Genomic DNA, 144,179 nt, shown 5'->3' with positions numbered 1-144,179 from the left:
TATTTTCCCCAAAAGTTGATAGTCAGTCTTGGGTCTCTAATCCAGATAAGGCCTGGAACCTATTAGAGGTAGTAATTCAAGAGTAATTGTTGGTGAAAGGAGCATGACTTGGTTTGTAGAAATAACCAAGGGGTAGTGCGCTTATGTTAGTGCTATTAGGTGTTATGAATTCGCAACACCTTAGTAGGTGTCTCGCCAAAGAAGGTCTGCGAAAGTTAATTAGAATACTTTACCCTTCGATATTTTTTGTAGATGCACTGACTCACCCAACCCTGCGTGCCATAATAATATCCTATATTTCGGAAAATTCGAAGCTACTATGCCTTGATAGCCCGGCCGCACATTTATCGCGTAGCTGGTCCCATGACTCATACTGATCCCTCTTTAAAGTAGGTACTCCTGCCAGTACCAACACATAAGGGCAAGCAGCGGGCGGCAGACTCAGGACATCCTGATTAGCCATTCATACTTGGGGCGGCAGGAACATTAATGCACAAGGTACTAGACAACCTGTTCTGATTCGAGCTCCTGGGCCAGTTTAACCTATTAGCAACATCCCTGGTGGGGTTGGTATTTGAAATGCTTATTGGTATAGGGGTATGGGGGACCCTTTCCTATCTATGGGCAATTGAGGCAGCCCCTGGATTGATCGTATATTGGGTGAAGGGTGATTGCGGGAGCAGTAACTCTGGCGGTTTGCAACACAATTTCGGCATCAAAAATACTCATACCAACACCTACACTATCGATGGCCCTGCTCCCATCAACCTCTTTGATTTCGGCCACCTTTTACCCCACTGTCCCCTTAAAATGTTTGGCTACTAAAATAGCCACCCGCCTTCTTATCCAGGGGAGATGAAAAGAACAGCTGGGGAAAGAGTTGTGACCTCATTCTATGCCAATCTTTGGAGAGGAGCTGTGTCTCCTGGAGGAGGCACACATCTGCCTCCATGTTTTCGAGGTAGGAAAGGATGGACCTCCTTTTATTGGGATTGTTGAGACCTCTCGCATTGAGAGTGAGAATTTTCAGTGTGGGCTGGGAAATAGCATGTCATAGTGAGTGCACCAGCTTTGGCCTGTATTTGGGTCTCTGTGATCCCTCTTACCACTGAGCTCCCAACGTCTGCCAGGCCTCCATTGCCCTGTGATCCTCTCTTCAACGCCTTTAACCTGCATACCAGTTCTCCACCCTCCCCTCCCTAACCCAAACTTAGAAACCCATTAACCTCAAATTGTCCAGGGCCCACCATTCGTACGTGCGCGTCCTTGGAAGTCTGAATAGTTGTGAATGTGTGTGGCCTGTTCCCCGTGTCTATACACTCCCCGTGTCTCTACGCTCCCCGCAGACTTCTTCACTGCCCACCAAGCCTTGCAAATGTCACTTATCTGTCCCTCAGTCGTTCACGGTGTCATCATGGGGGAATGTCTCCTTCGACAATGTCTTCAGCACTGCCAGTCTTTCTTGTGCCATGGTCTTGGTGTCCGGTCTCCTTGCTCACTCTGTGCTATGCCTCCCGTAGACCTTATGCCAATTTTCTCGAGGAGTTTTAATCTGTGGGCCCTCTGTCTCCTCCTGGATTGGATTCTCGATGCCCAGCACCTGGCAAGTGTCCTGCATGGATCTGAGCTGGAGGAGTTTGCCCTGCCATATGAAAATCAGCCGGAAAGGGTGACCCAAAGAATACGGTATTCCTTGATTTCGAAGACGCGTGGTTGCCACTCGAAACACCCAACACTTTTGAAGGGTTAGTAGAGCCAGGTCCTGGTACAAAGCTATGGAGTGGTCCTGATATCTTAGTGGTTGCTTGTCCCTGGCAGTACGTAGTGTACACTCTTTTAGTTGAAAGTCTGGAAAGTAAGCCAAAATATCCGGTGGGGGCGCCCAGTATGCTCCTGAAGAAACCCTGCAGGTACTGTGTGATGTCTGGCCCTTCTTCTTTAGGTGGAACTCCCTTAACGTGGATGTTGTTTCGCCGAGACCGATCCTTCAGGTCTTCTGTGTGTGCCTGGAGATCGATCTGTTGAACCTTGAGCCGGAGTATCTCTTGCTGTAGATGCTCCACCTCCTCTTCCCGGGCTTGCCCCTGATCCTCGATGGAGGCCATACTGTCCCCAACGGCATTGACGTCCCGCCTTATCAAAAGGAGGACGTTGATGCCGTTGGGAGACGTGTGGCCTCAATCGGTTATCTCCTTCATCTCCCCCGCTATTTCCCTTTTCAGCGTCTGCAAGTCGCCTCGTAATGCACCGAATAGCGACTCTAAAAAGGCGTGGGTAACTGGGGCTTCAGAGGTGTCTGCATCTTGGCTGATTTGTGTCGTCGGGGAGATCCTCCCTTCTCTGCTGCTGGTCATTGGGAGCTTGGTCAGCATCTTTTTTAGATTCTGATCCTTCTTGCTTCTCGCTGAGGACATGGCTGCTATATCTCTTACCACATCACCAGACCGTCCTGCCTTGTCGTGGGGGTCCCAGCCCCAGTGGGTGGCTGTCACTGGGTTGTCCTCCCGCTGAGCTCCACTATGCTGTTGCTTGATGGTGAGGGCCATAGTTGTCACTCCCTTTCAGTGTCGTCCGGGCCTTGCTGCCTTCAACCGTCTGCTATTGCCCTGCTGGGCATCTGCTGCTTGTTCTCAATACTCTAAGCACTTTGCACCCAAACCTGCAGTGAATCCATCCCCCTGTAGGCCAGCAGCCCTATCTGAGCCTGGAGCACTAGATGTCTTCTTGGACCACTGCGTCTAATTCCTGCACTATGTGCTTGCAGGCCATGGCCTCCGGTTTCCTCTGATTTGGCAGTCAGCTCCAGAGAGACTAATCCATGCCCGGGCCCCTCATCCATTGGCACCTTGGGATTCTTACAGCGTTACAGTTCATATTTAAATCCCCTTATTGGATATTGTCATTTTAGTGTCATTTTGTTCAATACATTTTACTTTATTTTTCTATTTTGGTTTGAGTTTTTCATTGTTTTGCATTTTGACTTTTACTTGTTTTGTTTCTGCATAAATGTTTTGCATATTACCTTAAGTTAAGCCTGCCTGTTCGGTGCTTAGGTACCAGGGGGTTGATCCTAGGTTAATTGAATGGCTTTGAAAGTTCACTCTGACAACGGTTGTGATTGTTCCTCATCTACCGCAAATAATAATTCAGTTTCTTACAGAAACTATCTGAAATTATCTGCAAAACAGGCAGTTGATAACCTACCAGGGTTGAAACACCCTGTGGACAAATTGGAATATGGGACGAGTATTGTGTGGCAATAGAACCTCTAAACAATTCAGCTTGTAGACGAACCAAGAATCACACTTGAATGTCACAACTTTTAAAAACACGGTAGTCAGGAAAGTGTGGCGAATATATTGCAGCTCTTTGCATTTTGACAGCCCCAAGCAAATTTGAGAACAGAGTGCATGTATGTAGCAGAGACAAGGGTTCACCCAATGTGAGTGGTGAGATCCGCATTGCAGGTCTGCCTGAAGTTGTGATGCTGCTGACAGTAGCGTGTCTTCTAAAAGCGATGGTGTGGCTGGTGGAACTATAAAGCCAAGTAAGAGAAAGTTATCTTCCGATACCACAGTCTTCGTGACTGAGACCAGTAATACTGAAGACTCTGAGACTCACAGCAGTAATTTCTCCTTTCAGAGTGTTATTGCTGCAGATGGAGTGAAGCCAAGAAGTAAGCACATTACTAATGTACCAACAAAATTTAATATTGTTCATTTGTATTAACTGTTTCTCTTTTGAAGCATTTGGAAATGCATTTTCTAGTTTTGTTGCTTTTTGTTTAGTTTTTTCTTGTAGGCTGTCACCTTTGGTTTAATGGGAAAAATGTTGTAGTGTGTGACCTTAATGCTGCAGTTTGCATTTCCTCACCATCATTTGCTTACCCTGGAGAATCTCCAGGGTGTATGAGGTTTGCTGTTCCAGAGTTCTTTCTTCAGCATCTGGGCAGTTGTCACTCTGTGGCTATCTGTGGTCCTGTTTCTCTGCTCTTCTTGTAGCAGCTCCTATCAGAGCTTCATTCTCCCGCCAACGATAATAAGATGCCAGGCATCACCCAGCACACAACACAGCCTATGTTGGGCTAAGTCCATCTGCTCGTCACAGTTAGAGCGAGGATAAAGTTCTTTGGACCCATCAGTGAATGTAACCTAAGGACTTAAGATGAAATGAAGAGCTTACCTCCTTCCTGAGTGGCTCCAGACTGCTGTGTGCAGACCCAATAGCTGGGCGCACCCTGGAGTATGTATGTATAAATCAGATTATGTTGGAAGTAACCTGCAATATAGTGGCAGGCAGCACCCTGCCATTGAGTAGGATTTCTCATAGTATTTTATTTCTTGACACATTAATGGAGATTGTCTTTTAAAAGGCAGAAGAACGACACTGACCATACATTTTCCTGGGTTTGTCTTTAAAATGACATACACATTAGGAATGGCATTTCGTTCTGCTGGAATAATATCACAAGTTATCTTGCACTCTATGTTGTTGCATGGATTTTTGGCCGCAATGCATTCCATGTTTCATTCAAACGTGCTTTCTACAGGGCACATACATGATTTGCTGCTGTAAAGAAATAACGCTCCTGTGTACTGTGGCAGACTCAGAAATATTGAAAAACTTCATGATTTCTCTTTCAGCACTTCATAGTAAAACCTTTCAATTTTTGACTCAATCATTTGGCAGAAACATAACTTAGTACCATTAAAATAGTTGTGATGGGGAACATTCATGTGGGGTTAGGACTGGCTCGACCAGAGTGCTTGCTGACTTTGAGGAGTATGGAGTTGACCACCTTGCCTGGTCCGGTGTGGAACGAAGCCAGCAATGCTTTGCTGCAGGCTCATTTGCCCTGATAGCTGGTCAACAGTTTGAGGAGGAGGAGGTGAAGAGCTGGCTAAGTGTGCCATGAAGTTGGCATTTCAGTACATCCCTGAGAAGTGAGCTTTGAGTCGATGTAGAGTTCCTCTTATACCACGTGCAGTTCACCCTCTCCAAAGCCTCAATAATCCCTGGGTGAAAAGGACGGCTGATTCTGATTGGGTGCCTGATAGTTTTCCAGAAACTCATGTTCTTGATTGTTCATGTTTGTCAGTAGTTGATTATACTTTAATTTGTATGTTTTTAAAATGTGTTGCGGTGATTACGACCGCCTAATTCTCACCTGCTGACCTTCTTCGTGTGCTGGTCCCTGTTCCGCCACGGCTTGTGCCGGTTGTGCGGAGGGACAGGAAGCACCTGGCGCACCAGCAGCGTCATCAGAGCTGCCCGCCCCCTTCCCTACTTAAACCACCACACAGCGCGGACGTGTGCAGCGAGATTGGCAACCTTGCTGTGTGTTGCACTTGCGCTGATTACTGAGTGGGTTCGGGGATTTAACTCCTCACTGGAAACGCTTCTCTTGCTTGAAGGCCAATGGCTGTTTTACCTGCGTACTTTTTTCTAATACTTTGTAGAGTTTTAAACATTGCATGCGGTGACTACGACCACGTTTATACTTTAATTTGTGTGCTTTTAAAATGTGTTGCGGTGATTACGACCGCCTAATTCTCACCTGCTGACCTTCTTCGTGTGCTGGTCCCCGTTCCCCCACGGATTGTGCCGGTTGTGCGGAGGGACAGGAAGCACCTGGCGCACCAGCAGCGTCATTAGAGCTGCCCGCCCCCTTCCCTACTTAAACCTCCACACAGCGCGGACGCGCGCAGCAGAGCGCCGGCGGCGCGCCAAAGGCAAGCCCGTCTGCGCCCATCCGCGCCAGGACGCCGCCCGTCGCCCACACCCCATGTGGATTTTTTAAATTTGCGTGGCTCCTAAGTGGTCCGTGTATATTAACCATGATCTGCTATAACCGGCAGGATCTGCTCTCATTAAACCAGCATAATCTAGTAGATTCCCAGGTAGTCTGTCCCACTGCCACCCCTTTTAGGAATGATTCCGCCAGGATGGCTGTCTCCTCTCTATTGCGTAGGGGCTCAGAGGAATTTATGTCCGAAAGTTCGCAGGAACTGAGCAATATTAGTACGAAAACGGACCTTAATTTACTCACTGCTCTCTATCTTAATACTAGATCTATCCCTAAAATGCCTTAGAGCTTTGGTGCCTACAGGACAATCGGTAACCTGACATCTGTTTCTTTACGGAAATGTGGCTCCATAATCAGGCTTCCTCTGATATTGCTACGGCATTCCCCAGTGAATACCATCTGATTAGGCAAGATAGAGTTGGAAAACAAGGGGGAGGCATTGCAGTAGCCGCAAAAGGCCCCCATAGAGATTACCCGGCTTGATTCGCTCTCCAACGACACGCTCGAAATTTTGATAATTAACATAAAATACAACATGGCAGCGGTCGGCAGAGCAGCCCTGGTATATAGACCCCCGGGAGGTAAATCCGAATTCGCCAACAATTTGTTAGATATTTTAGCCTCCTATGTGCTGGCTACAGAGAATTTTATCTTATTAGGTGACTTCAATCATCATGCAGAGCTATTATATGACATGGATTCTTGCCATTTAATCTCAACCCTGGAAACCCCGGGACTAACTCAGCGGGTACAAGGCTCCACTCACCAAGCGGGTCATTTATTGGATCTAGTATTTTTCAATATGACTGATTTAAACTGTGACCCCCCCTTTGCAGATGATCTGGACGGATCATTTCTTAATAAATTTTAATTTTCCTATACCTTCCAGGTCATGGACTGCTACCCAAAAAGAATCCGTACTTATCCGACCTTGGCATAAACTGACTCCTGAGGCGTTTCAGATGCATTTTAAACCTCCGGACAATAGTCCTAATGATACTGGAACAATGGCTATTCAATTAGAAACGTCTATTAGAAACACGCTTGATGCAATTATCCCGGAAACAAAAATTAATTTGAAAAGAATCGCCTCACCTTAGTTTACTGAAACTCTGAAACAAGAGAAAATGGACTGTAGATCGGCGGAGAAATTATGGCCGAAGTTCAGAACGCCTGAAAACCGCAAGAAGTATAAATTAATGCACTTTGATTATATGAAACATATAAAGGCGGCCAAATCTCTTTATTTCACGCAAAGAATAATTAAGGCCTCCCAATCCAGCAAAGATTTGTACAAAATACTCAGGGAATTTACCACTCCTCAGGTGGAGCAATCAGAATTTGTCCCCTCCTTGGAGTGGGTGAACTCACTGTCCTCCTATTTCCATAGTAAGATCCAACTAATATATTCCTCATTTCCTTCCTCTTCTCAAAAAGTGGCTTTAAGTGGGGTGGCTTCTTCCAGCTCCGAGCCCTCCTTTGAAACCACTGATTTTCCATCCATGATAGAATTTTAGCCCACTTCCCCAGCAGAAGTGCTATTGGCACTCAAAAAAATAAAATCAGGATCTCCTACCGACCCCCTGCTCAGTGCAGTGAGCTATTCCCGTTGCTGACTGATGGTCTGACCAGTATTTTTAACGCTTCCTTTGAGAGCGCCTCCTTCCCCAGTAGCTGGAAACTGGCGCAAGTCAGGCCTATTCTTAAAAAGCCTAACAGTGATCCCTCTATCCTGTCCAATTACAGACCAATATCCCTACTACCATACTTTGGTAAGGTTCTTGAATATTTGGTCAACAAACGTGTGTCTTCCTACATTGAAACACATGCACTTCTTGACCCGTCGCAGTCAGGTTTCCGTGCCGCTCATGGCACTGAAACCGCAGTAATTGAAATAGTGGATAACATCCGACTCTCCTTGGATAGGGGCGAATCAGCCATTCTGGTATTATTGGATCTTTCCGCTGCCTTTGACACCGTCTCCCACAGCATTCTGAAACATCGGCTGTGGGAGGTTGGTGTCAGAGGCAATGCTTTGGCCTGGTTCGCGGACTATCTCAAGGATCGTTACTCTTATATCAGGATGAATTCTCATGCATCCGCCACTATCCCTCTTTCTGTGGGGGTCCCACAGGGTTCGATCCTTAGTCCCTTATTATTTAACCTTTATCTCTGCCCTCTGGCCCACATTATAAAATCTTATGGCTTCACTACGGTGTATTACGCAGACGATACTCAGGTACTTATCACCTGTAGATCCAATTCCTAGGAAACCTGTACTAGTTTTAAACAATGTATGATTCACATTAATAGTTGGATGAGTGAAAACAAACTTCAACTCAACTGCAGTAAGACCGAAATTTTGCTATTCGGCAAGGCCAAGACCTTCTGGTCTCAGGACTGGTGGCCTCATGATCTAGGGCCCAGCCCTGAGCCTAAAGAAGCCGTAAGAGACTTAGGGATCATGCTTGATGGGGCTCTTTCTATGAAAGTTCACGTCAACCAGGTTGTCGGGACTTGTTTTGGAATACTTTGCCAACTGCGTAAAATCTTTAAATGGCTCCCACCTGAAGCCAGAAAGCCCCTGGTCTAGGGATTGATCGTCAGCAGGCTTGATTATGGAAATGCCATGTTTGCCTCCATAAATGAGAATCTGCTGTCTGAGCTACAAACCATCCAGAACGCGGCCGCGAGGCTATGTTGGGATTGCCTCCTAGGTCTGCCTCTAAACCCATTCCTAAAAAACTGCACTGGTTACCTGAGCGCCAAAGATGCCATTTTAAAATCTTGAGTTTAACCCATAAACTCCTTCACAGCATCGACCCTTCTTACTTAGCAAAAAAATTAGTGTGGTACACTCCGTCCAGAGCCCTTCGCTCCAGCTCAAAGTTCTTGCTGTCTCAACCTAGAGTCCGGACGTCCAGGAATGGATGCCGATCCTTTTCATATGTGGCCCCCCAACTATGGAATAAGTTACCTAATCATCTTCTGTAGGTCTCCAATTATTTGGAGTTTCGAAGGGGTTTAAAGGCGTGGCTCTTTCCCAAATAAAGTTTCACTGTGATGTATCTCAACTCTGTTAGGTCAATGCCTTTCTTCTGCAAAGCGCCTTGAGACCTCTTTTGGTGATAAGTGCGCTATATAAAAGCATTTGACATTTGACATTTGACAAACACGCCCAGGGGTTTTATCTCTTCCGTTGACATGAGCTGCAATAAAAGTTTCTTTGTCGTTGCAAAAAAATATGAACGGCCAACGAGCCTCTGTAGGTCAAAGAATGGAAGGGCTGGGGAACTGTTAGTCATCTCACTGCTAAGCAGAGCAGTGTCATGCTTCATCCTCCGTCAGGCCTCTGATTTTGACCAACATCGCGTAGAACACTGGTACTTTAGAGACCATCCTTTTATGGAGAAAAACAAAACTACAAGTCCCATAAGCAATAGTGGTGGAAGGTGTCACGCGTGACCTGGGACAACATCCGATTCAGCACATCCAGTTCCATTTTTTAAGTATTTGACACAATATTGAATTTATAATCTTTGTTTTTTATGGTCATGAGTCACCAGAATACTAAAAATGTGTCTTTTATTTTCAAGGTCAAATAAGTAATGGTCACCAGCTTGGAAGCTCTGTTAATTCTTCAGTATTTGTCATTGATCTCCATGTGTGGCTGATTTGGGTCTGCCCCTGCATCATTCCTGATAACTCGCACAGGTAAGGAGCTTGTAGCAGCAACATGATAACCCCATTCTCATCTGTAAGAAGTGCCCTCCTAGGCAGGTATCGATCACTTTTGTGACACAAGGAAGGGCCAATATCTGCTATGTACATTTGTTAAAAAAAAACAGTCAAATCACAGTATACTGTTCCTGGATGTTCAGTCCCAGCGGCATTATCTGTAACTGAACGCAGACACCCTAGGAAGCATGTGCTTTTAAGACAAGTTGCGTTCACTCACCTGAAGGTGACATGCTTCATCATTGGGCTATACTCCTCACCAGGCCGGCGCTACACTGCCTGGTGGGCACCACAAGAGGGCACTTTGTCGGAGATCTTTTATTAAGTACGCCAGATGAGCATAGTAGGACAGAGGATGTTGTGTCATAAGATGTGAGATTGGTGAAAGTCTGAATATAAGATCAACTATTGACCATTTGCTACAATATAGTTAATGTGATCTTCCTGGTCCATGTTGAGATCAAAAACGGTGGCAGAGAAATTGAGGAACTAATGACCCCTATCACTGTGTGAAAGTGTTGATCACCTATGGACCTGCTGGTAAGCTGGGGTCTATACTTCAGGTCAACCTTTTTCATGCCTTCTGTAGTCATGGAGCAATCTGTTGGCATTTCATCAGGACCAAATATGGGAAAATGGGTAAATGTGACCTAATCCTCTCCACAGCGTGAGGAGCTCTGTAACTCAAAGCCCTGCACCGTGCATAGGTGAGAAGGTGCCTAGTATCATCTTACTACTACAGGTGAGCGCTGTCTAACAGAGTGCACTAGTAACGGTAACCCTCATAAAATTCAGAACATATTGACCTATCCAATAGCGAGGACGCCGCATCAGAGGGCAACTGGTTTGAAAAGCACATGTTTCCTAGGGTGCCTGCGTTCAGTTAGAGATAATGTCTGTGGGACTGAACCTCCAGAACAGTATACTGTGAGTTGATTTATATGAAGAATGTGTATACTGGACTGTCATTTTCCTCGTCATCTCTTGTGCTATGTAAAATAATACACAACACACCTGGAGGCCAACACATCTATCATACATTTAATGCAAAAATAGCAAAAGGCCAAGCAAACTAACAAGTGACAATTGTCTTTGCAATGGACGAGAGCATCCACCCTAAAGCAAGTTGGAGTATATAATGCTAATGCTACACAATGTATTTTTATACACTTTTCTCCTAATACAAGTCAATGAAACATGAACACGTGATAGAAACAGTTACTGAAACAACACTAATGAGTAGGAGGCAGGATCTTCTCTCGAAAGGAATGTAAGGAGTCCGTGAGGTGCAGATAAAAGATACACAGACAAGCTGCAGAATTCAATGTTTCTGGAAATAATACTTATGTTTGTCAATATTCAATTTATTACAAGATACAGGAAAGTGTGCCGATGGACATCACTAAATAAAATGGTTCTGGCCCTAATAGAATCATGTAACCTTGCAGGCATATTAAGGCGAACAGTCACATCAAATTAATATAAGAATATTGTAATTTGGTAATGTAATATATCAATGCACGTTGTGGCATTCATGTGTAACCAATTATCGGTATTAAGGAAACCAGTATATCCAGTTATGCTTTCTCAATTCCTTCTTCCTAGAGGCCACCGCTGCTGCTAGCCAGCCGTATTCAGCAGTGCCTCCTGTGACCTGGAATCATACATTTAATCAGTACCAAAGGTCGTCAATGCTTCTAGCCAACTCCGGTCACTGGTGTCTTTCCAGTCACAAGGTAAGGTGACTCCTCCTTTCGGTGATAGTGCGGATGGGCATCAACTCCATTGTTAGATTGTTTTTTACCCCAAACGGGTTCGGATGTATATTTCTGGGCTCCGAACCCGCTCTTCGGGTTCCCCTCAGTGCTCAGTCCACTCTACCCTCAACGGTATTGTTTCAGTACGCGTTTCCGTGTTCTCCGCATTTCAAATTGATCGGCAAACTCTTAAATTTTAATAGAAACCCTCGTGGGCAACCGTCTGGCCTGCTGCGTAGGGCCAGCCATCTGCAAATGGAACGGACTCCATTCCATTTCTGTCCTGGGTGCCACCCCAAGTACCCTCGCACCGACCTACATCAAATTTGTAACTTGTGCCTCTCTCCGGCGCACAAGGAGGAAGACTGCATGCTTGTAAGTCGTTTCGGTCCAAGAGGACTCTACCCGATCATCAGGCTCGATGACGAGAGAGGCAGCGTCAAAGCATTCAACACACTCTGGATATCTTCGGGGAAGAATCTGACCAAGACGAGATAGAAGCGTCCGCCGTAGAAGAAGAGACCCATCTCTATGCCAGAGCGCAATCGTTGGGGCATGCTGGGGCAGCCATGTGATTGCAATTCTACGTCATGCCAGTACCATAGGCGACTGACCACATTTATAGGTCTTCTTGCGCCCTTCTGGCATCTAAAGAGGCCAAATAAACAGCATTTGGGTATCAGCTCAATACTTAGTTTTGTTGCATGCATTATTTCTTCGACAGCTAGTTGCCAGAAGGAGTGTATTTCATCGCAGGACCATGGTTAATGTAAGAAATCGGCCCCCACAGTGTTGCAGCACAAGCATATAACTGGGCAAGACCCGACCATTCGATGAGGGTCTTGTGGCGTTAAGTAGGTTCTTTGCAGAAAATTATAATGTATCAGTCGAAAATGGGCATTACTAGAAACTATGTGTATTAGTTCACAGGCCCGCTGCCAGTCTTGATCTTCCATTGGAATGTTAAAGTCTAAATTACAGGCCTCTCGGGCCCGTGTGTACTGTCTACGGGAAACAGCCATAACAACGCAACTTTTACTACGCATTACCATCACAACGCAACCATTACAACGCAGGTGCCATTACAACGCATGCCATTACAACGCATGCAATTACAACGCAGGTGCTATTACAACGCATGTCATTACAACGTAAGTATAGGTAAGTATTTAATTTTATTAATATTAATATTTATTTTAATTTCTTTTAATTTAATAAAATTATTATTATTTTTTAATCTTTTTAATATTAATGTAGTTATTTTGGGTTTTAAGAAATAATTAATTTAAAATAATTATAACATTTTAAATATATTTAATATTTTTTAAATTACAATTTTAACCCCTACACTATCCAACACTTACCCTACTATTACACCCCCCTGGAGTTAGAATAGTAATTTAAACCCCTACACTATCCACACTTACCCTACTATTACACCCCCCTGGAGTTAGAATAGTAATTTTAACCCCTACACTATCAAATACTTACCCTACTATTACACTCCTCTGGAGTAAGAATAGTACATTAAAATATAATTTTTAAATTAAAAATATTAATATAAATAAAATATTACTAAAATATTATCAAACATAATTTAAAAATAAATTAATATTATTTGAATGAAATACTTACCAAATACTTATGTTGTAATGGCATGCGTTGTAATAGCACCTGCGTTGTAATGGCATGCGTTGTAATGGTTGCGTTGTGATGGCATGCTTTGTAAATGCATGTGTTGTAATGTCATACATCCACTGTCTACTGTATCTGATCACGTTGTTCTGTAAAGATGCATAGTTAGGTGTCTACACGTTCCATACGCTAGCAGTATCTCAAGGGTTTGAGTATGCGGCAGAGCTGTCGCATAGCATGGACAGGTGTGCTTAGTTGTGTCTGCCAAGCACCACATGTTGTTAAAATTGCCCCTGGCTTAGACAAAACTCTTAGCGGGTATGTTTACAGGCGATAAGTCTCATCTGGGTACAATTCACCCTATTGCTCGCAGCCCCCTTCCTCCATGCCTGGAAGGACATACTGAATGCTCTATGCCTGATTGGTTTTAATATCCAGATTGGGAGCTCCCTATGGAATGGTGCGCACTTAAGTTCTCTCACTACAAACCATTGCCATACTCTGGCCATCTGTCGCACAATATATGGAGTATCTTTCGGTGTACCTGATTCCTCCATTAACAGCCCTGGAAGACAACCAGCATCCACCATTCCCGCCAAGAGCCGCATTTCCCAACTAGGGTCTGTGTTGAGCCATCGAGCTGCGTGTTGCAATTGAACGGCATAATATTAGGGGTCCAAATGTGGGACCTCCAACCCCCCGCTGCATACGTCCTGGTCAGTGTGGCCAAAGCCACTCTGCTATGTGTAATGGCCTTGTTGAAAGATTTAACAAGACCATGAAGGGCATGATCGGTAGACTTCCTCAAAAACTCAAAAGAAGATGGGATGTCTCACTTCCATGCCTGCTTTTTGCCTATTGGGAAGGGCCACAGAAGGGAGTGGGGTCCTCCTTATTTTAGCTTCTGTTTGGGTTTCCTGTTGGGACCACTGTGCCTTGTGAAGGAGGGATTGGAGAAACCTCTTGGTGAACCTTAGCAAGAGATAGTGGACTATGTGCTTGGCTTTTGCTCCAGGATGTATGAGTACGTGGAAAAAGCAAGCAAAAACGTTGCGGCCAGCCTAGAGCTCCAGAAGCTCTGGTAATGCTAAAAGGCTGCTATGGTTGAGTTCCAGCCGGGGCAGATGGTATGGGTTTTTGGGCCTGTGGCTCCTAGGGCTCTGCAAGGTAAGTGGAGTGGACCCTACCCTACCCTAGAACGAAAAGGGGCGGTCACCTACCTGGTAGATTCTGGCTCTGACAGGAGTCATAAGAGGGTCAACCATGTCAACCGCCTTACACCCTACTATGACATGGCAGATGTGACCTTGCTCATGTTTCCAGATGAGGATCAGGAAGCAAAGAGTGAACCTGCCCCTGACCTGTCCAACAATCCAAAAGAGGGGTCAGTGGAAGGTGTGGTCTTGTCAGACACCCTACCTGCCCATCAGGAGGCTGATTGCAGGCAAATCCTAAAGCAGTTTAATGAGCTCTTCTTTTTGACCTCTCCCCAGACTAGCTGGTGTGTCCATGATGTAGACGCTGATGAAAGACTACCTTTCGAGAATAAAACATACAGGCAGACTGAACATGTGAAAGAGAGCATCAAAGCTGAAGTAAGCATGATACTGGAATTGGGAGTTCTAAAGCCTTCTGAGAGCCCCTGGACCTGCCCAGTTGTCTTAATCCCCAAGCCTCATAACCAGGATGGTAAGAAAGAAATTAGGTTTTGTGAGGACTATTGGGGCATGAATGCTGTGACCAAAAGCAATGAATACCAAACTCCTTGGGCAGATGAACTTATTGACAGGTTGGGAGCAGCCAAGTATCTGAGTATGTTTGATCTCACATCAGAGTACTGGCTGATAGGTTTGACTCCAGGAGCTAAATAAATATCTGCATTTTTAACCCTAGATGGGTATTACCAGTTCACTGTAATGCTCTTTGGTTTGAACAATGCATCTGCCACTTTTCAAAGGTTGGTGAACTAAGCCCTTGCTGGATTGGAATCCTTGAGTGTAGCCTTTCAACACAATATTGCTGTCTTTAGCTCCACCTGGCAGGATCACCTGATCCACCTTAGTAAAGTATATGAGGCTCTGAGAAGTGCAGGCCTCGTTATCAAGGCATTCAAGTGCCAGATAGGGCAGGGAAAGGTTGCATACTTGGGTAACCTTGTGAGTGGAGGCCAGGTTCAACCCTTACAACCCAAGATCTAGACCATTCTGGACTGGGTGGCTCCAACTACCCAGACTCAAGTGAGGCCTTCCTTGGTTTCCCTTCGACCATAGGAGGTTTGTGAGGGATTATGGCACCATTGTGGCACCCCGCACAGAACAAACTTCCAAAAGAATGCCGACAAATAGTGAACTTGACTGTGAGCTGTCTAAAGGCTCTTGAAACGCTGAAGGAAGCAATGCGCTCTGCAGCTGTTCTGAAATCTGCAGATTATGTCAAGCAATTCATTGTAAAGACTGATGCCTCTGAACATAGTATAGGAGCAGTGCTATCCCAAAAACATGACCAAGGGCAAGATCAGCCACTGGCTTTCATCAGTAGAAGGCTAATCCCCAGGGAGCGGCATTGAACTGCCATTTAGATGGACGCCTTTGCTGTGGTTTAGTCCCTTGAGAAGTTTAGGTCAAACCTGTTTGGCTCTCACTTCCTAGTTCAAACAGACCACAGGCCTCTCCGATGGTTAATGCAAATGAAAGGTGAAAATCCCTCATGGCTAAAGTAGTCCATCACCCTACAGGGAATAGGCTTTGAAGTGAAACAGAGACCTGGGACTGCCAATGCAGATGGACTTTCCAGGTTGTCCCATTTAGACGATGTTAAATGCTATGCTATGTTAAAAATACTTATAAAGCGTGCGTACACCACAAGGTTTCAGTTCGCTGCGGACAAGGGAGTCCTGCCGCTAAGTGATTCATTCATAAGTCTGGCGAAAGAGCCAGGTCTTTAAGATTTTCCAAAATTGAGAATATGATATCATCGATCTAATGTCGTGAGGGAGAGAATTCCAAAATTGAGGGGCCAGAACCGCAAATCTTAGTTCCCCCAATGTCTAGTGTTTAAAGGACGGAGTAGCTAGGGGATTCCAATGGGAAGACCTAAGATCCTGAATGTGGATATATCTCTAGACCCTAGTAAATACAGACACTGGGCAGTTGCCATGGAGAGCTTTAAAGAGGAGGCATCCCAACTTGAATGCACTGAGTTAGACTACCAGAAGCCAATGTAACTTTTTCATAAGAGGGGTGACAAACTGCATTCTTGGCTGGCAATAGATTAATCTAGCAGCCTGGTTTGGCACTAGTTGCAGTCTTTTAGATTGATATGCCGGAATGCCAAAGTAAAGAGTTAGTGTAGTCAATTTGAGAGATGGCTAAGGCTAAAGCAACTTGGGTAAGAGCTTCAGTAGTGAGAAATCTGCTGTTCCCCAGTAATGGGGAATCTTTCATAGATTCACATGCTTGAATTATTGCCTGTCGTCGAAGTGGGAGTCCCAAGGTACATAGAATAGCAATAGCATAGCGAAAGCATAGTTAAAAGAGCAATAGGAAGTATTGTAACATAGACGTTTACAGGAAAACACGTGTCACTTTAATAACTTGTCCAAGTCATTAGATATGGTCCAAACTCCAACCAATCAGGCGACAGCACCCTCTGGAACCTTCTCCTCTGAGGCTCAGGCTCTCAGATTTTCTACCGCACGTCGTGTGAAGGGAGTCTCCCTGAGCTTTGCTCTGTACCTCTACCTTTTCTCTTCAGAAACTCTTCAGAATATCTTCACTGCTTTGTCTACTACAAAGAGGTCACTCATCAGACACTATGAGTCTTGTGGGAAACTCCGGCTTCATTCCGAAGACCCCCACAAAAATTTGTATCTACGGCCTCCACCCTGAAAGTCAGGTGAGAGATTGTAAAATTCTACAGGACTTTCCCTCAAAAGACTTTAAGAGGCAGAGAGGGACGTCTACCTCTGTGGTTACAGAAACTCACGACCAAGGATAACCCCTTATCAGGTGTTGAGAGTGATTCCGCTCTCAGGACTGTCATCTCTAAGAAGAGGGCTAGTGAGGCGGAGATGGTATCTACTAAGGTGCTCAAGAAAGACCACACCTCTACTCATGAAGGTCAGACTTCTTCCTCAAAAAGGGCTCCTGCTCCTTCTAAGGGACTACCTGTGCCCTCTATGCCTCCGAGATCTGTCTCTAAGTCTCAGGCATCTAAGTCTCTTCCTGAGACAAATTTGCCTAAAAAAATGGGTCCCTTGTCGACGAAGACTTCCGTCGCCACTGCTACAACGACTACTTCCACCTTCTCTTCTCCTCAACCTACAATGATTATGTCATCAGAGTCCTCTCCATTGACGTTTGTCATGGTGTCGGTGAAGCCTCGCTCGTCTGCCACCTCCCTCACTTCGTCGTCAATGAAAATGAGGACTGTCTCCGGTCGGTCGTCGACAGATGCCTCTTCGCCGGCGAGACGGTCGATGGCTCTCAAGGCTCTACCTGCTTCGTCGACGGATGCCTCGATGTCTGTAACGACCTGACATTCCCAAGATCGGGGACAGACACCCACAGAACACAAAACCACTTCTTGTGAGTTTCAGGATTTATTGATAGTGTGCAAGGTAGCGGGAAGTATATACATAGAATGTTATTTTGAATTCACCAGGTCTGTATTCGTTACCCCATTCACAGCGCTGGTGTTATGCACCGTCCTCCGCAAGTACAACGGTCCCGTTGTACGCCAACGGAGGGCACTGTGCTAAAAGCGGCCGACAATGCCGTTCGATAGCGGTGAGGGGTCTTGATCTCTGACGTTGGGGTAGCAGACGTAAGGAAGGTGGGAGTCGCCCAGCCGGGTTCTCTACCACTCCTTCCTTGGGGATACGGGGAGCAGCCGCTCTACCGGTATCTCAATCAGGCGATTCTCGCTGCTTATCACCCAAGAACCAAAAGAGAGAGGTGGTCGAGAGCAGCCGCTCGATCAGACCTACCTCTGGATGCTAGGACCGTGGAGACGCCGCAAACTCCTCCCGGAGTGCGTCTCAACACTAATCCCTGACTAGTACAAGGACAGGGGCTGGGAGCTACGGCTCACACCAACCTCCGTTTACCTGGCCTCCGAGAAGACCCTTGGACCGGGCTGGGAGCAGCCGCTCCTACCAGCCTCAACTCGGGATCCTGAGCCGAGCCTCGCTGACTCGTCAGAGTCAGAGGACACTTACGCGCTGCAGACCACTGTTCCGCAAGTAACAGAGACACGGGGCGTTCCTAACTCCGTTCTCTTGAAGATCCTTGATAGTTTCAACAGTCTCTGCTCACAGAGCGCTCTGCTTCAGGATACGTCGGCTTTGGAGTCTGAATATCCGACACGGCGTCCTTTCCCTTTCCGCCTATATAGGCGGTCCTTCATGTTATGCAACACGTCTATAGGTGTTGCGTAATCTCGCCGCGCTAGGCTTCCTGGGATTTGTAGTCCGCTCTGCCAGCAGCGCGCGACAACGGCAAAGGCATGACGAGGGCAGGAAATCATGACAATGTCGAAGGTTGCCTCGTCATTGACGGGTGCTTTGTCGACGATTGCTTCGTCGGCGGTTGGCTTGTCGGCGGTTGCCTCATCGACGGTTGCCTCGTCGACAGCACAGAAGCTTTTTCTTACGGAACTTCAACCACGCTCTTCGTCGTTGACCGCTGAATCGGTGGCGGCATCCTTGGTTCCACCTTCAGCTTTGATGTGTCTAGTCCTCTTGAAATCTTCAACAAAACTTTTGCCGCCTTCAGGAACGACGGATGTTTCCCTACTTCAACGTAGGAACTCTTCTTTGGGTCTATTGCCAACTCAACCATCACCAAATCTTCCTGTGTAGCTTTTGACTATGACGCTAATGAGGAGGATTTGGAAGAGGATGACCGGTTCCGTACTGCTCGTACTCCTTCCGAGCTTCTCATCAAATGCCAAGATATTGATGATGACCAAGGATATGATTATTACCCTGAGCCTAATACTCAACCACCACTTGTGATCCAGCTGTGCAGATGCCCATGTCTCTCATCTCTAATTTGCAACATATGCTTGATTACTACTGCTGTCGATTTCCTCCCTCGGAGTCGGCCTCATCTGTCCCACAGATGCCTCTTCCTCTGCCTTCATCGATCATCGGGCCGACCCCTCCGGTGGCATCAGTGTCTCATCACCCGGAGGACGCACACACAACTGACGACGACAGAGAAGGGGAGTGGGTGATAGATCCCTCCTTACTGAGTAGGACAATTATCAAATTCATACTCTGTCACCTTCCACTCCAATTCCTGTTTAATCTCCGCCAGCTGACATAGGTGGGTTTCATGTTCTCATGGACAGGCCGGCCAAGAGATTACAACTTCCTATAGTCACGAAGGACGACGACTGTTTCTTGTATGATTTCAAAGACCAGCCACGGAAACTGATCTGGGCTATCCCAATCATTGACTTCATCTGGCAGGACGGTTTGAAGGTCCACCCCTCTCTCTTCTGAATGAGTCCCTATTTCAGGGTTGTGTCCCTAAGGCCTTTAAAGAGGCAATTGTGGTTCCCCTTCTGAAGAAATCAGGGGCAGACTCCCAGATCCTGTTGAATAACTGCCCAATCTCCTTGCTCCCATACCTGGTAAAGGTACTGGAGGCTCATGTGGTGAAGTGCCTGTCCAATTTTATTGAACAATCCAACTATCTCGACTCACACTAAGCTGGGTTTCGGCCTGCCCACTCAACGGAGACTGTAATACTGGCGGTATTGGGCTCCCTGCGAGAGAAGGCTGACATGGATACTCCTCAGGCTCTGGTGCTGTTGGATGTCTCGGTCGCTGTTGACATGGCCGACCATGGGATCTTGGTGGACCGTGTCAAGGAGGCCGGCATTCAAGGCTCATCCTTTGGATGGATTAGCTCCTTTCTAGAGGATCGATCCCAATCAGTCTAGAGCGAGAGTCCACCATGAGCTGACCTCGTCTGGATTCCTCGATGTTACCTCCAGCCTCTGCAAGGAGACCCCCTCAACCGTGACCTGCTCTGTCAGGTCTTGGTCTAGTGCGTCTCAGTCCTCATTCCTTAGCATTGGCAGGGTCAGGTCTTTCAGGAAGATTCTCCCAGTATTTCCATCCCCTTGTTGTCAGTGTCCTCAAGGATCCAGTTCCGTCCTTTGTCTTGTCTCTCTAGCCATGTAAGCAACTCATTGACTTTATCACCAACATCATAGAGACAATGCTGGGTAGCCAGCGCATAAGTGCACGCTATTTTCCATTAGTGCTCTTAATGTGTGCTGCTTCAGTTGATGGTGTAATGGGAGAGAAACTGATTCCCCACTTGCCAAGCGTGCCTCCAGGAAAGCACATTCCCTGCCTTGAATTCACCCTATAGCACGCAAGCTGATTCAACAGGCCGCCCGTTCTCCTTAAAATAGAGGTCTGCTCCATCTCTCATACAAGCTTTGAACGTCTTGTCTTATAAATATCACGGATCAACCCTTGGGGGTAGCATGAAGTCTACAACCGGACCATCGAGTTGCACCTCCACCAGCGAATCGTCTGAGATTCCCCCTGCTATGTGTGTAGCGGCACTAAAATCTTCTTTATGGACAGTCTGGGTGAAAAGATAGTGCAGGCATGCCAGACTATCATGTGCTGCAGACAGGTGCGTCCGGTACTGATACCGTCTTCCCCCTCTAGGGGCATTTAGGAGTATCATGAATATAGTATAGGTGCAGTTCTGTCACTCCAGTCACCCCAATGCTTATACAGGATGATAATCTATTCTAGACCTATGATCCCCTGCTTGAAAAGTCCATGCTGGTGGCGAATATTGAGGAAATCGCCCATTTAGCTCTCTTAGACCTATGGTTTCTAATTCTAATTATGGTTTTTTCTAATTCTTTTACAAGAGTCTTGCCGATGTTTTCATTCTTTTGTTCCCTCATGCCCATTGTTGATGAAAGACTTGGAATTGACCATAAGTAATTTTGCCGTTGTATTTCAACATTTCTATCATAAGACCATAGCATATTCATGTTATAAACACCGGTAATAATAATCTCAGGTTGGGTGCCATTGTCCAGTTGCTGCAATATCATAATTATCAAATTTATCAAATTGGTCGCCATTGTTCTTCGTAATTATATACGTTGATTACTACAAGAGATTTAATTATAATTTTTTACTTGTATCGTATTTTGACAATTAGATAATCCTTTTGACTTTGGACGTCCATTTCACTTTCCATTTTTAGCTCAGTTGATATAAAAATAGCCAAACCCCCAAAAGGTCTGCCATAGTTACTTGTTCTCTTAGCTAATGAGTAATAACCCTATAACCTTCCCATCTAAAAGGAACTAAAGCCCAAGTCTCTTGTAAACAAATGATTTGAAAACAGCACAGAGTAGCTAGTTCGTTATTCTGAATCTTTGCTGGAACCCCATTTATATTCCACAAACATAATCTGACCCTTTCATTCATAATTGTTGGGCCCCTTAAAGGAACTTCAGAGTGTAGATGTCAATCCTGCCTGACATTATGGAGGGCTGCTGATAGCCAACCTAATTTGACAGTGTCATATAATCGGTTTTCTATTTTTACGTCTACGTCATACCTATGGAGTTTTTAATATTGAATATTTCTTATTATTCTTGGTTCTCATTTGGTTATGATTTTGTAGTTTTGATGAAACAAAAGGGCTAGGATAGGAAGGTTGCAGGGGAGTTGTTATTTTTATTCCCCAGTCCTGAAAGAGATTATGTCCTTGCATAATACGGCTGGCGGCAGTAGATGATGTCTAAGTTACTAATGTCGATTCACGATTATTATTCTTGATTGTGAGGAATTCAATTGATTCTATGTCGGTACATTTAATTTTCTTTAATGAGGGTACTGCATTACACAATTTATTGTAATATGTTCCCACGAGTCAAGATATCATTATTACTCCTAGATTTATATTCCGGCGTAATAATTACCTGCACCACTCCTTCTTTTTGATCTGGGTTATTTTATTTTATTTGTTGCAGGCTATTTTCACCTTGAGCATGCTCAGTTAACCTTCCATTATGATTACTAACAGTTTGAGACCATGATTGTCGATGTTTATGTAACTGCTCCGTTTCGGTTCCCAGATCTTGTGGTAATTTATTATCCTTCCAGGTTTTTAACAATTCTCTATTCGTTTCATCCCCTCTGATACTCTCCCTCTTTGCTCTATTTGTTTCCAATTGCGATGGCTTATTTTCCACCTGTTTATTAATTTCCTCCACTTGCAGCATTTCTAAGGACTGAATTTTCCCATTCTCTATCATTTTTATACTATCAGCTTGATTGTTTAGGCATTTATTTTTCATAACTAAAAGGGTTTTGTTGGAGACATTTGTTTACCCTCACCTTCACTATATGATATTTGGTCATGGTTGTTTCCAGTGTTCAATCTTACTATATCTGATGCATTTGTATTTTTTTATACTTTTAAAAACTTTATTTCTTGCTACCGTTGTTTTTTCGTTTCTCTTTTTGATAGATGAACTTCCGGAGCTGCGTCTGTCATTGTTGATTGTGTCGAGCATAGGTTTATCACTTCTTGATCTTTTGTTATATCATCTATTTTTTCTTTAACAACAACAATATTGTCTTTACATTTTATTGTATCTTTAGCGTGGCAGTCGGTCTTGATGGGTTGAATTCCCACATTAGGAAAATTCGCTTTTACATCGTCAATTATTGTTTTTAAAATATCCGGAATGGTAGTTAGTTTGTTAGTTAGTGGGGCACAACTACACTCTGCATACGTAGATATTGGCTGAGATTGCGCCCTTACTATTAGATTATTTTGCGTTTTTATCTTCTGCTCAATTCTGGTAACAGAGGATGCCATAGCGCTCAAGATCTATTTGGACCTCCTTTTTGTTGGACTGATATGTTAAAGCTTCCAGAGTTAATTGCGAGGTTTTGAAGAATAAATCCCAAATTGCTCCTGCGTTCCCACTTCCTGGTGCCTGAGTACCTGGGCTATGGTGTTGCCCATTTATGAATGATAGGTCCTTATACTCCTCTTTTTGTGGTCCTTGAAAATCATCTCCCTCTTCACAAGAATTAATGAATTGTGGACTACTATTGAAAACGTCTTTTTGATACAGAGTACTCCAGCGCTGCAGAGTTTCTGGGTTGCTGTTGTATTCGTCCTTATTAATTTGAGATGCATTATTTTGATTACATTTCGTCTGGTACTGTTTTTTAGCTGAATTTATTTTAGACAGAGTAAGATCCGATTTCAGTGGGGGTATTGGCTTCCCTTATGATTTTCACCCCACCATTTAGTTAATTTGGAGCATCTTGCTCTTGTTGATTTATTTGGCCCAAATTAGATGGTTCCCCTATCCCGTTAGCTTTTCTGATTTTTACTTGCACTTCTATTGGCATTGGCTGCCTAGTTTGTAGTAAGTGCCGAGTATCTCCCATTGTTAGATTTGTGCATTTTGCGTCCTCTTATTGTGAACGACCAGTAAGTGGAATAGTTAACATCTCTAGGTCTGTTATTTGACCCCAATGGTTGACTTGGTCCTTATTTGAATTTGACATTCGTTCGACTTCAGCTTCAGACTCAGGGTGGCCTGGTTCACTTACTCCTTGCTTAGGGGATATAATATTTGTTCTACTCAGTGGTTTAATTGGAATTTGAAGATCACATGGGTTAGTTAGCAATGTTAGCATAGCACCAGTTGGATCTTTCATAAAATCAAACTTTGACTGCGACTTTACCTAGTATCGCAAATGTATGGACCTTAGATGATTTAAAGGACTATATGTCACCTGCCTGTTTTATTTTAAACGTATCTAGTATTAGTGTTTGTTGTATTTTTCTTTTCCTTTTGATAGCAGGGAAAGGTGGCCGCTCCTTTCCTGACCTCATAATAGGTGAAGAAGTCTTGCTTCTTTCAGAGAATCAAAGGGGCCGGTGACAAGACCAAAGGGTGCTTTGATAGGACAAAACACCACCAAATACCTTCAAGGGAAAACACCCCCAAAGCACACCTCGGTACAGAATCTGCTGGTACTGCTGGTTACTTAATTAATTAATTATTTAATTAACCGATTCATTAATATCCGGGCTCCAGGTAGGGCTGGAGTCTAGGCATGCAGAGTAATTCAGGGGTCGAGGGGTGCTTCAAGAGGGTCAAAGTCTATTGTCACTTTCCCCTTTGCATAATTTCTCAGATTTTGTATTACGGACTTGTTACAGGCTCCAATGGCTCAGCGACTTAAGGACCGATCAACCTTAACTACTCGCCACACGCCACACACCTCTTGCCACTTGTCACTCACCACTCACTGTTCATTGCTTGTTCGTTGCTATTCATCGCTGTCAAGAGTACAAGGGAGAATGCTGGGAATCCTTCAGGAGCAAGAGCGGGATCCAGAGCCAGTCCCACTACAGACGGCAGATGTAGGCACTTCACGCCACTCCTCGGCTCAGCTCTGCTCTGCTCAATGCTTTGTGTATACGTAAAATCAGACGGCAGTTCCCTGAGATCTGAGGAAGAGAAGGGAGGCTCCAGCTATTTCCCTATGGCACTCTCATCTTTGGAGACTGCTTAGCCTAGAACGTATGGCTGATATTTTCAGGGATAATGATAAGAATTTCGAATTTAAATGGGGCCCCCTTGTCTCCTTCCTCTCCCAGGGCCGTCCGTCTGCGGTGTGTCCCTCCACCATCGAAGCCCGCCATCTCTTCCAGTTTTGATCACAATCCCAGTGTCGACCTACCTCTCGTTAGTATGAACACACCGCCACCACGGATGGGGGAAGGGGTGGATTTTTTTTGTGTTTTTTATCTTTGTTCCTTGTTAGATTCATAATTACTTATCCCATGTTAGGATGAGTTTGTCCACGCTTTTTGGCTATTCCGCATACAACACCTCTGTGGAGCAACCTGGAGAAATTACCGTTACAGAAGGCCGTTAAGTTTTCTTTAGACCTATCTGCTGGCTTAGCAAAGTTGCATGACGTTCTTCTTTTTTATCTCTCTGTCTCAGCTCCGGGGCACTTAGAAGCTGTATCTTTCATTTGACTCATCTAATAAGAGGAGGAGCTGGTTTATATTAATCAATGTACTTTGTCCACCTGTTATAATTCTGTTGAGGCTTTCTGATCCCCTGCGTGGGACCAAGTGATGGTGTAATTTTTGCCTGTGGACTGTGGAAAAAAAAAATGAATGAACACATTTTTGACATAAATCAGGTGGCAGGCCAAGGCTCCTCTGTGCCTTGCAGCAGCCGCCGCACGAGCAGCACCACAAGCGACTTAGCGCCGCGGTGCCGGCAGCGTCCGTTCCTGCCCCCAAAGCAGATCTGTAGAACTTAAAGCGCCCGTATAACCGGACGCGGGTGAAGCGGGAACCGCTCACAAAACAAACCCTGGCAGTCGTCCCAGGCTCCGCTCCGCTTGCTCGTCAACTCCTCTGCCCCTCGGCTCTAATCGATACGCTCTGCACTCAACGCCGAATCACAGCCCGACAACAAATGTGAACACCAACAGAGGGAAGAATTGTGTGTTTCCCCCAGTTGGTGAAAAAAACCAGCATATGTCTTGGCTGCTTCTGCTGCACCCAGAGTCTTAGGCGTCTTTTCAGTCTAATTTTTCTGTCTGGAAAAAGATTGTGTCCTGGTTTTCTGCACCCAGTAAATCCAGGTGCAGAAAAACCTAACAACTGATAATCAAGTGGAATAAAATAAACACATGAAAGTCCGCCTTCATTTCATTGCCCTTGATTCATACTCTGGACCATAGTTGAGGGATATGTTTAGGCATAGTCCTCGCAGCACACAATAGATTTGCTTGAGGCAGAGGCCAAAACTCAAAAGTCAGGAAACCAGATACAAGTAGGTGGTAACTCAGGGCAGGGGAAAATGCCTGTTTTCCGTGGAGGAGTCATTCCGTTCCCAGAAATCTGCATTACAAATTAATTAATAGTATATATTTTTTAATATTTGTTTGGTGCCAGTCCATATGACTTTCAGAAATGCCTTTGGGATTCTATGTTGCAACTTTATAGGGTACATGTATCCTTTGTGAGCTTAATAAAATGTTGAAAATTCTACAAATCCTCACTCCTACATCCAATTACTCTCATTCTACCATTCTACACTCTACTCTGTCTGAAAAACAGCTCAGCATTTTCAAAATTCTGCATTGATTTGGCTTGTAAATTATATTTTTGGAAATGCACATGTATTAACTATTTAATTTTAATACTATAGGTGATTGAAATTACGGACGAAGAAAGCAAGATTTGAATGTCAGTGCCAGAAGAAGGATTATTTTGAAAAACTGAAGGACATCCAGCATTCTACGTTTAAACAATTTCCAAAAATCTAAGTGTGGCGAGGAAAGTACTATACCTGTAAGTGAAGTCTCTAATTTTGCATTTCATTAACCCAGAGCAAATCCATATCTGTGCACACAGCATCAGAAATAATGTAGAAAGACAGCTTCAGCATCCTCATCTGAAATATTATCAGAAAGACAAATTGCCTAAGCATGACAGAATAACGTTCATCTAAAGCATCATGTAATTCTAGAGAGGAAGCACACACTGCATAAAAAGTTACAACTAAAGGTTTCTTCTGCATACCATCAAAGAAAAGACGCTGAAAGAAGACTCCGAAGATGACACGTTAACAACTAAGAGATTGGAAAATCGCCTTTGTTCAACAACCGTTTTAACCAGTTATGCAAGTTTGAGACTATCTGCCTTGGGATATACCACCTTGACCCACTCTGCTCACTCTTGCGAAAACCTTAAAAATTCACCACTTTATTGTGTTAATGACCATCTCAGATTGTTTCCTTTTTATTGTGTACTGTTCTGTAATTCTATGTAAATCACCTCAACATTATCTGTTGTGCAGTAGTGATATGTAAAACTGTTAAATATAAAAATGGATTAAAGGAGCACCATTGCGTTATAGCTAATGTAAATAAATCCTCATCTTCAGAACTACAAACCTTAACCTTACCCCAAACATAGAAAGGGTAGAAGGAACTGATGTTCTGCGACTAATGATCCACAATAGTACTGTGCACGTTCTAACGCCTTCAGTTACTGCCATTACATCAGAGCAAAAAGGTACTTATCAGTTTAATCATTAAATATCAGACTAACACCTTATTACTGCATTGCTAAGAACCTATACAAATCGATTTGAGAAAAACTTCAGTCACAAATTAAGTTGCTGCCGGAGAGGCTATAACCTAAAGACTATTATCTGCTAGGAAAATTTCAACAGGTGTTACAGGACTGCTTCCCGACATTTTTTGCTCAATTCAAGTGTTGAGAAATTTACACACAATTTCTTTTAGAGATAAGTGCTGAACATTATCTAAACAAGCCCGACTCTAAAATCGAGGCAAAATAACCGAAGTTGGGGAAAAAAGTTACCTGTGTCAAAAAGATACAGCCATAAATCTTATCTCACAGAATTTGACAGAATGCACACAGGGGTAAACCACTTTCAGTGCAAAGTATGCCAAAAAGTTTCAGGCGTAAATCTTATCTCACTGAGCATATGAGAATCCACACTGGGGGAAAACACTCTCCGTGTAAAGTATGCCAAAAAAGTTTCAGGCGTAAATCTTATCTCACTGAGCATATGAGAATCCACACTGGGGGAAAACACTCTCCGTGTAAAGTATGCCAAAAAAGTTTCAGGCGTAAATCTTATCTCACTGAGCATATGAGAATCCACACTGGGGAAAAACCTTTTCAGTGCTCTGAATGTCAGAAAAGGTTTAGTTTCAAACTGAGTCTATATCGACATGCATTAACCCACTCTGTGGAAAAACCTTACCAGTGCGCTGAATGCCCAAAAAGATTCAACCAAAAATCTCATCTCACTGAACATATGAGAATCCACTCTAGGGAAAAACCTTACCAGTGCTCTGAATGCCCAAAAGATTTAAAACTTAAATCACTACTAATGGCACATGTGAGATTCCACACTGGGGAAAAACCTTATCAGTGCTCTGAATGCCAGAGATGTTTCATTGACAAATGGAGACTCACTAAACATACAAGGACCCACTCTTGGGTAAAACGTTATCGGTGCACTGAATGTGACAAATGTTTCAGTGAAAAAAGCAGTCTCGCTCAGCATATAAGAACCCACACTGGGGAAAAACCTTATCAGTGCTCTGAATGTTACAAATGTTTCAGCCAAAAAAGCAATCTCACTGAGCATATAAGAATCCACACTGGGGAAAAACCTTATCAGTGCTCCGAATGCCAAAAATGTTTCAGCCAAAAATCTCATTTCACTGAACATATGAGAATCCACTCTGGGGAAAACCCTTATCAGTGCTCTGAATGCCAGAAAAGTTTTTGTAAGAAACAGAGTCTATCTCGACATGCAATAACCCACTCTGTGGACAAACCTTATCAGTGCCCGGATTGTCAGAAATGTTTCAAAGACAAAAGCAGTCTCACTCAGCATACAAGCTACCACTCTAAGACTAAGGAAAAACTTTATCAGTGCTCTGAATGCCAGAAATGTTTCGGTAATCAAAGCACTCTGACTCAGCATACAAGAACCCACACTGGGGAAAAACCTCATCAGTGCACAGAATGCCAGAAATGTTTCATTGACAAAAACAGTCTCACTCGGCATACAATAACCCACACTGGAGAGAAACCATATCAGTGCACGGAATGCCAGAAATGTTTCAATGAAAAACGCGATCTCACAGTGCATATAAGAACCCACACTGGGGAAAAACCTTATCAGTGCTCTGAATGCCAGAAAAGGTTTTGTTACAGACAAAGTCTTTCTCATCATGCAATGACCCATTCTGTGGAGCAACCTTATCAGTGCTCTGAATGCCAGAAATGTTTCGGTAATCAAAGCACTCTGACTCAGCATATAAGAACCCACACTGGGGAAAAACCTTATCAGTGCTCTGAATGCCAGAAATGTTTCCGTTTAAAAAGTAGTCTCACAAAGCACATAAGTACCCACACTGGGGAAAAACCTTATCAGTGCTCTGAATGCCCAAAACGTTTCAACCGTAAATCACTTCTAACTGTACATGCGAGATTCCACACTGGGGAAAAACCTTATCAGTGCTCTGAATGCCAGAAACAATTTAACCGTAAATCACTTCTAACTGTACATGTGAGATTCCACACTGGGGAAAAACCTTATCAGTGCTCTGAATGCCAGAGATGTTTCAGTGACAAAATGAGACTCACTAAACATACAAGGACCCACACTTGGGTAAAACGTTATCGGTGCACTGAATGCAACAAATGTTTCAGTGAAAAAAGCAGTCTCACTCGGCACATAAGAACCCACACTGGGGAAAAACCTTATCAGTGCTCTGAATGCCAGAAATGTTTCAATGAAAAAAGACATCTCACGTTGCATATAAGAACCCACACTGGGGAAAAACCTTATCAGTGCTCTGAATGCCAGAAATGTTTCAGTATAAAAAGTACTCTCACACAGCACATAAGAACCCACACTGGGGAAAAACCTTATCAGTGCTCCGAATGCCAAAAATGTTTCAGCCAAACATCTCATCTCACTAAACATGTGAGAATCCACACTGGTGAATAAAATTATCAGTGCTCTAAATGTCAGAAAAGATTCAGAGGTAGAGATGGTTACAAGCGCCATAAGAAAACACACTGTAGGAAGGTGGATATCTGACTATGGTTACCCCCAACTTTTTGCCTAGTGTTTAGCTGGTTTTCGACTTAGCCTGGGCCCTGAATAGCAGGATCCCAGGCCAACTATCGGCTCTCTCCTTAAAACGGACTCCATGTACCTTAGGTACATACACAATTGGATATTGGTTCACCTTATGAGTCCCTGTATAGTGTACCCTAGGTACTCAGGGCATAGGTGCAACCAAGGCCTACCAGGGGCTGCAGCATGTTTTATGCCACCCCTGGCTGGCCACCCAAATAGACACAACTGGCTGATCACTCAGCTGGGGCAAGGTCGTGTAATTACCCCTTGCTTAGGTGTAGTATTCCTATACCTACATACATATAGATACATAGTAACCTATAAGTCACTCCTATGGCAGGCCTTAACAATCCTGAAGGCAGAGTGCTTGGTTATATGTGAGATGGTGCTCTAGCATGAGCTGAGCCTGTCTGCAGCGTTCGGAACTACTTCCTTATAGCTGTTCTATGATATTGCCATACTATATACTCTTAAGTGCATTATAATCCTCGCGGTTAATGCTAACTTTGGTTTGGCTTTATCGAAACATGTCGTGTAAGGTGTCATACGCTTTGGAATACTACCCCCTTGCCAATTCTGGAGACGGGGTTAGTATTCCACTCTTCTAGACGGAGAAGACATGTTAGTTCTGACGATCACGGTTAAAGTTAACCAGAGCCCCAGCGTTACAAAATGAACGCTGCTGCCCCAGACACAAGTCTAGCCTCCTGCTGCTGGGAGTCCTTCCAGCTAGGGAGGCCTGGACAATAGGTTTACTGCCTGGAGAGGTGCGAGCACCGCCCCATACAGGAGTTTGTGTATTAGGACAGGGAGGGTTGAAAAGAAACACACTGCCTGGAGCACTCTAGGTGCTCCATGCATACCCCAGTTCAAACCGGTTGCTGGGGCAACCCTGCCCCAGCTCTGTCGCGAAACTGGAGAAAGGAAAGGGTGTGTAACCACCCCCCTTCCTGGTCCCACCTATAGGAGGGACCTAGTAGGTAAACCAGCCCACTTTAGTTGTATAAAGATAGGAGCTGACCCAGGAGACTTTAGATTAATCCTGGAATCGAACTGAAGACGAAACTCTGGACCCTTCGACATTCACCTGAGCTGAAGACTGAAGAATCTCCCTTGTGGCCAAGGAGTGACCACCCTGGGCAACTAGGCACCATCCAGCGACTTGAAGGCTTGCTTTGCCCCCGTTCCCGCCGGAACCCGAGCGCAGTGCCTGACAAGATCCTGACTCCCTGAGCCCTCTGACCCCACTGCACGACTCCAGCACAGCTGAGCACTGTGGACGGCGTTGGACCTTGTGGACCGGACATCTTGAAAAGTCCTTCTTCTTGCTACCAGCGCAGCTCCTGAGGCATCCTCGAAGCTGTGCACTGGGGACTGAGACTCCCCGAGACTGAGCACCACCTGCACCGAAGATCAGCCCTCCGCATTCCACGTGTTCTGCGTGGGGCCCTTCTGTTTGTGTTCTACTCGACGTGTTGTCCCGGTTGCTGGCCAGTTGGCTAGTAGCCCTGAGACGACTATGCTTTAAGAAATCCATCGCTGGTCTGGTTGCTCCAGACTGGCACTTGCTTCCCTGAAAAGGTGAAGTACCTCAGACCCTCCTGGCCTGCACCAGAAGCCTTTTGTGTATTTATTTATTTATTTTGCATATTTATAGAGCGCTCTAATACCCGGAGGTGTCCTGGCGCTAGAAGGATAGACTGGTGTGATGGAGCGTACTTACTGAGTGAAGAGCCATGTTTTTAGACCTCTTCTAAAGGCCATCAGATTCTGGGTTTGTCTGAGCACAAGTGGAAGTTTATTCCAGGCCTCAGCCGCCCGAGAGAAAAACTCCTGCCTCCCCAGCGAGCTTTTTTAATTCTGGGGACCGTAACCAGAGCCAGTTGTCCTGACCTCAGGGTTCTTGCTGGTTTATGCCAGAAAAGTGATTTCAAGTGCCTAGGGCCCGTATCGTGGAGGGCCTTGAAGACCATACATACTGCCTTGAAAGTGATTCTTTTACGGATGGGTAGCCAATGTAGCTAATGTTTATCACAACGTTGACCCGTGCTTCGCCTTCAAATGTCATACTGAGGTCTAGATCCTATATTTATATCAACAACTTTTGACTAAACGTTCCAACCAGGTGTCATACAGAGTGTATGTTACTGAGCGACGCGGACAGTCTTTTCACCATGTCTATGGCTGACAAGCGGTAACTTAGCAACCCATAATAGTCTATCTACCATGCAGAAACGGTCGGAGTAGATCACGTGATCCCGTTCCCTTGGTGATATTACCAAAGCCGGAACCCAACTTCGCCATTGCGATTTGGAGCAGCGATCAGGACGTGATTCACTCCGTACTTGGTAAGCATTATCGAAAATCCCTAACAATCGTACTCGCTAGTCATAGTCCATTTCAACGGTTGTACGGGCAATGTCCCTAACGTTACTCTAACCCTTGTTTCCAGACGCATCTTGATTGTTTTTCGAACTAATCTACAAACCAACCCCAGTCCCGTCGGACGTGTTTTAAATACGGCGATCGGGTGAGTGCCTCTCTTGTATGTGAAATGACAAGTAGTTATCCGGGAGGTGATATGATTCCCTAAATGGCCAATTATCATTATATTTGACAGAATTGGCATCATCGTTGAAACCCAGGACTACGACAGGCATTTTAAACAACAGAAATGATGAATTTTACAATATGGTGAGTCATCTATCTCCGGCTGACCAACCATGTGACGTACTGACCCTTTTTATTTCATTACGATTACATCGTCCCTCTTTGAATTTTTAACCCATAGATCTACTAGATCGACCTTAATACAGACGACATCGGGTCCTGACTATACCACTCCCGTGGTAAGTTCGACATTCGATGAATGTATGATCAGTCTTGAACTAATTCAGAGGTCATTAGTCTATGACTTCAACAGCTCTGAACCCCTAGAATGTTTTCCCTTATAAGTGTGTTGTCCATGTCCATTGATGACGGCCAGCCTATTCCCAACTGCTCTTGACTTCAGAGATTTAAATAATTGTGACGTTTTAACGCAATGTTAAGTTTTCCCAGTCTTAGCCCTAGTAAATTTGGGCGGGAATATGCCAATCCACCTCCCCATGTGCCGATGTGCTCTTTGTCCGTACTAAACATAGGGATAATTTTTCCCGACTCTAAAAACTATATATTTTTACATTAAATAGGTTTTGTGTCCCACTCTCCTTGTCCTGATGAAGACCCTACAGCAAGAATATTATTGTCTGCATATATGAGGGTCGAAACGTCGACAACTACCAGTCTCTCTATATCAACTCCACTCCAGACTGCCTTCATTCATGAACTATGTGGAGTATGATTTTTGCCTGAATCAGTTGTATGAACCTAACGGTCCTGTTTTGTGTACAGTTCTATGTAACATATACAATTAATCGTTATATTTGCTGATTACACCAGTATCTAAAATTTCCCCCTCCTTTTTTCACTACCTCCTTACACTATCACACCCTCCCTTTCTTCTCTACCACTTTGGGGCACTGCAAAAAACCACTAATTGCTTTGAATCATTGAATATTCAATATGCTTCCACAGTGTGAATAAAACATTGTGGACTAAGTTGCTTTTTGCTTGATTCCATTTGTATCGTGTGAGCATTACTTCTATGTTACTGGGACCCCTTCCTATCACTAATTGTCCACCCAGGTCCCCGTGACTCTAACTGGGTATAACCCCCTTATCAATATTGTACTTCGTGCAGAAAATGCTCTGCGAGGTTTCACTTCATGTTCAATTTATTTGATCATTGCACATCATGGCAGAACTCTTATCCTACTCTGAGGATTATATAGACAAATTATTAGAAGATCCAAACAACGTATTCATTTCCTCTGATATCTCGACCATTGACTTTACACTGAAAGATAAAATTTCTCGTCTTGAGCGGCTGGAGAAGAAGCTGGTCCGGACTCGGTGGCATGGTCACCTCCTCACCAAGTACCTTAAAGAAAACATTATCCCCATTGGGTTGCAAATAAAGATCGAGCCAGCTATATTTGTGGAGGTACCAAAATTCAGAGAGGGTTTCAGTCACGTTGCGAACAACTGCTCCCGTCACTGGATGGTCCTAGGCGTGGAAACCGCCGCTGAACAAATCCATCTAATTACAGCGGAAATCAAGACCTTAAAAGAAGAAATAGCGGCTGATGCAAACTTCGCGAGTGCTAAGGAGACCCTAACCAACCTAGAAGCAACATTAAAGGATTTTGATCTAACAACTCAAAATCGAAAACTAGAGAAATTGGCGCGTGATTTTCGGCTGTATGACAAAAAGAAGACCTATCCCTATCTCCAAGAGGATTACTTCCGACAAGATAACCAAGGTAGATTTACCAATCGAGGCCGGGGAACACCCAGAGGAAGACGAAACTATTACACCTTTTCGGACTCCTCCTATAGCTCGGAGGGCGAGCAAGAACAACCGGGACCCAGTTTCCAGCAAAACTACTCGGACTCTGGATATCAGCAGCAATATCAGTATCAAAACCCCCCTTTTTTAGGGCAACGCCAGGGGACATGGCGACCCCCTCGCGGCAGAGGCAACACCTGGCAACGCGGCCAACAACGTGGATCTCAACAGAACACAAATGCATGGAATGGAGGTCGTGGCCAACCACAAAAACAGGTACATTTCCAGACGGAACCACAACACGGGAACGTGTTACCAGGAACAAAACCTACAGATGGTAGGCAACCATGAGAATTATCCCCGATTAAGACTCTTGGGTGGTGCCCCTGAGGCGGCTGCCAGCCCTGTTGTAAACATATCTAAGCACACTCTGAACGAGAATGAAATCAAAATACTGGGTAAAGGATTATCATATGTACCTACCAACCACCCGGATGCCTTCACCATCCGTGCTGAACTATTCCAATTTCTCCGCAAAATACGGTTAAAATATTTTTTCCGTAACTCTGTGCCAACTATTCAATCTTCTGTAACTGGGCTAAGACCCCCATCAACTTTTGTCCCATTCAACAGTGTCATGTCGCACAAAATATTGGCCTATGAATCGGTGGTACTAAGAGATGTATTACAGTTACTGGGAACCAAGTGCTTTACCAGATACAATACCAGCAAAGAAGAGAAACTGGCCTTGCAATCGCTAGCTCGCAATGAGCAACTGATTATTAAACCTGCGGACAAGGGTGGTGCAATCGTGGTACAGGATGTCACCTCGTATGAGTCTGAAATCTATCGCCAATTAAATGATGGAACTAGCTATCAACAACTACGAGCGGACCCTTCGAAAGCCATTGCTCTAGAAATCCTGGAGATCACCAAGGCTGGCCTTGACCAAGGCTTCCTATCGGAACTGGAATTCAATTTTCTAAACAAACAGCACCCCCGGTTGGCTACAATTTACACCATACCGAAGATTCATAAATCCATGGCAGACCCTCCAGGCCGTCCTATAGTCTCGGGATGTGGCTCCATCCTTGAGCCCTTGGGAAAATACATCGATTTCTTTCTTAAACCGCTTGCAGAGGCCACACCAGCATATCTTCGTGACACCATGCACACCATAAACATTGTTGAAAACGTATCCTTTGATACACAACAACAACGTTTGGCGACTTGCGATGTTGTATCTTTATATACGTGTATTCCACAACATGAAGCATTGATGGTCATCACTCGGTGCCTACAACAGCGACCAGCGCCAGTTCAAGTGCCCACGGAATTCATTGTGGCTCTACTCCGTATAGCCATGACTAAAAACTTTTTCATTTTCAGGGATAAATTCTATATCCAAACATCGGGAGTAGCAATGGGGGCTCCTTTTGCACCGGATGTAGCTATCCTATACATGGCAGCTTTTGAGCAAGACACTGTGTTGAATCAGGTGAATCCATTCAGAGACCACCTTGGTCTCTAGATGAGATACATAGACGACATCCTACTGATATGGAATGGCAATCTGGAGGAATTAACAAGGTTCTTTGATTGGTTGAATACGCAGTCTCAATTTTTAAAGTTCACCATTCAATCTGACAATCACCAAATAAATTTCCTTGACCTTACCATCTATGAGAATTCTGGACACCTACTAACGAAACTATACCGCAAACCATCAGAAAGGAACTCACTGTTACACTATGACAGTCATCACCCGAGGGCCCTAAGAGACAACTTGCCCTTCGGGCAATTCCTACGTATACGGCGAAACTGTTCGAACAAAGATGACTATTTTAGGGAATCAGAAGAACTCAAGCAGAGACTCACAAGCAGAGGCTATCCCAAACAACTAATCAAACGAGCAAGGAAGAGGGCTTGGTTCTACCCCCGAGAAGAATTGTTGACTCCCAAGGCCGACCTAGATCACCCAGAACAAAGAATAGTATGTGTAACTACTTTCAATACCAAAAGTAATAAAATAAGACGCATAATCAACCACCACTGGGAACTCATATCAGATGATATCAAACAAACAGACCCGCCTCTACATGCTTTCAAAAAAGCGAGAAGCATCAAAGACCATGTGGTCCGCTCTTTCCTCAAGACACCAATGAATCCTACTGTCACCACTCTGTGGAACCTACCCCCTATAGTCGGTCACTTCAGATGTGGCAGCTGCAAAGCATGTGACAGCACCATTCAAACCAAAGAATTCACATACCGTCATCACAAGATCCTAATGAAGACGCACACTAACTGCAATTCGTCAAATATCATCTACACCATCCTCTGTCCCTGTCTCTTGATATACATTGGCCAGACACAGCAGAAAGCCAAAGTAAGAATACTCCAGCATATGAGCAGAATTCGGTGCCAAGTGCCAGGGGCTCCGTTGGTAGATCACTTCACCACAGCTGGACATTCACCTGAGAGCCTTACATGGGTAATCATTGAAAAGGCCACACTGGGACCCCGGGGTGGGAATATCGCCAACATCCTCAACACCCGGGAGTTAAAATGGATGTACACATTAGACTCAATAGAATCTGGGCTCAATGAACAGGATAGCTCTTTCTCCCAATTAGCCACTTTATCGTAATTACCGCTTCATCTATCATGGGTATGGCCTTACCCTCATGTGAGAGGTACGTCATTTCTCGTAATTTGGGACATTGTACTAATGTATAGCTATTCCATGTTTCCTATGTAGCAAACCTTATATGTCTCCAATGAATGACACAGTCGCCACCTAATGTTCAATCTCTCTATAATCTATCGACCAGGTGATGTGGTCTTTACCCTCGTGTGAGAGGTACACCACTCTGGATCCAAGAAATGGCCTATACCCTCTTGTGAGAGGTACACCATTTTTGACTCATATTGCATTTACAAGGGGACAGATTTCTTTTTTCCTCTTTTTTCTCTCAAAAGGTTTATTTGACATAATGTATTTATGATCATCAATATCAATGTATCAGGTGCTATGCATCTCCTGCAATTACCTAATGTTTATCACAACGTTGACCCGTGCTTCGCCTTCAAATGTCATACTGAGGTCTAGATCCTATATTTATATCAACAACTTTTGACTAAACGTTCCAACCAGGTGTCATAAAGAGTGTATGTTACTGAGCGACGCGGACAGTCTTTTCACCATGTCTATGGCTGACAAGCGGTAACTTAGCAACCCATAATAGTCTATCTACCATGCAGATACGGTCTGAGTAGATCACGTGATCCCGTTCCCTTGGTGATATTACCAAAGCCGGAACCCAACTTCGCCATTGCGATTTGGAGCAGCGATCAGGACGTGATTCCCTCCGTACTTGGTAAGCATTATCGAAAATCCCTAACAATCGTACTCGCTAGTCATAGTCCATTTCAACGGTTGTACGGGCAATGTCCCTAACGTTACTCTAACCCTTGTTTCCAGACGCATCTTGATTGTTTTTCGAACTAATCTACAAACCAACCCCAGTCCCGTTGGACGTGTTTTAAATACGGCGATCGGGTGAGTGCCTCTCTTGTATGTGAAATGACAAGTAGTTATCCGGGAGGTGATATGATTCCCTAAATGGCCAATTATCATTATATTTGACAGAATTGGCATCATCGTTGAAACCCAGGACTACGACAGGCATTTTAAACAACAGAAATGATGAATTTTACAATATGGTGAGTCATCTATCTCCGGCTGACCAACCATGTGACGTACTGACCCTTTTTATTTCATTACGATTACATCGTCCCTCTTTGAATTTTTAACCCATAGATCTACTAGATCGACCTTAATACAGACGACATCGGGTCCTGACTATACCACTCCCGTGGTAAGTTCGACATTCGATGAATGTATGATCAGTCTTGAACTAATTCAGAGGTCATTAGTCTATGACTTCAACAGCTCTGAACCCCTAGAATGTTTTCCCTTATAAGTGTGTTGTCCATGTCCATTGATGACGGCCAGCCTATTCCCAACTGCTCTTGACTTCAGAGATTTAAATAATTGTGACGTTTTAACCAATGTAAAGTTTTCCCAGTCTTAGCCCTAGTAAATTTGGGCGGGAATATGCCAATCCACCTCCCCATGTGCCGATGTGCTCTTTGTCCGTACTAAACATAGGGATAATTTTTCCCGACTCTGAAAACTATATATTTTTACATTAAATAGGTTTTGTGTCCCACTCTCCTTGTCCTGATGAAGACCCTACAGCAAGAATATTATTGTCTGCATATATGAGGGTCGAAACGTCGACAACTACCAGTCTCTCTATATCAACTCCACTCCAGACTGCCTTCATTTATGAACTATGTGGAGTATGATTTTTGCCTGAATCAGTTGTATGAACCTAACGGTCCTGTTTTGTGTACAGTTCTATGTAACATATACAATTAATCGTTATATTTGCTGATTACACCAGTATCTAAAATTTCCCCCTCCTTTTTTCACTACCTCCTTACACTATCACACCCTCCCTTTCTACTCTACCACTTTGGGGCACTGCAAAAAAACACTAATTGCTTTGAATCATTGTATATTCAATATGCTTCCACAGTGTGAATAAAACATTGTGGACTAAGTTGCTTTTTGCTTGGCTCCAGGATTGTTAAGGCCTGCCTTAGGAGTGACGTATAGGTTACCCTGTGTCCATATATGTTAGATATAGATATACTATATCTAAGTAAGAGGTGATTACACCAACTTACCCCAGCTGAGTGATCAGCCAGTTGTGTCAAATATGGAGGCCAGGCCAGGGGTGGCACAATACATGCTGCAGCCGCTGGTAGGCCTTGGAAACACCTATGCCCTGGGTACCTAGGGTACAATGTTACATGGGCCAATAAGGTGAACCAGTTCCAATTGGTAATGTACCTAAGGTACATGGAGTCCATTTTCAGGAGAGAGCAATTAGCCTGGGGCCCTGAATAGCAGGATCCCATGCAAACTGAGTCAAAAACCAGCTAAACACCAGGCAAAAAGTTTGGGGGTAACCATAGTCAGGTATCCACCTTCCTACACTTGCTACCCCTGATGAAGTGTTGAAGTGCTTTTCGGCGAGTAGCATGCTACTCCAGATCCTAAAAAGATGAATAGACAGATCAATTATGGTGGGTAGGTTGTTTTATTGCATACACACAACTGTACAAAATTAATAAAATTCTGTTGTAAAGTTTTACCCAAGAGGCAAGTATAGTCTCTGATAATAATGTATACAATACTGATAAGTTTTAAGTTGGCTTGCCATCAAGACTGATGCCCCGTAATGTTGATGCAAAGTCAGTTGTGCTGGAGTATCTTAGACTCTTGTTTAATTGTAATATCCACCTTGTAGGTACTGCTATTCGTATCAGGTCCACGTTGTAGGCAGACACAAACGTCTAAATTGTGCACTATTTATATTAAGCATAATGTAGGTGAGCAGATGACAGTAAGCACTGTACAAGCTGTATTAGGTGCTTAGAAGAAGAGTGACATAGAGGGCAATAAACACTCCACTAAATCTTTTATTATTATTAACAGTGCTCATAAGACCATACAATTCAATACCATGTACAAATAGCCCATTGGGGAACAGTTCAGGCATCATCTGGGGATTACACATCCGAGAAACACAAGTGTCTTTCATGAATACAAATTGACTACTCCTCCAAGGACTGCCCTGTATTATTGACACGGGCGAAGAGGCAAACAAGCAGTCAGGAGGCGCACTGATTGTATACCCCCACCTGACAGGATGGTGACAGACCCCCTCCACCTGCAGGGGAAACGTGCCACCTCACTTAATAGCTGCCAGACGCTTTACTATGTAAGCAGACTGGTGGTTTACAACTGCGCCTACTTTGGGGCATCACATGTTTTTTCCATCATAATCTGGTGTGCTCCCCCCTGTGTGGGATGATAGCACCCACTGAAAACTGCACCGTTGTGTAGTCTGGGACAGTGCATCTTCCATGTAATTCTGAACTGGGCCTTTAAATACGGTACTATTTTGTGTGCCTATTTAATTCAGGTATACAAAGAATGCGGTACTACTTGTATACTAGGGTAGGACAAGGAAGATTGAATTTCTAAGGTGGCAGAAATGTTTTTGTCAAAGTGCTTTATGCCCTAAACACTCTCCCGTACCCTGAACATAATGAGATTACGTAGAATACACCTCTGCGTGCCTAATGCTGCCATTTGTATTTCAAGACCAGTGATTAATGTGGCTTTATGAAGTTCAAAGCCATTAGGCGTTTCCGACCTGTCTGATATTTGCATATGGAAAAGATGGGTCATTTGAACCTAAAGATAGATAAACATATTCATAGGTCACGATTTATGTCTGCATCTAATATAAAAATGTACATTAGGAGAGGTGATAAGTGAGAAGTTAAAGGCAGCTGCTAATCGAGTTGCATTTGTACATAGGCCTTCCTATATTATGATATCTATTCCTGCTACAGTCTTTAATTGTAATGAATAATTTAATACCCAGGCATGAAGTCATCGTCGAGCTGTTTAGATAATCCACCTGTCTCATCACTTCTTCCCGACTGCATCCTTAACCAGTGGCCTAGCCAGTGTGCCCTGGGCCCCAAGGCAAGAAAGGAAATGTGACCTCTCTGTGGAAAACAGCAATAATCATTGTTCTGTGGGCCCCTCAGGCCTCTGTTTGAACTGTGACAAACAGCAGTTATCAAGGTTCAGTGGGCCTTTAAGGCATCTGGGACCTGGTGCCACTGCACCTGCTGCACCAATGGGAAGCTAAGTCCCTGCCCGTAACAGCTTTTATTCTAGCCCCACTGGAGAACCAAAACAGCCAAGAACTGATCTGGCCATATATGCAGGCATGCAGCCGCCTCTTTTCACTGAAGGGATTTAAGTCGCATGAAAGCAGCATGCGGGAAACAACCATTTTCTGAGGTAAAGTCAACCAACACCTCGTCTGTTCCAACCTGAATCCATTTAAAACCAGGGACGAAAAAACGGTTCATCGTCATCCCTTGCTTTTCAGAAGGGTAAAACAGATTCATCTAACATTACAGTGTACCACATAACAAATTGTGATTCTGTTTACAAATTAAAACTAGCATGCATATAGGAGGGGGAGCCTTTGGCCAAAATAGCTTTTTTCCCAACCCATACTTTTAACACATCTTATACAAAAAATGCTAATTACATTCTCATCCGGAAATAGTCATTAGCGCCTACTCATAACCAAATGTCACTTAGAATTGTCTTTCAATTCAAGCTTTCAAAGGTAAATTGATATAAAAGCAGTATTTAAATTTTTGACATTGTGTACTCTTATCAAAATTTAGAGCATCAATTTTATATGACACACCACAGAAAAAAGGAGTTGTTTATATATACTAAACCTCCAGAAACGTTTGATTAACCAGTTATAAAGTCATGTCTAGCTTAGTTAGTTTATAGTCTTCTTTTTTTTCATAGTAATTATTTCACATTGTTACTGAATATGCATGGCTAAACACTTATAAGGTCCCAAAGGCGAGACCTATTGGCTATGACAATGCTTGTTATTGATTGAGTACATTGAGCGACAGAACCTTTGATTACGTCCTGATGAATGCCCCAAACACCTCTTTGGAGGGTTAATAGGCTGAAACATGTTGACCTCTTATTGACTCTAACAGTGCATATATATTTCTCCCACAGTGTCCTGCTTTTAATCCTGGCCCAGGGGCGTACAAATAATGCAAACCACATACCCTTTATCAAGTTTTAACTTTCACTCTGCTGCCCCCACTACCCTGAGCTCATTATTGTGGTATTTAGTATACCTTTCTCTATAACAAAATATGCCTGAACTCCTCCCTCTCAGTGAGGGGGTTGTTTCACGGTGCAAGGAGATTCCCAATAAGGAAGCATGCCAGCTAAGGTGGGTGAGGGAAATTGTCCTTTTAAAGGGATATTTCATCTTAGCTAGGTCTTCATTTGCAACAGTAATCCTCATAGACCCAAGGGTTTCTTGATTGTGGTAGAAATACATTTTTACACCTTCATTGTACGTTTAAGCACAGACCATTGCATGAAATGTTGTGATCTATGTAGGGAAAATACTCTGTGCACTGAGAAAATGTGTTAAAATAATAGAAAGTTGATAATCGCATTTAATAACTTCTCATACCTGGATTTATCTAGAAGAGAAGTCTGTTAATTCTAACAGATTTTTGATACCACAAGGTATAAGAAATTTGTGGATCATTATCTGATATCTTTATCAGTAAATTATCTGAAATTATTGAACATAAACTTTTCCAAGTATTATTTCTAAAGATTAAGGAATTGATCTTTTCTAAACTAACCCCAGTGTGTATGATTACAATAACCACCTCTCTCAAATCAATATTGTTCTTTGTTTAGTGAGAAAGCTAAATGATCTAGGAGAAACCAGGAACTGCGCGTCAGAATTATTCTTAGGAAGCTTCAAGTTAGAGAGTGAAAAAACTTTTTAGAATGCCCCAAAAATTGTGATAAAGATATTTCAATATGTTTGACAAAAAGAATAGGTACATTTCATGACAATATTGAAAGGGGAACTAACTGGAACAAATATTTACACAACTATTTCAGCAATATAGGAAATACTGAGGTTCATGTACTAATAATCCATTTGGTAAAAAGTGGTTGCTTGTAGAGTCAGCACACTACTTTGTCTGTGATAGCTTTTAAATAAAGGCATTTTTTAATGCACCCCATTTTACTTTCAGATTCACAAATGTCCCCTTGGGTTACTACCTCCTGCTACTGTTTTTCAGTCCACATATGGTTTCAAAGCTCAATACATACCTTAACAATGTATTAAATATTCAGAAGGGAAACTATTAACATTCCCCTTCCAAATTCTGAATTGTTAAATGGGCTTAGTACATTTCAAAAAGGGGTTTAGCACTTGCAAACTCTGTGAATTACTGAAACAGTGGATTTTTTTAAAAATAAAACATGAGGCCATTTTTCTCAATTCCCTCCAAATTAAGTTTGCTAATAATGTTAGTTGGATGATAACCGGTGCATGTACCTATTTAGTGTTAGTGTTGCTTCAGATCAAATAAAAACCCTCACACATAACCCTTACACAATACTTAAAGACCGAATTTCTGACATCCAGCGTTAATGTTTTGTTAAATATAATTGCAAATGTCACTTAAACAGGAAACTAGCTAAAGCAGTCTCTGGACATAAAATAGGATGTAATCATAATCTTTAGATACATTTTCAGAGTTTCAGGAACAAAGTGTGTCTTCTGGGTTTACTCTAAACCACTATAATAAACATATTCAATGATTTTAGATTTGATCTGTTTGTACTGATTTCCATTGCAGACAATAATCTAGATTTAGACCAAGGATCAATTCCACCCATGGCTTTTAAAATCTATTTATCAATGATCTCTATTAGTGTTATCGCAACTAAAACTGTACTAGAACTGATCTGAGAGATGGACCTTCAAGTATTATGCTCAGTCAATTTATTGAACAAACTATGGAGTTAAAATATGAATAGATTAGATCCACAAGCATTGCCTGACCACTGTATTTTACATCAATAGATTACTTATCAGCACATTTTCTCTAAGTACAATTCAGTCATCTTCTATTTTTCGGTGAGCTCGTGCTGGGTCTGTTAGAACTCTTTCAAAAATATGACATTTAAATGTCCCAAAAATCAGGAATTCTAGTTTAAAGCCTCGTCCAACCTTAATGAATGCTACACCAAAATATGCCCTTGTGTTCCTACATTTTATTGTGCACCATGATTCAGAAATGGCATGTTTTTGCTTTCGGAGGTAAAATTCTAAATATATTTATTGTTGTTGCCAGCCGAAACATTATCACTAATTGGGAAGATAACAACAAGTGGTCTTGTGATGCTTGCTGGAATGGGAAGTGTTTAATCAAAAAGTGGATGGAATTCAAGTTTAGGAGACAATTTTACAAACGTGTATGGATGCTGTGTATATTTCAAACTGTTGATCTGCAAAATGGCCTAAATCAATGAATTGAATTGAAATTCAAGTTTATCATTTGAATCCTATTGTTGGAAAAGATGTGATTTTGAACCCCATGAGGTGGTTCCTTTCCAGAAAGCATTCAGGTTGTAATCATGAGTCAAATAATGCTTAGAAGGATACAATATTCAAATTGAATTCTAATTACATATGAAATGTTCATTGTTCAATATATTTCTCTTAGTATTTTAATGTGAGGACTTTATTGCCTAAGCAAAATAATTAGTATTTGTTTTTCTATATGTAGGAAGCATTACATTAATGAAATCACTGTTTCCTACCTTCTTTGTTTTCTTTCCTGTTCTTTATGAACGTTTCTATTGTTGAACTTTAAGGATTGCCCGAAATTAGGAATTGTGCTCTACATAACTTTGCTGTGTTACAGCATGTTGATTTTTAGGTCTCGGCTAAAGACGCGCGGAAGCGCGTCTCCGCCGAGATCTTATGTTAGGGAGTGTGCTCCCCAGGAGACAGTTTGGGGCGCGCGCATCCCTGGAGCCGATTTGAAACGGGAACGCGCGCTGTGGCCAGGCGCAAGCACCACACACGCATGCGCATACACACCCAAGCGCCCATGCACGCACGCACATACATACATACATACATACATACAGAGACACACCCCCCTGACACATACGCGCGCACACACAAGTGCACCGAGGCCCCCCCTCCCCCCTCCCCCGCCGTCACCGTCGCCGTCGCATACACACACGAGCATACACGCACACACACACACACAAGTGCACCAAGCCCCCCCAGCCTTTTGAAACTTACCTGGGCAATGTCGGGGACTCTTCTCTCAGCACGCGGCACCCAACCTCCTGCTAGCGCGGCCCCGGGTCTCCACACCGCTCACAGGAGCCCCGGGCCGCGAGACGCATCGACTCCGCCTGCCTCCTCTTCCGGTCTGGACGTGGCCCCGCCCCCGTCACAGGCGACCGTGCCTGACTTCCGGGGCGGCCACTGTGGATATCGCGTTGATTTTTTAACTCATTTATTTTATTAAGTTTGAGTAAATAACATGAAATGCTTTAAAAACGTTTTTATTTCGAGCGCGCTCGCCCCATTTTCTTCTCGTGCTCCTCAACTATTTTTCCTGCATCATAACGTTGCGCTGAAAGACTCCTGTGCAACTCGTAGCTTTATTGGTCATGAGGAAACTGCATCATTATGGAAAATGAATGACTATATTAGATTGGCTGAATTCGTATCTACATCAATTTGGAGTGAAAGACGTAGAAATACTCTGCTATGCGAGTGCATAGCTGCCAATGTTTCAGATTGCTTAAATGTGACATTTTAAAATTGTTGGTGTAATTATGAGTGACATTCAACGACTACGAGTGACGCTTTCTCACGAACAAAAATCAAGTGAAGAAGATGAGGGAATCATATAAACATCAGAAATTACAGCCATTCCAGCAACAAGAAACTCTATGAAGATCTTAAAACTATTTCAAAGCACCAGAGATGGAAGGACACTATCCGATATGGAAAACATACTGCATAGTTGCCACGTTTTAAGAGTGCTTAGGTAAACTATTTTCAAGGTTTCAGAGTACTTATGAATGACATACAACTACTAATGGTATGACACTAAGATTGACACTTAGAGCAAAATCAAGAAATTAAGAACATGGAAACAGAAAAAGAAAAGAAATTACACTGATTTGAGCAAGGACAAACTATAACAAGCATTTGCAATGCAATAGGTCCCGTATTTACGCGAGTTTGTGCTATTGACATTGCAACTAACAATGCCTTTTATTTTTGTTTTTGTTTTTAAAACATAAATAAAAGGCAGTGTCATTTATAATGCCAATAGTTTAAACTTGCGTAAATGCGAGACCTATTGCATTGCAAATGCTTGTTATGTACTACTTTTGTCTCTTATGTGTATGGCAACTGATGTTTTGTTTTGCTTTAATAATCAGCTTATGTTTATTAGGTTTTATTATTCAATAAAATGTTTCAAACACAACAAATGGTAGTTGATATGTATTTACAACTGCAACATTTTTATTGTATGGGCAGTTTCAAAGGGGCCAAAAATATGGTCTGTGGGATGACGGAGGACCACATTGGCATCAGCAGGGAGAGGTTTGGGCAGGTTATTGGGGTATATGTAAGGTTGGAAGTAGGGGGAACAAAGCATGTACATTGTGTGGACTGTGACTCCTGGAGTTATTGTGAGGGATACCATGCTACCCTGTAAATGAATCCCCTAGTGATTATTATCAACAAACTTTACTCGGTTATATAAAAGAAAAACATCTTCCAAGTTACAGATTGATAAATATAATATGTCCAAGTTAATCAGAACGCAAGTTAAAAATTCATGAATTACGGTAGTAGCATTTTGCGTCTGTGAGATCTCACTGAATGCCGTCATCCGTATCGGTAGCCGCTGGGGACAACATAGTGCATGGGCCGTTACTGGCTCAAGCAAAGTATCAACATCCGTTGGCATGACTGATGGGAGTGTGAGACATTTGTCTAACACTCATTCTTCTCCGCATAGCAGGCAGCGTAGAACAGGTAGGATGCAATCTTGCCAAATTGGCCTGAATGACAGAAACCATGTGGTATTTAATTCTCTTAGACGAGGTAGTCCCAACATTTGGACGATGCGCTCACGACACTTCATTGCTAGTAGAGTTGTCTCCAGGGAGAACTAGGTGTCGTTTGTGAAATTACTTGCCATATCGCAGCGATAGGAGCAAAAATAGTATTCCTGCAGCGAGTCCCAAAATGAGAGGCAATCCGCCAAACACTGAGTGCGCAAAGTTTGGAAATATTACTAGGACTGCTTCAAAAGGTGCTAACAGTCCAGAAATTACGGTCTTAAATACATGTAGAATACAACTCGTAACAGACATATTTAAGATACGACTTAACATTTCTGAGAAATGTATAGGGCAATTTGTAGTTAAGAGGGCATGTAACTCTGCAGAAGTCCTTGCGACTTGCAGATCATAGGTTTCTTTGGCCGAGGTCAGTCACACAGTTTTTAAAAAAAGAATGGCTTTCATTCTGCTTTAAATGAAGTAATCAGGGTTCCCAAGGCCTACATGCTCCGCAGATAACCCACTTACATTCAAGAACTGTTGGCACGGAAGCTGTAAAATTCAAAGAACAAGTTTATTAAGACCCCATGGGGTGGTGGTACACTCATACAGCACCCTTCGGTAATGCAAGAGGTATCACACCGAACATCGGTGTGACCCCGTCTTTTATACAGTTTTCAGGTAATAAAGATAGGCGGCACAAAGTTACAAGACATTATGTACATATATGGTCATGTTTTGGAACACAGCCAGCTCATTGGAGGGGGTACAACTCCGCTGGTCAGTTTGGCGGCACACTCCTGAGGGGTGACTGGTCAGTGGGGACTGCGCATGTACGAGCTTGACCAGTACTAAAAATAGCCTGTTGCTGGGCAAACTGAAGTGGTCAGTGGTACGGACAACGGACTAAAGGGCACGCTAGCCACGAGGCCGCTTATGATCTAAGATGGCCGCCGTAACATTCAAAATGGCGTTTTCATGTATAGCCAAGTTAAAGAGGAAAACGTGTAGTTTCAGCTAATCGCTAACGCGGCCATATCAAATACGACAGACGACCCTTTTAGCGTTTAGCTGAAGCTACCTCATAGTGAACATAATCAGGATGTTCGTCCTCAATGTCTATTGACATTATTTGCGTCACTTCTTTATGAAGCATCATTTTGTCATGAGCAAGAGCTCGTCTTGATGATACACAAGCTGATAAACACATAGAACATAAAGCTGGGCCACATTGGATACATAAGCACACAAAGAACAGTACCCCTACAATGATACATAGAATCGTTAACAGTTTCCAGCCCCAAGCAGTAAGTATTGACCAGAACCATCCTGAAAGTGTCCAAGTTCCATTGTCCGGGTGTATTTCAGCTGCTATTTTATGCAGCTTCGATATGGCATCATAAACAGATGGTGAATTGTCAGGTATGTACACACAGCAGCTACTTCCGATAATTCTACATGCCCCCCCAGGGTCAGCTAGAACTATATCCAACACCATCCTATTTTGGAGCGTAACGATCCTAGAAATCTGGAGTTCCTCAGTAATATTCCCAAGTGCATTGGCAGTATCATTTGCTACAGCCTCAACAACACGTGTCAATCGTCTTATTTTCCGACTGTTCAATGCGGCCCCCACAAAGGAAAACAGTCCCAAATTGAAGTCCACATACTGCTGCAAGGCAGTATCAGTCTGGTCGATGTCATCCAGAACAACAGTCCGCTTGACTCTATTCAGGACAAAATCGTGATACAGGACATAGTCATTATGATACATCGGCGGGGCAATGAATACAGGGGGTAGTACAAACGATACATAACACGTGCCTAACCATCCCAATGGAAGCTGATGATAACCTTTCGTTCCACAAATGAAATACGTATTTCGAGATGCTACAAACGAGATGCCATTCGGACTATCAAAAGTAAGTGTGGTATTGCATTCACTTTTCCCTACCGGAATCGAACCTTTATTTCTTATACACAAATCGGCTTTAGTAGCAATAACATTAATGACATGTGAGCTGGATACGTTGATATTTCGTTGATTGCTGTACACACGCGGGGCAGATATGTTATCGGGCCGGTACTCCTCCCATTCAAATCGAGTACCCTCAGCCCGTGGAAACCCATCCTTGTCATGGAAACATATTTTATTCAAGCGAAAAAGCACCCCCCCTTTCGTTGGCCATCTCAGAGTAAAGAGGAGGGTGTACCAGGCATTGCAAGATCCATTATGTGAGAACGGGAGTGGAATGAGTGGGGTGCCCCCTTTCTTCTGGTGCCCTGGCAACATCCCACACACCCAGCAATTGGAAGTATTAGTCATATTATGCGTGTGATGGAGAATCTGGATAAAGCTGTTGTTCAGATACGTTTGCCGATGCCGTTCTTCATGGTAGGGTAAGGTAAAGTGAAAATGTTCAGATGGAGCCGGGGTAGTCGGCAGCAAATGTTCACGTGCAGGTACCACAAGTTCAACTACCCAGGCTATTACAGCTATCACCACAATAGTCAAGACAAAGAGAATGGCACCTAATATTCGTTTGTCTCGTGATGCAGATGACGCCATAGTTCAGGAAAAGTTCTTACAAAGTCTCAAATAGTTCGAATTGTTCACAAAGTCTCAAATACACATGTGTGTATACCTAAAAAAGAAAAATACGGTGCTGAGCTCCGAGGTAGCCGTTGTTTTCTTCTCCGGGCCAAGACGGGTGTCGCTACACTGGGCAGAACTGATCCCCCCCCCTTGGAATTCCCGGTCTCCGTTTCACAAACCCCAGAGCGGTAACCAACCAGTCACGAAAAAACCAAAAAAATCTTCTTATCGTGGCCGCAGATTGTAACGCTCTCGTCCGGCAACAGCGTGGTCCGGGAAGGCTCCCTCAACTTCGGCCGACGTCACAGCTGGGCACTTTTCTTTCTCCAGAATCTCTTTGTAGTCGGTCAACACAGCAGGATTCACCAGATTAGGAGAGACACGACGGCAGTGTGTCGAGTGCACCCACCGCTTCCTGTTGGTCACTCGTACAGCGGTCCGGGTCGCCAGGAGGACCTGCTCGGGGCCCTTCCACCTCGGCTCCAAACTGCTCACCCTCTCAAATGACCGAATCATTACATGGTCGCCGGGGAGAAGATCATGGCCCTCTCCAGTAGAGTTGTCAGGGAGCGCTTCTCGAACCTGTTGATGAATAGAAAGCAAATCATTTGTTAATCGTGCCAAATAATCGTTCATCATTATACAAGGCACATCATGTATCAATCGCGGCTTGGGCACCCCCCAGATATTCATAGGGCGACCAACCACCACCTCATATGGTGTGAGGCCAGTTCGTGAATGGGGTACTGATCTAAGAGAGAGCAGCGCTAGCGGCAAAGCATCAGGCCACTTCAACGACGTGGATGCCACAATCTTGGCCAATTTGAGTTTTAACGTAGCATTGTACCGCTCAACCAGTCCTGCCGACTGAGGGTGGAACACAGCGTGAAACTTCTGCTGAATCCCTAACCCCTTCAGTACATACTCCACAATCTTCCCAACAAAATGAGGCCCATTATCGCTCCACAAAAATTTGCAAACTCCAAAGCGAGGAAAGAATTCCTTAAGCAACACCTTAGCCGTTGTTAGGGCTGTATTGTCTTTCGTGGGGAAGGCCTCAACCCATTTGCTAAAGGCACATACCACCACTAGGACGTACTTCAGGTTGTTGCAGCGCTCGAGTTGGATATAATCCATTTGGAGTACCTCAAATGGTGCAGAGGGTGGAACGAACCCTCCTTTCGGAGTATGGGTCCCCTTTTCAGGATTGTGTTATAAACATACCAGGCAGGTCTGCACTACTCTCTTGGCAGTATTAGCAATCTCGGGATGTTCCCAGACTCGTGTTAACAGTCGAGTGATTGCAAGAGCTCCGACATGCGCCAATCCATGTGTCATCTGGACCATCGCCTGCAAGTAAGCTGCAGGCAATTTCCATTTTTCCATGTCCTTGCTTCTCCAACAACCCTCATCATCTAGTACCCCATCTGCTGCCCATGCCGCAAGTTCTGATTCAGTAGCTGATTTCTGAATATCCAAGATTTCTGCTCTAGCATCGCTCCATCGCTCAGCCTGTGATTGTGTCACATACATGGGGGAGTCAGTCCGAGACATAGCCGTTTGTCTCGCTATGCTGTCTGCGAGGGCATTTCCTTGGCCCACTTTATCGGTAATCTTTTTATGGGCGCTACATTTTATTATCGCTACTTTCTTTGGGCAAAGCAACGCGTTTAAGAGATCACGCACCAGTTCTCCATGCATGATATGTACTCCGTGAGAAGTCAAAAACCCACGCTCTCTCCAGAGTAGCCCGAAGTCATGTGCTACTCCGAAGGCGTACCGGCTGTCTGTGTATATGTTCACACATAGGCCAGCACTCAATTCGCAGGCTCTTGTTAAAGCTATCAGCTCTGCTGCCTGAGCCAATTTCTGTGGTATTCGTGCTGTTTCTACCACCGTCTTAAGTGTCGTGATCGCATAGGCTGCGGAAGTCGTACCATCTGGCAGCCTCAAACACGATCCATCAACCCACAGTTCCCCATCCACATCTGGAAGTGGCATATCCTGTAAGTCAACACGACCCTTTGTCTGTTCCTCGGTCAGGAAAACACAGTCATGATGTTTTTCTTCCTGACCCTCCTCGACCGGATAGGGCAATAAAGTGGCAGGGTTCAGGGTAGCGCATCTTTTCAGTGTGATATGTGGCGCCAAAAGTGTAAGCTCATATCCTGTTAGCCGTGCACTCGTAAGATATTGGGTCTTTGTTTGATTTAACAGAGCATCTACCGCATGGGGAACTAACACCAACAGTTTGTGTGATAACACGATTCCCTCACTCTGCCGTATGGCTACTGCTGTTGCTGCCACTGCTCGGAAACACCCAGGCAACCCTCGTGCTACAGGATCAAGAATGGCAGAGAAATACGCACATGGTCTCTGCTTATCCCCGTGTGCTTGCACTAACACTGACAACGCGCACCCATCGTTCTCGTGCACGTACAATGTAAAAAGTTTTGTATAGTCTGGTGTACCTAACACGGGTGCAGAACAAAGGGCCTGTCTCAATTGTTCAAAAGCATTCTGACATTCATCTGTCCATTCAAGGGGCATTGGTGTAGCTTTGGACAGTAACGCTAGCAAAGGTTTTATAATGTGCGAAAACCCCATGATCCACTGTCTACAGAAGGACGTTAACCCTATGAAGGCACGTACATCTCTCTGTGTGCGGGGGACTGGTGTGTCTAAAATTGCTTGAATTCGATCAGATGTTAATGCACGCCCCTCCTTAGACAAAAGATGACCGAGGCAGGTCACCTTGGGTCTACAGTATTGGAGCTCTTTCTTCGAAACCGTATGATTGTTCTGTGCCAGAAAAGAAAGCAACGCAATTGTACTTTCTTCACATTGTGCATAAGAGTCTGCAGCGAGCAGAAGGTCATCCACGTACTGGATGAGGACAACGCCAATCTGTAACTCAAAGGAATCAAGCTGTCTTTTCAAAGCCTGGCTGTAGATACTCGGGCTCTCAGTGTAACCTTGGGGAACACGACAAAATCTATACGATTTATTATTTAACGTGAAGCCAAACAAATATCTGCTATCAGGATGGACAGGGATGGAAAAGAACGCGTTTTTCAAATCAATTACACTAAAGGTCGTGGCCGTTGGTGGCACCAATGTAAGCAAGGTCGTAATGTCGGACACCACCGGGTATTGGGGAATGACAATTTTGTTAATCTCTCTCAAGTCAATAATAAACCGATAGACTTTGTCGTCAGTATCTCTCTTAAGGATCGGAAGAATAGGGCTGTTACAAACATTATAAGGAACCTCTTCCACCACTCCTGCAGTGATCAAATCCTGAACAATGTGTGTCAAGGCAATTTCACCTTCTCTCGAAATCTTATACTGTGGTACTCGTGGTAGATAGGCCCCCTCCTTAACAGTAATGTGAATAGGTGGAATACGCATCTCTCCCACATCCGTATCTGAGGTCGTCCATAACGTGTGCGGTAGAGAGGCCAAAGCTGGAATGTCTAATATAGTGCAAAACCTATCTGAGTCAGGATAATTGTCATTCAGGATAACCCGCACTCCCTCAGGAGCGCACCGTATCGTTGCTCGAAAATATTTAAGCAAGTCAATGCCCAGGATATTATCTGGTGTATGGGGCGATAACAAAAATTGACCAAAACTGAAAAATTTGTCAAGACAAAGTGCAAGGGGTTTTGACAATGGGCTAGGGGAGGGTGTGCCATCGAACCCTACACATGTTATCATTTCGCCAGACAGGGGAGCCCTCGGAACCAAGTTTTTTGACAAAGCGCTACGAGTAGCCCCTGTGTCGACTAGAAATTGATCAGTAGAACCCAGAATACCCGCTGTTACATATGGACCCTTCTGATCTACCGGCACTTCAATTGATTCCGTACCCCATCCTACGCAGTCCTATGCATGCACATAATCCTGGTGCTCCACATTCTCACCCTCCGATATCTGATATTGGTTTCGTCTATCAAATGTGTTTCGTTCGTCCTGGCCACGGCCCCTTTCCTCAACCCTTCCACGATCACCTCCGCCACCTCTCGCCCCCGTATAACTGCCTCTTGACCTACCGCCTCATCGACCACGCTCGCTACGCTGCTCACGAAGTACCGGACAATCGTCAGCCCAATGCCCAAACTCTTTACAATAGGCACATTGATCCTCCGCTATATCCGTACGACCATAAGACGTATTTCCTCCACCACGTCTACCTCTATCATTCCCTCTACCCTGTGTTCCCCGAAACTGTGCCAACATCACCTTCGTTTTCAATTCTTTCGCCTTCTTATCAACACTTTCTTTAGCCTCCACCTCCTGCCGCTCATAATACTGAGCCATAGTCAACAAAGACGCAGGGGTCGCCGTGGCCCAGGAACTTTCACTCGATTTCAATCGCTTTGCAATCTCCGGTAGGAGATTAGCCACATACTTATCTACGAACAAATGCCTACCCGTATCATCTGTTAAAGATTGACCACTGTATGACTGACCTCGAAGCGTGTAAAGAAATCTAAAACCGTTTCATCAGGCTTTTGTTTGCACGAAGCTAACATGGTCCAATCAATCTTTTTAGAAGGAACAAGCGTTTTTAGTTTAGTCAGGATAGCCGCCGGAAGGTCTAGAATCAGCTCACATGGCTTACATGCAGGTTCCCTATCTAAATCTGCTTGGTTTATTTCTTTCCATGTCCCCCCCAGTATTGCTTCATCATTATTTTTACGAATTAATCTCCACATATCAGGCGGAAGAATTAACCCGAAGAACAGATCTATATCAACAAGAGTCATTACACAAGACGAAATGGCCCCTTCCACCCCTTCATAAAATGCCGCCGGATTTTTCCGAAGGTCAGGTAAAGAATTTTTCAATGCCATAACATCTGCTCTATTCCAAGGAGTATACACCCAGTTATATATAAAATATCCCTTCGCATCCTTAGACAATTTATCTTCATCTGTACCTTGCCCTTTAGGAGGGACATACAAAGGTGCGGCTTCACGCATAGGCATAACATGCAGTGCAGAACTCTTATCTGAACCCCGGAGAGAACACTCCTTAGACCGCTCGTTAGACTCCGGCCCGGACTCCTTTTGTTTCTTTTTCCGCTCCTCCCGCAATCTGGTGGTCTCATCTCGCAGCTGGACCAGTTGCTTGAAAAAGTCATCAACATCTGTAAGAGCAAATAAACCTTTATCCAGATTCTCACGATGAACTGACACAGCTTTAGATTCTAACGTATCTGAAAGTTGACGATACGCGGCAACAACTTCTTCCGCCAAATTAGACAGAAAATACAGTAATTCATGATCCGTCCAACTACCCCTTTCCGTAATCACCTCAGACTGAGAAACACAGTTCTTATTCACTTTACGAGCCCAACTACGTAAATGTGCGGACCTCTCCGCAGTAAACTTGAGAGCGGATACACCCTTCTTTTCCGGCTTATCCTGTCCATCATCTTCCGAATCTGCAGCTGGAGCCGTAGGCGAAACGTACGGAGGCGGTGACCGATCTAGCAATGAAAAATCATCAATTTCATTATTAAGGACAGGATAAAGCGGTCGGCGAATAGGAAATTGACCAGTCGTTTGCAATTTACGTTCCCGTTCCTCCCTCTCTCTTTTCTCCTGAGCCTCTTTTTCCTCAAGCTGTAAAGCCTTATCTCGAGCAGCCTTGCGCTGCTCTTTTTCCGCCAAGGCAACTTCACGCTTCATTCGCTCGCGCACCGCTTTCTCCCACATTCGCACACAATCAAACATATTTTGTCTAGACCTGCGTTGAAACAAACATTGCTCCACAAACTGTACTTTACGTAAATCGAACGACCCATGTAGAGGCCATTGCAATTCGGGATCAGATTTGGTGTACTTATGCCATAATTTGCTGTACATTATAGGGGGAAGGCCAAATTTTATATACATATCCCTGTTTGGTGTTCCTTCTGGGGGAGCCGGCTGTGCTTCTGCTAACCTAATTGTGGTACCATTTCCAAGACAGCACATCCCTCGGAGTGTGCTTAAAACAGGCATGTTCAAAAAGTATCACGAAAGCGTGACACCGTATAAAATGGCACTTACAGTACTTCACACAAATGTGCCGCTCAGAGGAAAAAACAAAGTTAGAGAAACATCTCTACATGCCTGCCTATGTGAAGTGCACTACACATATAGATTCAAAGTTCACAAAGTCACAAACGTTAGCTAACTCAAATCAAAATCATAGGTCATAGGACTCCGGCAAGCGTCCGAAGACTACCTTACCGATCACAAATCATAGAACTTCAGTAAGCGTCCGAAGACTACCTTACCGAACACAAATCATAGAACTTCAGTAAGCGTCCGAAGACTACCTTACCGAACACAAATCTTACCCTAAAATCTCAAATGTCCAGATTCCAACTGCCAAGGTCTTGTGATCAAATCAGCCAAACGGCACTTTCCCAGCAACGCAGACGATCGAAAACTCAGTCGGAGACCGGCGCCACCTGGAAGGTCAGATCAGAATGAAAGGAAGAAACACCGTGGGTGCCAAGACTCGGGTCACTCAGTGGCAGCGCGCGTCCATGGCGAGTTTCCAAGCCTTCGTCATGACCTCTCCTTCGGGCATCCGAGTCGCCGATGAGTCCCTTCGTGGTCGCCAATTTGAAGTAATCAGGGTTCCCAAGGCCTACATGCTCCGCAGATAACCCACTTACATTCAAGAACTGTTGGCACGGAAGCTGTAAAATTCAAAGAACAAGTTTATTAAGACCCCATGGGGTGGTGGTACACTCATACAGCACCCTTCGGTAATGCAAGAGGTATCACACCGAACATCGGTGTGACCCCGTCTTTTATACAGTTTTCAGGTAATAAAGATAGGCGGCACAAAGTTACAAGACATTATGTACATATATGGTCATGTTTTGGAACACAGCCAGCTCATTGGAGGGGGTACAACTCCGCTGGTCAGTTTGGCGGCACATTCCTGAGGGGTGACTGGTCAGTGGGGACTGCGCATGTACGAGCTTGACCAGTACTAAAAATAGCCTGTTGCTGGGCAAACTGAAGTGGTCAGTGGTACGGACAACGGACTAAAGGGCACGCTAGCCACGAGGCCGCTTATGATCTAAGATGGCCGCCGTAACATTCAAAATGGCGTTTTCATGTATAGCCAAGTTAAAGAGGAAAACGTGTAGTTTCAGCTAATCGCTAACGCGGCCATATCAAATACGACATAAAGATTGCCCGAAATTAGGAATTGTGCTCTACATAACTTTGCTGTGTTACAGCATGTTGATTTTTATGTACTACTTTTGTCTCTTATGTGTATGGCAACTGATGTTTTGTTTTGCTTTAATAATCAGCTTATGTTTATTAGGTTTTATTATTCAATAAAATGTTTCAAACACAACAAATGGTAGTTGATATGTATTTACAACTGCAGCATTTTTATTTTATCAATTTATTTTATCAATTTGTATAGAAGAGATGTTCAGTGAAGGCCAAAGTGGCGACTCCCAGCTGTCTTGGTTTTAGGAAACAATACTTGCATACAGCAAGTGACCCTGGCTGACACAGTTACTAGATATGGTAATCCTGGCAACATGCCACAGCAGCTGCGATCATTCAACGTAAGGTAACTCCCATTCGAGAGTTGTCTAAAAATTGGATCAATCACCGCGGCTGGTGAACCTTGCAGGTGGCAGGATACGTTTTTAGAGGAACTATTGCAGGCCCCGTGTAAGTTTATACCCTGACATAGGAGAGAACCGCTTGGTACATTTTCACAATTTTCCCCGCTAAGAAACACTTCACTACCCCCACTCCAACATCTGTATGTGTACGGCAATTCCCAGGATGTCTTGATGTATACTTTACCCAACCTTTTATATGTGCCTGCTGGTATATGTTGTAGGCAATTTTGAAAATAGAAAATTGTAATAGGCAGGGTGATTGTTCCATGTATAATCCATTCCATAACTGGCTTTTCAGCGACAGTAAATGACAATCTTTCCAGTTTTTCAATGCTCAGCACTGTATTGTCTGCTCCCCTTTGTGCCAATTTGATCTGATTATCAGTGAGATTGAATTCTGAAAACAGTGACGTAGTATTGATTAAACGTCACGGCACATAGCCTGAATGATGATTTAGCAACGTCCAGCCTAATAGCATGATAGAACGTAAATGCGACTGACCATGTTGCAATATGACCAAGTCCTGTTCCATGATGTCTATGGCAGAAGACACTATGCTACATAAAGAATATATCCTGGACCACAGAGTCGTTAACCCATTGTCAACCACAGAGAGAGATTTTTCAAAATTAATACAATCAATTTCTCGTATTTGTTCTGCAGTCTCTGCTTGCGTAATTTTCCATGCTTCATTATAAGCAGCAAAGATACCGGCATATATAAAATGTTTATGACGTGATGTTCTTGGTCCTAGCAACAATTCCCTAAGATCAGCGCCATCTTTAAGTAAAGATAAGTGTTGCTTTACATCCTTAAGTATAGATCTATGTATCCAATCAAGGCAAAGTTTCCCTACACTGTATGTTGTTACTATTCCTGGATGCTGTCTTTGAACATATCTTCGTTCTGGCCTAATGAATGTGAACCCCTTTGTTTTATTCAGGGATCTATCTTGACAGTTGTTTGTGTCTGTGGGCCAGATCAACCATTTATTCCAATCTGGATCTATTCTGTTGTGATGCAAAATAGTATGTACGTCGACTCCCCCCTCTGAAGTGTTATCACTAACAGGTGTAGGAGTAGGTATAGACGGATTGTTCAAGCTTTTATCTTGGCTAACCCAAGACAAGACATCTGTTGGACAGTGTCATTCAAAAACATAATTTTCTCAGGGATGATGTGTAGGAGAGTAGGGTCTGCTATCCTATGGTCACCCCATTTTTTTTGCTTTTTGCTTCACTGGTTTTCGACTTAATGTGGCTGTGGGCCTGCTAATCAGACCCACAGCCCTGCTGTTCTCTCTCTAAATTCACAACCATGTACTTTAGGTACATCACCAATTGGGATTAGGTCACCTTATGAGCTCCTGTACAGAGTACTATAGGTACCCAGGGCATAGGTGCATCAAAGGCCTGCCAGGGGCTGCATCATATCTTTTGCCACCCCTGGCTGGCCATCCAAACTGACACAACTGGCTGATCACTCAGCTGGGGCAAGGTTGTGTAATCACCCCTTGCTTAGATATAGTATACCTATGTCTAACCTTATATCTGGACACATATACACCTATAAGTCACACCTATGGCCGGCCTTAACAATCCTGGGGGCAGAGTGCTTGGGTTTATGTGAGATGGTAGTTAGTCCGGAACAAGGGCAGGGAAGGTAGGGCATCTGTACACTTCAAAGTTATGCCTCTAGAAGTTTCTTCCACTTCAAAGGCACAACTGTGTATGAAAGAAGGACATTGGACGCCACCACTTCAGTACACTTCTGGATCTGGGGACCCTGCCAGGAAGAAGGACTACTGTGCTGCTACAAGGAGTGCCACTATGCTGGACTGATGCTCTATAAGTAACTGCGCCCTGCTTTACTGACCTGCTGCACTCTTGTCTGGGGAAGAATATCTAGGTCTGCAACTCTATCTTGAACCCAGGACCCCCGAGTGACTCAGTGGGATAGTCTTTTGGCCTCCTGATCTGAGCCTCAGGGACAAAACAAGCCCCAAAGCAAATTCTGGACCAGTCTTCAGCGCGTTCCTTGCTCCCAAATGATGATTCTCAGACCCTAGATCCTTGATGTGGTTCAGTGGGCTCCTAAAACAAGCTTTTGAACTCTTCATGACTGCAAATGAGCCTATTCGCACTGGAATCCCACTGCTCGCACAAAACTTCAGCGTGAGCCCCTGCCGCCTATCTCCTTGCACAGCAAGCATCAATCGATCTGGAAGACCACTAACGCAAAGCTCCAGTCCGACCGTCTGAAACACCCGGCCTGCTCTTCGTGCCATGTCCACCACCGTCATCGATACTCTCCTTACTCCCTGCAACACTGTCCAATGGCGCAATAAGGCTATTAATGTGAGACGGCTATTGCGAATTCTGGAGAACTGCCAAGATTTGGCGCTCTCGGCCTTGATTTGCTCGGTAGAGATAGAGAAAGAATTTGATAGTCTGGAATGGTAGTTGCTCTTCTAGGTTATGCGCAAGATGGGACTGGGAGCTGAGTTCGTGAGATGGACTTAAATACTATATAACTCAGCGACGCCCCAGATGCGAACGGGAAGGACGGTATTGGCGCCATGTTCAGTGGGACGGGGACGCAGCAGGGTTGTTCGCTTTCTCCGCTGCTGTTCGCATTGGTGGTTGAGCCCCTGGCGGTGCAAGCTAGATCGGGAGGCATTATACCGGGCTGGAGATGCGGGGAGACATGCATTATATCGCTCTACGCAGATGACCTGCTGATGTTTCTGGCAGCCCCTAGTGAGGACTTAACGGGGGCAATAGCACTGTTACATGTGTTTGGGGCAGCATCGGAGCTATGCGTGAACTGGGAGAAGACTAACCTGTTCCCGGTGCGGCGAGCTGTGGGAGCTCCTGATAGACTGAACGGAATAAGATAGGAACCCAGCTGTCTTCCGTATCTGGGAACTAACATTTATCACGAGCAGGCGGACCTTTTGGAGGGTAATGTGAATAGGGCAGTGAGAGAGATCAAAGGGAGCATGGCATTCTGGAGTACTCTACCACTCTCAGTGGCAGGAAGAGTAGCGCTTCTGAAAATGGTGGCTCTACCCCGACTATTATATTATTTCCGGACGCTGCCGATTTGGATCCCAGGCTTGGTGTTCAAGACGATTAGAACTATGATAGTGGGATTTCTCTGGGAGAGCGGCAGGAGGCGGGTGGCTTTGACCACGATGATGAGGCCTAGAGCAGAGGGGGGATTGGCAGTCCCAGACTTCGAACTGTACAATCTGGCGGCCCAGCTACAGTGGCTCACGCAGGAGGTTGCTCGAGAGTTCAGGGGGCCAGACGGCCCAGAGGACCAATAGTTTCCAAGACATGTTTTATCCTTTGTGATCTTGGGTCAGCAGTTGTGGGCCGATTCATTGACCTATGAGGAGAAAGCGATGAGGGTAAGCTGGAATAGAAGCAGGCGTAGGGTGGGTGGTATTCGCCCGTACGTACCGGAGATACCTCTTGCAATGTGCACGGCCTTCCTGCATGGAGGAGACTGGTCGGCACTGGCAGAGTGGGAAGGACTGGGGTTGCAGATGGTCGGGGACCTGTACAAGGAGGGAGCTCTCTTGCCTTATCAGACACTGCAAGACAGATACGGCTTGCCCAGGGGTGACTTCCTGCAGCACGCCGCCCTGGGGTCAGCGATTCAGAAATACTGGGGGGAAGGGCTGCTGGAACCACAAACATCCCTGACATGCCAATATGTAATAATGACAGCAGGGACGATAAAGGCAGTAACGTGCCTGTGTAGGCGAATGGTAGAGGAGGGACTTCAGCCGCTGACTCAGAGGTGGACCTGGGTAAAGATATACCTGAATCGACTTGGGCTAAACTGGTGGAAAGGGCGTGGAAGAGTACGCGGAATACTAGATTCCAGCTTATCCATTTCTATATCATATACAGGGCATACAGAGCAGATAAATAAATACTTTAATGTGGATTTGCCATGTTGCAGCAGACTTCCAGCATATGATGTGGAGCTGTCCGCAGCTTGGAACCTACTGGGAAGAGGTGGTTGAGGTCCTCTGCGGGTTGACGGATAGGCAGATAAAACCCACCCTGGGGGCATGCATACTGCACTTGTTTCCTCATACAGCGCGAACTAAGGTAACATGCAAATTCATGGATCAGGGGTTGCTGCCGGCCAAACGGGAACTAACGAGAAAGTGGAAATCCAAGCAGGGCCCTAGTGTGGAGCGATGGAAAGTAGAATTCATGAGCTGGGCGGCCAGTGAGAGTATGGTCAGGATCCAACAGGCTAGAAGAGCCAACAACAAAAAGGCGATGGAAACTGCACAGGCATGGGAGGCCCTGGTGGAACTGTTGACATTGCCAGAACTGGACTCGGACTCTGACTCTGTGGAGGCTAAGCAGGAAAATGTCAGAGCACACCGAATATAGATAAGCTTGGGGTGGCTGGTGGGAAAAGGAGGCAAAGTTGAGCTTGGCAGGAATTGGGAAACACCACACACGCAATAGGACACTGGCACACCCTGGCACGATGCTGATGATTGAAAATCCTGGTTTTGAATACTTAGAGCACACCGGTGAAAGTGGTTAGGGGGTAGAGGCAAATGACCGCTGGAGCACCAAGTTGAGCTCCCATTATATTGTGAGTTATTTTGGATACTTGAAATGGTGTTGATACTGGTAAAAGGAGTGGAGGCTGGGAAGCTTATTGTGATACTGACTCTGAAACGACTGCAAAGCTCCACAGTGGAATATGACTCTATATATAATGTATCCAGTAAAGTGCCCCTGCTGATAATGAGCCTTGTATGGGGGGTTATGTATGGGTTGAAAATCAATAAAATACCGTTAAAAAAAAATCCCTCAGACCACTCATCACTCAGCACTCAGACCAATCCTCACTCATCGCTCATACCAATCATCACTCATCGCTCCTACCAATCTTCCCTCATCGCTCATACCAATCATCACTCATCGCTCATACCAATCCTCCCTCATCGCTCATACCAATCATCACTCATCGCTCCTACCAATCCTCCCTCATCGCTCATACCAATCATCAATCATCGCTCATACCAATCATCACTCAGCGCTCATACCAATCATCACTCAGCATTCAGACCAATCATCAATCATCGCTCAGACCAATCAATCATCGCTCATACCATTCATCAGTCAGCGCTCATACCAATCATCACTCATCGCTCAGACCAATTATCAATCATCGCTAGTAACAATCATCAATCATCGCACATACCATTCATCACTCAGCGTTCATACCAATCATCACTCAGCTCTCATACCAATCATCACTCAGCGCTCATATCAATCGTCACTCTTCGCTCATACCAATCATCACTCTTCGCTCAGACCAATCATCAATCATCGGTCAGACCAATCATCACTCATCACTCATACCAATCATCACTCATCGCTCATACCAATCATCAATCATCGCTCAGACCAATCATCACTCATCGTTCAGGCCAATCATCACTTATCGTTCACACCAATCATCACACATCATTCGGACCAATAATCACTCAGCGCTCATACCAATCATCAATCCTTGCTCAGACCAATCACTCATCGCTCCTACCAACGATAACTCATCGCTCAGACCAATCATCAATCATCGTTCAGACCAATCATCACTCATCGCTCATACCAATAATCACTCATCGCTCATACCAATCATCACTCATAGCTCATACCAATCATCACTCATCGCTCAGACCAATCATCACTCATACCAATCATCACTCATCGCTCATTCCAATCATCACTCATCGCTCATACCAATCATCCCTCATACCAATCATCACTCATCGCTCAATCCAATCATCAATCATCACTCATACCAATCATCACTCATCGCTCCTACCAATCCTCCCTCATCGCTCATACCAATCATCAATCATCGCTCATACCAATCATCACTCAGCGCTCATACCAATCATCACTCGGCGCTCAGACAAATCATCAATCATCGCTCATTCCATTCATCAGTCAGCGCTCATACAAATCATCACTCATCGCTCAGACCAATCATCACTTATAGCTCAGACCAATCATCACTCATCGCTCAGACCAATCATCACTCATCGCTCATACCAATCATCAATCATCGCTCAGACCAATCATCACTCATCGTTCAGACCAATCATCACTTATCGTTCAGACCAATCATCACTCATCGTTCAGATCAATAATCACTCAGCGCTCATACCAATCATCAATTATTGCTCAGACCAATCACTCATCGCTCCTACCAACCATAACTCATCGCTCAGACCAATCATCAATCATTGTTCAGACCAATCATCACTCATCGCTCATACCAATCATCACTCATCGCTCATACCAATAATCACTCATCGCTCATACCAATAATCACTCATCGCTCATACCAATCATCACTCATCGCTCATACCAATCATCACTCATCGCTCATACCAATCATCACTCATCTCTCATACCAATCATCACTCATTCCAATCATCACTCATCACTCATCGCTCATACCAATCATCACTCATACCAATCATCACTCATCGCTCATTCCAATCATCAATCATCGCTCATACCAATCATCACTCATCGCTCATATCAATCGTCACTCAGTGCTCATACCAATCATCACTCTTCACACATTCAATCATCACTCTTCTCTCATACCAATCATCACTCTTCGCTCAGACCAATCATCACTTATGGTTCAGACCAATCATCACTCATCTCTCAGACCAATCATCAATCATCGGTCAGACCAATCATCACTCATCGCTCATACCAATCATCACTCATCACTCATACCAATCATCAATCATCGCTCAGACCAAACATCACTCATCGTTCAGACCAATCATCACTTATCGTTCAGACCAATCATCACTCATCGTTCAGACCAATAATCACTCAGCGCTCATACCAATCATCACTCATCACTCATACCAATCATCAATCATTGCTCAGACCAATCACTCATCGCTCATACCAACCATAACTCATCACTCATACCAATCATCAATCAACGTTCAGACCAATCATCACTCATCGCTCATACCAATCATCACTCATGGCTCATACCAATCATCACTCATCGCTCATACCAATCATCACTCATCGCTCATACCAATCATCACTCATCGCTCAGACCAATCATCACCCATCGCTCATACCAATCATCACTCATCGCTCATTTCAATCATCACTCATCGCTCATACCAATCATCACTCATATCAATCATCACTCATCGCTCATTCCAATCATCAATCATCGCTCATACCAATCATCACTCATTGCTCATACCAATCATCACTCATCTCTCATACCAATCATCAATCATCGCTTATTCCAATCATCACTCATCGTTCATACCAATCATCACTCATCGCTCATACCAATCATCACTCGTCGCTCATACCAATCATCAATCATCGCTCATTCCAATCATCACTCAGCACTCATACCAATCATCACGCAGCGCTCATACCAATCATCAATCATCGCTCATACCAATCATCAATCATCTCTCATACCATTCATCACTCAGCTCTCATACCAATCATCAATCAGCTCTCATACCAATCATGACTCATCACTCAGACCAATCATCACTCATCGCTCAGACCAATCATCAATCATCGCTCAGACCAATCATCAAGCATCGCTCATACCAATCATCACTCATCGCTCATACCAATCATCACTCATCGCGCAGACCAATCCTTGCTCAGACCAATCATCAATTATCGCTCAGACCAATCATCAATCATCGCTCATACCAATTATCACTCATCGCTCATACCAATCACTCATCACTCATACCAACCATAACTCATTGCTCATACCAATCATCACTGATCGTTCAGACCAATCATCACTTATTGTTCAGACCAATCATCACTCATCGTTCAGACCAATCATCACTCAGACCACTCATCCCTCATCGCTCATACCAATTATCACTCATCGCTCATACCAATCACTCATCACTCATACCAACAATAACTCATTGCTCATACCAATCATAACTCATCTTTCAGACCAATCATCACTTATTGTTCAGACCAATCATCACTCATCGTTCAGACCAATCATCACTCAGCGCTCATACTAATCATCATGTCTCACTCAGACCACTCATCCCTCATTCCAATCATCACTCATCGCTCATACCAATCATCAATCATTGCTCAGACCAATCACTCATCACTCATACCAATCATCACTCTTCGCTCAGACCAATCATCAATCATCGCTCAGACCAATCATCAATCATCGCTCAGACCAATCCTCACTTATCGTTCAGACCAATCATCACTCATCATTCAGACCAATCATCACTCATCGTTCAGATCAATCATCACTCAGCGCTCATACCAATCATCACTCAGCGCTCATACTAATCATCAATCATCGCTCAGACCAATCACTCATCGCTCATTCCAATCATCACTCATCGCTCATACCAATCATCAATCATCGCTCAGACCAATCACTCATCGCTCATACCAACCATAACTCATCGCTCAGACCAATCATCGTTCAGACCAATCACTCATCGCTCCGACCAATCATCACTCATCGCTCAGACCAATCATCGTTCAGACCAATCATCACTCATCGCTCAGACCAATCATCACTCATCACTCAGACCAATCATCGTTCATCGCTCAGACCAATCATCATTCAAACCAATCATCACTCATCGCTCAGACCAATCATCACTCATCGCTCAGACCAATCATCACTTATTGTTCAGACCAATCATCACTCATCGTTCAGACCAATCATCACTCAGCGCTCATACTAATCATCATGTCTCACTCATACCACTCATCACTCATACCAATCATTACTCATCGCTCATACCAATCATCAATCATTGCTCAGACCAATCACTCATCACTCATACCAATCATCACTCTTTGCTCAGACCAATCATCAATCATCGCTCAGACCAATCATCAATCATCGCTCAGACCAATCATCACTTATCGTTCAGACCAATCATCACTCATCATTCAGATCAATCATCACTCAGCGCTCATACCAATCATCACTCAGCGCTCATACCAATCATTAATCATCGCTCAGACCAATCACTCATCGCTCATTCCAATCATCACTCATCGCTCATACCAATCATCAATCATCGCTCAGACCAATCACTCATCGCTCATACCAACCATAACTCTTCGCTCAGACCAATCATCGTTCAGACCAATCACCCATCGCTCCGACCAATCATCACTCATCGCTCAGACCAATCATCGTTCAGACCAATCATCACTCATCGCTCAGACCAATCATCACTCATCACTCAGACCAATCATCGTTCATCGCTCAGACCAATCATCATTCAGACCAATCATCACTCATCGCTCAGACCAATCATCACTCATCACTCAGACCAATCATCACTTATTGTTCAGACCAATCATCACTCATCGTTCAGACCAATCATCACTCAGCGCTCATACTAATCATCATGTCTCACTCAGACCACTCATCACTCATACCAATCATCACTCATCGCTCATACCAATCATCAATCATTGCTCAGACCAATCACTCATCACTCATACCAATCATCACTCTTCGCTCAGACCAATCATCAATCATCGCTCAGACCAATCATCAATCATCGCTCAGACCAATCATCACTTATCGTTCAGACCAATCATCACTCATCATTCAGACCAATCATCACTCATCGTTCAGATCAATCATCACTCAGCGCTCATACCAATCATCACTCAGCGCTCATACCAATCATTAATCATCGCTCAGACCAATCACTCATCGCTCATTCCAATCATCACTCATCGCTCATACCAATCATCAATCATCGCTCAGACCAATCACTCATCGCTCATACCAACCATAACTCATCGCTCAGACCAATCATCGTTCAGACCAATCACTCATCGCTCAGACCAATCATCACTCATCGCTCAGACCAATCATCGTTCAGACCAATCATCACTCATCGCTCAGACCAATCATCGTTCATACCAATCATCACTCATCGCTCAGATCAATCACTCATCGCTCATACCAACCATAACTATTCGCTCAGAACAATCATCGTTCAGACCAATCATCAATCATCGCTCAGACCAATCATCACTCATCGCTCAGACCAAGCATCGTTCATCACTCATCGCTCAGCCCAATCATCACTCATCGCTCAGACCAATCATCACTCATATCACTCATCGCTCATTCCAATCATCATTCATACCAATCATCAATCTTCGCTCATACCAATCATCACTCAGACCAATCATCACTCATCGCTCAGACCAATCATCACTCTTCGCTCAGACCAATCATCACTCATCGTTCAGACCAATCATCACTCATCTCAGACCAATCATCAATCATCGGTCAGACCAATCATCACTCATCGCTCATACCAATCATCACTCATCGCTCATACCAATCCTCAATCATCGCTCAGACCAATCATCACTCATCGTTCAGACCAATCATCACTTATCGTTCAGACCAATCATCACTCATCGTTCAGACCAAAAATCACTCAGCGCTCATACCAATCATCACTCATCACTCATACCAATCATCAATCATTGCTCAGACCAATCACTCATCCCTCATACCAACCATAACTCATCGCTCAGACCAATCATCAATCATCGGTCAGACCAATCATCACTCATCGCTCATACCAATCATCACTCATCGCTCATACCAATCATCACTCATCGCTCATACCAATCATCCCTCATCGCTCATACCAATCATCACTCATTGCTCATTCCAATCATCACTCATCGCTCATACCAATCATCACTCATACCAATCATCACTCATCGCTCATTCCAATCATCAATCATCGCTTATACCAATCATCGCTCATCGCTCATACCAATCATCACTCATCGCTCATACCAATCATCAATCATCGCTCATTCCAATCATCACTCATCGCTCATACCAATCATCACTCATCGCTCATACCAATCATCACTCATCACTCATACCAATCATCACTCATCGCTCATTCCAATCATCACTCAGCACTCATACCAATCATCACGCAGCGCTCATACCAATCATCAATCATCGCTCATACCAATCATCAATCATCTCTCATACCATTCATCACTCAGCTCTCATACCAATCATCACTCAGCTCTCATACCAATCATGACTCATCACTCAGACCAATCATCACTCATCGCTCAGACCAATCATCAATCATCGCTCAGACCAATCATCAATCATCGCTCATACCAATCATCACTCATCGCTCATACCAATCATCACTCATCGCGCAGACCAATCATTGCTCAGACCAATCATTGCTCAGACCAATCATCAATTATTGCTCAGACCAATCATCAATCATCGCTCATACCAATTATCACTCATCGCTCATACCAATCACTCATCACTCATACCAACCATAACTCATTGCTCATACCAATCATCACTCATCGTTCAGACCAATCATCACTTATTGTTCAGACCAATCATCACTCATCGTTCAGACCAATCATCACTCAGACCACTCATCCCTCATCGCTTATACCAATTATCACTCATCGCTCATACCAATCACTCATCACTCATACCAACCATAACTCATTGCTCATACCAATCATCACTCATCTTTCAGACCAATCATCACTTATTGTTCAGACCAATCATCACTCATCGTTCACACCAATCATCACTCAGCGCTCATACCAATCATCACTCATCACTCATACCAATCATCAATCATTGCTCAGACCAATCACTCATCACTCATACCAATCATCACTCTTCGCTCAGACCAATCATCAATCATCGCTCAGACCAATCATCAATCATCGCTCAGACCAATCATCACTTATCGTTCAGACCAATCATCACTCATCATTCAGACCAATCTTCACTCATCGTTCAGATCAATCATCACTCAGCGCTCATACCAATAATCACTCAGCGCTCATACCAATCATCAATCATCGCTCAGACCAATCACTCATCGCTCATTCCAATCATCACTCATCGCTCATACCAATCATCAATCATCGCTCAGACCAATCACTCATCGCTCATACCAACCATAACTCATCGCTCAGACCAATCATCGTTCAGACCAATCACTCATCGCTCAGACCAATCATCGTTCAGACCAATGATTACTCATCGCTCAGACCAATCATCGTTCATACCAATCATCACTCATCGCTCAGACCAATCATCAGTCATTGCTCAGACCAATCATCATTCAGACCAATCATCACTCATCGCTCAGACCAATCACTCATCGCTCATACCAACCATAACTATTCGCTCAGAACAATCATCGTTCAGACCAATCATCAATCATCGCTCAGACCAATCATCACTCATCGCTCAGACCAAGCATCGTTCAGACCAATCATCACTCATCGCTCAGCCCAATCATCACTCATCGCTCAGACAAATCATCACTCATATCACTCATCGCTCATTCCAATCATCACTCATACCAATCATCAATCTTCGCTCATACCAATCATCACTCAGACCAATCATCACTCATCGCTCAGACCAATCATCACTCTTCGCTCAGACCAATCATCACTCATCGTTCATACCAATCATCACTCATCTCAGACCAATCATCAATCATCGGTCAGACCAATCATCACTCATCGCTCATACCAATCATCACTTATCGCTCATACCAATCATCAATCATCGCTCAGACCAATCATCACTCATCGTTCAGACCAATCATCACTTATCGTTCAGACCAATCATCACTCATCGTTCAGACCAAAAATCACTCAGCGCTCATGCCAATCATCACTCATCACCCATACCAATCATCAATCATTGCTCAGACCAATCACTCATCGCTCATACCAACCATAACTCATCGCTCAGACCAATCATCAATCATCGTTCATACCAATCATCACTCATCGCTCATACCAATCATCACTCATCGCTCATTCCAATCATCACTCATCGCTCATACCAATCATCACTCATACCAATCATCACTCATCGCTCATTCCAATCATCAATCATCGCTCATACCAATCATCACTCATCGCTCATACCAATCATCACTCATACCAATCATCAATCATCGCTCATTCCAATCATCACTCATCGCTCATACCAATCATCACTCATCGCTCATACCAATCATCACTCATCACTCATACCAATCATCACTCATCGCTCATACCAATCATCAATCATCGCTCATTCCAATCATCACCCAGCACTCATACCAATCATCACGCAGCGCTCATACCAATCATCAATCATCGCTCATACCATTCATCAATCATCTCTCATACCATTCATCACTCAGCTCTCATACCAATCATCACTCAGCTCTCATACCAATCATGACTCATCACTCAGACCAATCATCACTCATCGCTCAGACCAATCATCAATCATCGCTCAGACCAATCATCAATCATCGCTCATACCAATCATCACTCATCGCTCATACCAATCATCACTCATCGCGCAGACCAATCATTGCTCAGACCAATCATCAATTATCGCTCAGACCAATCATCAATCATCGCTCATACAAATTATCACTCATCGCTCATACCAATCACTCATCACTCATACCAACCATAACTCATTGCTCATACCAATCATCACTCATCATTCAGACCAATCATCACTTATTGTTCAGACCAATCATCACTCATCGTTCAGACAAATCATCACTCAGACCACTCATCCCTCATCGCTTATACCAATTATCACTCATCGCTCATACCAATCACTCATCACTTATACCAACCATAACTCATTGCTCATACCAATCATCACTCATCTTTCAGACCAATCATCACTTATTGTTCAGAACAATCATCACTCATCGTTCAGACCAATCATCACTCAGCGCTCATACTAATCATCACGTCTCACTCAGACCTCTCATCACTCATACCAATCATCACTCATCGCTCATACCAATCATCAATCATTGCTCAGACCAATCACTCATCACTCATACCAATCATCACTCTTCGCTCAGACCAATCATCAATCATCGCTCAGACCAATCATCAATCATCGCTCAGACCAATCATCACTTATCGTTCAGACCAATCATCACTCATCATTCAGACCAATCATCACTCATCGTTCAGATCAATCATCACTCAGCGCTCATACCAATCATCACTCAGCGCTCATACCTATCATCAATCATCGCTCAGACCAATCACTCATCGCTCATTCCAATCATCACTCATCGCTCATACCAATCATCAATCATCACTCAGACCAATCACTCATCGCTCATACCAACCATAACTCATCGCTCAGACCAATCATCACTCATCGCGCAGACCAATCATTGCTCAGACCAATCATCAATTATCGCTCAGACCAATCATCAATCATCGCTCATACAAATTATCACTCATCGCTCATACCAATCACTCATCACTCATACCAACCATAACTCATTGCTCATACCAATCATCACTCATCATTCAGACCAATCATCACTTATTGTTCAGACCAATCATCACTCATCGTTCAGACAAATCATCACTTAGACCACTCATCCCTCATCGCTTATACCAATTATCACTCATCGCTCATACCAATCACTCATCACTCATACCAACCATAACTCATTGCTCATACCAATCATCACTCATCTTTCAGACCAATCATCACTTATTGTTCAGAACAATCATCACTCATCGTTCAGACCAATCATCACTCAGCGCTCATACTAATCATCACGTCTCACTCAGACCTCTTATCACTCATACCAATCATCACTCATCGCTCATACCAATCATCAATCATTGCTCAGACCAATCACTCATCACTCATACCAATCATCACTCTTCGCTCAGACCAATCATCAATCATCGCTCAGACCAATCATCAATCATCGCTCAGACCAATCATCACTTATCGTTCAGACCAATCATCACTCATCATTCAGACCAATCATCACTCATCGTTCAGATCAATCATCACTCAGCGCTCATACCAATCATCACTCAGCGCTCATACCAATCATCAATCATCGCTCAGACCAATCACTCATCGCTCATTCCAATCATCACTCATCGCTCATACCAATCATCAATCATCGCTCAGACCAATCACTCATCGCTCTTACCAACCATAACTCATCGCTCAGACCAATCATCGTTCAGACCAATCACTCATCGCTCAGACCAATCATCACTCATCGCTCAGACCAATCATCGTTCAGACCAATCATCACTCATTGCTCAGACCAATCATCGTTCATACCAATCATCACTCATCGCTCAGACCAATCATCAGTCATCGCTCAGACCAATCATCATTCAGACCAATCATCACTCATCACTCACACCAATCACTCATCGCTCATACCAACCATAACTATTCGCTGAGAACAATCATCGTTCAGACCAATCATAAATTATCGCTCAGACCAATCATCACTCATCGCTCAGACCAAGCATCGTTCAGACCAATCATCACTCATCGCTCAGCCCAATCATCACTCATCGCTCAGACCAATCATCACTCGTATCACTCATCGCTCATTCCAATCATCACTCATACCAATCATCAATCATTGCTCATAGCAATCATCACTCAGACCAATCATCACTCATCGCTCAGACCAATCATCAGTCATCGCTCAGACCAATCATCACTCATCGCTCAGACCAATCATCACTCATCGTTCAGACCAATCATCAATCATCGCTCATACCAATCATCACTCATCGCTCAGACCAATCATTGCTCAGACCAATCATCAATCATCGCTCAGACCAATCATCAATCATCGCTCATACCAATCATCACTCATCGTTCAGACCAATCATCACTTATTGTTCAGACCAATCATCACTCATCGCTCATACCAATCATCACTCATCGCTCATACCAATCATCACTCATCGTTCAGACCAATCATCACTTATTGTTCAGACCAATCATCACTCATCGTTCAGACCAATCATCACTCAGACCACTCATCCCTCATCGCTCACACCAATTATTACTCATCGCTCATACCAATCACTCATCACTCATACCAACCATAACTTATTGCTCATACCAATCATCACTCATCGTTCAGACCAATCATCACTTATTGTTCAGAGCAATCATTACTCATCGTTCAGACCAATCATCACTAAGCGCTCTTACCAATCATCACGCCTCACTCAGACCACTCATCACGCATACCAATCATGACTCATTGCTCATACCAATCATCAATCATCGCTCAGACCAATCACTCATACCAATCATCACTCTTCGCTCAGACCAATCATCAATCATCGCTCAGACCAATCATCAATCATCGCTCAGACCAATCATCACTTATCGTTCTGACCAATCATCACTCCTCATTTAGACCAATCATCACTCATCGTTCAGATCAGTCATCACTCATCGCTCATACCAATCATCACTCAGCGCTCATACCAAATCATCAATCATCGCTCAGACCAATCACTCATCGCTCATTCCAATCATCACTCTTCGCTCATACCAATCATCAATCATCGCTCAGACCAATCACTCATCGCTCATACCAACCATAACTCATCGCTCAGACCAATCATCGTTCAGACCAATCACTCATCGCTCAGACCAATCATCGTTCAGACCAATCATCACTCATCGCTCAGATCAATCATCGTTCAGACCAATCTTCACTCGTCGCTCAGACGAATCATCACTCATCGCTCAGACCAATCATCACTCATCGCTCAGACCAATCACTCATCGCTCATACCAACCATAACTCATCGCTCAGACCAATCATCGTTCAGACCAATTATCACTCATCGCTCAGACCATTCATCACTCATCGCTCAGACCAATCATCGTTCAGACCAATCAACACTCATCGCTCAGACCAATCATCACTCATCGCTCATTCTAATCATCACTCATCGCTCACATACCTTCATACGTGCTTTCTCAAAATAACCAATACCATCTAGGATAGTTTACTCATGTGTCTCCTGTGTCGCTGCTACGCTGTGAATCAGTGGCACCGCTATAATAGAACAGAGTCTAAGAGGATACCAGCGCATCCACTGATGTCTCAGCCTCATCGCCCTCATCCACACTGACAAATAGCAGATGCAACTGAGAACTCCTGACCCAACCGCTTTACCAATTTACACAAGATATAGTACCATTTCTCTCACACCGCTGACAGCATGCACCTCGCTCCCAGGCTAGAACGTCACAAGAACGAGCACAATCAGATGGTGTAATGTACTCAGGCGCTAATCAGAGTGTAAAAAATAGTACATTTATGCCCAAGTATAAGTTTATCCTGGTGAAACGAACCCATAATATCTGCTCTTTCCCCAGCAGTTGTGTAAACAGTGAAGTTTTCTTGAAATTTGCTCGACCACTGGTCAGATTGTGCATAAGTCCTATGTGTAACCAGTAGCTGGATGAATAGTAATGCTTCTTTGCCGTCTGTGCGTCCCCAATCCAGATAGGATTCAATATCTGCCCCTTAGCCAGCGTTTATTATAGATAAGGAGTGGGTCCACAGTGCAGACTCTTGTGATAGCCAGCAGCCAGGTAAATTGTGAAGTTCTTTGCAGTTTCCACTGCCTCTGGCTAAACCATGCATTACTTCTTATATTTAGCAGGCAGCTGGGTAAAAACTTACATTTATTTGCTGTTTGCACAGTGCTGGTAAATTTTGAAGCTTGTTTGCTATTTGCAGAGCCACCAGTATAAGTGTAAATAATCTCTGCTGTTCGTACAGTTGGCAGATGAAAACCAGATAAAATTAAATACATACCACTTATAGACAAGCATTGAAAATGCAACAGGTTTCGCCTTTGATTAAGTTAAAGCCATCTGCTTTGCTAATAGAACAATATAGCAAAGCAAATGGCTTTAACTCAATGACAGGCGAGACCTATTGCATTTCTAATGCTTATTCTTTCTATGTTTTAGGTGAGGTTATTTTACTAGGACTTGGTTTTTCATTTCCTTGGGTGGTGACATGTGATGTAAGCCGCTTGTTTACCGGTGTCAGGCGCAATCGTATTGGGAGGATAGCTGAGTGCGGAGAGTGATTATTGTTCTGGAGGTAGTTAGTTTATCCACGTGCCTCAGAAGTGCTGTCCTACAAGAGTAAACAATACTAAAAGGAACCACGAACATGCAGAAATGAAGCCTACACCGCAGAAAATCAAAACGCTTATGACAGACTATGTTTGCCAGTCAAAAGGAGAATGTATGTCAGAGCTCAGATTAACTATTCAGAGGGTTGTGGCTGCAGAGTGCAGATGTAATGAAGACACTACATCCACCTGGGTCTCTCCTTGGTTATATGAGGCTAAAGCCACAAAGGCTGCTGGAATTATGCGGCAGTGAAGGGAAACTTATGTGGCATGGTTGAGTAAATTATGCAGCAAGAAAAGACAAATTATGCGGCGCATTTTGTGACCATATTACTTCATTATTTTATCATTTTTACTCCCGTTAACACTGTGTGGCCATTGGTTGCACTACAAAATAATTAGGAAGTCCCCCTTTATGGCGAAAAGGGAATGGGTTTATAGTCAACAAAAAAATAAAAGATTTTCCCTTTTCCTGGTTGTGGATGATAGAAGGGCTGTATATTGCAGTCCGCTCTATCACTGCGTTTAATCAGCAGCTGGGGGATATGATCAGGTTTAAAGCACACCACACAGTAACAAATTTACAGGGGAGCTAATCAGTATGGATCATATTCCTTTCTTACTTAAACATGCATAGTTATAACAAAATTCAGGGATATATGAGTGGTAAGACAAGAGGTAATGCTCAAATAATAGAGGTTAGGTTGATTTAAGTCAGTATATTTATTATCACAAAATTGATATTATACATTTTATTAACATTTCATAAAAACAAAATATCATCCATTTTATACAAAAGCATAATCATAAAACATTTTCTATTAAAAATTATAATTAAAAGAAAAAGCACAATAAACTGTCGACGCAGCGCTTCGGTGAACAAGTTGAACACCTTCTTCAGGACAATGCTTTCTATGGTTAAAAACAATTTTGTATTTTATAAGGCAGGGTTTTGTATATCTTCTCTGCTGTTGAAGTTATTTCTCAAGCTGCTGGTTATTCATTACCAAATGTTAGCTTTGATTGTTAACTGTGAGCAACTTAGTTGCAGCCCAGACACAGGACGGTGTGGAAGTAGCTTCGAGGAAATTTACAAAATCCCTGAAAATATAAAAGCAGGGAGATCAAGAAGCTGATCAACCAGAAAAGGAGAAGGTTGCTCACAGTTAACAATCAAAAGTTATCTGATGCTTAAACCACACCCAACCTGTTAAAGACCCCTAGCAAATTGTCGCAAGTTCAAATGCCTGTATTATGCAAGCTCAAGAGCTAGGCCACCAAGTTCAACAATGAGAGGCTGGGATGCAGAATCAGAGTCCAAAACAGAACAGATAAATATCTTAATAAACAACACAGAGGGGGAATTTTCTGTTCAACTCAAAAAAGAAAAAATACCAACTAGGACCAAGTTTATCTATTCAAAGCTAACATTTGGTAATGAATAACCAGCAGCTTGAAAAATAACTTCAATAGCAGAGAAGATATACAAAACCCTGCCTTATAAAATACAAAATTGTTTTTAACCATAGAAAGCATTGTCCTGAAGAAGGTGTTCAACTTGTTCACCGAAACGCTGCGTCGACAGTTTATTGTGCTTTTTCTTTTAATTATAATTTTTAATAGAAAATGTTTTATGATTAGGCTTTTGTATAAAATGGATGATATTTTGTTTTTATGAAATGTTAATAAAATGTATCCCACTCACCACCTTTGAGAAATGGTTGCTGACAAAAGAGAATGACCGACACCTTATATCAGACATATATAAAATGCTTACACCTCCTCCTGCGCTTGGCAAGACAGCGGGTCAGAAACGTTGGGAGTCCGAGTTGGGCAGAACGTTGACGCCTACAGAGTGGGACCACATATATTACAGGGCTTCACATACCACTCGCAACACCATGGGTACAGAAGCGGCCATGAAACTAGCAATATACTGGCACCTTACACCGGTCCGGCTCCATAGGGGAAACCCGACTCGCAATGACTTTTGTTGGAGGGGGTGCGGGGAACGGGGCACTCTCACTCACATTCTTTGGGACTGCTGCGAGGTTCAGGGCTACTGGGACTCGGTCCTGAATGATATAGATTCCACCTTTGACACCGAAATCCCGAGATTTCCCGCCTACACTATCTTGGGCCTGCCCAACGCGCTCACTTTTCCCCTGAAATCTGTTCGAGGTCGCCAGATGGGTATTGCCATGCAAGCGGCTACACAACACATCCTATCACTCTGGGGATCGACCACCAAGCCTACACATGTGGGGTGGCTACACAAGCTTTGGTTCACCCTGGGGATGGAACGCATACAGGCCACCCTTACGCAAACTACTGATACATTCCACAAAGTCTGGCAACCGCTGCTATCCCTTATGTCCAAGGAGTTTAATGAAATAACCTGTCCCAAATACCTCCGATTACTACGCCTTACTGAACCTACAACATAATAATAATAATAGTAATAATCCACATTTGTAAAGCGCACAATCACCCGTAAGGGTCTCTAGGCGCTGGGGGCCGTCGGGAAGATTAAGCGAGCTATTGCCCAGAGTCACATGGTGCTGGGCTAACCTGCCGCCGGAGCCGGGGATCGAATCCTGATCCCCATATTCCAGCGTCAGTCGCCCTGGCCGCGGCGCCACACCTCTCCCTGTCAACTGTCCCTCAAGGGTCCCATGGCTGACCGCGCTATTCATCATCTGGCTAGCGATAGATATGTTTCTCACAGACGGCACACTGGTGGGAGGAAGGGAGGAGGGAAGGGATGGGAGGGTGGGGGGTTACTTAGGCTTTGTTCTTCCAGTTTTGTTCACCTACATTGCCTACCATTCGCATTTTTGGTATCGAAACGCTACTACAGCATGTCCATTTAATTTTCCTCTTGGCAAATCACAGAGAAGACGTGCCTGTCTGTCTCACTCGCTTGATCTACCTGATTCAATTACATTGTACGGTGATGCCTTTCTCTGCTTTCATACTCAATAAAATAAATTTGAAATTAAAATGTATAATATCAATTTTGTGATAATAAATATACTGACTTAAATCAACCTAACCTCTATTATTTGAGCATTACCTCTTGTCTTACCACTCATATATCCCTGAATTTTGTTATAACTATGCATGTTTAAGTAAGAAAGGAATATGATCCATACTGATTAGCTCCCCTGTAAATGTGTTACTGTGTGGTGCGCTTTAAACCTGATCATATCCCCCAGCTGCTGATTAAACGCAGTGATAGAGCGGACTGCAATATACAGCCCTTCTATCATCCACAACTAGGAAAAGGGAAAATCTTTTATTTTTTTGTTGGCCATTGGTTGCACATCATTATTACCAGTCTAACACCCAAATATATAGCAATAAGCAACATAAAGGTTACCAGTGAAGCTTTGCTAGGATCCTTCCGCTGCGTAGTAGCACATACTGCTATGTTTATAGTAACTTTTGAACCATTTGAGCTCAAACTTCTTTTTGTTAAAATTTGCAGGGGGTGGAATATATCGCAAATGTAGCAAATCTATAACTGCGGAAAAACAGTGGTTGTACAATTGTATAGTTCCAGTGGCACGAATCAATCAAAAAGATGGGGGGGGGCTTCAACTCTGTCTCCGAGAGCTTTGGAATCTGTATTGATGACAAGAAGCCCTTGGATGCTGAGAGTAGTGCATGTGCACTACTTTTCCCAGCCGAGACCTAAAAACTAACAGTTTCACAGGTGTGACTTCATGTTCAAGGTCAAAATGTGCAGAAAGGACTTACTGAGCGCGCGCCACCAAGCATATGGAACCTCCACTTGAAGGCACGAAAGGCACTTTTTCAGGAGAAGGTCGAAGGTCTGAATGGATCAGTCCTGGAACCTCGTAGTAAAGTACACCTCAAAGGTGACAGGAGTAACATTCCACAGCAAGATGGCCGCATCTTTCCAGACTGGGCCTTATCGAGAGTTAATCAACACTTCTATTGAGACTCTGCAGGGTGGGAGTCTCGAGATGCTCACCGCAGACTGGCGGCCATCCCCAGCGCAGCATCACCGCTAGTGAGAAGCCAAATGCCACTGGAGGTAGGTGGCCAGAGCGCCTTTCAAAGTGGCCCGCTTTGGGAAATACTTTGGGTCATTGTGTACAGAAGGAGCTGTAGTGATGCTCCTGCATAGTGTCTTTTAACGGCAACGCTGGCAGCAACACTCTGGCACAAGCTGGGACTGTGCCCCGCTGCCCTGTCACTTTTTATTTCCGGTCACCTCCTGACAGGGACTTCTAACAGAAATGATTTTTTTTTCGAGTACATGGTAATTGTAATCTTAAAATAAAATCGGTGGAAGTGGATGGGAGAACATTATGGTGGCTAGTCAGTTTGGAGCAGCTTTGCGTCTGCATTAATGTAGCATGTCAAACTTCTGATTAGATATTGCGGCGCCTTTGGTGGCCACCCTACTGCACCAGAGATTGGAGCTTCAACTTAAGTTTACTTGGATGGAGACTGCCGCATGTTTTTACTTAAAAGGTTGCTATCTATGTTCCTAAATAATTAAATTGGCAATAGAGATAAGACATTACTGTGCGGCCTGAGAAAGTGGTTTTTGTGGCGCAACGGGCTGGCTAAAAAATGTTTAAACGTAATAAAAGTACACTTTTCTCAAAATGCTTCCTTTAAAGACTTGGTTCTTTGTAGGAAGCACCGTTTATGAGAGCACAGTTACAGCAGACAGATGTGGAAATATTGAAACGGCTGATTTAGATCACACCTGGACGGTTTCACAGAAGCTCGTGGTTATCTGGTAAAGTAGCAGACAGATTACTTAGTGGTCAAACCAGGTGCCTGTCACACAACTCTCACACTTCTGGCAGTCTGCAATAATAGTGCGTGCGGCTCGTTAATTGAACTAAAGTTGTGAAATGCAATCAATCCCTGTGTATGTATTTTATGTTTATCTTTGCTCAAAGCAAGTGTGCGGCGCTTGTGCTCAAAGGTGGTCCCATGTGCAGCCTGCTCCCCCCTGGCCCGGTCACATCTGCTGCCGGGGGTGGGGAGTGCAGGGATCTCGCGGGAGGGGGGCTCTCTGGTCCTGCTCACTCCAGATACTTAAGAGCCCTGCACCCCCGGGTTGTAAAGAGGCCGGGAGGGGCGAGTCGTGGGCCGTGCTCTGTCTGACTCATCCTCCCTCCAGAGACTCAAGAGCTGTGCCCTCATAGCCTGCACCCCCCCTCTCTCCCCTAGCCCGTGCCCCCTGGGCTGTTCCCTCAGAGCCTGCACCCCCTCCTCCCTACCCTAGCCTGTGCCCCCTGGGCTGTGCCCTCATAGCCTGCACCCCCTCCTCTCTCCCCAAGCCCGTGCCCCCTGGGCTGTGCCCTCATAGCCTGCACCCCCTCCTCTCTCCCCTAGCCCGTGCCCCCCTGGGCTGTGCCCTCATAGCCTGCACCCCCTCCTCTCTCCCCTAGCCTTGCCTCTGTCCGCTGGCCTCCGAGCTGCAGCACTGCGCTCTGAGTGCTGAGCCCCTCCAGGCCAGGGGTGGCTGCTGGGGATTCCAGGAGGACCCGCTGCCTCTCACACTTCGTTCCATCTCCTCCAGCCTAGACTGACAACCACAGCCCAGACAGACAACTTCAGCCCAGACAGACAGCCACAGCCGGGACAGAGATTTGATTTAAACGCGGCCTCACCCTTTGTAAAATGGCACAAGAACTGTAACAGTGCCTCAGCTGTTTAAGGCGAGGAATGAGTGCAGTTTTGATTCCCCTGATGTCCAGGCCACGACGCACAGCTCGGTGATCTCCTTAGCCTCGAAGACAACGGTCGCCATTGCATAGAACGGAACAATCCGCTGAAGAGCGCGAGTATAAACAGCAGCGTCGCACTGCCCAACAGCTAGCTACAAGCTGAGGAGTACAAGTAAAACAAGCGCGAGCCAACCATAAGTTTACTTTCACATCACGCAAACTGTCACATCTAACCCCCCAGGTCTTTACCGGCGCCAATGCTTGTTTCCCATATGAGACCCTGTCTCAATGGACTGCGAGCGTCTTAAAAAAAATCACCCACGTCTGTTTCTTTACAGGCACCAATGCTTGTTTCCCATATGAGACCCTGTCATGGACTGTGAGCGTCTTAGAGAAACACCCATATCCGTGTCTTTGCAGGCGCCAATGCTTGTTTCCCATATGAGACTCTGTCATGGACTGTGAGCATCTTAGAGAAACACCCACGTCTGTGTCTTTACAGGCGCCAATGCTTGTTTCCCATACGAGATGCTGTCATGGACTCTGAGTGTCCACCCAAGTCTGTGTCTTTACAGGCGCCAATGCTTGTTTCCCATACGAGATCCTGTCATGGACTCTGAGTGTCCACCCACGTCTGTGTCTTTGCAGGCTCCAATGATTGTTTCCCATACGAGATCCTGTCATGGACTCTGAGTGTCCACCCATGTCTGTGTCTTTGCAGGCGCCAATGCTTGTTTCCCAAACGAGATCCTGTCATGGATTCTGAGTGTCCACCCACGTCTGTGTCTTTACAGGCGCCAATGCTTGTTTCCCAAACGAGATCCTTTCATGGACTGTGAGTGTCCACCCACGTCTGTGTCTTTACAGGCGGCAATGCTTGTTTCCCATACGAGATCCTGTCATAGACTCTGAGTGTCCACCCACGTCTGTGTCTTTGCTCGCGCCAATGCTTGTTTCCCATACAAGACCCTGTCATGGACTCTGAGTGTCCACCCATGTCTGTGTCTTTGCAGGCGCCAATGCTTGTTTCTCTGCTGGAGCCTGGTTGCGGCGGTTCCGTTAGCGGCCACCAGAGGGCGCTCCTCGCCTGCTGATGAAACCCACTGAGATGCACATTGGATGTAAGGAGAAGAGTTTCCTCTTCCGGGTCAGCAGCGGCAGAGACAGCACCAGCAGCGGGGTGACATCACTTCCTGTCTCTCCTTGTGTGCAGCCTGCTGCAGAGGAGGAAGGAACCTCATCTGTCTGTGCAGTTACCTTCATCTACAGACCCCCCTCAGGCCCCAGATCTCCCCCTGCCCCACCAGGGCCCCCCAGGAGGGGGAGAGAGCCTGGACATGTCTGCACAGGTCTCTGCTCAGGTAGGAGATTTGTCAGCACTTTCTGCTGTGTTTGTAGAAATAGACTGAATAATCCTGGAGGGAATCTCTGCAGGAGCTGGGCTGAGCTGGGCTCTTCTATCCAGTTGCCCCTGGGGCTGAGCTGGGCCCTTCTATCCGGGGCCCCTGAGGCTGAGCTGCACTCTTCTATCCAGGGGACTCTGGGGCTGAGCTGGGCTCTTCTATCCGGGCCCCTGTGGAGATCTGAGCTCTTCCATCCAGGGGCCCCTGGGGCTGAGATGGGTTCTTCTATCCGGGGGCCCCTGGGCTGACCTGGGCTCTTCTATCCGGGGGCCCTGGGGCTGTGCTGGACTCTTCTATCCGGGGGACCCTGGGGCTGAGCTGGGCCCTTCTATCAGGGGCCCTGGGGCTGAGCTGGGCTCTTCTATCTGGGGGCCCTTGGGCTGAGCTGGGCTCTTCTATCAGGGGACCCCGGGCTGAGATGGGCTCTTCTATCCGGGCCCCTGGGGTTGAGCTGGGCTCTTGGGGCCTCTGGGGCTGGGCTCTTCTATCCGGGGCCCCTGGGGTTGAGCTGGGCTCTTCTATCTGGGGGCCTCTGGGGCTGTGCTGGGCTCTTCTATCCAGGGGCCCCTGGGGCAGAGCTTGACTCTTCTATCTGGGGCCCCTGGGGCTGAGCTGGGCTCTTCTATCCTGGGCCCCAGGAATGTGCTGGTCTCTTCTATCCAGGGGCCCCTTGGGGTGAGGCTGGTTTTTCTATCCGGGGCCCCTGGGGCTGAGCTGGGCTCTTCTATCCGGGGGGCCCTTGGGGCTGAGCTGGACTCTTCTATCCGGGGGCCCTTGGGGATGAGTTGGGCTCTTCTATCCAGGGGCCCTTGGGGCTGAGTTGGGCTCTTCTATCCGGGGGCCCTGGGGCTGAGCTGGGCTCTTCTATCTGGGGGCCCCTGGGCTGAGCTGGGCTCCTCTAACCGGGGTCCCTGGGGCTGAGCTGGGCTCTTCTATCTGGGGGCCCTGGGGCTTAGCTGGGCTCTTCTATCCGGGGACCCTGGGGCTGAGCTGGGCTCTTCCATCCGGGGGCCCTTGGGGCTGAGCTGGGCTCTTCTATCTGAGGGCCCCTGGGGCTGAGCTGGGCTCTTTTATCCAGGGGCCCCTGGGGGCTGAGCTGGGCTCTTCTATCCAGGATCTATGCGCTGCATCTTAGTGCATTATAAGGAATCTATGCACTGGAACTGCCCGTGCAGGTAAGGGTGGTGGGGCGGGGCGGGGTGAGGAGGGAGTCAACAGCCGACGATGAAGGAAAATTAAAATTAAAAAAAAGAAAACCGCTTACCTTGCACTTACTTTTTTTTAATGGGTTTCCTTTTTGAAACTCTGGTACCTTTCAAATGCCATTGTGCTAAATCGACATTGTACCCTTGCATAGAAGGATGAATCTGACACTATCAGTGTGAGAATGGATGGATCAGCCTTCTGTCATGTGAGCAGCAAGGCGTGAATATCTGCGAGCTGTGCAGTGCGGTCACCAAAGATTTTAATGTGAGTCTATAGTGGTTTGAATTTGGCGTTTTCACAATTTCCCTGCATGCAGCGCATGTCACGGAGTATTTCTGTGTCATAACAACCACAGGACATGCAGAGCCATCTGTATAGAAGACTCTCTTATAATCCTCCGTGGGTAGGATATTAGGACTTTGTGGTATAGTTTGTGTATAGTGCATACATTCTTAAATGCCGAGAGTCAGATCATACTCAAATGTTACATCAACTCCACTTAAAGATGCAGGCCATTGCGTCATCATCTGTTGTGGCCAGTAATGTCACTATACACTTCGCCTTGGTCAGGTGTCGTTCTGCGCCATCATCTGTTGTGGCCAGTATTATTACTATACACTCCGCCCTGGTCAGGTGTCGTTCCGCGTCATCATCTATTGTGGCCACTATTGTCACTATACACTCTGCCCTCGTCAGATGTCGTTCCGCGTCATCATGTGTTGCTGCCAGTATTATTACTATACACTCCGCCCTGATCGGGTGTCGTTCTGCGTCATCATCTGTTGCTGCCGGTATTGTCACTGTACACTCCGCCCTGGTAGGGTGTTGTTCTGCGTCATCATCTGTTGTGTAAATGTTGTCAATGTAAGATGTCGCCTCTGGATCTTTCTGTAAGAGCTCCATAATTGATGCTGCAAATAAACCAGGACTATTCTTTAAGGCCACTGGAAATCATGTATAACAACTGAGAAAGAGCTTAGACACTCCCTCTCAGGCGCTATATTTTGTCTGAAAAGTCCATTGTACAGCTTATGAGAGTGTGTGTGACTTTTGTTGGACCCGGCCTCGTGGCGTGGTCCTACCCCTCCCGCATGGCGGGCCCGGACGACATCGGCCCTCCTTCGACCCGCTGTCGCCCCCTGGCCCTACCCTCCACGAACTCTCGATGAGAGCAGCCACCCTGGCAACCCACGGCTCTCCCCCCTGGATCCCAGCGAACCCTACTCGCCCCAAATCTGCAGGTCCGGCCACCACTCCGGACCAACATTTCAGGCCCGACTCCATCTTGGGTCCATCACGTCCCGAGCACGTGGCCTCGGCCTGACCCCGGCCACGGCCCCAGCGAAGCCCCGACATCGAGGCACCAAGATCCCACCAGGTGGTAGAGTGGCCACTCGACGGATCTAAGAGGAGGGGAGTTTTGATGGCCCCCCAGCCGTCCCCGGACGCCTGGTATCGATCGCCCTCCGGCCTCCATGGGAGCTGGCTACACCTCCCTGCTGGGTGTCTGGACACCCTCATCCCGGCACCTCTGACCCCCAGGCGCGAGGGTTCGGACATCAAAGGACTCCAGTCCTATATCTGGGCGAGCCCTGGATTAAGAAGGCAGTTGTATCTTGGAGTCAAAGCCCTGCCGACCTTGTCGCGGCTGATCCTGATAAGAACTCCTGTACTTGGAACCTTCCTCGGAGCCCTGCTGACTCTGTCGCGGCCTGACCACGCTGAACCATCCTCGGAGCCCTGCTGACGCTGTCGCGGCCCGACCACGCTGAACCATCCTCGGAGCCCTGCTGACGCTGTCGCGGCCCGACCACGCTGAACCATCCTCGGAGCCCTGCTGACGCTGTCGCGGCCCGACCACGCTGAACCATCCTCGGAGCCCTGCTGATGCTGTCGCGGCCCGACCCCGCTGAACCATCCTCGGAGCCCTGTTGACGCTGTCGCGGCCCGACCACGCTGAACCATCCTCGGAGCCCTGCTGACGCTGTCGCGGCTCCTTGTACCCCCCAGCTCAAGGATTGAGAGCTGTGCGCCGGGTATCCTAGTGCCGTTGGCACCAAGACTGTCCCGCTACCCCTTTCTCCCTGATACCGAGACTTTAAGGATCCCTCAATCCCTTTGTGTATATATTGCTGCGAGAACTTGCCTTTATTCTATATATAAAGACTCTTAAGAATCGACCCTCGTGTGGTGTCCCTTTATAGTGGTGTGATTGCTCGTCTGCTACGATTGTAAGAGAGGAGCCTCGCCAAGGAGGCCTCTCGACGGCGCTCGGCCTATTCCATAAGGATTGGTGGGTCCCGGGGTGGTCAGTCAGACATCTTCTGTCTCCCCTGGGCTCGCCCGTCTAACAACTTTAATCTAAAACTATTCTGTATGTTCAATCAGGTTTTAAAACTGGAAAAAGAGGATTATTCAATGTAAAACTACAAGGCATTATAATGGCGTGATCTTCAGCTGACCGCGGATAGCTTTAATGTTGTGTTTGCTTCAGGCTTCGGAGTATATTGAGCCTTTGTTTGGGGCTCAGCAATGACCTGTAGAATGGATTCTTTATCAAACCCTTCTTGGATTCCATACAGCGCTGGAGCCTACTTTAAAGCTCACTCACAGGCATTCTTTTCCCTCAGGTCCCCGGGTTTGTAGGAGGAAAATGCTAACAATTTTACCTCATCTCCTGAGGGTGCATCCCTTATAAAGGCTTGGGACTGTGACCCTCTGCAAGAAGGATGTTGTCGGCAGCTGATAAATGTGGGCAGAATATAGCTTTATATTTGTGTATGTATAGCTCTCAATTAGTATTTTCACAATCTGAACACTATCTGGAGGATTTACATGTCCATCAGAGTTTCATACTGTATGTATTCTTCAGTCTGATTCACCAACAGAAGTTCTCGAAGAATCTGGCGCAATATTTTCACTTCAGCTGGGCTGTCCACCAGCACCATCACCCAAGTCCTGTTCTGCAGAAGTATCCGTAGTTTGCATGGCAATTTCTTTAGTTAATAAAGTTCCTTTCTTTCTTTATTGATATGAGTAATAGAGTTCAACCCTTCTCTTCCTTCTTTACACTAACCTCAGTGTCTTGTTCTGATTCGGTCCGTCCACTCCTCTTGGCCCAAAAAGAATGAGAAGTAATGCTATTAGAATACAGGTGCCAGTCTGGCTGTTATATTTTTGTATGGTCCGTCAAATTGTATCCACCTTGCCTGGACTTCTGAGTTGATGGAAATCCAGTCCTTTTCTTTTTGTGTTACTGTCTTTTTCGTCTTTTTGCATCCTTTCTAGTCTCTGGTGTATTTTTTTCCTCACCAGAACCCTCAGTCTCATTTTTTGTTGTGAGCTGCGGTTTGATGGCTCGTGACCCCAAGGTGTCACGCCCACAGAAGTATATGTTTCAAAATCATTTTAGGTGGCTCCTATTCACACTCTTGAACAGGGATTGCTGCAGCCTCTGGCGCATAGCCAAAGCCGCTGCTTCTCGGCTCAGCATTATTGAGGAAAACTGTTTTAAGATTTCCCATTCATTTAATTCTTAGATCTAGGGAGGGTGCAGCCTTCTACTCATTTGTTCTTGCCTTAGTACATCGGGTGTACCGCCCATGACGGCGTGCCATGGTTAGTACGGTTGATACTTCATCTCATTCCTAGATATAGGGCTGTTGCAGCCTTCTACTCATTTGTTCTTGCCTTACTACATCGGGTAGTACCGCCCATGAAGGGGACGACTCATCGCCACAATGCTGCTCCTCTGGTTGGTGTTGCAAGCGATCCAGAAGGCAGTTTTGTTGCTTTTTACAGGCACTTTGCCCATAGGCGCGCTTATAGTCCGTGGACAGATTGCTTGTGTGGAACCCTGAGTCTGTGGTACAGGTCCGACTCAACCCGCTCTGCTTGCTTTGTTCTGCAATACATACTGTCTGAGCCACCTATACAGGATACTGTGTGTACCGAGCCAGGACGGTATCAGGTGACCCCACTTTAGGGAATCCTGTCTGACATTCTGAGGTATGTGGGGGCTAAGTGACCAACAAACCATTCTTGTGACTGGACGGGTGAAAGGGTCCACCGGGTCGTGATATGCTTGGGGCTGAGTAGGAACGGCTGCATCTTTGTAGGAGTGGAAAGCGTAGTACCGGCATCTATAGGATCACAGTTCACCCATGAATAAAACATTTCAAAGGCATACACTGCATGTGCATGTACAACAAATGTTACTGCCCCCCTGTGCTCAATGTTGCCTCTGTCTTCACAATGTTGTGTAACTTCTGCCCTGTAATTGACTCCGATCAAACCAGGAGCTTCATGTTTAAAGAACCATTTCAACTAACGAAAGATCCAATGTGCAAATACCACAGATTTGTTTGGATTAGTAGTTTTGTGCTGAAAAATTCCCCTAATTGTTCGCTCTGGAAAAAAAATCTACCTGAAATGTTTGTTAACTGCTCACATTGACCCCTTAATTGCTGGCCCCTCTCTCTCCCCTCCCCCACGTGCTGAGCACTTTCTTTTAACGTATTTTGGGTAGTTTGTGCTTAGGATACATAACTTTTTTTCACAAAAGGTACCCATGGCAAATTTGGCACCCTCTTATGTCTAACATCCAGGGGATTGTAAAGGTACCCAGGGTTTTGGGATTCCCCTGGAGGGGACCCAGAAAATAGGCAAAATAGGGAAAAAGTGCTCCAGAGAAAACTGTTTTTTTTCCTATAAATATCATCATCGAACTGTTTCTGTGCTAAGGTCACCATCTTCCCAGCTTGTAGGGACAAAAAATTTTTTTTACAACAGTTTTAGCCCATTTTGCCTATTTTTTGTGCTCTCAACTTTCTTCCAGTTTTTGGTGGAATCCACTGTGAAACCCAGGGGGGATCCAGGAAAGTTGCAGATTTTTGAAAGGAGACAAAACTCAGAATTCACAAAGGGGTCATATGTGTAGATCCCTCAAGATTTTCCCAAAGATGCTGACTGTTGAAATAACGAAATATTGAAAATGAGTAGGACAAAAATGCCGTTTGTGACAACATTTTCATCTGTGAATTTCTGTCACAATGGCCAATTTACAAAACTGTTATTTGTACATCTCTAAATTTGAGGGTGCCCATACGAGAATATGATTCAGAGGACTGAGGTGTTCTGCATGGTGGTCTGGAGTTTGTGTAGCAGGGTTTTGTTGATTCCGGCATACAGGGCGTTGCCGTAGTCCAGTCTGCTCGTTATGAGTGCATGGGTGATTGTCTTTCTGCATTCAGTGAGGATCCACTTTAAGGTCTTGCAGAGGATGTGGAGGGAGTTGAAGCAGGTGGAGGCGAGGGTGTTGATCTGGCGGGTCAAGGTTTGCTGTCTATGACATTCCTGAGATTCTTGGCATTGGTGGTGAGGGTAGATGTTCGTCCTGTCTTTAGTAGCCACCAGGTGGAGTCCCACGCTGATGTGCTTTTCCCGAAGATCACGGTTTAAGTCTGTCAGTGTTTTAGACAGTTGATCTTCATCTAGTGGGCAAATCCAGTCACACAGGGATAAAACTTCATCCGGGTACTGGGCGTCTTGACCATGAGAGACAGTTGTGTGTCAGTGTAGGAGAGAACGTTGATGTTATGAGAGTGGATGATTCTAGCTAAAGGGATCATGTATGCATTGAAGAGGGTCGAGCTCAGGGAAGATCTGTGTGGAACTCAGCAGACAAGGTCACCGGCATGCAACGTGTACGGTGACAGGATGACTGACTTGGTTCTTCCAGTCAGGAAGAAGCAGATCCATCGGAGTGCGTCTCGTTGGATTCTGATCTCCTGGAGGCGTTGGATAAGGAAGGGATGGGAGACTGTCTCAAACTCTACAGAGAGGACCAGGAGAATGAGATCACCATGTCTCTTGTGTCCAGAGTCATGCAGATGTCATCCATGGCGGGGATGTGGACAGTTTCCAAGCTGTGATTGGGGCTCAACCAGACTGAGTGGTTTTGAGGAGATGGTGGTCCTTGAGGTATTCAACAAAGTGTCTGTTGACCATTTTCTCCAAGACGTAAACCGGGAATGGTCGCAGGGAGATCGGCCTGTGGTTGTCGAGCGTTTAAGGGTTTGAGGGGGTTTCCTGAGTAGTGGGAGGACAGTGGTGTGTTTCTCTTAAGTCGGAACTTCTTCCAGGTCTGTACGAAGATCAAGATATCCACCTTCAGGCACCACCAACTCTGAATTCTGTGTTAGCGCAGAGTATTGGAGTGGCCAGGCAAGGGAAAGGGGTTTAGGGGATATGAACTGCGAGGAGCGAGATTTTAAAAAGAGAGCATACATGATATTCAGATGGAACCTAAGTTTTGAGTTCCGCATAAAACATCTCCCGCTTTTGAAGGATTAGGCTTTTTTTACCCTGTTTGGTGAACTTAGAACTCTCTCTCTATATATTCTGTTTTTTGAGGGTTTCTCTTTGTATACCGGTTCTCTTAAAATTAGGCCGCAAGATGAAGGGGATCAGGTGAAGTCACTTGTTCAACGCTAACCTTTTAACACCTTAGCTACACCCGATTCTAGACACTGCTACAAGGATACATTCCGTAAAGAGTTTCATTAAACATTTCTCTCCCTCTCCTTCAATAGTTCAACGCCCCAGGTTAAGTCATCTGGGTGCGAAAGAAAGTTACATGAACTGAACAATAATATTCATGAATCATGTTCTTTATTCTTCAGCCAAACTGTTATGTCTCTATGGAGCTGCCTTCCCTGGAATTGTTTCAACTAATAATGGTCTTTAGTGGTAGCGCAAGAAATCAGGTTACATTTAGTCTATTCTTTCGAGTTAGAACTAAACTATGATGAGGCTTGCAACGCTAAAAAGTTCGGCCGACTCAGCCCTTACCAGGGGTTTCACTCTCTCCCAAGTGGAGGCCGGATCTCTGGCAGGGCGGGCGTACTCACCACCAAAGCACTCAGCTGAAGAAACGTTGGCCAACAAACTTCGTCAACAAAACTGAGTGATCCAGTTTATCGCGGGATCTCAGGAAAGAAGGGGTTACTTCGATCATTTCCTGGAATAGTAATCAGATGGTTCTGAACAGGCACCATTTTAGACTCAAACCCCACCCAGCATGGTCACCCAGCATGGTCACTCAGCATGGCCTCCCAGCATGGCCACCCAGCATGGCCACCCAGCATGGCCACCCAGCATGGCCACCCAGCATGGCCACCCAGCATGGTCACCCAGCTTGGCCACCCAGCATGGCAACCCAGCATGGCCACCTAGCATGGCCACCCAGCATGGCCACCCAGCACGGTCACCTAGCATGGTCACCCTGCAAGGCCACCCAGCATGGTCACCCAGTAACGTGACCCATCATGGCCACCCGGCATGGCCACCCAGCATGGCCACCCAGCATGGTCACCCAGCATCGCCACCCAGCATGGCTACCCAGCATGGCCACCCAGCATGGTCAGCAATCGCTGCTTTTGGGAATTGCAGTGCAGATGCACGATCGTTCTCTGGAACTTAATAATTGGCAATATTAGTCCCAGTGCAGGGGATCCACGTCAGTCAGGGAGTGGAGAGGATGGTCGCCCCTCCCTTTCCCAACTCGTCATAGGGGGTGGATTCATCCCTATGACGAGTGGTGAAAGGGTGGGTTAGAGGCTGCAGGCAAACAGAAAGCTGGGAGCTTGAGTCTGTGCACTTTGTGTTCCGGACTTTAAAGACACACTGCGCAGACTCGAGGCGTCGGCTTCCCGCGCGTCTTATGATGACTGGAGCACGTGGGAGCAGGGTGCCATCATTCATTCGCAGCTCCAGTGCCTGTGTTTCACTGGCTGCCAGGAGGTGAGGAGCAGACACTGTGGTCGCACTGCAGCTGCATGTCCGCATCCCCTACAAGCTGCCCTTCCTTGCCCTCGCCTGATCCGAAGGTTACACCTGCACAAAGGATGCGTCGTCTGCGCCGGCTCTCCGCGGCTCCTCAGGGTGATATCAGCTGCTTGTAGGTTTATTCTTGTCTTCATTTAGAGGTGCAGTCCATCCTGCAGGGTACTCCGTTCTCTCTCTGCCTTCTCTGCAAAGCTTGGGGAATATTTAAAGTAAGAGGGGGCCCTTTGTGCAAGGCCGTAGTGGTCTCTTCCATGCCTGTGTGTGTTCACATTCGTATAAAAATGTTTGTAGGAAACTTATCAATGTAGTGAGTAGCAACCTTTTACTCATGACTGCTGACCGGGGCAAATGTTCACCACTAATGTTAAATGAAAGCACGGCAGAGAGTCCTAAAGACAGAGCAGCAGCAGGAGTCTTAGCGTGTAGATTATTCCTGTGTCGACACCTGCTGGGAAAATTCATATTTAACTCACAATCACATGGTGCTTTAAATTAAATAAATACACTTCCAGAACATGTATGGGGCTACCAAGTTCTACATAGATATTATCACGCATTAAACCAAACTAGTTTTTTAGGTCTCGCGTACGCAACACGCATAGGAGGAGACCTTTAGTTATCAATTTCCTTTTTCTGCAAAATTTGCACGCTTTGCATTGCTTTCAATGGCAACGTGTGCACGTTTGGTGATTCCCTTGTGGGAGCGAGCTTTGAAACCATCTGTTTGTAATTAACAGATGGTTCGTGCTCGCTCCCGCAAGGGAAACAGGTGCAGGCCCCTTCCTCTCTCCCCTGCCCCTACTGCCTCCTCCTGTCCTCTTGATTTTTTTACTTTTACTGCGAGGCGTGCGTGCTTGTTTTTAAATGCAGTAAAAACAGAAAACAGTTAACTTTTAATGGTTGATGTTCTACCCTTCCCTAAGGACCCAAAGTAAGTGAGCAAGTGTATGAACCAAATTGTCTTGTGTTCCCTGTGGCTTCTACAGCACACAGTGTGTGTTGCCCAGGTTGTATGAATGTGAGGGCTGGCTAGTTGTGTGGGATGGAGGCTTGATGATGGGTTGGGAGGGTCTGGGCTCGCCAGATGAGTCGTGCTTGAACCGTTTGTGGTGTCATGGAAGCTGTGGTGAGGGGGTTCTCCTGGCCTCTAACAGAGAATTGTGCAGGCCTTTGATCCCAGGCCTGGCCGCCAGGGTGCTGGCCGAGTTGCTTTTAAAGTGGCTGCTGCAGTGAAATTTTTTAAAGCAACCAGCTATTTCAGTTATTGCACATGGAATGGATGCATCCGGTGTTCTGCTGGCAGTTTTAGGCACCAGAATATGCTATTCAGACACACAACGCTTAATCGAACTCATAATTTCTAGTGATATAGCATGCTGTTGTCCTACAGCTGGTGAGCTGTGTAACCAGAATTGACTGAAGAAGACACAACGGTCGGTGCCTGCATCAGTGATCATTATAACTAATTGTTCAATGCATATCATGATAGAAATGCAAGTAAGGTGATGTGAAGGAACTGTTCCCATGTCGCAGTCCTCAGACGGCTCTGCCCCTGTGGTTACCTAGCAGGCTGTGGGCAGGTGAGTGCCAAGGCACTCTTTTCGTGTGTGTAAAGATATAGCGCCTAAACTAAAACATTGTGGATATTGGCTAAAACACAGAAACAATCTACATTGTTGAAAGGATAGGCATGGGGGGTTATTCGTCCCTAGATTGGGTAAATGGATGCCATGTGCGTCCGGTTCAGAGGGCCTTGAAGCATGTTTGTATGTCCACACAGCTGTGGCAATAGAAACGGGTGAGGTGTTTAACCCGCTGTGATATATCCATGTAGGTGCATTGTGGCAGTAGTAACGGGTGAGGTGTTTAACCCGCTGTGATGTATCTATGCAGCTGCGTTGTGGCATTAGTAACGGGTGAGGTGTTTAATCAGCTGTGATGTATCCATGCAGCTGCGTTGTGGCTGTAGTAACGGGTGAGGCGTTTAACCCGGTGTGATGTATCCATGCAGGTGCGTTGTAGCAGTAGTAACGGGTGAGGTGTTTAACCCGCTGTGATGTATCTATGCAGCTGCGTTGTGGCATTAGTAACGGGTGAGGTGTTTAATCAGCTGTGATGTATCCATGCAGCTGCGTTGTGGCTGTAGTAACGGGTGAGGCGTTTAACCTGGTGTGATGTATCCATGCAGCTGCGTTGTGGCAGTAGTAACGGGTGAAGTGTTTAACTTGTTGTGACGTATCCATGCAGCTGCGTTGTCGCAATAGTAACGGGTGAGGTGTTTAATCAGTTGTGGTGTATCCATGCAGGTGCGGTGTGGCAATAGTAACTGGTGAGGTGTTTAACCTGCTCTGATGTATCCAGGCAGGTGCGTTGTGACAATAGTAACGTGTGAGGCGTTTAACCTGGAGTGATGTATATATGCAGGTGTATTGTGGCAATAGTAACGGGTGAGGCGTTTAACCCGCTGTGATGTATCCAGGCAGGTGCGTTGTGGCAGTAGCAACGGGTGAAGTGGGCAGAGGAGGTGAGACCTGTCCAGGGGTGAAGAGGAGGAGAGGCCTGTCCAGGGATGCAGAGGGGGTGAGGCCTGTCCAGGGGGTGCAGAGGAGGAGAGGCCTGTCCAGGGGGTGCAGAGGAGGAGCGGCCTGTCCAGGGGGAGCAGAGGAGGTAAGGCCTGTCCAGGAGTGCAGAGGAGGAGAGGCCTGTCCAGGGGTGTAGAGGAGGTGAGGCCTGTCCAGGGGGTGCAGAGGAGGTGAGGCCTGTCCAGGGGGAGCAGAGGAGGTGAGGCCTGTCCAGGGGGTGCAGAGGAGGTGAGGCCTGTCCATGGGAAAAGAGAAGGTGAGGGCTGTCCAAGGGTCTGAGGAGGTGATGCCTGTCCAGGGGTGCAGAGGAAGATAGGCCTATCCAGGCGCGCAGTGGGGGTGAGGCCTGTCCAGGGGTCAGAGGCGGTGAGGCCTGTCCAGGGGTGCAGAGGAGGAAAGTTCAGTCCAGGGATTCAGAGGAGGTGAGGCCTGTCAAGGGGTGCAGAGGAGGAGAGGCCTGTCAATGGGGTGCAGAGGAGGAGAGGCCTGTCCAGAGTGCAGAGGAGGAGAGGCCTGTCCAGGGGTGAAGAGGAGGTGAGTCCTTTTGAAGGGGGTGCAGAGGACGTGAGGCCTGTCCAGGGGAGCAGTGTCTCTCTTCGGGGCCTGTGCATAGCGCCCCAAGGCTCAGGGCGGAGTCAGAGGCGCTGTATGGAATGAACTCTGGGCTCCTCTGTCCTTAATGAGAATCCTTCACCGAGAGGCCTGTCCAGAGGAGGAGCAGAGGAGGAGGGGCCTGTCCAGGGGTGCAGAGGAGGAGAGGCCTGTCCATGGTGCAGAGGAGGTGAGGCCTGTCCAGGGGTGCAGATGAGGTGAGGCCTATCCAGGGGAGCAGAGGACGTGAGGCCTGTCCAGGGATGCAGAGGAGGTGAGGCCTGTCCAGGGGTGCAGAGGAGTAGAGTCCTGTCCAGGGAAGCAGAAGACATGAGGCCTGTCCAGGTGTCAGAGGAGGAGAGGCATGTCCAGGTATGAAAGAGGAGGTAACTCCAGTCCAAGGGGGTGCAGAGGAGGAGAGGCCTGTCCAGGGGTGCAGAGAAGGAGAAGCCTATCCAGGGGTGTAGACGAGAGGCCTGTCCAGGGGTGCAGAGGAGGTGAGGGCTGTCCAGGGGTGCAGAGGAGGAGAAGCCTATCCAGGGGTGTAGACGAGAGGCCTGTCCAGGGGTGCTGAGGAGGTGAGGCCTCTCCAGGGGTGCAGAGGAGGTGAGTCCTGTCCAAGGGAGTGCAGAGGAGGAGAGGCATGTCCAGGGGTGCAGACCAGGTAAGGCCTGTCCAGGGGTGCAGAGGAGAGGCCTGTCCAGTGGTGCAGAGGAGGTGAGACCTGTCCACGGGTGTAGAGGAGGTGAGGCCTGTCCAGGAGGATTAGTGGAGGTGAGGCCTGTCCATGGGTAGCAGAGGAGGTGAGGCCTGTCCATGGGTAGCAGAGGAGGTGAGGCCTGTCCTGGGGTACAGAGGAGGGGAGGCCTGTCCAGGGGTGCAGAGGATGTGAGGTCTGTCCTGAGGGGTGCAGAGAAGATCCCTCTCCAGCGGGAACTGGGGAGGTGAGGCCTATCTAGGGGGTGCAGAGGAGGTGAGTCCTGTCCAGGGGGAGGAGAGGAGGTGAGGCCTGTCCAGGAGGAGCAGAGCAGGTGAGGCCTGTCCATGAGTAGCAGAGGAGGTGTGGCCTGTCCTGGGGGCAGAGGAGGTGAGGCCTGTCTAGGGGGTGCACAGGAGGTAAGGCCTGTCCTGGGATACAGAGGGGAGAGGCCTGTCCAGGGGTGCAGAGGATGTGAGGTCTGTCCTGAGGGGTGCAGAGAAGATGCCTCTCCAGCGGGAGCTGGGGAGGTGAGGCCTATCCAGGGGGTGCAGACAAGGTTACGCCTGTCCAGGGGGTCCAGATTTGGTAAGGCCTGTCCAGGTGTGCAGAGGAGGTGAGGCCTGTCCTGGGGAGAAGAGGAGGAGAGGCCTGTCTAGGAGTGCAGAGGAGGAGAGGCCTCTCCAGGTGGTCTGACGAGGAGAGGCCTATCCAGGAGTGCAGAGGAGGAAAGACTTTTCCAGGGGTGCATGAGAGCTGAGGCCTGTCCAGGGGTGCAGAGGAGGCGAGGCCTGTCCAGGGGTGCAGTGTCTTTCTTCAGGGAATGTGCATAGCGCCCCGAGACTCAGGGCGGAGTCAGAGGCGCTGGATGGGGTGGAATGAACTCCGGGCTCCTCTGTCCTTAATGATAATCCTTCACCGATAGGTCTGTCCAGAGGAGGGGCAGAGGAGGAGGGGCCTGTCCAGGGGTGCAGAGGAGGTAAGGCTGTCCAGGGGTCCAGAACAGGTGAGGTATGTCCAGGGGTACAGAGGAGGTGAGGCCTGCCCAGGGGTGCAGAGAAAGTGAGGCCTGTCCAGGGGTCCAGAAGAGGTGAGGTCTGTCCAGGGGTGCAGAGGAGAAGATGCCTGTCCCAGGTGCAGAGGAGAAGAGGCCTGTCCAGGGTGCAGAGGAGGTGAGGCCTGTTCAGGGGTGCAGAGGAGATGAGGCTTGTCCAGGGGGCAGAGGAGGCGATGCCTGTCCAGGGGTACAGAGGAAGCGAGGCCTGTCCAGGGGTGCAGAGCAGGTGAAGCCTGTCTAGGGGTGCAGAGGAGGAGAGGCCTGTCCAGGGGTGCAGAGGCGGTGAGGCCAGTCCAGGGGTGCCGAGGAGGTGAGGCCTGTCCAGGGCTGCCGAGGAGGTGAAGCCTGTCTAGGGGTGCAGAGGAGGTGAGTCCTGTCCTGGGGGAGCAGAGGAGGTGAGGCCTGTCCAGGGCGAGCAGTGGAGTTGAGGCCTGTCCAGGAGGAGCATAGGAGGTGAGGCCTGTCCTGGGGGCAGTGGAGGTGAGGCCTGTCCAGTAGGATTAGTGGAGGTGAGGCCTGTCCAGGAGGAGAAGAGGAGATGAAGCCTGTCCATGGGTAGCAGAGGAGGTGAGGCCTGTCCTGGGATACAGAGGAGGGGAGGCCTGTCCATGGGTACAGAGGATGTGAGGTCTGTTCTGAGGGGTGCAGAGAAGATGTCTCTCCAGCGGGAACTGGGGAGGTGAGGCCTATCCAGGGGGTGCAGAGGAGGTGAGTTCTGTCCAGGGGGAGTTGAGGAGGTGAGGCCTGTCCAGGAGGAGCAGAGCAGGTGAGGCCTGTCCATGTGTAGCAGAGATGGGGAGGCCTGTCCTGGGGGCAGATGAGGTGAGGCCTGTCTAGGGGGTGCACAGGAGGTAAGGCCTGTCCTTGGATACAGAGGAGGAGAGGCCTGTCCAGGGGTGCAGAGGATGTGAGGTCTGTCCTGAGGGGTGCAGAGAAGATGCCTCTCCAGGCGGAGCTGGGGAGGTGAGGCCTATCCAGTGGGTGCAGACAAGGTTAGGCCTGTCCAGGGTGTCCAGATTTGGTGAGGCCTGTGCAGGTGTGCAGAGGATGTGAGGCCTGTCCTGGGGGTGCAGAGGAGGTGAGGCCTGTCCAGGGGGTGCAGAGGAGGTGAGGCCTGTTGTCAAGGGTTTTGTTTACTGACAGTGCAGACATTCCCAGGAGTAGAATGATGAGATTTTTAAAATTCCACCCCTGGTTTTTCCACAGCCACCAACTGAAGAGTTAACTAGTGGCTGTGCGAACCCAGCCGGGGGAAAGGGGAATGGGACAGAGAAGAGACTGCCTGACCTTCAGGCTCTTCCACTCTACTTCTTCCTTTCTGCCTTACTCTGTTGTATTCCTTCCTTACTCCCTCTCTATCTTTAAGCATGAGTAGAAATCGCTGTAAAAGAAAAGCACACCATTACTAATTTCCTGCAATTCCTTCTCCACTTTCTTACTCTCTCTCTCTCTCTCTCTCTCTCTCTCTCTCTCTCTCTCTCTCTCTCTCTCTCTCTCTCTCTCTCTCTCTCTCTCTCTCTCTCTCTATTTCCTTACCCAGCGTACCTATGGCTTTTGCTCCTCATCTATTCTTCAATATAAGTATTTTATTCTTTGGTAACCTGCATTATAAACAACATTTTAGCACCCTTTTAACTCTGTGAGTTCATTTATTCTTTTTCACTCATTCGTTCATTCACTCTCTGCCCTACTTTCTTATCTTCTGAATTCTTCTTACTTCTCCCTTAGGAACCTTCTGAAGCCTCCGGCGTCAACCAAGCAACGAAGAAATCAGGAACTGAAGTATTCAATGGGTAAGTATTAATTCTTCTCTTTACATATTTTTTTATATTTACTTTAAATTGGTATTTCTCTCTAGTTCTAAATGACCTAACTAACTAACCAATGCACCGAAGCGCTCTAACTGCGCTTAAGCCTGGCACAAAACTGCACTATTTCTATCTAACTAGACTACAGAAAATCCGTTGGTAAGTGGGTGGTTCTAAAATCAACCGGCGCACTTCACAGCTTGTCTAGACCTGGCACCCATGTCCAAGATAACAGTACTAGACCGGCAACTTCCACCGCGGTCCTCCCTGTTGGTAGTACAGGGGAGAATGCCCGGTTCCACAGTATAATCACCCGCGACCTTTTGCGAGCGGGTGATCTTTACAATGCCGGTTCAATGGCAGATTGCGGGACAAAGAAGAGCTTTGATTCCTTTTTCCTGCACCCTGACAGTACCCCCTCGCAAGGTTAAGCCTCCGGGCTGAAGTTTGTGAGGATTTTACAAGTGAAAAATCTTAGTTAATCAGGGAGCATGAACATCTGATTGTTCCACCCACGACCACCCATGACCCACTTGTGGGATACCCCCGCGCCGCACGGCCACCAGCTGCTGCGTGTGCCCACTTCCTTGCCCTCTGCCTCGCTGCCGGCTGACTCCGCTGTTGGTTGGTTGTTTTGGCCTTGTTTTGACCTTCATTTGTGCCTGTTTTTCTTGTTCTTTTTTGTACCCGTGTTAGCGTCTTAAACCCCATCTGTATTGTTATTATTATTTTGTTGCCGTGTCAGCGTTTCTCCTTCCTGTTTGCCCGCCTACCTCGCCACCCTCCGTCTTCCCTCCCCGCTTCCCGCCACCACCGCAGACCCCGCCCCTTTTTTCCTTCTGTTCCCTCCCCGCTCCCGCCTCCCAGCTGCTCCGCCCACCCGCGCACTTGGCCTTATATGGCGACCGTGCGACGCAGGTGAGTGTGACCCACTTGTGGGACACCCCCGCGCCGCACGGCCACCAGCTGCTGCGTGTGCCCACTTCCCTGCCCTCTGCCTCGCTGCCGGCTGACGGCTGACTCCGCTGTTGGTTGGTTGTTTTGGCCTTGTTTTGACCTTCATTTGTGGCTGTTTTTCTTGTTCTTTTTTGTACCCGTGTTAGCGTCTTAAACCCCATCTGTATTGTTATTATTATTTTGTTGCCGTGTCAGCGTTTCTCCTTCCTTTTTGCCCGCCTACCTCGCCGCCCTCCGTCTTCCCTCCCCGCTTCCCGCCCCGCCCCTTTTTTCCTTCTGTTCCCTCCCCGCTCCCGCCTCCCAGCTGCTCCGCCCACCCGCGCACTTGGCCTTATATGGCGACCGTGCGAACGCGCAGCGGGCGCGCCGTTTGTGCGCCGAAGGCGCGCCAAAGGTAAGCCCGTCTGCGCCCGTCCGCGACCGGATCGCGACCAGCTCCAGGACCCCTGGCCCACGAGGACCCCGACCGACCCGCCTGACGTACTCCGCCGCCACCCTCATCGCACTCAACACCGGCCGACCCCCAGAATGCCACCAAGCCACCCCACGATGCACCCACGGACCTTTCAGCTGCCACGCCTGCAAGTTCACCTGCATCCGGACCTGCCTCGCACCAGCACCCGCCAAGTCGAACACCAGCAGCACCCACCTCAAGTGCATCCTGCTCAACACCCGCTCCGTCCACAGACACGCCATCGAACTCTGGAGCCTCCTAGACGCCACAGCCCCTGACGTTGCCTTCCTCACGGAGACCTGGATGAACGCCTCTTCAGCCCCCGACATCGCCATCGCCATCCCAGAGGGCTACAAGATCGTCCGGAGGGACCGCAACGCCAACCAGATGGGAGGAGGCATCGCCATCATCCACAGGAACACCATCCGTCTCACGACCAGCACCGACAACACCCTGACCAGCGCCGAACACCTGCATTTCCAGATCCACACCAACCCGAACACCACCCTTAGAGGCACCCTGATCTACCGACCTCCGGGACCACGCACACAATTCAGCGAGGACATCGCCGACTTCGTCAGCCCGCATGCCCTCCCCTCCGCTGACTACATCCTCCTGGGGGACCTCAACTTCCATCTGGAGAACAACAACGACCGCAACACCAGCACCCTGCTCGACAACCTCGCCAATCTTGGACTCAAGCAGCTGGTGTCCACCCCCACCCACCTCGCCGGACACACACTCGACGCCGTCTTCTCATCCAGCAAAGACGTCGCCTTCAGCCACGCCACAGAACTCCACTGGACGGACCACAGCTGCGTCCACTTCACCTTCAAGAGAACGACGACCCACCACCACCAGCAACAGGCCGCCCGCAGAAGCTGGAACAAGATCACAGCAGACCAGCTCGCTACCTCCCTGAGCCAGCACCCTCCTGCCAGCTCAGCGAACCCCAGCCAGGCCGCCGACAACCTCACGAAGTGGATCAGCATCTGCGCGGACGAGCTCGCCCCGCTGAGGACCCCGCCCAGCAGACCCGGCAGCAAGAAAGCCCCGTGGTTCTCCGACGAACTCAAGAGCTCCAAGAAGAACTGCCGAGCCCTCGAGAAAGTCTGGAGAAGGGAACCTACACCGGACAACAGGACCACCCTCAAACTGGCCACTCGGAAGCACCACCAGCTGATCCGCGCCGCCAAGAAAACTGCATTCAAGGACCGGCAGGACAACAACGCGCACAACAGCAAGGAACTCTTCAACATCGTGAAAGAGCTATCCAACCCCAGCGCAGGAAACAACGACATCACCCCATCGCAAGACCTCTGCGACTCCCTCGCTTCCTACTTCCACAACAAGATCGCGGACATACACAACAGCTTCAACAAACAACCAACGCACACCATGACCGAACAACCACCCCCCACCACCACCCTCAACGCCTGGACCCCGATCAGCACCGAAGACACCATCCGCACGATGAACTCCATCCACTCCGGATCACCGACCGACCCCTGCCCTCACCACGTCTTCAACAAGGCCGACGCTGTCATCGCACCCCACCTGCGAGACATCATCAACACATCCTTCGACACCGCCACCTTCCCCGAGAGCTGGAAGCACGCCCAACTCAGCGCTCTACTCAAGAAACCAACAGCGGACCCCACCGAACTCAAGAACTACCGCCCCATCTCGCTCCTCCCGTTTCCAGCCAAAGTCATCGAGAAGACCGTCAACAAGCAGATGGCCGCCTTCCTCGAGACGAATGGATCCCTCGACCCCTCACAGTCCGGCTTCCGAGCCAATCACAGCACCGAGACCGCCCTCATCGCCGCCACCGATGACATCCGAGCCCTGATGGACAACGGAGAAACAGCGGCCCTCATCCTCCTAGACCTCTCCGCGGCATTCGACACTGTCTGCCACCGCACCCTAGTACAGCGCCTCAGCAACGTCGGAATCCAGGACAAGGCGCTGGAATGGATCATCTCCTTCCTCGACGGACGAACACAGAGAGTCCGCCTACCACCGTACAAGTCAGAGGCCTCCGAAGTCATCTGCGGCGTCCCTCAAGGATCCTCTCTGAGCCCCACCCTCTTCAACGTCTACATGAGCCCCCTCGCGGCCATCGCACGCCAACACAACCTCAGCATAATCTCCTACGCCGACGACACCCAGCTGATCCTCTCCCTGACCAACGACCCCGCCACCGCCAGAGCCAACCTACACGAAGGGATGAAAGAGGTAGCCGATTGGATGACGACCAGCCGCCTGAAACTGAACTCGGACAAGACGGAGGTCCTCATCCTGGGCTCTTCACCCTCCGCCTGGGACGACTCCTGGTGGCCTCCCGCCCTGGGCACCGCACCCAAACCGACAGACCATGCACTCAACCTGGGCTTCATCCTGGACTCCTCCCTCTCCATGACCAGGCAAGTCAACAACGTCTCCTCGGCGTGCTTCAACATCCTACGCATGCTACGGAAGATCTTCTGGTGGATCCCCACCGAGACCAGGAAGACCGTCACCCAGGCCCTCGTCACTAGCCGACTGGACTACGGCAACGCCCTCTACGCCGGTACCACCGACAAGCTCCAGAAGAGACTCCAGCGGATCCAGAACGCCTCAGCCAGACTCATCCTCGACATCCCACGACACAGCCACATCTCCGGACATCTGAGAGACCTTCACTGGCTCCCCGTCAACAAAAGAATCACCTTCCGCCTCCTCACCCACGCACACAAAGCCCTACACGACCAAGGCCCGAGCTACCTCAACAGCCGGATCAACTTCTACGCTCCCAAACGCCACCTCCGTTCAGCCAACCACGCCCTCGCTGCCGTCCCCCGCATCCGAAGAGCATCTACGGGAGGAAGGTCCTTCTCCTACCTGGCCGCCAAGACCTGGAACTCCCTCCCGACCGACCTGCGCCTGACCCAAGACCACCTCTCCTTCAGGAAGACCTAGCTGTTCGAGCAGTAGCGGCACCCCCCCCTCCCCTAAGCGCCTTGAGACCCTACGGGTATGTAGCGCGCTCTATAAGTGTCATTGATTGATTGATTGACCAGGTAAGGCCTACCGTCCTGAGATCCTCGACGGCGGTCGCTCCTCCACACTGCTCCCCGCCCTGACCCAGAAGCTGGTATCGTAGCACGAGACTGCCAGATCGCTCTTTGCCTGTTGTCAATATCGCTTAGCTCGCATTACTTGGGTTCAATTTGTGTGCATTATCGTAGCGCCATACTATAGTAAAATTGTATCACAGCGCCTAACTCGCATTACTTGTGTTTTATTGTGTGCATTATCGTAGCGCCATAGTGCAATAGACTTGTATCACAGCGCTATTCTGCTAAAGTGCGCATTCATCACCTATCGATTTGCTGCCTTGACTGAATAATCGTTTTGTGCCCGATTGTGCTTGTGTATTTCCACTGCCATTGTGCCCCAATCTCGTCGTGTTAGAGTTGGCTCGCAGCCATCTTGTAGTTTGTTGTTGTGACTCCCAGCCCAGCTCTCTCCGCCCCGCTCCCAGCTGCTCCTCCCTCCCACTGTAGTTAGGCTCCACCGTTCCTATCCAGCGCTGTGACCGTCCTGAGATCCTCGACGGCGGTCGCTCCCCCACACTGCTCCCCGCCCTGACCCAGAAGCTGGCATCGTAGCACGAGACTGCCAGATCGCTCTTTGCCTGTTATCAATATCGCTTAGCTCGCTCTACTTGGGTTTAATTTGTGTGCATTATCGTAGCGCCATAGTGCAGTAGAATTGCATCACAGCGCTTAACTCACATTACTTGGGTTCAATTTGTGTGCATTATCGTAGCGCCATAGTATAGTAGAATTGTATCACAGCGCCTAACTCGCATTACTTGTGTTTTATTGTGTGCATTATCGTAGCGCCATAGTGCAATAGACTTGTATCACAGCGCTATTCTGCTAAAGTGCGCATTCATCACCTATCGATTTGCTGCCTTGACTGAATAATCGTTTTGTGCCAGATTGTGCTTGTGCATTTCCACTGCCATTGTGCCCCAATCTCATCGTGTTAGAGTTGGCTCGCAGCCATCTTGTAGTTTGTTGTTGTGACTCCCAGCCCAGCTCTCTCCGCCCCGCTCCCAGCTGCTCCTCCCTCCCACTGTAGTTAGGCTCCACCGTTCCTATCCAGCGCTGTGACCGTCCTGAGATCCTCGACGGCGGTTGCTCCCCCACACTGCTCCCAGCCCTGACCCAGAAGCTGGTATCGTAGCACGAGACTGCCAGATCGCTCTTTGCCTGTTATCAATATCGCTTAGCTCTCACTACTTGGGTTTAATTTGTGTGCATTATCGTAGCGCCATAGTGCAGTAGAATTGCATCACAGCGCTTAACTCGCATTACTTGGGTTCAATTTGTGTGCATTATTGTAGCGCCATAGTATAGTAGAATTGTATCACAGCGCCTAACTCGCATTACTTGTGTTTTATTGTGTGCATTATCGTAGCGCCATAGTGCAATAGACTTGTATCACAGCGCTATTCTGCTAAAGTGCGCATTCATCACCTATCAATTTGCTGCCTTGACTGAATAATCGTTTTGTGCCCGATTGTGCTTGTGCATTTCCACTGCCATTGTGCCCCAATCTCGTCGTGTTAGAGTTGGCTCGCAGCCATCTTGTAGTTTGTTGTTGTGACTCCCAGCCCAGCTCTCTCCGCCCCGCTCCCAGCTGCTCCTCCCTCCCCCCTCCCCACCCCACTATCCACATATGACAGCTGCTTTTGCGCGCAGCGTTTACGCGCAGCGGTCGCGCCGAAGGTGCGCCAAAGGTAAGCCCGTCTACGCCCGTCCACGCCTGGACCGCACCCAGCGCCATACCCCCTGGTCCCCGCCGTACCCAGCCCACCAGACTCACCTATAATGCCGCAACTCTCCTCGCCCTCAACCCCGGACGCTCACCACACTGCTGCAATGTCACCCCAGGACTGACCCACGGCCCATTCGCCTGCCTCTCCTGCAAGTTCAACTGCCTCATGCTGAACACCCGCTCGGTCCACAGACACGCAACTGAACTCTGGGACCTACTTGACACTGCGTCACCGGACATCGCCTTCATTACAGAAACTTGGATGAACACATCATCAGCACCCGACATCGCCATAGCCATACCTGACGCTTACAAGATTATCCGTAAAGACCGCACCAAACAAACTGGAGGAGGCATCGCCATCATCCACAGAAACACCATCAAAATCACGACCAGCTCCGACGACAATCTTGCAACCGCCGAACATCTCCACTTTCAAATCCACACCAACCCTAAGACCACACTTAGAGGCACTCTCATTTACAGGCCTCCAGGAACCCGCACTCAATTCAGCGATGACATCACTGACTTCGTCAGCCCTCATGCCCTCGCCTCCGAGAACTACATTCTACTAGGAGACCTCAACTACCACCTCGAAAACAAACACGACAGCAATACATCCACCCTTCTGGAAAGCCTGGACAATCTCGGACTCAAACAACTTGTTGACACCCCCACCCATGTAGCCGGACACACGCTCGACCCTATCTTCACCTCCAGCAAGCACATTTCCTTCGATCGCACCACAGCTCTCCATTGGACGGACCATAGCTGTGTTCACTTCAGCTACAAAATCACCCTGACCCACAACCGCCCACATCCTATTCCTCGAAGAAACTGGAACAAAATCACCTCCGACCAACTCCTCACTTCACTCAACCAAAACCCTCCCACCCTCTCATTGGACCCAAACCAAGCGGCCACTAATCTCAAGCAATGGATCACCCACAGTGCTGACGAATTAGCACCCCTGAAAAAGCACCAGATCAAACCAAGCAGCAAAAAGGCTCCCTGGTTCAATAATGACCTTAAAAAATCCAAAAAACTGTGCCGCACCCTGGAGAAAACATGGAGAAAAAACCCAACCACCGACAACATGGCCACCCTCAAGGCAGCCACCCGCAAACACCACCAACTGATTCGATCCACCAAGAAATCAGCATTCAAGGATCATCTCGACAACAACGCCCACAACAGCAAGGAACTTTTCAACATCGTCAAAGAATTCACCAACCCCACCGCAGCATCTAACGACATCACTCCTTCCCAAGACCTCTGCGAGGCGCTATCCTCCTTCTTCTACAACAAAATCGCCGACATCCACAACAGCTTCGAGAACACTCCCAGCGTTCAACCCCCCCCACCCTCCTCAGATCCGACACCGCCAACCAACAACCTCAGCGTCTGGAACCCAATCACCACTGAAGACACCATTCGCCTAATGAACTCAATCCACTCTGGCTCGCCAACCGACCCCTGCCCCCACCACATCTACAACAAAGCTGACTCCATCATCGCACCCCATCTCCGTGATGTCATCAACTGCTCGTTCAACTCGGCCACCTTCCCAGAAAGCTGGAAACACGCCGAACTCAGCGCCCTCCTGAAGAAACCCACAGCAGACCCCTCTGAACTTAAAAACTACCGACCCATATCCCTCCTCCCTTTCCCCGCCAAAGTCATTGAGAAAGCCGTCAACAGCCAGCTCGCCGCCTTCCTTGAATCCAACAACTCCCTCGATCCATCTCAATCCGGATTTCGAGCCAAACACAGCACCGAAACCGCCCTCATTGCAGCAACAGATGACATCCGAACACTACTGGATAACGGAGAAACAGAGGCCCTCATTCTACTCGACCTCTCCGCCGCCTTTGACACAGTCTGCCACAACACCCTCATACAACGCCTCAGCAACATCGGCATACAAGGAAAAGCCTTGGACTGGATCATCTCATTCCTCGACGGGAGAACTCAAAGAGTCCGACTTCCCCCATTCAACTCAGAGGCCACTGAAGTCATCTGTGGAGTACCACAAGGATCATCACTCAGTCCCACCCTCTTCAACGTTTACATGAGCCCACTCGCATCCATCGTGCGCCAACACAACCTCAACATCATATCTTACGCCGACGACACCCAGTTAATCCTTTCCCTCACCAAAGACCCCAACACCGCCAACACCAATCTTCACGAAGGCATGAAAGAAGTAGCCGAATGGATGAAACATAGCCGCCTAAAACTCAACTCAGACAAAACGGAGGTGCTCATCCTAGGATCTTCCACCTCTGCCTGGGACGACACTTGGTGGCCTTCCGCTCTGGGCACAGCACCCACACCCACAGACCACGCACGTAACCTAGGCTTCATCTTAGACTCCTCTCTCTCTATGTCCAGACAAGTCAACGCAGTCTCATCCTCCTGCTTCGACGTACTTCGCATTCTCAAAAAGATCTTCCGCTGGATCCCCCTCGAGACAAGAAAGACTGTCACCCACGCACTGGTCACGAGTCGACTGGATTATGGTAACACACTATACGCCGGAATCTCTGCAAAGTACCAGAAAAAACTCCAACGCATCCAAAACGCATCAGCGAGACTCATATTAGACATCCCTCGCCAAGATCACATCACCGGACACCTAAAAGACCTCCACTGGCTTCCCGTCAGCAAGAGAATTACATTCCGTCTTCTCACCCACGCACACAAGGCACTATATAATCTAGGACCCGAATGCCTCAACACTCGACTGTCCTTCTACTCACCCACCCGCCAACTAAGATCGTCCAATCAAGCCCTCGCCGCAGTCCCACGCATCCGGAAATCCACTATGGGTGGTAGATCCTTCTCCTTCCTGGCTGCCAAAACCTGGAACTCACTCCCCACTCACCTCCGCCTTACTCATAACCACATCTCCTTCAGAAAAGAACTTAAAACCTGGCTATTCGACAAATAAGGATCCCTCCCCCAAGCGCCTTGAGACCCTCTGGGTGAGTAGTGCGCTTTATAAATGACAGAACTTGAACTTGAACTATCCTCTGGGCCAAAACCCTTCCAGTCTACAAGATAGAAGATTTTCCCTCGAATGGACTTTGAAACTAGGATTGTTTTAACTTCAAATTCTTCTTGTCCTTCCACTAAAATAGGTTCTCTGTTTCTCAATTCTTTCAAATGGGGTGAAACCTTTTTAAGATGGGAAACATGAAACACTGGGTGTTTTTTATTAGCTGTGTTGGTAGTTTTAGTTTGAAAGTCATTGGATTCACTTGCTCCACAAGAAATGGACCTATAAATCGGGTTTGAAAATTTCTATTTTCTTTAAGCTTTAGGTTTCTTGTGCTTAACCAAACCCTGTCCCCTGTACTCAAATCTAGTTCAGGTCTTCTTTTTTTATCTGCACTTTGCTTGTAGCAGTAGGTATTTTTAGTAGCCCTTGCTTTTATCTGTCAGTTTTTTATACTCTTTTACTGTGTTATGTTATTGCGTAGCAGCCCCTCTTTACCTAAAGCGCCGGGACACTCTTTTTGAGTAACCGTTGCGCTATATAAAAGAATAAATAACATAACATAACATAACATAACATAACGTAGCGTTCCTTAGCTTTCATTAAGTTCTTGGTGGGAGACTCGTGTACCTTGCTAAGATGCTGAACAAAGTTTTGTGCTGCAGACACCGACACTTCTTTAGAGGAATTTGGATGCGTTCCATAATTCAAGTAGAAAGGGGAAAAACCAGTATAGGCATTCTTAGCATTATTATGTGCAAACTCTGCGTTCCAAAGAAGATCAGGCCACTCTCCCTCTTGATCCAAGAGAAACAGTATGAGATACTTTTCTAACTCTTGATTGGCCCTTTCAGATAGACCATCTGTTTGTGGATTAAAACTTGTTGAATAACGTGTCTCAATTCCCAAACCCCTTGTGTAAGCCTTCCAAAAATGGGATAGAAATTGAGATCCACGATCTGTGATCAAAACCTTTGGAATGCCATGTATCTTAATAACACTTTGATTGAATTGTGTGACTATTTGTTTTGCAGATGACTTCCCTTTCAGGGCAACAAAATGCTCCATTTTTGAGAAGGCGTCTTCTATGACTAATACTGAACTAAGGGCCAGATGTAGGAGCCATAATACCGGTCGGAAACGGACGATTTTGGCCGTTTCCGACCGGTATTAGGGTTTTCAGATGTAGGGCATGCATTTACAGAATCGGTATTTTACCGATTCTGTATTTACCGATTCGGTAAAATTACCGAATCGGTAAATACAAACTCGGTAAAATACCGATTCTGTAAATGCAGATGTAGCTGGCACATGTCAGAGTGCCACAGGGCTTTAAGAATCGGTATTTTACAACCCAATCCAATTGGGTGGTAAAATACTGAATCCAGGTGTGCATGCACATGTGTGCATGCACACCTGTGCCATGTGACACACAGACATGCCCTTAGGGCATGTATGTGTGCCACATGGCACACATGCCTGAATTCGGGGTGCTAGAGGGTGTCAAAGTGACACCCCCTGCACCCTTGCAACATTCGGTATTTACCAAATCGGTAAATACCGATTCGGTAATGCCCATTGATTCCTATGGGCTTCAATGCCCATAGGAATCAATGGCCATTACCGAATCAGTATTTACCGATTCGGTAAATACCGATTCTTACAGAATCGGTATTCAATTACCTATTCTACCTAAATTTCCCCCCTTCTATTTTACCGATTCATAAATACCGAATCGGTAAAATTCGGTATTTATGAATCGGTAAAACAGACTTACCTACATCTGGCCCTAAATCCCTGACTAGAACGCAATTCAACAATCAAATCCATAGTCACAGTGTGCCAGGGAAATGGTGGGGTAGGCAAAGGTCTCAATAAACCCTGAGGAGCCAGCTTATCTGTCTTCCCCATTGCACAAATCTCACAGCCTTCGACATAAACTCGAACATCTTTGGACAACCCTGGCCACCAAAACTGTTTCCTTAACAACTCCTCGTTTGATGGATTCCACGGTGACAAGCCAATGGACTGTCATGACAGTCGATCAATGCTTGTTGTTGAAGTTATTTGATTGGTAAGTACAAGGCCTTAGAATGAAACGGTAATCCATCAACAATTTTTCGAGTTGACTCCTTCTCTGCCCAGGTCCGCATTTCTTCAGAAGTTAAGGCTTCATTGACCTTGTCTACGAGAGTTTTCTCACTAGTGGCTCCAATGATCTTAGTTTCAGGAACTATCTTTTGATCTCTGTTAGATTTGGGGGTCTCTGGTTGGCACAGGTAGGTACTTGTGACAAGCAGGGACCCTCTCCTCTAGTCAGGACAAGGGGATTACTCTCCTAAAATAACCCCTGCTCACCCTCTAGGTAGCTTGGCATGAGCAGTCAAGACTTATTTCAGAGGCGTTGTAAGTTAAGCAGTTGTGACCACATACAGTAACCCAGTGACAACACTACAAATGGACACCACACAGGTTTTATATAAAAAATAAGTAGACTTTATATAGAGTTACCACAAGACCATAAACGACAAAACTACACACTATGATTACTTTAAGATGGTAGATTTAAGCTTAATTCAGTTCAGTTCTTAGATGCGACACTCTAGCGTCAATGTACCTTAGGTTGCATTGCGCTTCCACGACAAGCAATGTCGCAGCAATGGGAAATGTGACAAAGTTTAGGTGCAAAGAAATAAAGACGTGAAGATCTTCCAGATGAAGCACGCTTCTCGGGGATGCGAGAAGTTCTCGGTTCGATGCGTGGACTACAGCGGCAACATCCAAGATGCGACGGCAGCAGCTCCAGCGGCGACGCTCTTCTCCCACGATGCGTGGAGCTTCCACACGATGCGACAACTACAGCGGCGAAATCCAAGATGCGACGGCAGCAGCTCCGACGGCGGCGCGCTTCTCGAGGGATGCGAGGTGCTCTTGGTCGATGCGGTACAATGCAACAGTTCCAGTGGCGACACCCTCCTTCGGAGTTGCGACAGCAGGCACAGCGACGGCAACACGCTCCGACCTCGTTGCGAGAATCTTCTCCTGATGCGTTGCAGTGCATCAACTACAGCGGCGACACCCTCCTTCGGAGTTGCGACGGCGACACGATTCCTCTTCGTTTCGGCACGCTTCTCTCCGATGCAGTGCAGTGTGAGAGTTCCAGTGGCGACACCCTCCTTCGGAGTTGCGACGGCAGGCACAGCGACGGCAACACGCTTCTTCTCGTTGAGTCGCGCTTCCAGCTCCTTGCGACACGCAGTTCCTCAGAAGGCCCGAAACAGCAGCAGGCACTTCCACAAAAACTCTGGGGAGCTGGAGGTTGAAGTCTGTTGTCCCTGAGACTTCAGCAGGAGGCTAGCTCTTTTCCAAGCCCTTGGAGATTCTTCACAAGTTGAAAGCAAAGTACACAAAGTTCCTTTCTCCTTTCTTGGGCAGTCAGGCAACCACTGCAGGCCAATCCCCCAAGCAGCACTTCAGCTTGGGAATAGTTTCTCCTCAGTTTCTTCAGGTTCCTCTCCTCAGTAAAGGTTTCTTCTTGTAGTCCAAAGTGATCTAATTCCATGGGATCAGGGTCCCAATATTTATACCGCAAAATACTTTGTTCTCTGAGTGGAGACGGGCCTTTGCCCAATCCAAACCAGTTCTGAAGCTCTCTGTTTACCAGACTTCTCCTTTCCTTTCACAGTGCAGGGCATGCATATCAGACGCCGCACAGGAGGGGAAGCCAGCATTGTGGAAGGCAAGTGCAGTCCTGGAGCACTTTGTTTACATGACTCCTTCTCTTCTTTCAGTGTGCAGGGCAGAGACATCAGCCGCTCCCCAGGAGGTGGAGCCAGCATTGTGGAAGGCAGGCACAACCCTATTCAGAGTTCAGGTGCAATTCCTCCCTCCCATCTAGATGCAGATCTCTCTATTCACCACTGGGTGACTCATCCTGTCTCTTGGAAGCCCCCAGCCCTGTCACTCACAAAACCAGACAAAGGAATACACAAACTAGCAGAGGCAGGTTTGAATAGTTAGACAAGCAAATACCTACTTTCTAAAAGTGGTATTTGCAAACACAGAATATTAAAATAACCTTCACTAAAAGATGTGTTTTATTATTCTGAGTTCAGGCATACTATTACTAAACTCCATTTTCTACCATGTTCTTGGGGTCGGTTAGGATTATAAAATGTAACAAGTCTAACAGCCCATTCCGGCCTATGGAGAACAGGTAGCGTTGCAATAGTGAAAAACGAAAATGGTTGTAATTCACTATTAGGACATGCCACACATATCAGGGCTTGCTCTACCTTATACTTACAATGCACCCTGCCTACCTTAGGGGTATCTGATCTGAAGAAAAGGGAAGGTTAAGGGACTGGCAAGTGGGTGCACTTGCCCAGTCAGCATGACAGTACCAGACTGCACACAGGCTCTGCAATGGCAGACCTTAGACACATTTTACATGGCTGCTTCTGTGGGTGGCACAACCAGTGCTGCAAGCCCACCAGCAGCATTTGGATTTACATGCCCTGGGCACACTTAGTGCACTAGACTAGGGTCTGATAAGTAAACCAAATAGCCAAACATGGAACCACTGATTAATACATTAATTTATAATAGGGAGAGCATATGCACCACATGTTTTGCTCTGAGATGGTAATGTTGCAATTCTTGGAAGGCATCTTTGAAAGCAAGGAGTTCTTTATCTGAAATAGTATCAGTTATTTCCCCTGGTTGCAATTTTCTAGAGTAATATGCCACCAGATTCAACTGTTCGGTCTCTTAGTGTCTCTGTGAAAGTACCCCTCCGATGGCCTGTTCAGAAGCATCAGTCTCCAGGTAAAACGGTTGGGTAGGATACGCATGTAGCAGAATTGGCGCAGTGGAAAAACTCTTCTTTAAGAACTGGAAAGCATCTTCTGCCTCGGCTGACTATTAAAAAGGTACTCCTTTCCATAGCAATTTAGTAATTGGAGGTACCTTCGGGAAAAATTCTCGAATGAATCTGCGATAGAAATTTGCAAACCCGATGAAGCTCTGTATTTCATTCACTGAGGTTGGAGGAGGCCGATTTAAGAACATCTCATTCTTTTTAGCATCCATGGTAAGACCTTCTGGGGCAATTACAAATCCCAAGAAATCCACACGTTTCACCCCAAAAGCGCATTTTTCAAGTTTTACGTAAAGCTCACTTTCCTTCAGGCAATGCAAAACTCTTTTGACCTGTTGCCGATCTTCTTCTGATGAGGAATAAATCAAAATGTTTTTGATGTAAACAATCGCGCATTGATCAATGAACTCCTTCAGGACATCATTAATGAAGTACTGGAACGCTGCAGGAGCGTTGCTCAACTGTAGGGCATCACTTGGTACTCATATAATCCATACTTTGTTCTGAATGCTGTTTTTCACTTGTCTCCACTTCTCACTCAAATTAAATGGCACACTTCCTGTAAATCTAACTTCATGAAGATTTTGGCATCTTTTAGTTGATCAAGAAGAACTGAAATCATGGGAAGAGGATAACGATTCTTTATTGTAATCTTGTTCAATGCACAATAATCTATGCACATTTTCAGATCTCCGTCACGTTTCGGAACAAAAAATAACGGTGAAGAAACGGGGGACTGTGATGGTCGTATGAACCCGTTTTCTAAGTATTTCTGAATGTAATCTTTAAGATGCCGGTTTTCAGCTTCAGTAAGCGCATACATTTGGCTACAAGGAAGGTTAGATCCAGGTTCCAAATCGAATTTTGCAGTCATACGACCGATGTGAGGGCAACTTCTTTGAATCCAATTCACTGAAAACTTCAGCAACTCTTGATATTCTACTGGAATACTCACAGTTTGCCCCTCACACACCATCATCTTTTGCTCGCATAATAAAGCCGCTGGATTTCCATCTTGCTCTTTTTGCTTTTCTCTGAAGCAATTCTCCAAACAATAACTTGAGTTAAACTTCACGGTTCAATCACTCCATTTAATTGTTGGGTTGTGTTCAGTTAAGCAAGTCAAACCCAGGATGATTCCAAACTGCGGAGCACCGATCAAGTTCAATTGAATGTCTTCCTTTTGACCTTTTACTGCAAAAACAACAATGATGGACAGAATGTGGATCAATGTCACACATTCACCCCAGTCAAAAGATCTGGGCCCAAATCCATCGTTTTTCCACTCCACACCACCCTGGGTTAGACAATGGCGATATGCAAATCAGCGCTGACCCTGTTGCCCCATGGGAACAGTCCAGTCCGAACTACAAAAGCCATGTCCTTCCCAGAACGGAAACAAGCATCCGAGGCCCGGCCCGGTTTCGAGGTAACAACTCTTCCTTTTGACCTTTGACATAGACAAGTTCCACAACTTCCGTGTGACTGGTTATTGGGCCGGAAGATACATTTGTACCCTCAACAGCCCTAACTGCCGCACTTCTCTTTTTAGGTAATGCCTCAGACCAATTTTCGAGGCATATTTAAGGTGACAAACGTTCCCCGTAGCACCGGAGTCCAGCATCACGGCCATTCCTGAAAGAACTCTGTCTCGAAATCTTAGGGTCATCGTCAGAATGAGGTGTGGAGCGGAAGATTGTAGAGTATTGCCCACTTGATGAGAAATTGAAGTTGTATCCTTGTTAGCAACCACCAGCTCAACTCCTTCTACTGGTGGTGCAGAGAGTTTTCCTTCCTGAAGGTTTTTGGCTTCTTGGGACATTCCTTTACAAAATGTCCACTTATATCACAATAAAGCCATAGATTATTCTGTCGACGCTTTTCTTTCTCTTCTTTGGAAAGGGGGCCTCTAATTGTTTCAATTTGCATAGGTTCGACTCCATGTTCTTTATTACCAGATTTAACAACCTCTGCTCTGACCCGGTCAAAGCGTGGTACACTGGGCCGAAATTCACGGCGTCTTTCACCCCTTCTTTCCGTTTGTCGATAGTCTATCTCTAAAACGAGATCAATCAAAGCTGAAACTTCTGTAGGGCGATTTGGGATCTGTGACAAAGCATCCTTTAAGTCATCTTTCAAACACAGATAGGACAAGGCTGCCCTTTTGGCCTTCGGCCATTCAGTTTCTACAACAAGTTTGTTAAATTTGGCCAGGTAAGTGACAAGCTCTTGATTCCCTTGCCTCAACTCCAGTAATTCATTATCCGTAGCCTGTGCCTCCTTCCGACAATCAAAAATTCGCAAAAACTCTTTCTTGAATTCCTCAAAGTTATATAAAATTGGTGAATCTTGGGTGACCAGGGGCATTGACCATGAAGCTGCATCTCCATTGAGATACGACAAGATGAAAGCTATACGAGATTGTGCATCTGGGAAGACAGTGGGCTGACACATGAAGTACAATGAGCACTGAGTTAAGAAAATTTGGGCCTTCATTACAAATTTGATTACCTTATTTTTCTCCCTGACTACTATCAATTCTTGTTGAATCTCATTAAGAATATTTCCTAAATTTTTTTAATTGATCCCTTTAGCCATTCTGATCGGGTGAGTATTGACGTGGGCACTTCACTCTGTCAAGGGTCGTGGTTACTCACAGTGCCGACAGTCCCAGGAGCAGAACGATGAGATTTTCCAAATTCCACCACTGGTTTTCCCACAGCCCAGCCACCAACTGAAGAGATAACTAGTGGCCGTGCGAACCCAGCCGGAGGAAAGGGGAATGGGACAGAGAAGAGACTGCCTGACCTTCTGGCTCTTCCACTCTACTTCTTACTTTCTGCCGAACTCCGTTTTATGCCTTTCTTACTCCCTCTCTCTCTTCAAGCATGAGTGGAAATCGATGTACCAGAAAAGCACACCATTACTAATTTCCTTCAATTCCTTCTCCACTTTCTTACTCTCTCTCTCTCTCTCTCTCTCTCTCTCTCTCTCTCTCTCTCTCTCTATTTCCTTACCCAGAGTGCCTGTGGCTTTTACTCCTCATCTATTCTTCAATATAAGTATTTTATTCTTTGATAACCTGCATTATAAACAACATTTTAGCACCCTTTAACTCTGTGGGTTCATTTATTATTTTTCACTCATTCGTTCATTCACTCTCTGCCTTACTTTCTTATTTTCTGAATTCTTCTTTCTTCTCCCTTAGAAACCTTCTGGAGCTTCCGCTGCCAACCAAGCAACGAAGAAATCAGGAACTGAAGTATTCAATGGGTAAGTATTAAATCTTCTCTTTATTTTTCTTTTTTCCTATTTACATTAAATTGGTATTTCTCTCTAGTTCTAAATTATCGAACTAACTAACCGACGCACCGAAGTGCTCTAACCTGCGCCTAAGCCTGGCACAAAATGGCACTATTTCTATCAAACTAGACTACAGAAAGAACGTGACTAATCTCTGAAAATCCGTTGGTGAAGTGCCTCGGTTCTAAAATCAACCGGCGCACTTCACAGCTGGTCTAGACCTCATGCCCGTGTCCAGGAACTCAGGACTAGGCCGGCAACTTCTACCGCAGTCTTCCCTGTTGGTAGTACAGGGGGAGAATGCCCGGGTCCGTGCTATAATCACCCACGACCTTTTGCGAGCGGGTGATCTTTGCAATGCCGGTTCAATGGCAGATACTGCGAGACAAAGAAGAGCTTTGATTCCTTTTTCCTGCACCCTGACACCTGTCCAGGGGGTGCAGAAGAGGTGAGGCCTGTACTGTGCTGAGGAGGTGAGACCTGTTCAGGGAGTGCAGAGGAGTTGAGGCCTGGCCTGGGCCGGGGGTTCAGTCGAGGTGCTACCTATCCAGGAGGTCTATGCCGAGGCATTGAAGGGCGGTGTGTTGCTGGCGTCTATAAGTGATGCAGTCATATCAGTGCCCCCTAAGCCTGGAAAAGACCCTGTAAGTGTACATCTAATCACCCTCTGCCACTGCGTAACAGTGATAATAAATTCCTGCCTGAGGTAATGCGACTCGGCTATCCCTCCTACTAGAGAAAATAGTCTCCTCTGTAGAGTTGGGATTTGTCCCACATAAATCCACAGCGGTTCATCTACGGATGGTATTCGCAGTGCTGCATTAGGTAAACCCAAACATGAAGTCAGCTGATGCCGATAAGGCGTTTGACTCCCTGGAGTAGCCTTTTATGATCGAGACGTTTAGGCGGCTTGGTATGTCAGGGAGTTTGAGATCACGTATGAAGCTGCTGGGCACACAGCCTATGGCCTGCGTTTACGTAAATGGGCTCAACTCAGATGCCATTCAGATCGCCTGGGGCACTGGGCTTAGTGTTATAATTTCTGATGTCTTCGTCTCAAACTGGAGGGTCGCTAATTTGAATCCTGGTTGGTGCACTAGGGAATAGTGACTTGTATATTTTTACAGTGCTGTGACGTCTGCCCGTGAGAGACAGCACTTTGAATAGGAAAGCCAATAGTTTAAAGAAAGAATTAAACTAAATATAAAATAGGCTACACAAATTATAGGATGGGCTGTACAGAGTATAAGATCAGTCGAGCCTAATTTGTAAAAAGAGAAAAAGTGTAAATTCTTACTGTGCTATCAGATGTTACATGTTTAGTTACCGCAATCATACTGTAGCTAGTGTTAACCTTTTTTTAAGGTTTCCATGAAAATACTGCATTAAAGAAGTACTGGTAACACCCTCACAGTAATCTTAAAAAGAATTACTCTTTGTCACCGTGAACCTCCAGGTTTGTCGCGCCCTCGGGTGGTCTGCTCCATTGTCTGCACTCCTCTAGTGCAGCTCGGTGATGCCAGCACAACTGGAACAGCCTGGCTGGGTGCACACATCTCAGCTATAAAAGTCCTGCTCGTTGGGTGGCAGCAAGGATCCCGAAGTGAGTGTCCACATGCCAGTTTGTGGATCGTGTTAGCAACCCAACCATATCAGCATACTACGATTCTTTGCAGCCACCAAACAAGCAAACTGACCCAGGAGTTACAAGTTAGCTTACATTGATGCCCCCCCCCCAGGTCTCTGGCCCTCTAGACAGCTATCTAAACAGAGGACATGCCCTTTTGAGAAGCTAGTAACCCCAGTGCTTCTTCGAACAGTTCTTTTATCATGGCGCTTCATTTTAAGCGACCAACTCTCACCCCAATGGCCTCCTCAAATGGTGCGATGTTTGGGTGACATTCGTTCTGCAAATTCCTGAAGCGTGCATAAAGCACAAGCCCGAACCCCATCAGCCTATATCTTCCAGGATCAACACCTAATGAAAAGAACAAACGCAGAATTCAAATGTTTTGATAGACCAATGTCATAGTCACTGTAGTCGTTCACCGTATTAGCAGGTCTTTTGTAATTAGGCACTCCTACCTGGAGACTGTTGTTATGTGGTCACTATTAATAAGGGGTTATTGTTCATCATTGCGGATACACTGTCTAACTTGATACTTCTGCTTTTCCTTAACCTTTGTGTGGTTCTAAAAGTACCAGTAACCTTTATAAGGCAAGTCGGTAAGCTTTGTAATGTTGTCTATCAGTTGTCTCTTTATCCCCTTCTTGTAAAATATGCAAACCTAACTTGAAATAAGTACACTTTGGTGTGAGAATAGCTATTGTTGCCGCTGATTTCCTTTATTGCAGCACAGCAATGCCTCTATTATAAATCGAACATTGATTATTCGAATAGTATTGATTTCATTCCAGAGTGACTTTTGCACCATTAAGGCGATAAATAATACGTTGACCTCATATTTGAGTTGGATCGGTTTATCCTATTAGCGTCCTGTCCTGTCCTTCGTCGTTGTTTTCTAGTGAGCGGCCTAGGCTCTAGAGAATCATAGGGCTCTGCCCCTCCTTTTGCTTCAACAGTGTTTGCCTTTAGACTTTAGAGATGCTGATATGCAGTGCGGAGACCTGCAGTTAAGCAGCTCTGAACGAGTGAATGAAATCCATGCTGGTGGTTTGAGCTGGGAACGTGCCTTTCATGTTTATTTCTTCCATCCAGCCTCCTTCTAGGTACATACATTGTCAGATAAGGGGACAGAGGCACAGAAAGAGGAGGATTTGCCTAGTACTAAACAGTTTAAGTCTGATGAACACAGAACTACTTTTTCCAAAGGTTAATACTTGGCCACGTTACATTCTGGTGAATAGTCCATGAGAGTGGGCACTGTGTACCCCTCCCCCCACCAGAGGCAATGTCTATGTGGTAATCAAACTCTTGTGTCATCGGTAGGCTAAGGGTAAGATTTATTCACCACACACCCAACTGCACCAGGAACGTAACTGTCGGGAACACTCATGGCAACGCATCAACAAGAGAGAAGTGGAGAAGTGTGGTTCAATGGTAAGAGCGGCAGACCCTGATGCAGAGGTCTAGCCCGGGACCAGGGTTCAATTCCCCGCCACGGCGGGTCTTGGGCTCACAAATTCCACGGACCTGATAATTCTCGCCTCAGTGCCTATTCCAATCATGGAGTTCCACTCTGCAACTCTGGGCAATAGCTTGCTTAATCTCCACAACGGACCCCACAACGCTAAGGATGCCTGGTCTCCACTTTGGGGGTGCCCAGGAGTGGGCACCTCACAGGGAAAGCCAGGATGGGTTCCACAGCGGTATTCGTACAAGCGCCTTGAGACCCTTGCGGGTGAGTAGTGCGCTATACAAGTATTAATTTACATTTTACATTTACAACAACACTCCTGGCCACACATCAACAACACTCCTGGCGACGCATCAACAACAACATTCCAGGAGTCGCTGGAAGGAATCTTTAGTTAAAGACACATCACCACAGTCTGGGCCCATTTTTAAAAGCACAGTTTTACTTACAACTTTAGGATGGTTGTAAATACCCCGATCTTGGACATAAATGGGGGGAGAGGCATAAATGTACTTAGTAACTCCTGAAGCTCACTATTTTACAAATTGTAGGTCAGGGTTAAACACGTAGTCTCCTGGTTGCACAGTTTCCTAGTGCAATAAACCACATGTAGGGTGGTGGAGATTGTGAGGGAGAGGCAGAGGGACTACAATCCCAGAATAAGAACCTGTATAGTGGCCCTGTCGAGAAGTAACATTTGGTGTTTATTTCCAGCATCTTTAGGTAAAGTGGTAAAGCCGGGATTAGATGTTACGTCTCCCCTCGGCCCCTCCTAGGATGATTGGTCTGTGTGTAAAGGCGCTTTCGTGTTCTGGATGCATGTGAGGTGCAGAGCCCATTTCAGGTGTCTCCCTTGTATCTAAGTAGCCTCTAAAGTTGTGTGCTGTTCCATAACGTTAGTGACAATCTGCATTCTCTCCTCTCACTGCTTGCCCCGTTGCTGCTTTTTAGAGTCACTCCTCGTATTGAAATTCTTTGTAAAGCAGATGACCCTTGAAGGGAAGATTATAATCTCTCTGACACCCCTTAGTACGTAATATCCCATACCTGGCCCAAAAACAAAAAAACGGACTCTGCATGATTTACTATATGGTAATACTTCCTTAAAATATTGCTCATTTTGCCCATGTTTCAGTCCATATGAAACTAGTCTTTGCCCTCCCACGCTCTTGTCCACACAGTACACTAGATCACGCCAGGTATTACATGCTCACCTGCATCAGATTCTCCTAGCGCCTTGCCCGTGTTATTGCATTGTTTGCTTCAGATTTTCCTCGTGCCTGGCCTGTGTTATTGCATTGTTTAAATCAGATTTTCCTTGTGCCTGGACTGTGTTATTGCAGTGTTTGTGTCAGATTTACCTAGTGCCTGGACTGTGTTATTGGATTGTTTGCTTCAGATTCTCCTCGTGCCTGGACTGTGTTATTGGATTGTGTGCTTCAGATTCTCCTCGTACCTGGCCTGTGTTATTGCATTGTTTGCATCAGATTCTCCTCGTGCCTGGCCTGTGTTATTGCATTGTTTGCTTCAGATTCTCCTCGTGCCTGGCCTGTATTATTGGATTGTTTGCATCAGATTATCTTGGTGCCTAGCCTGTGTTATTGCATTGTTTGCATCAGATTCTCCTAGTGCCTGACCTGTGATATTGTATTGTGTCCACCGGACTCTTCTAGTCCCTTTCCCATGTTTTTGCAGTATTTACTTCAACCTTATTGCCTGGCCCATGTTATTGCATTGTTTGCGTCAGATTCTCGTAGTGCTTCACCCGTGTTATTGCCTATTTGCTTCAACCCTACTGCCTTGCCCATGTTATTGCATTGTTTGTATCAGATTCTAGTACCTGGTCTGTGTTATTGCACTGTTTGCATCAGATTCTCATAGTGCCTGTTCTGTGTTATTGCATTGTTTGAGTCAGATTCTCCCAGTGCCTGGCCTGTGTTATTGCATTGTTTGGATCAGATTATCTTGGTGCCTAGCCCGTGTTATTGCATTGTTTGCATCAGATTCTTCTAGTGCCTAGCCTGTGTTATTGCATTGTTTGCATCAGATTCTCTTGGTGCCTGGCCCGTGTTATTGCATTGTTTGCATCTAGTGCACGGTCCGTGTTATTGCATTGTTTGCATCAGATTCTCCTAGTACCTGATCTGTGTTATTGCACTGTTTGCATCAGATTCTCATAGTGCTTGGCATGTGTTATTGCATTGTTTGCATCAGATTCTCTTGGTGCCTGGCCTGTGTTATTGCATTGTTTGCATCAGATTTTTCTGGTCCCTCGCCCGTGTTATTGCATTGTTTGCATCAATCCTGGTGCCTGGCCTGTGTTATTGCATTGTTTGAGTCAGATTTTCCTGGTGCTTGGCCCGTGTTATTGCATTGTTTGCATCAGATTCTCCTAGTGCCTGGCCTGTGATATTGCATTGTGTCCACCATATTCTTCTAGTCCCTTACCCATGTTTTTGTAGTATTTGCTTCAACCTTATTGCCTGGCCCATGTTATTGCATTGTTTGCGTCAGATTCTCCTAGTGCCTCACCCGTGTTATTGCCTTATTTGCTTCAACCCTACTGCCTGGCCCGTGTTATTGCATTGTTTGCATCTAGTGCACGGCCCGTGTTATTGCATTGTTTGCATCAGATTCTCCTAGTACCTGGTCTGTGTTATTGCATTGTTTGCATTCAGATTCTCATAGTGCCTGTTCTGTGTTATTGCATTGTTTGCATCAGATTCTCTCAGTGCCTGGCCTGTGTTATTGCATTGTTTGCATCAGATTCTCCTCGTGCCTGGCCTGTGTTATTGCATTGTTTGCATCAGATTCACCTCGTGCCTGGCCTGTGTTATTGCATTGTTTGCATCAGATTATCTTGGTGCCGGGCCCGTGTTATTGCATTGTTTGCATCAGATTCTCCTAGTGCCTGACCTGTGTTATTGCATTGTTTGCATCAGATTCTTCAAGAGCCTGGCCTGTGTTATTGCATTGTTTGCATAGGATTCTCTTGGTGCCTGTCCCGTGTTATTGCATTGTTTGCATCTAGTGCACGGCCTGTGTTATTGCATTGTTTGCATCAATCCTACTGCCTGGCCTGTGTTATTGCATTGTTTGCGTCTAGTGCCCGGCCTGTATTATTGCATTGTTTGCATTAGATTCTTCTAGTGCCTGGTCTGTATTATGATTCAAAAAGGGGGTGGTGATAGACAGAGTATCTGAATTAAGCAGAACACTCCTACCCAGTCAACAGATCAGGGCTTGATCCATCACCGTTTTTTAGCTCACTGCACCATCCCAGTTCAGAACCTGGCTACATGCAAATTAGTCTGTCCCTGGCCCAGTGCATCATGGGAACAGGGCAGACCAAACTACCAAGCCAATTCTTTACTGGAAAGGACGCAAGCTTCCGGGGACCGGTTTCTGGCATTACAGCCGTCTTCGGCCCGGCTTGCTTGAATCCTGATGGTGCTGTGAGCAAGGGACTCACATCTGAGCATACCCTTCCACACTCGTGGTGGCCAAAACGATTCAAAAAGGGGGTGGTGATGCACAGAGTATCTGAATTAAGCAGAACACTCCTACCCAGTCAACAGATCAGGGCTTGATCCATCACCGTTTTTTAGCTCACTGCACCATCCCAGTTCAGAACCTGGCTACATGCAAATTAGTCTGTCCCTGGCCCAGTGCATCATGGGAACAGGGCAGACCAAACTACCAAGCCAATTCTTTACTGGAAAGGACGCAAGCTTCCGGGGACCGGTTTCTGGCATTACAGCCGTCTTCGGCCCGGCATGCTTGAATCCTGATGGTGCAGTGAGCAAGGGACTCACATCTGAGCATACCCTTCCACACTCGTGGTGGCCAAAACGATTCAAAAAGGGGGTGGTGATGGACAGAGTATCTGAATTAAGCAGAACACTCCTACCCAGGCCTGTGTTATTGCATTGTTTGCATCAGATTCTTCTAGAGCCTGGCCTGTGTTATTGCATTGTTTGCATAGGATTCTCTTGGTGCCTGTCCCGTGTTATTGCATTGTTTGCATCTAGTGCACGGCCTGTGTTATTGCATTGTTTGCATCAGTCCTACTGCCTGGCCTGTGTTATTGCATTGTTTGCGTCTAGTGCCCGGCCTGTATTATTGCATTGTTTGCATTAGATTCTTCTAGTGCCTGGTCTGTATTATTGCATTGTTTGCGTCAGGTTGTCACAACACCTGGCCTGTGTTATTGCATTGTTTGCGTCACGTTTTTCTAGTACCTGGTCTGGTATTGCATTATATGTGCTGCTTTTGGTATGTTATTATTCTAATAGTTGCAGCTTTTCTAACAAACATGGTACCTTTTATCCCAATCAAGTGCATCTGACTGCAAGGACACTGCCCTCCTCCTGCAGTGTTGTGTGGCGTTTTAGGCTCTGAGTGAATTTTCCCGATTCATGCCCTTATATAGGTATGATTCACGCTGCCCTTATATAGGCATAGAAATCAAGTACTTATTTAGACATATCCCATGCAGACCAAATACAGGCATGGCTACTTCCACCCGTACCAAACGTCTAGGCTGTCCTGTTTTCAGTTTCTATTTTTGGTACATTCTGGTGGGGTTTTTTCAGTGTTTTCAATATCTTAAAAAACAGTTGTTATCAGTGGTTACACATTTTCACGCCACTAAAAACAACAGAAAAAGTGTTTTTCCGGTGTTTATGGAACGTTTTGCTTTTATCATTGCTTGCTTTCTGCACTGAAAGAACATGGTAAATAGACAGTGTACGTATAGTGTATATGAGGTCCAAAGAGATTTTTCCAAATTAATCTTATTGTAGTACACCATACAATACTTCTTCAGTGAGTCTTTGGTCATGTGCGCTCGCGCTTTCCTTCCCATGTAAACTTCTGTGAAAAGGCCCTCTCAGCATTCATAGCCCCTTCAGCTAAGGGGCACAGTTGGGATGACTCTTTCTTTGATGCCACATAATGCATGAAATGATAAATATTTGCGTTTTAGTTCCTGTGCATAAGAAAACAGTGCACCAGAATGGACTAAAAAGTCAATAGCATCCCTCATTAACTCGGAAGATTGTAAAGATACTTTCAGCATACCATCTAACAAGTGGCAAGGATCTCCTTCAGGGAATCACTTCAGCTCGGGTATCAATTTTGACAGGTCATCACACACATTTTTTATATACGTAGCTGAATCACTGCAAGTACAAACAATATCACTCCAATCTTTGTTGAACTTGGAAAGAACCTTTTTGCAGAGCATAAGTGACACTGTGTTCCATGTTTTCCAAAAGTCTGGTGTCACGTTTGCACCACTATCCCAGATGCTTGGTGATATATATACTTGTCACTATACCTGCATTTAATGTTTGAAGCCTGAGGTGTTGGCAATTCACCTACTATCAATACTGACCCACTAGAAACTATGGTCTGATGTATTAAGGGTTTTTACCCATTCTCTGTGGGTGAATGTGATGACACATATTAGGAAAGATTTTTATGAAACTAGCCATTTTACCTATCAGTGAAAGAATCAAATGCAGCCAAAATATCAAATGTGAGTTTGATATGTCCTGATTCTCTACAGTTTATAAAATAATTAAACTAAACCTAAAACGTAAAACTAAACCCTGCATCTTTAGACCAAAGGCCGTAAAACTGAAAAAAGTAAAAGGAAGAAGAACAAATATTTTAGTGGCATCCCTAAAGAACAAAACTCAAGCAGAATAATGTTAGCCAGGCTTTCTTACTGCTAGCTTGTATAACAAAGTTACATTTTATTGACCCCTTCAGTAAGAACAAAATGACTCTTTCACTTTATTTTTCCTTTCTTTGAATGGCATTTAGTTTGTGGTTATGCAGGTGTTTTTTCAGTGTTTATATGTTTTCACCGGTTAGGGCTATTTTTCTTTCAGTGGGGTTTTATCAGTTATTATAGGTTTAAACCTAAAACCCCACAACCTACAAACGTCACAACGATTTCTTGGAAAATCGACTTAAGCAGTTAGGGAACTTTCCCATGCTCGAATATTGATTTGTCCAACAACCCATGTACTTTGCAAAGAACAACTATTCCCTAGGGGTTCTTTCCTAACATTATTATGCCCGACTTTTTGTCAAACTATGGCATTCCTAGACACCTTTGAGGTATAAATATACCTCCACTTGCTCTAGCAAGACACAGTGGTTCGGAGCAGATCGACTCTCTACTTGCCCGACAGAGCTCGCTAAAGCAAGTGCCGACGGAAGCCGACCCTTCAGTTGACGCACTGATCAGGAAGCTGTCTCTTCTCCTGCCGAGAATCCAGCTCCAGTGTTTCCAAGCTCCCCTTGTGGGGTGTTGGGAAATCGGGTCCCGAGACAGAGATACCAGACCTCCTTCATTCTAACTAAGGTATGGAGCTGATTAGAACCTAGAGAAATCTTCGATAGATTCTTGGCAAAGAAATCTAAACCTATTCTACACAATACTTACTTCTTCCCTTGAACTAGACTTAGGTTAAGTACATCGGGGTAGGCGTATTTTAGAAGCATCAGTTGAGTATTTTAGCCTATGTATTTATGTATGTATTTTTATATGGCTTAGAAACCATACAATGCTCTTACAGTATTATTTTATAATACTATTCTCGCTGTACGCATTATACTTTGCAGTCTGCTTAACGATTGTAGCAGTTCACTTCTCTTGTATGAGAAAGAAGACTGTTCAATAAACCTTTTGATTGAAAATGCCCGTCTCTCTATTTCTCTACAAACTCTGTTGAAACGAAGCATGCAATGATTGACTGAGTGAAATACTTATCTATTGTTTCCGCTACTCTAGAGATATGTTTGTTATTCTTGGGAAACAAAGTTGTCATGTTTATGCGGTTGTCAGAAACTAATCCCTTCTTGTGAATTCGAGAAAGTTTCTAGTGACCTCTGAGCTAGCTGACACTCTCAATTAAATCTAATATATTTGAAAGAGACCTAGTCGACCTCAGTCCTACATCTAATCTATAGGAAATATTATTCAAATGCACAGAGCCTATTGGGAATATAGGAACTACACTACAGCAGTAGCAATCTACTTCCCATTTATGAAGCAACAGACAGCACAACATGTCTGAAGTTGTAGGGTTAGAAACAGTACATAGGTAAATAGGTATGATGGAAAAGAAAGTGATGAAAAAGATTTTAAATGAAGAAGCTGCTGTGATAGACAGCAAAACATCCATGTCAAAACAACAGCAGTAGGACAATGGTTCACGGAATGATAATGGTAGAATTATTTACATGTCTGTGCAGTGCGTGTCACTTAATGTTCTTTTCTTCCACTCTCATGAGATGGTTTTACAAGGCAACTCTGAGCTCACTGAGTATGGAGCTTCCACAAATCCCAGAGACGGGCCGTTCCAAAGATGGTAACAGAGAAGGTTGAAAGATCTGAGTCTTTATCCTGGCAGATGGAATGGTGATCCTTGAGGGGGTGTAGTTAGTCTGTGTGTTGCCACAGCTGTCCAGGGGGTGTAAGAAATGTCAGCAATTTGTGGAGGGCCCTCTTTTGGGTGAGAACCACCCAGCTTCATGCAATACGGACTAGAGGGTTTGTGTCTGCGCAGGATGAGTTACATTCTGATAACAAAATGGGGGACCTTATCCGAAGGGGATCGATGGTACCAAGGTTTAAAGTCTTCGACAGATAGAGAAAGTCCATATACCTCCAGGCGCTTGAAAAGCTTTCTGCACTCTGCTGGTGCAGGCAGGATGTTTATTCTCTAGTTGACATTTGCCAGGGGATGTTCAGATACATTGGTTGAATTAAACCTTGGAGCAGCACTTGTAGCGTTGACTCTTGGAGTCTTGTAGTATGTGCTGGATACCGTAGAACTGTCTTAATGTTTCACAGAGCTCAGAAATCCAGACTCTCCTTCGTCTCAGAGCGCGAGCTCTGTGGCTTGACCAGTTGAACTGCAATAAAGAAGATGACCTAGACCAGTTCTACCTCTCCCGACCTTTGAACTGATCCTTGAGGAAATAAGCCGTTGTCTGGAAAGCAGATTCACACAAGGTGCAGCTGACAGAAGTCCTGCCTGGAAGGAAATCTGCACAAGGTGCAAGCGACAGAAGTCCACCCTGGAAGGAAGATCTGCACAAAGTACGACTGACAGAAGTCCAGCCTGGAAGGAAGATCTGCACAAGGCGCAGCTGACAGAAGTCCTACCTGGAAGGAAGATCTGCACAAGGCGCAGCTGACAGAACTCCTACCTGGAAGGAAGATCTGCACAAGGCGCAGCTGACAGAAGTCCTGCCTGGAAGGAAGATCTGCACAAAGTGCAGCTGACAGAAGTCCTGCCTGGAAGGAAGATCTGCACAAGGCGCAGCTGACAGAACTCCTACCTGGAAGGAAGATCTGCACAAGGCGCAGCTGACAGAAGTCCTGCCTGGAAGGAAGATCTGCACAAAGCGAAGCTGACAGAAGTCCTGCCTGGAAGGAAGATCTGCACAAGGCACAGCTGACAGAGGTCCTGCCTGGAAGGAAGATCTGCACAAAGCGCAGCTGACAGAAGTCCAGCCTGGAAGGAAGATATGCACAAGGCACAGCTGACAGAAGTCCTGCCTAGAATGGAAGATCTGCAAAAGGCGCAACTGACAGAGGTCCTGACTGGAAGGAAGATTTGCACAAGGCACAGCTGACAGAAGTCCAGTCTAGAAAGGAAGATCTGCACAAGGTGCAGCTGACGGAAGTCCCTGCCTGGAAGGAAGATCTGCTCAGGGCACAGCTGACAGAAGGTCTGCCTGGCAATGACCACAAAGCAGTGAGAGACCCACAAACCACAAGATCCGTCAAGCCCAGCTAGCCACACTGGACGCAATGTACATCAAAGGCCTGATTTAGATTTCAGATGATGGTTTATTCCAACACAAACGTGACAGGTATCCTGCCCGCCCCATTAAGAATGCATTACATCCTGTGGCAATTATAATAAGGCAGGCAGGATATCTGTCACGTTTTGATAATGCCTTGGCGTCGTTTGCAGAGTTTTACTCCGCAGAATTCCACGAAGTGCCAGGGAAACTCCGCCGCACTCTGCAGACTTCCGCTAGTGGCAGAGTTTGTTTAGTTGCGCTGCTCTCACTGATTTGTAGTGCCAGGAGTTTAATCTGCACTGTAAAATCAGCACGAACAGCACTACGCGTTGCGCCAGAGGGCGATGCTGCTTTCTGCCGCTCTAATTGATATTCTAATCGAGTGGCAGCTTCATCAACAAGAGTGGCAGATTTCTACACTCGAGTGGTCGTGACCTGCCGCGACCTACCGCAATGAGAAATCTCGCCAGGAGGTCTAGTGCATTATATTTTCTCACAAGCACTCACCACCTTACGGTTGGAGAACTGCTTGAGAAAAAAAACTCAGTTCTGCGTTACTTCATGGAGTTTTTTGGAACTCCGCACTCTGGGCAAAAATTTGCGAGCTCTGCCGGCGGAGCTGAATTTTTCGCCCACCCCTAGTTTTGAGGCAATAATCTGTTGGACAAACTTCAAACTAGGCCATAATAAGTGTTGTAGAAGAAGTAAGAACCACGGCCTTGTGAGTATTAAGTATGGGCACAAAATCCGCTCCGCTCACGAAATGTGCAAATGTTCGGCAATTTTGCAATCCGCGAATCTCGTTAAATTGCCGAAAAATTTGCGAATTCGCGAGCGTGTGGATTTTTTTTTTTAGCCCACACGAAGCACAGTTAAGGCAGGTGCTCGAGTTGAAGCTAACTTTGTAACCATTTTAGAATGGCGCCGGCAAGCTGCCAGAGTGCTTGCTGGCGCCATTCTAAAATGGTTACAAAGTAAGCTTCAACTCGGGCACCTGCCTTAACTCTGTAAGTGCTTCCTGTGGGCCAAAAATTAAACCTCAACAGGAAGCACTTCCAGATATAAATAAAGCAGGTGCCCGAGTTGAAGCTCAAACTCAGTAAAGTTTTAATCAGCCCAAAACATTAGTGAGCACGGTCGAGGCTGGGCAAGTGTGCTTTAACCCCATATCTGCCATCGAAAATTATCTTTAATACCCGAGGGAGGTCTTTGCATCCCTGAGTTTCTCGAGCGCAATCCCCGTTCCTGTGACCAGGAGGCTGCTTTCTCCTCAACTGCTGCCCTGCTCTCTCTTTGACCCTTTATACACGTGGCATGTTGACACGCATAGAAGCCCCGCACCACACACTAGTGGTATCAAACGTCTTCCCGCCCTTTCCCAACTATGATGGACAGCTCACTCAAGGGACCCCGGCGCCTTTTGGCGCTGTGGCAAAGTTACAGGGACACATGGTCAGTGGAGACAAATCTTCTGGCCCTACGCAGCTGCAGTGTAGGAAAGGCACTATCATTTACCCAACGAGGTAGCACTTACTGGATTAGCCAGTAGAAAGTACTCCAGTTGAGAAGAGGCATTGCACAAAACGGTGGCATCTTCGTGGATAACTATGCAGGGCAGGATTCATTCTGGCACAAGGCTCCTGTCACAAAAATTAAACCTCAACAGGAAGCACTTAAAGATATAAATAAAGCAGGTGCCCGAGTTGAAGCTCAAATTCAGTAATGTTTTAATCAGCCCAAAAGCATTAGTGAGCACGGTCGAGGCTGGGCAAGTGTGCTTTAACCCCATATCTTCCGTCGAATATTAGCTGTAATACCTGAGGGAGGTCTTTGCGTCCCTGAGTTTCTCAAGCGCAATCCCCGTTCCTGTGACCAGGAGGCTGCTTTCTCCTCACCTGCTGCCCGGCTTGCTCTCTGACCCTTTATACTCAAGAGGCATGTGAACAGGCATAGAAGCCCCGTACCACACACTAGCGGTATCAAGCGTCTTCCCGCCCTTTCCCAATCCCAACTATGATGGACAGCTCACTCAAGGGACCTCAGCGCATTTTGGCGCGGTGGCAAGTTACAGGCACACATGGTCAGTGGAGACAAATCTTCTTGCCCTTTACGCAGCTGCAGTGTAGGAAAAGCACTATAATTTACCCAACGAGGTAGCGCTTACTGATTAGCCAGTAGAAAGTACTCCAGTTGAGTAGAGGTATTGCACAACATGGTGGCATCTTTGTGGATAACTATACAGGGCAGGATTCATTCTGGCACGAAGCTCCTGTCACAAAAATTAAACCTCAACAGGAAGCACTTACAGATATAAATAAAGCCGGTGCCCGAGTTGAAGCTCAAATTCAGTAACTTTTAATCAGCCTAAAACATTAGTGAGCACGGTCGAGGATGGGCAAGTGTGCTTTAATCCCATATCTGCCGTCGAAAATTAGCAGTAATACTCGAGGGAGGTCTTTGAATCCGTGAGTTTCTCAAGCACAATCCCGTGTAGTTCCTGTGACCAGGAGGCTGCTTTCTCCTCACCTGCTGCATTGCTCGCTCTCTGAACCTTTATACACAAGAGGCATGTTGACACGCATAGAAGCCCCGCACCACACACTAGCTGTATCAAACGTCTTCTCGCCCTTTCCCAACTATGATGGACAGCTCACTCAAGGGACCTCTGCGCCTTTTGGCGCGGTGGCAAAGTTACAGGCACACATGGTCAGTGGAGACAAATCTTCTAGCCCTTTACGCAGCTGCAGTGTAGGAAAAGCATTATACATTTACCCAACGAGGTAGCACTTACTGATTAGCCAGTAGAAAGTACTCCAGTTGAGTTGATGGAAATCGCCCAAAAATCTGCGATTTCGCGGGAAAATCCGCGAATTCGCAGACTTTTTTGCGATTTTGTACGAATTTACGGACAGCAGATTAGCAAAATATGCCCATACTTAGTGAGTATCAGGCCGTTATCTGACTTCTGATGAACCCTACAGAATGAGTGAGCAGCCAGAGGGCAGTAGAGGGACCGAAGGACAGGAAATGAGATAAACTAGAAAATGAGAAATATGGAAAGGTAGAAATGCTGCATCACCTGTGGATAACTGACACCTCCTCCCGCTCTGCCAAATGACCATCCAGTCACAAAGTGGCATCCTGGGCCCCAAACTGACAACGTCATGCCAGATGCCATGTAATGGTGGAAAAGGGGGGAAAAAGAGTAATATGCCCACATCTGCTGCGTGGATATGTCAGGTAAATTATTGGTTGTGATGGGTTCTCCATAAGTACTAAATTACTGATATCGTTAAATATTAAATTATATGAATCAACGTTTGTTTGCCTTATCTGCGCTTATAATGTAAAGGAAGGGCCTTACAGTGAACCCCTCGCTCTGTTTTACATAAAAGCCCTGGAAGGAGCGGCATATTACAGAACTTTATTTACTTTAGTAAGAACTAAAGACTTGCTTTTTAAAGTTGTCTTTCAGGGCCAGAACCAGGCTCTGTAAGCTGCACTACTTTCAGGGAGATGGACAGATGTTATGGCGATAGGAAACCCCCCTCAAACTACAATAATGTTCCAATCTTCCAGGTTAGAAGAAACCAGAAATGCTTGAACCAAGGGAGCTGTTGAAAGTGTCAAAGGTGACTTATGAACAGCGAGTAAAGACAGGAGTTGGTATTTGAGAGGATCTTAAGTAAATAGGAAAGAAACGAGAAGAAGTGTGTGAATGGAGTTACTTTTGTTGTATACTTCATGAAGAATTACTGAAAATTCTGCAGCCCAGCCTGATCCATCTCTTTTTCTAAACTCTATTGTTGTTTAAATGAAATCTTGACCATATGCGTCTATCTTAAGCTATACCTCAAGCACTTGGGTGCTTCGTGAGCACCCTTACTTTGCTCAGTTACTCTGTGAACACTGGTAAATCACCTCCTTTTCAGACATTAATAAGATATCACCTGATCAACAGAACCTTTAGTTAAATATCTGTGTATGATGAAATATTTCTTGCTAATTTTTAAAGGCGGTAAAGAGGAAGAGGGAGATATACTAATATTTTGCGCCGTATTTGCATCATAAAAGTGGCACAAAACAGCGCAAAATCTTTTTTTCCTAATTTACTTTCCAGCGCTAAGCTTTTTTAGCGCTGGAAATAATTTAAAAGTAATGTGAAGCAGCACATAGCACTGCTTCACATTACTTCACACATTGGGGCCTGCCAAGGGGGGTGCTTGGGCGTTCCCGTGCAACTACCCAAGATTTCTCATGCTAAACCCATTTTACCAAAATCAGTAGATTGAGTTTAGCGTGAGAAAACTGCACCCTTTTAAACTAGACACAAGAAAGGAGAAATGATTTAATTTCTCCTTCCTTTTCTGACTTTGCATGCGTGCTGCACTGCGCAACACGCATACAAATTGGGAAAAGCATTCCCTCATGTCTGACATAGTATTTTGTACAGGAAGGATGTTCTTCCTGTACAAAACCGATGCTGGACTCACACACACACACCCTAGCGCTCTGGTGCTAAGGTGTGTGCCTGATGCAGTGCCGCTGTAATCAGTGCCGGCGCAAGGGAAAGGGAAGGAAAGAGCCATATCTTTGAAAATATGGTGCTCTCCTGTTCCCTTCCTGTTGCGCCACGCAGCGCAGCCTCGCGCGCAGGGGGGGGGCTGCGCTGCAATGCATGGAGATTTGGTAAATCTCCCCCGAAATGTCTTTTACAACCAGTTAAACATTGTGAATTCTCATTACATTATGTTTCAATTTAGTAATTTTAAATATCTTTACATCCAACAGAAAACAAGCCTTGAATGTATGAAATGACCATCAATAATGAAGCAAATGCTGTAAATCTTCAATCATAGCAGAAATAATGAGCTACAGTATTCAGGAAAACTTCAGCGCAGTCGGCGACAGAGGAACCTGCACACAAACTGACAGATCCTGGATGAAGTATCAAGGGCAGTTCAGTGATTGTAAGAGTCTGAGCTGTGCACCTCCATGCTACAAGACGAAGAAATGACCTTAGGAAAATTAAGGCAACAACAATAACAAACCGCCTCCTTTATAAACAAGTGCCTAACACCAGCTTTGATCATGGGATCGGTATGATGTGATTACCACAGTGCTCTGTTTTCTAAAATGATGAAAAGCCATCATTCCGTGCTCTAGGAGAATTGTAAACTCTTTCTGGCTAAACCACAGTAACCAGAGAAGAGACCAACAGAGCGGAGCCAGACAATTGACGGGTAAAGGAAAGAGGAGTTTGTCTATCTATAATACAACAGACTGTCCCAATTTGCACCGTCCAGAAGGAAGATACATGTTTACCTACAAGCGTGCATAGCCATAATCCAATCTAAAGGCCCAATCGCCTCCAAAGACACATTTTACGTATTAGGAGTGTGGCAAATATTTGGTGTCTATTGCATTGTATTGTTAAAACAGAAATCAAACATGTGAAATACCACACACATATTAAATGTGTGAGAAAAACACAAGTGTTTTATCAGCCATGTTGGCCCATCAGGAAATGCAGTCATGGGATGTAGACAAATATATACTCGACCCAGAGACACTAACCAAGAAAGAAGAATCCTACACATGCAGCACGAGCTTTAGTTTGTCATCACTACTCAAGCTTCATCAGCACACGTACACAGGACAAAAACCATTCAAGTGCAGTGAATGTGCAAAGTGCTTTAGTCAGTTATCACACCTTCAAAGACATCAGCGAATACACACAGGGGAAAAACCATTCAAGTGCAGTGAATGTGCAAAGTGCTTTAGTGAGTTATCAAGCCTTCGAAAACATCAGCGAACACACGCAGGAGAAAAGCCATTCAAGTGCAATGAATGTGAAAAGTGCTTTAGTCAGTTATCATACCTTCAAAGTCATCAGCAAACACACACAGGGGAAAAGCCTTTTAAATGCAGTGAATGTGTGAAGAGCTTTAGTCGGTTATCACGCCTTCAAAGACATCAGCGAACACACACGGGGGAAAAACTCTATCATTACAGTGAATGTGACAGTAGTTTTCGCGTCTCGTCTTCATTAAGGTATCATCAGCGAACTCACACAGGAGAAAATCCATTCAAGTGCAGTGAATGTGCAAAGTGCTTTAGTCGGTTATCACACCTTCAAAGACATCAGCGAACACACACAGGGGAAAAACCATTCAAGTGCAGTGAATGTGCAGAGTGCTTTAGTCGATTATCACATCTAAAAAGTCATCAGCGAATACACACAGGAGAAAAACCATTCAAGTGCAGTGAATGTGCAAAGTGCTTTAGTCGGTTATCACACCTTCAAAGACATCAGCGAACACACACAGGGGAAAAACCATTCAAGTGCAGTGAATGTGCAGAGTGCTTTAGTCGGTTATCACACCTTCAACGTCATAATCGAACTCACACAGGGGAAAAACCATTAAAGTGCAGTGAATGTGTGAAGAGCTTTAGTCAATTATCACACCTTCAAAGACATCAGCGAACACACACAGGGGAAAAGCCATTCAAGTGCAGTGAATGTGCAAAGTGCTTTAGCCAGTTATCAGACCTTCAACGTCATAATCGAACACACACAGGGGAAAAACCATTCAAGTGCAGTGAATGTGCAAAGTGCTTTAGCCAGTTATCAGACCTTCAACGTCATAATCGAACACACACAGGGGAAAAACCATTCAAGTGCAGTGAATGTGCAAAGTGCTTTAGTCGGTTATCACACCTTCAAAGTCATCAGCGAACACACACACAGGGGGAAAACATAGAATGGCAATGAAAGTGAGAAGGGCTTTTGTCAATTTTCGATCCCACACAGCCCTCAGTGAATACACTCCTTCATTTAACTCACATGGAAATAATGCTAGAGATGCAGAGATTCCGAAAAGAATTTAAGAACATCAAATATAATATTGACCCATCTGAGGACATAGACAAGAGCAGAACAGTGCAGTTATTGTGAGAGGAATGAATTACTGAAAAAGATAAAATTCAAATTATGTGGGACTTTGAAATACCAGTTGATACAAGACCTGACTAGCAGTAAAGAAGAAAAACAGATAACAGTATTTGCAGAATTATAAATTTGTTTGTTTCCAGTGATTGTTCACTTCCGTACACATAGAAAAGTGACATGATGTACCAGGATACACAGTGGGAGACAAGCACAATGTGGATTAAAAGAAAAGAAAAATTCTTGATTTTTAGTTGGTGAAGAAGAGATACAAAGAAAAACATTCAATCACACCTGACCACACTACCTGTAAAAGCAACACTGAACAATACTGGGACTGGGTATTTTCAGCTAACTTGTCGGATTAGTGATAAAACGCATAAACCCAACACACCCAGAGTGGACATGTTGTCAGAGCTCTGGAGATGGAAGCTTCATTGGTAAAATGTAGGTACTACTATTAACAAATGCCACTGCAGTATATGTAATGAACTAAAGCGAAGCACAGGTGTTCAAGAAATAACCTATTTTCAGGTAGAAAAGAGCACATACCTTGTTTTTAAGTAACGTTTGCTGCATCTTTTACACACTGTTATCGGTTGATGGATCAGCTCGTGACTCAGGCCTTATTACTAAGTGCGACCCGTGGCTCCTCTCCGACTTGGCTCTCCCTATTCATTTTGTGACTCGCCAAACTCTACTTTTTACCAGAATTGAGCCACTGTAAGCAGCAGACTCAGTTTCAAAACAAGAAATATAAAATAATGTAAAAATAATTTTTTGGTTATAGTTTTTATACATCATATGTTTTTCCCACTATCAGTTTGTAACTAAACTCTGAATTGACTGAAAGTGTAAATATTTTTAAACAGAGATGTGGAACTTGGAAATTACATTTTTAAACAGTTTTCAGCTAATAAATAAAATGTACTTTTAATTTGCGTTTGTTTCCTGACGTTATTCTTTATCCAGCCCCTAAGCCCCAAACTGTTTCACATTTACAATATATTAAGCAATAGAAGGGCTAATTTTGTCAAGTTCTCTGTTCCTCTCTTGCACCACTCACACAAACACTCAGAGGCCTGTGTCTGCAGTGCTGGGGTACAAAGTAACAATTACCAGTTGCAAACTAAGGATCTAGGTGAAACTGAGTCCCGTTTCTAGATAATAGTGGGGGGACCCCTTAAACTGTGGCTACCCCCCCACCCCCGACTTTTGCCGTGCTGATAAAGCAATAGTGAAATTGAGTAATTTATGATAAAATGAGAGAAAGAGAAGAAGAGAGCGAGGTGCAGGATATATTAAAGAAAATGAAAAAAAAACATGACTTTACCCAGTTCTGTGTACAAGCATTGTACGTAAACAAGTTGTGCTGTGCGTTGTGAACAGGCTGTACCCCCTTTGTATGTAAATGAGCTTCTGTGACGAGACACCCCAGACTCCCATTTCTTCTAGCGCGGATGATAATTTGAGCACTGTAAGGTGATCGCAAAGAAGGGCTATGTTGAGAAATAATCGCCTTCCGGGTCACACAGTTGTGATTATGTAGTTCTTTATTAGTTTTTTTTAATTTACTTGAATTTGCAGCAATTCTCCAGGTTACTTTTTCTCAGTATTACGCTTCAGGTCGCTCATAGCGCTCCATCAGTTAAACGTGAGGTTTGATGTAGGATTTGTTGTTAGTGTCCCTAGACCATGTCCCAATCCCTTTGTCCTTGATTTGTCGGCATGGGTTTTGTCCACATACTGGTCTAGGATGGGCCTTCTCAAGGTAGAAGGCGCTGTAAGGCGCTGTAATAGGAATAATGAATCAGACATACATGAAATTGTATGTAAACAAATATGTGCATTTCAGTTTTCTGGCACCACCAGACTCACATCTACACATGTAATTGAGCACCAGACTAAAGTGACTCCTCCCTGCATAAATATGTGCCATCAGTAATCGGGCTGATGGTTCCGCTGATGCCCACAGCAAATAAAGTTTTGGGACTGTTGGCCTAAATTTTAACTGCTGAAGTTTCACGCAATTTCGCTGATGCGCACAGCTTATAATATTTGTGGATATTGCGCACTGTAAGCAGATCACTGTAGATCACCCTTAAGTAGTAACTAGGTCAAAACAGAGGGGGTCTTTTATGAGCCTCTTCATCACTTTTGCACCACCGCTGCGCCACTTTTTGTGATGCACCAGTGGCGTTAAAGATGTGCAATGTTGCGGCATATTTACGAAGTGAAACATTGCTGGAGTTGCGTCACTTTTGTGACACACTCCAGCAATGCGTCACTTTTGCGCCACACAGATACGTCAGAAATACTGACGTATCTGTAACTCTTTGCGACATGATGCGTCATACAGTAAATATGCCGTATCAATCATGTCACAAGGAGGGCGCACTGAGAAGTGATGCATCGCCACTTTCACCAGCGATGCGTCACTTCTCATAAATAAGGCCCATAGTACATACATAATGCAAAATGTCAAAGCCCCTCCCTTCTTTTTGACATCTCCAGGAGTTCCTCCTCTCTCGTGGCTGAAGTGGAAGAAGGTTTTCACACATTATGCTTGTGTCTGTGGTACTTCCTTGTACTACCTCCCCAAAGTGAGTACTGTCCTTGAACGATATCACTTCGGGAGAAGAATGCAAAGGCAGGATGAGTTGGTGGAACAGTACATAACTACCTTGCAATGTTGGTGCAGCTTTAGAGGCGCGCTTAAGAGATCAGTTTATGTTGGGCTGTCCCCTCGACAAAACGAGACACGCCCTCTGGCAAAAAGACACGCCATCACTTCAAGAAGTGCTGACCATAGCCAAAAGTCATGAGCATTTAAAAGCGTGTGTTGAAATACGCAAAGACAATTCAGGTGATAACATTAATGTCAATGTGCTGGTGGATAGATTTGTTAAACCCAAATCGAGCACCACTTCAAAGCCCTTTAACACAAAGAACTTTCAAGGGAAGTGCTTCAGGTGTGGCAACTCCGGCCATATGGCTAAATTTAACCCGTTGTGTGCGTCAGACGTCCCCCGGCCATCCAACGACACAGTGAGCATGTGCAGAGGATGGCCGGGGGCCGTTTGAACTACGCCCAATCATTAATATGCACGCACCGCTGTGAAATTCACGCCGCAGTAAACAGGTTAAAGCCTGCCTAGGCTGGAAGGCCATGTGCAAAACTTGTGAGAGAAAAGGTCACGTCTTAAAGAGCTGCAGAACGGGCAACGAGCATAAAAAAGTCAGGGAAGTTGATCTTTATGAAGACGATTGAGAAGGAGTCAATATTCTCCCATTCAAAGGGAATGCTAGTGATGGCCCTCAGGAGCTAGTTTGGATCAATGATGCTCCAATGAGCATGCTCTTCAATTCTGGGGCCAAGATAACTCTATTCCCAAAAACATTTTCTGAGCATAATCTGCTGGGCAAAGTCACCCTGTTGAAGCCAAACATTAGACCAAAATGTCAAGGTGGGGTGACTATTGAGTTGCTGGGTTATTTCTGGGGCACGATTGACTTCCAAGGGAAAGTCATCCCTGGTAAAATCTATTTCTTGGTGAAAGGGGACCAGCTCATAAGTTGGTTCCATCAACGTGATCTACATATCTGCCTTTATCCCAATGAGATCTGTCTGCCTAAAAGAATTACCACCAGTTGGGGTTTTTAGTAATGCTAATTGAGACTGGATCAAGGAATTCCCTGAGGTCTTTGATGGCAGCTACATTCTCAGGCTCCAACACTTCTTATTCAGTGTCAGAGGACCCTCGGGCTGCTCTTTCATTTTATTTTTCCTTTCAACATGGGTACCACCATGTAGTGCCTTTTGCAAATCTTGGATCCTCCGGTGCACTGCCCTTCCGCTGGAGCAAAGAAAAGGGGGGTGGCCAAAATTCAGGCCAAGGGGCTCAAGGGACCGCGCGCTGTCAGAGGTTACCAGCACATGACAGGTAGAAAACTGAAGCCTCAAACCAGCCCTGCCTTCAACAACAGGGATCCTTCTCTTTCACTCTTTTGCACTGAAACTCTGGTTCTGTTGCAAACAAAGTAAAGTAAAGTAAAGTCCACATTTGTAAAGCGCACAATCACCCGTAAGGGTCTCTAGGCGCTGGGGGGCCGTCGGGAAGATTAAGCGAGCTATTGCCCAGAGTCACATGGTGCTGGGCTAACCTGCCGCCGGAGCCGGGGATCGAACCGTGGTCCCCAGATTCCAGCGTCAGTCGCCCTGGCCGCGGCGCCACACCTCTTCCACCAGGGAACCAGCTCCTCCTTTTTGTCTGATGTCCAACGACGCCAGATGGAGCAAGCTCGATGCTTTGGAGATGCCATTGATGGCGTGCTGGCGATCGCTGTCCAGCCTTGCTACTTTCTGGGTGCTGGGACTGTAGTTCCAAGACGTCTGCCCTTCATCTGTAGCTGTCACTGATGGGAATTAGGGCTCAGCTTAAATCATTGTTCTGCAGGTTATTATGACTCTTCCTTTTATTCTGGAAGATCCTGCAGAACCTGGTGATATAAAAACCTGACACAACTGTTAGTTTCCTTCAATATAGTACAAAAACAATTCATTGTATTTAACAATGGGACTACAGGTAGATGGCCTGCAACCTTCGAGGGAGTGGCCAGACGCCATGGGACTACTGTGATCTAGAATGCACTGTCACTCTCATAGAATACTAAGGCAAAGGCAGTACTTCTAGTCTCTTCAATTGGGTACTCTTCGTTATCCTCACTAACTTCAATGTGAGAGCATTATCCTCTGCCATTCAAGTCTATCTGCTGAAAACTCTTTAAAAAAAAAAGGAAATGTTCCACACTTTTGCTCATAAATTTTACATTTGCTTGTACAGGACTGCAGACACTTCTAAAATGATTCTTCTTAATAAAAAGCACCTACATACCTACATTGTACGATTAGGACCATGCTCTCATGTTATAGGAGCAGCAGGAAAATCAAAAACTGCGAATATAACATGGATCTTATCTATAAAACAACATTTCCTTCAAAACATTTTTTCCCTAAGGATCACATGGGCATCTTCCCTCCGTTCTACTTTTCATGATCCAGACTATGCAACATCAGCTCTAATAAGGACTCTCAGTTTATTTACACAGACTAGCTAATAAAAAAAACTAGCAATGCCCTTGCAAAACTTACAATAATGGTGTTATCACCTAAGACTTGTAGAAAAAAACTACCCACATTTAATTCACCTTAACCCCTTCCCTGCTCATGACGAGCTCAGCTCGTCATGCAGTACTCTGGTCGTGTGCTTATGACGAGCTGAGCTCGTCATGAACAATGATAAATCCCACATTGCAGCACAGGAGGGGAAAACCTCTAGCAGCGATGTGGTTAAAGGTCAAAATAAGAGAACAACAATCTAAACTACTGATCCTGTCATAATTTCATCAAACAGGATGGGCAGCAATAAAACCTATATATTTATTCATTTTATTAATGCTAACAATATTTAAAACAGTATCACTGAATAGCCAATTAAATGTCTCATTGCTATTTCACAGACAATTTAGACAGGCTAAAAAAAAGATTGAGAAAAGGAGAGAGCAAAATACATATTAACTAGCCTTAATTTGTGGAGGAGCTAGCCTCCTTCCGCCAGTTTGACAGTAGGGAAACCTGAAACAGGTTTCACTTTTGTCAACACTATCGACCCCTGTGTGTAGCAACTGGGCATAAACAAAGTTATAGGAGGTACATAGCACTATTGAGAGGGCTAAAAATCCTTTTAGCAAATATACACATTTTGTTGCCTCAGCTTGTAAGCATTAGTGCTGTATAAATGTGGCAAAGCTTATCTGTTTAATCAAAGTTCACATATACCATCATATCATTTTCTATTACATGAGTGCATAAAGTGCTTGTTTTTTGCCAAAAAAAAGGTAACACGCAGACCTTGCTCTGGATGCCATGCTATGCTTCTAAATATAGAGCTGACATTTAACTCTTCACAGCTGCTATTCTGTGTGTGTGCGAATACAATCCTATTCCGGTTTGTCAGTTTTGGAGTTAAGAAAATAACTTCTGCTGGCTTTATACATATTTTCAATTATAAGCAGTGTGCAGTATACTTTTGAAGCAATATAAAGGTCAGCTCTTTGTTTTATACCTAAATGTATGCATTTACTGAAGCCTAAGTCACTTTAAAAGCTACTGTAAATGGAAAAAATGCTGTTTAAATAGTGAAATTTACCCAATTACGACTTTGACATTTGGGGCACTTAAAATGAATATCCTGTCATTTTGTAACATATTAATCATCCTCAGAATGTTCTCTACAAATTGCAGAGATTGGACATTAGACATATCTCATGTAAATCCTTAGAAAAATTAGTTTTTTTACGCCTTCGCAGAGTGAAATTCCATATGCAAATATCCTCATTATGTGATATACCACAACTTAAATTAAATTGTAATGCTAGGAGGTCAGAGTATGAGTATTAAGCTTTATAAATATTAAAAAATGAATTTAAAAGCCCTTATTTTTTAATAATTTTTTTATAATTAATAATTTTTTCTTTTAATAAAACCAATCATTTTTGATAATTCCATATATAAAAAGAAAGCTGCATCCCTTGCCGATCATATTTAAACGCATTCATTCACAAGCCTAAGCCAGAAGCCTAACTTGAAACATGACACATTTTTGCGCAACTTTTTTTAAAAGGACAATTATTATTATTATTTTTTTTTTAGCATCATAACCAAGAATGTGCTTATGTAAAAGACTTTAAAGAATGGAAATCCCTACCTTAAACGTTTTCCTCATATCTAAAATAATGAACCTGATTTTTGTAACTTTTGAAAACAGCAATCTGAAATACAGGTTTCACCATGTGTGTTAATTGACAAAATCCTGGCTGAGTGAACATTTCTGTCTATTTGTGGCCTGCAAAAACGGCAGTTGTAGCTAAGATTTTTTTCAGTGTTGAAACGTAATCATGGTGGCAGTCTATTTAAAACTGAGACATTACTAGTTTTAAAATGTGTGTGCAGTTCAGCAAAATCCAATTTATTCAGATGATGTGTTTGCCTGTTAATATCTAACACAATGTATCTAAGGAAAATGCTGTATTTTTTTTTTTACTGCAAAACACACAATTTCGTTTTTGAGGCCTTTTATTCCTACTGAATGTGAATTCTACTTTTATCTTTTAAGCCTTGGCAGTTTGTACATGTACATAGTTCCTTACTCTATAATTTAAATAGTAACATATAGTTATTTAGCATATCATATGATTAATTTCTGGATTTTTCTTTAATTTTTCTTTAATATTAATTAAATGACATTTTGCATAACAGACTGAAGACTTCAAGAAAAACCAACAACACACGTATTGAGCTCATTTTAGACATATACAGAAAGGGTCATACACTCAGAATCACATAATACAGCGCGCTTAAGGCTAGCCATTATTTCATAAATAGCGCAGTCGCAATGTAAAACCACGAACTACATAGACATTTAAACACACATTTAACCCTCAGATCAACACTGAGGACAGAAACAAAGGACAGCCCACAGACTGTACTAAAACCAAACCATTTGTAAATACTAGTTGTAATTCATATTTACAAGAAAAGCTTCTCAATAGTATTCCAAAAGACTGCAAAAAAACAGCCCAACAGACTGTTTTATTTCCAAGAAGCCAACATATACTCAATTCACTAGCTTTGTCTGGCAGAACACCAAAAAATCGCTCTGCATATCTCCATTCATAAAATTGCGCAGAAAAAGGATCCTTGTATGTATTTTTGTACATATTTGAATTCCATGGGGATACAGAATCACCAAGGAAGAAATATGTTTTTATACCTAAACCTATTTAGATATTCCCTCAAGGGAGACGGCTAATTTAATTCACATCTCACTATGGTACCTCCAAAAAGCAACACATTCTTCGATGTGTGCTTGAAACAGGCATGCCAAAAAATAGTGCACAATATGCAGTATTATAAACCAAGTAGTGCTTAAAGTACTCTGCGTACGGTGCGCCGTTCAACTAATCAAAGTAGAGAAAAATCTCCTCATTACCTGCCTATATGAATTGCAATTCATATATTTTCTACAACATCATCATCAAAAGTTGGCCAACACATACTTAGATACTAAGCCACAGTAAGAGTTGCTAAACTACCTTACCAATCCTAGGCATCAAGAGCTGCAGAAAGACTCTTACAAAACAAATGGTTGTCCAAATTCTAACTGCCAAGTTCTGAATGACCTGATGGTCGTTTTTTTTTTTTTTTATACTCACGCCAAAAAAAGGTTCTCAGTCAGGGGTGACATCATGTGGAGGATCAAAATCAGGAAGACCAGAAATATACCGGGCTGCAGAGACAGAGAATCCCCAGAATCTCCACGCACAGAGTACCTCCTTAGTAGAATCCTGTCCTGTCATCCTCAGTAGATTTCCGTCTCCTGACAAGATCACACACCCTCAGATAGCCACTTCTCTGATGAGTTCCACATTGGAGCGCCATCTGAAGAACATTGAAACCTGAAACAGGGGTCCCACTGATACTTGGTCCTTTTAAACCAACAAAGAAGAAATTGGCACAGAAGCTGAAATATAAAAGTACATTTTATTAACCTCAAATGAGTCAGACTATGTCACACAGAAGCCTTAGCAACTGAATGAGGCAGTCTGAGGAGTACAGAAAACAGAGGCTTTAAATATGCTTTGGGTTACAGAGTAAGCATAAATGCAAGGGGCAGTGATCATGCAAAATGACTAAGTTGGGCATACAAAATCTGCTTGCTCAACAAAGTGGGAGGAGAGTTACTTCTCCATACAGCAGCAAAAATAGCCTGACAGTTATATTAGAGAAGCAGGTGCATTCTACTAGTTAGGCCCTTCTGGGCATGTGCGTAGTGGAAGATGCTGAATATAGTTTGTCTCTAGGCAGATTTCAAGAGCAGTTAACACTGAGGGAAGACAGAGCACAAGGCAAACAAAATGGCTGCCAGAAATACAAAATGGCTTTTACAAAGCGGATAAGATAACTTCTAAATACAGAATGGCTTCAGCTAAATGCTAACCTATTGCTGTCAATTTACGACACAGGCATCACCTTTATTTATTTATTTATTTATTTATATTCTTATATAGCGCAGGACTCGACCCCGAAGGGGTATCTCCGCGCTTGCGCTTTTACCGGAGGAGCCCAATCAAAATTATACACTGTTAAGTGACTAATAGTTAGGATGTTGAAAATAAATAGGTTTTTAGAGACTTCCTGAAGGACTGAAAATTAGTAGTTTGTTTCAGAATGGGAGGGAGTGAGTTCCAAAGAATGGGGCCTTTGTAGGAAAGAGCTTGACCTCCCTGTCTGGCTCTCCTGACCCTTGGAACCTGAAGTAACTGCTGACTACTGGAACGCAGGGAGCGTCCAGGACTGTAGAAGTTGAATTTTTCATTCAGATATTTGGGGCCAGTACCAAACAAACACCTATGTATGGTGCAACAGATTTTAAATTTGACACGTTGCCTAACCGGCAACCAGTGAAGTTTGGCCAGAAGGGGGCGTGAGGGGGTCCTAGGCTGGGTGTTGAGAACAAGTCTCACCGCGGTATTCTGGACCACTTGTAATCTATTTAGTTGTTCTTTATTGGCCGAGATGAACAGGACATTACAGTAGTCCAGCCTACTGACTACTAGGGTCTGGACAAGTGTTTTCCTGTAGTTATCAGGCAAGAATGGAAAAACACGACGTAAAAGTCCGATAACACGGAAACAGGATCCAGCAACTTGGCTTGTATGTTCTTTCGCAAATAGCGCCTGATCTAGCAGCACACCGAGATTTTTTACGGTCTGTTTTGGACTAGGTGCTGGTCCAAGGTCCAGGGGCCACCA

At 45.6% G+C, this 144,179-nt stretch overlaps 1 protein-coding gene across 1 annotated transcript; it reads left to right on the top strand.

Annotated features, from left to right (window-relative positions):
* The first annotated feature begins 82,008 nt into the window (after window positions 1–82,008).
* LOC144808003 (uncharacterized) lies at window positions 82,009–135,247 on the top strand. The gene is made up of 4 exons (XM_078673572.1): window positions 82,009–82,169; window positions 97,921–97,985; window positions 115,330–115,394; window positions 132,149–135,247. Exon 4 carries the CDS (start codon window positions 132,834–132,836, stop codon window positions 134,130–134,132), a length of 1,299 nt encoding a protein of 432 aa, XP_078529698.1. The 5' UTR covers window positions 82,009–82,169; window positions 97,921–97,985; window positions 115,330–115,394; window positions 132,149–132,833; the 3' UTR covers window positions 134,133–135,247.
* Window positions 135,248–144,179: the final 8,932 nt, after the last annotated feature.

This window comes from Lissotriton helveticus, chromosome 1_2, assembly GCF_964261635.1.
Source record: "Lissotriton helveticus chromosome 1_2, aLisHel1.1, whole genome shotgun sequence".
NCBI classification, from domain to species: domain Eukaryota; kingdom Metazoa; phylum Chordata; class Amphibia; order Caudata; family Salamandridae; genus Lissotriton; species Lissotriton helveticus.
The sequence above is the reverse complement of the archived record's forward strand: the minus strand, read 5'-3'. Positions and strand labels throughout refer to the sequence as shown.

Bases quoted from the DNA above. Each gene is read 5' to 3' on its own strand.
- LOC144808003 (XM_078673572.1), top strand. From the start codon at position 132,834: ATGTGTGAGAAAAACACAAGTGTTTTATCAGCCATGTTGGCCCATCAG.